Source organism: Archocentrus centrarchus, chromosome 12, assembly GCF_007364275.1.
Source record: "Archocentrus centrarchus isolate MPI-CPG fArcCen1 chromosome 12, fArcCen1, whole genome shotgun sequence".
NCBI lineage: Eukaryota > Metazoa > Chordata > Actinopteri > Cichliformes > Cichlidae > Archocentrus > Archocentrus centrarchus.
Genome location: NC_044357.1, coordinates 22,933,962 through 23,052,420, shown reverse-complemented (window position 1 = coordinate 23,052,420; position 118,459 = coordinate 22,933,962). Strand labels below are relative to the sequence as shown.

General features: G+C 42.4%; 5 protein-coding genes across 6 annotated transcripts; 2 read left to right on the top strand and 3 right to left on the bottom strand.

Annotated features, from left to right (window-relative positions):
- Positions 1-5,603: 5,603 nt before the first annotated feature.
- Positions 5,604-7,501, top strand: LOC115789711 (tripartite motif-containing protein 16-like). The gene has a single exon (XM_030743231.1). It carries the CDS (start codon positions 5,756-5,758, stop codon positions 7,442-7,444), a length of 1,689 nt encoding a protein of 562 aa, XP_030599091.1. The 5' UTR covers positions 5,604-5,755; the 3' UTR covers positions 7,445-7,501.
- Positions 7,502-7,790: 289 nt separating this feature from the next.
- cfap44 (cilia and flagella associated protein 44) lies at positions 7,791-26,132 on the bottom strand. The gene is given in 35 exon segments (XM_030742672.1): positions 7,791-8,036; positions 8,309-8,443; positions 8,640-8,800; positions 9,016-9,217; positions 9,892-10,008; positions 10,124-10,254; positions 11,408-11,530; positions 11,631-11,823; positions 13,073-13,276; positions 13,398-13,650; positions 13,796-14,037; positions 14,216-14,369; positions 14,575-14,719; positions 14,850-15,058; positions 15,438-15,568; positions 15,883-16,045; positions 16,519-16,574; positions 17,239-17,518; positions 17,752-17,894; positions 18,567-18,764; positions 19,153-19,305; positions 19,416-19,526; positions 20,418-20,624; positions 20,711-20,805; positions 21,154-21,253; positions 21,462-21,509; positions 21,610-21,765; positions 22,290-22,454; positions 22,844-22,958; positions 23,146-23,362; positions 23,430-23,532; positions 23,815-23,977; positions 24,427-24,520; positions 24,523-24,579; positions 25,842-26,132. Coding segments are annotated over 35 exon segments (5,310 nt in total). The 5' UTR covers positions 25,918-26,132; the 3' UTR covers positions 7,791-7,826.
- A 3,313-nt stretch (positions 26,133-29,445) lies between these two features.
- pum3 (pumilio RNA-binding family member 3) lies at positions 29,446-37,719 on the top strand. Its single transcript, XM_030742754.1, has 18 exons — positions 29,446-29,518; positions 30,952-31,023; positions 31,106-31,329; positions 31,632-31,776; positions 31,859-31,934; positions 32,418-32,511; positions 32,689-32,755; positions 33,002-33,177; positions 33,343-33,445; positions 34,084-34,162; positions 34,252-34,350; positions 34,882-34,935; positions 35,389-35,469; positions 35,602-35,744; positions 35,874-36,096; positions 36,203-36,290; positions 36,888-36,978; positions 37,222-37,719. Coding segments are annotated over exons 1-18 (1,947 nt in total). The 5' UTR covers positions 29,446-29,516; the 3' UTR covers positions 37,352-37,719.
- Positions 37,720-38,989: 1,270 nt separating this feature from the next.
- On the bottom strand, positions 38,990-46,954 carry kcnv2a (potassium channel, subfamily V, member 2a). Its single transcript, XM_030742753.1, is given in 10 exon segments — positions 38,990-40,449; positions 40,452-40,662; positions 41,307-41,432; positions 41,514-41,630; positions 41,712-41,966; positions 42,072-42,263; positions 44,635-44,818; positions 44,950-45,128; positions 45,863-46,000; positions 46,664-46,954. Coding segments are annotated over 10 exon segments (1,584 nt in total). The 5' UTR covers positions 46,802-46,954; the 3' UTR covers positions 38,990-40,405.
- A 2,494-nt stretch (positions 46,955-49,448) lies between these two features.
- On the bottom strand, positions 49,449-110,216 carry vldlr (very low density lipoprotein receptor). Of its 2 annotated transcripts, XM_030742586.1 has the most exons (19): positions 110,116-110,216; positions 98,541-98,660; positions 90,722-90,844; positions 83,305-83,427; positions 81,567-81,775; positions 77,839-78,001; positions 76,284-76,406; positions 74,938-75,060; positions 72,962-73,081; positions 71,986-72,111; positions 69,013-69,184; positions 68,412-68,636; positions 68,206-68,324; positions 66,674-66,813; positions 64,059-64,200; positions 63,264-63,413; positions 51,554-51,631; positions 51,264-51,433; positions 49,996-50,508 (listed from the first exon to the last, which is right to left on the bottom strand). In XM_030742586.1, the coding sequence occupies exons 1-19, from the start codon at positions 110,186-110,188 to the stop codon at positions 50,500-50,502; spliced, it is 2,508 nt and encodes an 835-aa protein (XP_030598446.1). In that variant the 5' UTR covers positions 110,189-110,216; the 3' UTR covers positions 49,996-50,499. The 2 variants fall into 2 exon arrangements, with proteins under 2 accessions (XP_030598447.1, XP_030598446.1); XM_030742587.1 differs by lacking the exons at positions 49,996-50,508; positions 51,264-51,433; positions 51,554-51,631 and adding an exon at positions 49,449-49,806 and having other exon boundaries at positions 63,339-63,413.
- Between the last annotated feature and the right edge of the window lie 8,243 nt (positions 110,217-118,459).

The following is a 118,459-nucleotide window of genomic DNA, read 5'->3' as shown; positions in this document are numbered from 1 at the left end:
GGGCTACAACTGTCACATTTCCATCACACCACTCCTGAACCAGAGACAATGCCAGAAGCTTCTTAGCTGGGATAAGGAGAAAAACAACTGGCTGCTGCTCAGAGGTTCAGTCATCTTCTTAGAGGTAAGTACATTTTGCATTTCATTTGGAAATCAATGTCCTGGAATATAAAGGAAGATCGGAGAGGTACAGAATCTGATGTGTTTAAGTCCAGCCTGAAGTTTCCACAGTTTGTGATAATTGAGGGTGTCATCAGCTGTGGTGGTGACTGGTCCATTTTGATTTATCAAGTCCAAAGTCAGTGCAGCCACCTGCCAGGAGATTTTAGATCACTTCATGTAGGGCTGGGTGATATATCAAGTTTTTAAAAAATATTGATATATTTTCATACGCGATATGAGACAATATCGTTTATATTGATATAGTCTATGTCGCGTTACAATCTTACTTGCAGATCCACCAGTTCACCTTTCTCTTTTCCCAGTTTGTCTCTGCACAGCTTCACGCTGCCCCGCCTCTCCCCCTCACCGCTTCACCCTTAAATCATGCAGGAAGTGGCAGTGTTGCCATCTTAGCAACTTTGTAGCTAGATGTAGCGGCTCTTCAAACCCCGCTGGTGACGTTTTTTTTTCTTCGACTAGCAACAAATGCAGCAACTTTTTCCGGTGAGGTTGGCGACTTTTGGAAACCTGAAATCGTCCACTGTCGCCGTGTTTTGTGTACATACAGCCTTCGTACTGTCCGTTCATATGCTTTGGCATCGCCCGGACCCCCAAGAGTACCTGGCTGCAGTCAAGAGGGCGCATCCTATACACTTCATGCATTCACAAACATGAAAACATACACTTCAGTATTTGTAATTTGGGTGGGGTGGGCCATCCCACACCCAGATTTCCTGCACCTCACCCGGGGTGGGAATCGGGTGGTGCTTCGGGTGCCAGGCTGCGGTATGTCGGGTGGTTCTTGGGCACTTGGGCCCTGGGGACCTGCCGCCGGCCTGCACGGGGGGCTGGCCTCTGGGGGGCCTGGTTTCCTGTTGCCTCGAATTCCCTGGGGCCCCTGCTCCTCGACTGGAGGGGCTCCATCTGGGACCTCCCTCTCCCCTCTGCTGGGGTGGGCATGCAGTTGTCGCTGGAATGTGCGGCCGCGGGTTTTCGTGGCTCTTGATGGGCTGCGGATGGCTCGGATTTCCTGGGTCCTTCTCTGCCTGCCTCTGGCTCCTTATGGGCGGAGCAGCGGCTTTCCGCCCTCGGTGCATTTCATGACACAGACACTAACGCAATCACAGCATAACGAAATTGTTGTTCTTAATACAATAATGCTTCATTTTGTTGTGCCTTTTCCGCATAGTTATTTTTCCAGGTATTGCTTGTTTTGGTTTTTTTGTATGTTGTCTTTCTTTTGTAGTTGCAGCATTTGATTTGTTTTGGTTAGTTTAGTGTTGCTCTGTCCTCTTTTTCTGTCTTCCCTTTCTCTCTCTCTCTCTTTTTTTTCCCTCAGCCTGTCAACTGGAATTACATGTATATTTACACAAATAAATAAATAAAATAAAAACACAAACATTAACAAGAAAAGCTTATAGAGACTCTATAGAGCTTATCTTGGAAGAATAAATATTGTAACGTTGTAAACACACTTCCACAGTCGGCGATATTCACAACAAAGGTCGTCTTTATTAGCAGACAAACGGCTGCTGTAGGCCACAGCCACGCCAACCACAACTACAACAGCGGAACAGCAACAACACACACACAGGCAAGCTATCGGTCTTTTCTCTCTCTCCATGCTGCCTTCACGAACCTCCCGAACAGTCCGAAATCCCACAACATCAACACGCTCTCTAACTAAGAGAATCGCTACAATATGTTTGGCACAACAGTGCATTCAGATCACGATTCTGCTTGCAAACACTGCCAGACATGACAGGCTTTATAAAAAAAAAAAAAAGAGGGCGCAGCCATCCCGCAACTCCATAGCAGAAGTTGGTTTGTACATAATTCACGTGACCTTAGTAGCGGAAGTGGGTCTTTTTCATGAGTTCGTGATGGAGCCGGAGGATATGTGGACACCACATTGAGCGGGTGGGCCCATTGCTGTGATACGTCAGAGCATGTGTCTATGGATTTACTGATCTAGCTGAAATCCTGCTGAATGAAGGATGGAAGTTTGTTCATTCAGTCTGTTTACATGTTTTGCTATTTGAGTACTAGATGTACAGGAGTACACTTATTCTTTTACAGTTTACATTCTATTGGATTTATCGACATGACCATAAATATGGTAGCACCACTGAGTTTGTCATTTAGAAGTGGATGGATGTATTGAAAACACACTTTTGTGTTTGCCTCATTTTCCATGTCAGATTCAGAGATTCTGTCTGATATACTTTTATTTGGGGAAGTAATCTTTGCAAATAAGCATGTTTTTCCTGCAGACTTCATAGATAAGAGACTTTGAATAATTTATAAATTTCATTTAAATATTTCAAATATTTTGTCAAAATTTGAGCTCATATTCTATTTTATTGACTGACTGAAAACAAGACGGAGAAGGAATTATCTTATAACTTGTATGTAACTTAGCAAAAATACTTTTAAACCTGAGAAGCGACTCACAGCATACATTAGCAAATGTTTAGGCAATGCAAAGACCACTGTAAGCCATTAGGCAACTGTAGATAAGTAAATAATTAGAAAATTATAGAACCAAGGCAGAGGGTAATATTCTGAGAAAAACTTAAGTGATTTAATTTGTAAATTTATGAGAAAAAAAAATATCTTGGAACTTGTTGGCGCAACTTCGTCACACCAGAGACACAGTGTGAGGCTCATCTTTATCGCATTAAGCTTTGTGCATCAGGAACAGCAGCGCAACAAACAGTCTCAGGGATGCTGCATCTGCAAGTGTGTCATTCATTGTTTAGTGTGGTGTGGGCAGGTTGATGCAAAAGTGAAGCAATGTGGTTCATTTTTGCATTAACCGGGAAGTGCATATAACCAAAGGGTGGCAAATTCATATTGACCATTTGTACTCAGAGGCATGTATTGATCATGTGAGTGTGAGCTCCAGCATACCCTGATTTCAAATCCTATGCTGATATTTCAGTTTTCAATCCTTGATTCCATGCATTTAGTTTATAATGTCAACTCTTTCATGGACAGGATTAAATATTATAAAAATCTGACAGGATGCCCTTTCATAAACAGTTTTTGTCATCATTATTTGAACGAGTATTTGTGGAGGTCTTATCACAATGTGCTTTTGATAAACTTATCACCTGTAGGTGCAGTACTGTGCACATATAAGACAAAAACAGAGTCTGTACAAATCTAATGAGTCAATATTTGGTATGAAGACCTCAGTAATAGCATTCAAAGCTGTTGCCAATCAGATTCTTTCCAGATGGAACATAATTATTCTTAAATACATGGAGAGCTTAAATGCTGTCCATGCCACAGCCTCCACTGTATTTTCCAGGTGGCTGTAGAGACTCACTGTAGTACTTCTCTCCTGACATACTGACAACAATTTGGCATTTGGCACAAGTAATTACTCACTGTGAACTCACATTACCTGCTGTGTAAACCTGTTGTTAAAACTTAGGATTTACATCCCAGTGACTTTAAATACACTTCATACAGTAGTTGTCTCCAACCTGTTGTTCTTCCTTCAACATTTGAGCTCATGCTTGCATACAGTGTATTCAAGCCATCACAAAAACTCTGTAGACCTCCAATAAAATCAATCAATAAAACTGTGGTAAGGCAAAGACCGGGATACAGAATAATGTGTAAAGTTCATTTGTGAAAAAGAAAGCTTGAATTGCTGGGACTTCTCCTACCTGACAAACTGATTAAACAGCACTCGTTCAGTCAGCTTGTTTAAAAATGCAAGCTGTGCAGGTGTGTATGAGCGGAGCTTCAGCTCCCATCCAAACAGCATTCAGTGCTGTTTAGTCAAGCACTAAATGGCACTCTAAGCATTTAAGCATTATGGGGATAATAAAAAGTCTCAGAAGTATTTGGGCAGAGCTCCAAGTACTATTTCTGAAGGTCCTTTTTAATTTAGCTTCATTCCAAGCAGATGAGCAGTTTCAGCTCCTATCTGCATGAGTTTCTCTCACAGTTACCAAAAATGATGCCAAACTTTAATGGGAAACACTGAATATTAATTTCTTAATTGATGGTCTCCACCTTCTGCTGGAACACCATCACATCTTTCTTCTGTTCTTTTCTGATGAATTTTTTCATGACAGCTTCAGGCCTCTCTGCCTCTCACTCCTTTCTGCTTCAGCTGCAGGGGCCTTTATGTTCATCCATGGGGAACAGGTAACAGATCCACTGCTGATCAGTGCAGCAGAAGATCTTCATCACCTCATCGTGGTGAGGGCAGATGTTACCGTGAAGTTTCTTGGAGGGGTTGATTAGCTTGTGTTTTGTTTTTTTAATGCATTATGATGAGGCTGGAGGTGCTGCTCACAGTAAGAGACCACACAGTGCAGGCAGGACTTGATGGCTTTCAGCTTCTTCTCAGTACACAAACCACAGGCCACATTTCCAGCCTTCTGCAGCTCCTCCACTAATTCTGCCAGCATGGTGTTTTTCACCAGAGCAGGCCTTGGTGTGAAGGTCTGTCTGTGCTGAGGGCAGCTGTGGGTCTGTTTCTGATCTCTATCCCAGTAGATGTGAACAGTTCATGCAGGAGTTGTGTCCACAGGGAATAATCACCGGATCCATCTGGAGATCCAGACAGCAGACTTTTCCCGGGTCCATCTCACCTCTCAGACAGTGAGTGTGAACTAGCTTCACTTTCTCACACAAACAAGCAGCAAATTTAACTGAACAACAGCTGAGCTCTTTATCTCACCTGCTATGCACCGATCAACACATAAAATGTTGATCAGATTTATCCAAGTTTCATATTCTTGGAAGAGGAGCACCTTGAACAATGAGCATGTGTGCTCCACGAGTTAAAGATTATTAAAGTAGTTATAATCATAACCTTTATGATCATCACCTGATTGTAAACATGAGGTGGCCTCATGCATCAGGTGCTTCCTCCAGGCCACCTTCATTTAATCTGGATTCTGATTTCACTTCCACATTTATGGATTTAGCACCATAATGGTGAGGACATCTTTGGGCCTTTTACTTCACTATTTCCACTGCAAACTAACCCTAACCCTTCTACCATTCATCATTCAAAAAACCCTCAAACGGCTTCATTGATTACAAGAGGAGAAAAACAAGAAATCCCCATGAATACAAATAGATTTAGTAAGTCATCATCTTTTGGATGGTCAGATTTCATAAATCAAATTGGGCTACAAAGCTGTTCAATAAAAACAGACCTGTGGATCAATACTGCAGCCTATACAGATCAATTTCACTGGGCTCGTTTGGTTTCGTCTGCAGGTGTTTTTATATCACACCCACCCGTTTTTATTTCTGACACTCAGGACATAAAAACACACCCTGTTTCGTGGAAACCACTCCTCTTCCTGGAATTCTTCGAACCATAAAACACCCTCCCTCATCTTATTGTTAGCCCCCTTTGTCAGTCTGACTTCCTGTTTTCTGGTCCTTCCAAATATATGCCAGCTTGCAGATGTTAGTATATAACCAGCACGCCACAACTGATGAGATATTCACTGCAGAGCAGCAAAGCAAGAAAAAGGAACCGAGTTTTGGCTTGATTCAGAGATCAGTTTTTATCTGGAAGTGAAAGTCTCTCTCTCACTGTCTCGGAGGTAAAATGGCGCAGCGAGGAATTCAGCTCGACCAGGACAAACTCTGCTGTTCGATCTGCTTGGATCTACTGAAGGATCCTGTGACTATTCCCTGTGGACACAACTACTGCATGAACTGCATCAAATGCTTCTGGGATAGAGGTGATCCAAGGGAAACCCACAGCTGCCCTCAGTGCAGACAGACCTTCGTATCGAGGCCTGCTCTGGTGAAAAACACCATGCTGGCAGAGCTGGTGGAGGAAATGAAGAAAATGGGACTGCAAGCTCCTCCTGCTGATCACTGTGATGCTGGATCTGTAGCTGTGGCCTGTGATTTCTGCATTGGGGAAAAACTGAAAGCAGTCAAGTCCTGTCTGCAGTGTCTGGTCTCTTACTGTGAGCAGCACCTCCAGCCTCACTATGAATCCCCTGCCTTTAAAAATCACAAGCTGGTGGACCCCTCCCAGATGAAGATTATCTGCCCTCACCACAATGAGGTGATGAAGATCTTCTGCCGCACTGATCAGCAGTGTATCTGTTATCTGTGCGCCATGAATGAACACAAAGCCCACTGCACTGTCTCAGCTGAAGCAGAAAGGAGTGAGAGGCAGAGAGAGCTCGGGGCAAGTCATCAGAAAATCCAGTGGAGAATCCAGGAGAAAGAGGAAGCCAAGAAGGTGCTTCAGCAGGAGGTGGAGGCCATTAATCACTCTGCTGATAAAGCTGTGAGGGGCAATGAGAAGATTTTCACTGAACTGGTGAAAATGATTGAGAAAAGAAGCTCTGATGTGACACAGCAGATCAGGCTTAAGCAAAAAACTGAGGTCAGTCGGGCTAAAGAGCTCCAGGAGAAGCTGCAGCAGGAGATCTCTGAGCTGAAGAGGAGAAGCGCTGAGCTGGAGCAGCTTTCCCACACAGAGGACCACACGCAGTTTCTCCACAGTTACACATCGCTGTCACAAACCAGCGAATGGACAGACTCACCGCACATCCACATCCGCCCTCTGCGCTACTTTGAGGATGTGACAGCAGCTGTGTCGAAGGCCAGAGATAAACTGTGGGGAATTTTTGGTGATGTTTGCAGCAACGTCTCAGTGACAGTGACTGAGGTGGATGTTTTACTGCCACAACCGGAGCCCCAGACCAGAGCTGAATTCTTACAGTATTCCTGTCAGCTCACACTGGATCCGAGCACAGCAAACTCATTATTGATATTGTCTGAAGGGAACAGAAAAGCAACGGGAACGCCCACTTTTCTAGCGGCAGTGCAGCTGGCAGTGGAGTTATATGCAAACCAACCAAAATCGTCCGCCTTCACAAACAGGTTTCAGGTGCTGAGCAGAGAGAGTCTGAGCGGACGGTGTTACTGGGAGGTGGCGTGGAGCGGAGGAGAAGCTACAGTGGCAGTCACATACAGGGATATTAGCAGGAAGAGAGATGAAAGTGAATTTGGACACAATGACAAATCCTGGGCTTTGCAATGTGTCAACCAAAGATGCCTTTTCAAACATAACAAAAGAAAAACTCCCATTTCAGCCCGCCAGCCTTCCAGAGTAGGAGTGTACCTGGATCACAGAGCGGGAATTCTCTCCTTCTACGGCGTCTCTGACACCATGACTCTCCTCCACAGAGTCCAGACCACATTCACTCAGCCGCTCTTCGCTGGACTCGGCCTGGATTTGGGATCTACGGCTGAGCTGTGTGAGCTCAAATAGACAGGAAGTATGTAACAGCTGGTGTGCATGGACGGCAGCGGCGGCTACACTGGCTGAGATCACGTTTTTTATATTTCTATGACCTTTTTTTTTTTTTTTTTTCTGTGTGTGATCAAAATTCAGAAATATGAACTTAATTTCAGAGGAAAACATTTCATTTATGTTTCTAATCATATCTCATCAGTGTACATAACTGTCTCTGTACCTTTAAGCCTGTTAATAGCTGACAGCAATAGAAAAGAAAAGGTGACGTGGGTCACTAAATAACAGTTTATTAAGTGATTATTAAGTCTTATTGGTGAGCAAAGTGTTCATGATATAAATGTGTGCATGTTTTTCATACTCATAGTTCACACTCTTTGCTGAGCTGTGTGGACAGTCTTTATTTCCCAGTGTAAACACTGCCCGTGGGGGTGGGCAAGGGGGCGAGTGGGGGCAGTCTGGTCTGATCAGGGGGCAGGATGTGACCCCCTTTGCACGACAGGAGTCGGATCTCTCTCCTCAGGGCTTCAGCCTGCTGAGACTGGGTTCTCACCAGCTCTTGGAGCTTCCGGATCTCCTCCTGGTCCGTGTCCTGGAACTGCTGTCTGCCCTGGATACACGCACACACGAAGGCGTGCAGTACATGGGCAAACACACACACGTGTTAGCAACAAATGCAACTCAAGCTAAAGGGCAGACGTGACACCCAGGACCTTTTTCTATAAGTCTCTAGATCTGACTGAGAAAAGCAGAAGTGCATTTAAAGCAGGATTCATTTCTGACAAGAACAAACAAAAAGAAGATTTTAACATGTTAAAAGCATATAATTTAAACGCTATTAAAATAAAACCATACACTCGCTCATTCTCACACACTGTTTACCATTTTCTTTTGCCTGCCGCTGAGTTTAAGACTGAGATCCCTCTTCTCTTCGTTCAGGCCCGTCATCCTGCGCAGAAGCTCTGTGTGACACGTGGTCACCTCCATCAGAGCCTGACGTGCTTCTTCTACCTTAGCCTGAATTTTACACATGCGGACAAAAAGATCAATTAATTTGTTCTAACCTATGCTGGTTTTAAAAATAACATTTTGACTTTGGAGAAGATCAAAACAAAGCAGAGGTGGACACACACACACACACACACACACACACACACACACACACACACACACACACACACACACACACACACACACACACGTGTAAGCGTACATCCCACTGTCTGATCTCTTTGGTGAACGCGGCGTCTTTGAGGAGTTTTTCCTGCTTTAGCTCCTCCAGCCTCCTGTTCCCTGAAAGCATCTGCAAAGCCTCCAAATCCACAAGCTTCCCAAACTTTGTCATCATCAGCTCCTCGCACTGTTTCTCCAGCGCTGCACCGACACACAAACAGGCACTCAGCAACACAGATCAGCAAACACATGATCAAATCTACACATGAAGAAAGCCACAGGAGTATTTTCTTGAAGCCATCTGGCAAATCTTACAGCACAAATCTGCATGTGTATTTTCTTTTAAAGTTAAAGTCTACATGTGTAATGTAGAATGCATCTCTGCACTTCAGCTCTTCCAGGCCAGCGTGACTTACTCTGGATCGTGGCAGCCATGTCCCTGCGGTCGTGGATGAGCTTGGCGTGCTGCTGGCGAGCTTCACGGTGCAGATGTTTCTGCTGGAGCTTTTCTGCCTGTAGCTGCTGGATGCGCTTGTGCAGCCTGTCCAGCTCATTTGTGTCCAGCACCAACACCTCGCTCAGGTCTGACGGTATTGAGCCGTCAACAACGTACTTGATCTGGAAGATGTACGGAGAAAGTGGAAGGAAGAAGCAGGAGAAAACAAAAAGGGAAACTTTAAATTCTGTAATATCCACTAAACTGCACTGTGGCCATTTCCTTTATGAACCAATGCAGTAAAAGTGCTGGTATGGAAGTCCAGTGCTGTCATTATTCATATAAAATCTGATTTATATTTTCAGTTCTAAACCTGTCTGGCTTTGGATCAATAAAGACAAACATGCCTGCAAAAGATTGGTTGTGTAAGTGTTTAATTTTTCACTCTGTTCATTTAAACTGCTGTTTTATACATATTGTTTAAGTAGTTAAGCATCTGTGGGCCTCGATAAATCCACCAGGGATTTAAAAAAATGTTTATGTTTTATAAAGTTACATTTCATTGTACATTGTAGATATTAAATTTTTTCTTCTTCTTCACACATTTGATAAAATCTCAGCATGAAATGGACCAATCAGAGGACACATTTCCAACGTTCTGCATTCTGCTGTCATAAATGTCAAATTCTGTCTTATTTTTGGAGACTGATCTGGTTGTATTTTCTAAAAGGCTGTAAAAGATTTCTTTACCCCAGACTGCACTGCTGACCATCTGTTATGTATTACAGTATTAATCTAATGACTAACTCGGAGCAGTTTTGTCACCACTGAATATGCAGATTTTTAGCCTGTTTACCTGGTGCAGTCTCAGAGGAACCACCACATCCAGCTCACTCATTTTCTGCAGAATCTCCTTGTTTAGTAAATCCAAGTCGTCTTCTACTGCCTCCCGACTGCTCTTCACTGATTTCTCCTGCACAACCACACACACACACACACACACACACGCACGAGTGCAAAAACAACTATGATAAGAAAAGCAAAAGCAGGCTACAGAAAACACAACAGCGATGAAAGCAGAGTCTGACCTTCTTGGCGAGGTTGTCGCTCTCCGTCTTCAGGGCCTCGGCGCTCTTTTTCTCCTCTGCTAACAGCTCCTCCAGGTCCAGTCGACGCTCACGCAGCTGCAGCGTGTTCTCAAACAGCTCTGGCTCACAGCCTGGGACACAAACACACAGAGATTTGCTTTTTTTTTAGGCTAAAACACTGAATGCTCTGTGATTTTTTTATTTGTCTCCCTCTTGTTTAGTGGCAACATTAACAAAAACTTGGCACGATGACATCAAAGCTTATTCCAGTATTCAAAAATCGTGATAACCACAATTTGTAAAACTATAGACCCATTTCTCTCCTTCCACAATTTAACAACAACAATATAGATTTAGGGAAAATCGGATCACTGCATATGCAGTATGCCTCTGCGCTCGATAATGATGAATTTTCAGTATATAAATAGATTTAACAAAAGCTTTTGATACTTTTGACCATAGAAGAATTTTTCATTCTTGGGTAAAAAATTATTTGGAAAATCATCAACTGTGTGTTCAACTAGACAACACAGTTTCTGGAAGACTATGACATGGAATACCACAAGGTTCTGTGATTGGTCCAAAACTCTATTATTTTAAATAAATGACATTTGTAATATTTCTAATTTATTTGGGTTTATTATGTTTGCAGATGACACAAAAATAGTTTCTTCCGGTAAAAAACTGTAATGAACTTTTGGCATTAATAGAGAAGAAACTAAAGCTACTCAAAACTTGATCAATTGTCTCAGTAAAGCAAAAACTACATTTGTGGTATTTGGAATTTTAAAAAGTTACTTAAAGAGATAAAACTTAAAATCAGTGGTGTTGAAATTGAAAAAGCTTTTAGGGGTCGTGGTTGACAACAGGCTAACATTGAAGCAGTTACATATATTAGTTACATAACTGTATATAAAGGTAAAACAGGCTGTTATGATCACAAATTCATTATTTCTAAAATCCAATCTTATGAAATTAAAAGACAGTTTATTATAAAATAATTCAAATTAAGTCAATGCAAAAATCAAAGATGCTGCCAGACGCACGTAGGGCCAGAAAAGAGTGAAGCTCAGTTGTGGAATAACATTAGTCCAAATATGAAATAGTTAATTTTTCCTTTTTTTTTTTTCTTTTATAAAAGGTAACCTGTAAACGAATGTAAATTTGGAGTTGGGCATATAAGCTCTGCCTGGGTTAATCTGATTGTCTAATGTGCATTTGTGCACATTTATTATTGTTTTTGTGTGACTGGAGCTAAAATAAACTGAGCTGAACTTCACTGACCTTCAGGGCAAACACCGTCGTTCACAGGAGCTCCTCCTTCCTCGCTGTCATAATCATCATCGTCGTCGTCATCATCGTAGTTATCGTCTTCATCAGAGTCTTCATAGCTGTCCTCCTCTTCTTCTACAAACACAGTGTGATCATAAAGGACTGATACATCGTCTCTTTCACACACACACACACACACACACACACACACACATGCTGTGTTACCTTCCCTCACCATTTCCCGTCGGCTCCTTCTTCTTCACACGTTTGATCTTCTTCTTGAAGACTTTGGTCAGAAACTCTTCATACTTGTTGTTTTCCCCGAGCGAGGACTTGAAGGCGGCGGTCAGAGCCTTCTCTCTCTCCTGCAGCTTGTTTATGTTTCTCCTCTTCAGCTCCAGCTGTTCGTAACACTCCTGCAGCTTTGCCTGTGAGTGATCAGCAGAAAGAACCAGAGTGAGGACTACAATAACTGCAGGCTCAGCATGGAGCTTATATAGGAGGCATTTAGGCAAAACACCAGTGTTCTCGCAGCACCTGATATCCAATTATTGTAGTTGCATCTGCAAAAAAGGAAAACACACTCCAGTCTGTGACTTGCATAAGAACCTCTAACATTTAAAGAAGTATATCTGTTGCAACAGAACGCAGCTGAAAAAGTGTGTTCACCATCCATTAACCTCTTCTTTGGCTCTCATCGTCTATTCATGAGTCTGCAGGACATGCAGACTGCTGGTAGGGAATGGGACCCACGGCAGAGAATTTAACTCAAAACAAGCTGTTTATCGAAGGCTGTTGAAATCCATCAAAAACAAAGTATGAAAAGGGAGCTCCATCCATCCATCCATCCGCTTCCGCACATCCTGTTAAGGGTCGCAGGGGGGCTGGAGCCTATCCCAGCTGTCATAGGGCGAGAGGCAGGGTACACCCTGAACAGGTCGCCAGCCTGTTGCAGGGCCAACACGGAGTGACAGACAACCTTTCACACTCACATTCACGCACTCAGTCACACCTATGGGCAATTTAGATTAGCCAATTAACCTAACCCCAGTAAGTGCATGTCTTTGGAATGTGGGAGGAAACCGGAGTACCCGGAGGAAACCCACGCAAGCACGGGGAGAACATGCAAACTCCACACAGAGAGAGGGAGAGGCCTGGGCCAAGGCGGAATCGAACCCAGGCCTTCCAGATGGTATTCTAACTGTGAGGCAGCAGTGCTAACCACTGCGCCACCGTGCTGCTGAAAAGGGAGCTGAGGATTTTTAAACTACAAAAACATAACACTAGAAAAACACATTGGGCTGAAAACTGGGGAAACACGACACCGGGAAACTCACTGGGACTGAGAAACACTGGGGCAGGTGAAACAGACAGAAATGAACTGCTAGAAAAACACAGGTGCTGCAGAGCAGTGGGACACGGGGGACAGAAAGAGACAATCTGGCAGGAAGGAAGACAATAAAAACAACAAAAGACTGAGACAATAAAAACAACACACAGCTGAGCTGAATCACAGGGGACGAGACATGAAGCCAAACTAAAAGCAAAGCACGAGGAACACAAACTCTCAAAGAAAAACAGAGACAACTAAACAGGGAAAACACACAAATGAATGATTTTAACTAAAGACTATTACAAAATAAAAACACCATCTATAGGTTCATTAAATCCACCTACTGCGATGCTGTTCTCCTTCTTAAGGCAGCTGCTGAGCTTCTCCTGCAGGCCGTCCTCCCTCCACTGAAATTGTTTGAGGAGCATCATCTCCTGAGATAGTGTCATCAGGCGGAGGTCATCCAGCTTCAGCCCCATGTCCAGGCGCACTTTTTGGTGACACAGCAGCCGGAGTGCCTCATCAAACTGACTAATCGAACTCTCCATCTAAAGAAAAAAATCCATCCCCACATCAGGTAGTATCCAGAAGACGTTCAGCTAATTAATACACATTTAATCCAACTTGTTGGCCTTTTATTTAGTTAAAGACCTAATTAATGACACTGACCTCCTCCAGCAAAGAGTTCTGCTCATGCAGCAGTCTGATCTCCTCCTTTTTCTGCAGCTCCTCCTCTAGCTCGCTCAGCTCTGCTCCTTCATCCACGCCTGTCTCCTCTTCTTCTCTGGTTACAGACAAACTGGGAGTTTCTGCTTCATCTCTCTTCTGCTCTTCTTCCTTTTTCTCCTCCTTCATTTCTTTCTCCAGCTGCTCCAACAAACTCACTGCTCCCTCCTGCTCCTCCTGTTCCAAGCCCTTAAACCTGTTTGAACACACAAAGATAGAGATATCCATTTAAAAAGATGAAATAAATTCATGCCATTTCACTGGCAACTACTGACTTTAAGAGAACAGCAATCACAAGTGAGAATACTCTCCGAATGGTTTTCTAAAATGGTCCTCTGTACCTCTGCTCCCTCAGTGTCCGGTATCGCTCCAAGATGGCATGGCTGCACTGCAGCTTCTCCTCTGGGGTTTCCTCTGGTAAAATGGTGGGCAGGATGGGTGGAGGCCGGTGGAGGTGAGCTGCCAGGCGCTGCTGGACCTCCTGCAGCCGCTGAGCTTGCACATGCAACCAAGACACCAGGCGAAGTTTTGAGTCCCGCAACTCCAGGACCCGTCTGTTCATCTCACTCTGCTTTTCACGCATCTGATTGGGATGGAGGGTCATTAGATTATCCAGATAATTTAATAATGACATTTACTGGCCATAATGATATGCCTGCACATGGGTCTGAAATAGATCAGTGAAGATCATAAAAACAAATCTGACAAACAAAAGCATATTTAGCAGATGTATAGATCTGGGTATTCATGTCAGTTTGTACATTTTCCTGCAAGGCAATCACTTCTTCTCTCTTCATCCCAACGGTCACCCTCTGGTGTTTCACCCTGATGAAATCCCCGATGTTCTCTTTGGCTTCACGGATGGCCTCCACATCCTTTGGATCCTCACAGTTCTCACTTGGCTTCTCTGCATAACTGAGACACCAAAAACCCAAACCCAGTTTGAAACCAGGCTCATTGAAATTATGGTTCATTTAATTCAATTCCATTTTATTTAGATAGCACCAAATCACAACAAAGAGTCGCTCCAAGGTGCTTTATACTGTGAGGTAAAGACCATACAGTAATTTAAGCCCCAGCTACCCCCACTAGGATAATATGGCACTGCAGAGGCACTCACATTTGCGCCCACTCCTGCCTCCTCTTTTCTATTTTGGCACGAGCTTGTTCGGCTTTCTCTGCAGCCTTTCGTAGTCGCTCCTCCTGCCGAGCTCCCAGCTTGATCCTTGTTGCACGAATCACCGGGGGACGCAACACCTCCTCCTCTGGAAACACACAGGCGACAACACAGGTCAACATATGTCTTTGATGGGTAAAACAAAGACACAACCTCTCATTGTACATCTGTATAATGACAACAAAGTCATTCTATTCTATTCAGTCACTTTACACCACCTATCCTGCTGCTGCTTTTTGCAGGCTCTGCTCTGAATTTCCTGCAGTCTAGCGCAGCATCTTTGTCTCCATCAGGCTGGCTGGGTGCGCTCTGATGCCTGACCTGAGCTGAAGGCTTGGCAAGCACTGGCAGAGGGTAAGTGGAGACACTGTGGTTGGTTCGGATGGCAACCACAGTGTCCACGTTGGTCCCCAGAGAGTCCCCGCACCTGAAAACCAACACAAGCTTTAGAGAGCTGGACTGGAGGCAAGGAGAAGATTAGATCAACGGTTTTTGGGATCCAGTTAGCTGGAATATTCAAAGCGAGCATTATTATTATTTTCCTTATTTTCTGCCATACATACACTATTATAAAAATAAGTACCGACTTCAAGTAATGTTCAATCAGCTCTTCAAGCTTTCTGTTTGTGAGGGACAGCCAATCAGAAGAAAGTTTTAGCTCCTCTCTCAGAAAGAGAGGAGCTAAAACAGCTCGTTTCCCACAGGGGATGGCTGAGGGGTTGCACAAAGACCCAGTTTAAGATACGTTAGGATTACTTTGAAGTATGAATAATGTAAAGAGTGAAACAATAAAAGCGTGCGAGTACCAGTCCTGTAGTTTTTTTAGTGCTATGCTGCAGCGCTCCTGCTCCCAGGCCAGCTGCTTTCTGACCTCCATCAGCTGCTGAGCCTTCAGCCTCTCTGCCTGTGGATAAAGTCGCCGGTCCAGCTGCAGCTCCTACATGCACATACCAACACATACATATAACAACAATAAACTGTCCCCTTCCTTAGTCTAACATTTCAGATCGCAGTTTTTTTCCAGGTATCATTCTTTTTTTTAATTTTTTTAATTTGAAATGAACCAAGCCAAAAAATGGTGTTCAGGACCAAATGGTCCGATCCAGCCATCAGGGAATCAAAACGCTCCATCAAATGAAAAGCTTTGCACCTTAGAATAAAACACTCTCTTCCAGTTTCAGCGGCAAACCAGAGGAATTTCCAGACCCGGGGTCACTGCACACATACACATCCCAGCGTTTGCATCTGTACCTCAGGCTTCAGGCGAACCTGCTCTGGCAGATTCTGGTTGTCATTCAGCACTTTTTTAAACTTCTTCTGGAGTTTACTCAGCTTCTTCTGCTTTTCAGAAATCTTTAGCTCAGCCTCCTGGTGCAGGTGGTCGCTTTGCAGCTTTTGCTTAGCCATCTCCAAGCTGGAGCAAAACCAAGAACAGGACAGTACATCCCAACTGAAAATGTAGACAATACTCTGCAAATAATTTGCATAGACTGTATAAAAAAGACAAATACAGCGAATTAGGTGCCATTCATTGGTACACGATGTTCCACGACACGCATGCAAACACTACCAAAAACATGAACTCCTTGATGGAGGTAACAAGACTTAGAACTAGCGACTGAGACTATTAACTCATCAATAAAGTGTTTACTGAGGTCACAGACATCAAAGCTTTAATCTTAAACTTCTTTACAACTGGATGTCTTTTTGAAACCAGAAGAGGTGCCCCCTACTGGCCATTAGAAATAATGCAGGGCTTCAGATCTAGGAAGCTATGTCCATCTTATTTATACAGTCTATGAGATTGCCAAAAAGAGAGAAAATTAGAGTTATTAGAGAAGGAGAATATTTATTGACACAAAATTATAACTTGTCATTTATGCTGACCTGCAGGCTGCTGGGTCCTCAATGTCTAGAGCCAATGCCTCATTCTCGAGATCCATCTAAAAAAAAAACCAAAAACAGAACAATATTACATTTTCATCCTCAAACATACAAAGCTACTTATTTAAATTCATCTTAATTGCAATTTATTTTTCTTTATCTGTCTTCGTGTCAACTTCTGTGGTTGAAAAATGAAGCCAATGCCAAAGTGGTCAATCCGTATTGACTCCCATGTACATTATCCATTAACCCTGTTCTGTAGTTCTGGTAAGTGAGATTCTGGTACTTCATTTGTGTTATTTAAATGCTAATTAACAGGCGCGCTGCTAACTAATCTATCCTCTTGACTAAATATGGTCGCTTTTGGCTTCAAAACAGGACGATTTTACCAGTGTGATGATTTAAAATAAAAACATTCATTTTGCCATTGCATGTGGCAGTTAAGGCCATATTAATATGATTGAAAACTGTAAGTACCTGAACTGAACTGTTACTTGAGGACACGTGACCACACATTCACTATTTAAACCTATAAAGTGCTCATTTAGACTTAGACTTGTAAACTGGGTCAATTTTAGCCAATCACAAATTTGTCACATGGGGCACTGTGATCTGTGGAACATATTAAGTCAAAAAAACTGTATATCCTCGGCTTGAACCGAGGCTAAGTATTATATATATATAATTGGCTTAAAGAAAATAAGCCAGCAAAACCGAACTGACCAGGGGTGAAGGAACCTCAGCGCTCTTTCTCTGCAGGCTTTTCTGCAGCTCCTCTGGAGGAAGCAGGCTGAAGGAGAAGATGTTCCCATCGTCTCCCGCTGTCAGCACAAAGAGGTCGTCGTGGCTGCACCGGATGTGTCGCAGGTGACCGTACTGGTTGTCGTGGACGCTGAGAGCCCAGTAGGCCTGCATGGAGGTGAGGCTGTGGTCACTAGAGTGCAGAGGATAAACCCTGATGGAGCCCGAGTTCATGCCGCAGAGAAGCAGCTTCCTGTTGGAGCTACAAAACAACAGGAGATGCACTTCAGCCCCCACCTCAAAGCAAGGAAAGGTTACCCAACTGCACAAAAATTTGGGATCTCTTAGAAAAGTATATGAACTTAGATTGGCCCGAAATTTTGTAAAATGAAATCATCCATCATGCCATACTAGGCAAGTTTATGATGACAAAGTTTTATTTGATGCTCCGCTGCCTGTTTCTGCTTTAAACTGTCAGATTTGCTACTATGTCACCTGAACGTGATGGAAAGGATGGGGTCATCGTCTGCATTGTGGACAGGCAGGAAGCCGAATGGTTCGTCCTGCCGCTGCTCAGGATCCTGATCCTGATTCTCAGAGAACTTACAGTGATACAGGAAGCCTGAGTCAAAGCCTCCCTGCAGGAAAGGGAGAGAGCGAGAGAACACAGAGTGAGTGGTGGAGAACAAACCTACATCAGGTCACCCTTCGAGATATTTATGTGTGTCTCAGCTTCTAGCTGCCTTCAATTTTCCAGAATTGCTGATGAACCCGTAAAACTGCAACCTGCAGGGCTGGTCATTAATTTGATATTCTGATACTTTATAAACAGATATCTGCAGGGGATTATACAGAGTCAGCACTGTAATAAAATTATTTGTAAATCAGTTCTGTTCATTGGTGTTTAGTTTATTTAAGTATAATACATATTTCAGTAGACATATTGTCTTCGTAAGGGAAACTTTGTTCAGTTGTCCGACTTCTACTGAAGAATCCCTTCTAAGCAGGCTTTGTTTGCATGTGGTATCACAGTATCACAATTTAACTTTTCATTTTAATTTGACTTTCTGACATGCACCTGCACTCATAACGAATACGTCATTATTGGTTTTTGAACATTGTTCTCCTAAGTCACGGCAACCTGAGGACAGAAAAAGATACATCCTTAGAGGCACGCTTTAACCTTTTTTCTCTAAAAGTTATCAGAGTGGGGCTCTCTCTGGAATGTGGCACAGTAATTGTTTTATCTCCTCTATGTTTATTTTATAATCATTACAATCATTTTTCTGTGTGTGTGTGTGTCTGCATACCATTGAGAGCCAGAAGTGGCCGGGCTGTGAATAGAAGCCACAGCAGAGAGGACTTGGAGGATCAGGGATGTAGATGGGAGGTAATTCTTCCTCCTCCTCTTGTTTTTCATCTGGCTGCGTTGCATCTTTTAACCACTCTTCTTTCTCTTTCTTCTTCTTCTCCTTCATGGCTTTATGTTTTGCAATAACCTCCTCCCTCTGAAACACCAGCCATAAAAGTTAAGCGCAGTCAGCTCAGCTGAAATCCTGGTAGATGAGCTAATGGTTACACATCCAAGTAGCAAATCTTATATACTTTAGATTTTTAGCTAGTTAGGCTGTGAATCTGCAACCCAATTTGCAACCCCCCTCAATCCCAGCAGTGCTATTTCTGACTTAATCAGCATCATATCTGTTGTTATTAATGGCTTTTCTGGGTCTTGCTGCTCCTCCTCGCCATGGAAGGACGAGGAGGTCCGAGCACAGAGCTGTACTGTCAAATATGTGTGCAGATGGAAATATCAATCTTCTTTTGGCCTTAGCGGTCCTGACAAAAATCCACATATTAAATCAAACAAACTAAAGTCAAGAAAGACCCAGTTCAGACCTTAATTTGAGACTTGATACTTTTGAACTTGAAGGATTTTCTGGGCAGCGCAGAGAGATGAAAGGTGCTGGTCGGGTTCTGAGTTTCTCGATCAGGACTTTGCACCTCGACCACGTGACCGCTCTGACACAGGACGAGCAGCCTGTTTTCTCTCTGTATAAAAAAGTACAGAAGAAGTACATATTAATCATTTACTATGATAGAGGCGCTTGGGTTCAAGTGAGCTGAATATATCATAACAGCGATGATGAAACTGGGCTTACATGTGAGCCCGGTGACCACTCCAGCGCCTGCACCGGCCCGGGGACGTGGATAAAACCAATGGGGTTGTATTTTCCTCCAACAGTGAAGAAGAACACAGTGCAGTCAGCACTCTGAGCAGGAAGGGAATGAGATGTCAGAATCATACAGCAAATGGCAGCTAACATCTACAGAAACATCACCTCTATCTGAAGCTGCCAAATGAAGACTCTCTGAGCATATTTACTCACTGTTAAAATTTTTAGTTGAAGTCAAAGCTACAGTGATAAATTTGATGCAAGACTGCACTTTGTCAAGTCTTTATTAAAGGATCTTTGAAAAAAAAAAAAATCACCAGTCCTGAAATCTGTGTTTCTAAATCTTTTCCACAGTAAACTAAGAACTCTGAGTGGAGACCCTGCAGCTCCGCCAAACTTAGTCAAACTTGTCATCGCCTCATCAACATCAGATGAACGCTTTCTTTTTCTTGCGTTAAGATTAAAAGAATAATTTCTTCATCATTGTTTCTTCAGATGTGTGAAAAGACAGCAAAACAGAACTCTAAGTGTCCTGATGCGTTTTCAGTGACGCCACGTTCAGTCAGTGGCACCTGCAGCACAAAGTCATAAAAAAAAATATGTTGTAGTTTGAGCACAACATTTTTAAACAGTGAGACACTTTATCAGTAAAATGTACTTGAAACTGTTCTCTTCAAACTGAGGCAAATTACTCGGTGAGGGCGTAGGCACCTTTGCTGCACCCTCTGGTTTGTGAAGTCTTGAGTTGAGTGTTTTTCTCGCAGACTTTTATATATATCGCCCCCTGCTGGCCAGCAGGAAAAATGCAAGTTTGAGACACTTTTGCATTTGCTTTACTTTCATGGCCAGAAAAATACTTCTTGCCAAAGCCAGTTCATCCTGACAAAAGTAACCAAGAACTAGCTTTGTGTAACAGATGACTTTAGGCTATTTATTGTTACTGGTATATTGTATACTTCCACAGTGCTAAACTAGATAACCTCTTACCCCTGTGGCCAGGATCTTTCCATTTTCAAATGCCACAGCTGTAACAGCAGCATTATGCGGTTTGAAGGCCTGTCTGAGGCTCAGCATTGCATCTCCTTCAGATCTAGATCCTGAGACTACATGCAGTCTGTGACGGTCATGTAGTTCCAGCAGGCGTACAACCCCATCCTCAAAGCCGGCCACCAGTAAACCTCCACTCTCGTTCACCTAAAAGCCAAACACCAGAGTGGTTGTTGAGCCTCTTGAGTCACACTGTATGGGAGAAGCATTCAGTTTTCCACTGACACACTAACCACAGGTGGAGCCCAGCAGAGAGCAGTTCCTCCCTGAGTGAAGCGGCTGGTGGTCAGTTCTCTTTTCGCCAGGAAGTCAAAAACTTTGACCGAACCTGGAGGACATGGACAGGATACTTTCTCTTATAGAGCGTGGGTGTGTGTGTTCACAGATAGTTACAGTATTAACTCTTGACAACCTTGACAGGTATGAGACCCAAGCTTTATGATAATGCTAAAAGAAGAAGTCGGCGTAAACTCATTGGGGTGAAAATCATGGCAAACGGAATCTGCAGGCCAAACCTGCCAACCATCCAACCCGTATCTACTGACGTGAAACTTGACAACAACCCAACAGCTTTTGTTTTAAATGCATGGGACTGGCAGTAATTGATTGGCCACCGGCACTGAATCAGTGGAGAAGGAGTGCATGTGTGCAGGCGTGTCAGCATAAATGGACTCACGATCCAGAGTGGTTGTCGCCATCAGGTGGGAATTCTTTGATACGTCCAGGCCTTGAATCATTCCAACGTGGAAAGAAAACAGGCACTCTGGATCAGGACTCTGCACACAAAAGATTTTATTACACTGGCCAGGATCTACACACTGTATATGTTATGACACATAGCAATATAATCAAGCTTCCTATTAGGAACAGACAACATTACATACACCTTTCAGTTAGAGATTTCTGTTAGTTATTCATCCAACTCTCAAATAAACAAAGTATTGCATTCACATAACTTCTCCATTGCAGATGCAGGAAACTCACCATGTTGGTGAACGAAAGGTCCAGTTTCCAGATGGCTCCATTAGAATCCTACAAGTCCGCACAGGAGAGTGATCAGGACTGAGGTGAGGCTGAATCGTGTGTTACAAACAGTTTTAAACTGGAAATTTTTGCGATTTTCTCATCTGACCTGAGCAAACCAAACAAAGGAGTCGGACAGGGAGCTCCGCACCACGGAGGAGAGGCGAACGTTGGGCCCGACCACCAGCTCGTTTATGGGCTCCATCTCAAATCTGCTGCCGTCGCTGTTACCGTCAGCCTCGCTGATCCTCTCAAAGTCCCACACCTGATGAGAACGTTTCACATCCGTCCACATATTTGTGGAAACGTTCAGACCCAAGAATTGCACATTTATCCCCAAAACCTAAATGAACTACATAAAACATGGATAACTGGCCTAACCCAGCTGGAGCCTAACTCCATCTGCTCAAATCCACGCTCAGCACAAATTCTGCTTTCCTTCAGGACCAACGCACCAGATGTTTATTAATCCAATACAGAAAATAGTTACCAATGCAAAAATTATTTATTCCTGTTTGCTATACGGTGCACAGCTGTTTTATAAAATTGCTGAGCCTTTTTTTTTTTAAAATATGAGACTATAAATGATGTCTCAGTTTGAGACCGTTTTCAGTCTACTGTGATGCTGTTTTACAGCTAAATTCTGCTGCTTTCTGATGATTTTTAGTCACAGGAAGTGATAAAGAGTTCTGTTAATTGTAGCAGCAGCCTCCCCGAACAGGACAACGTGCCCCACCACACATGCCCATGGATGTGTTTTGGCAAAAGAAGGAGTAGCAAGGATCTTACCCTGACAACACCATCGGAGCCGGTCGTCATCAGCTGTCCATCTTCTAGGGCAAACGGTTGTACCATCCCTGCATGACAGGTCTGGCCGTCCATACGGCAAATCTCCACCTTGATGGTATTCCCGTCCCACAGCAGCAAGTTGCCCCAGTCTGTGCCTGACAGCACCTAACAGGAAGACGATGAAGTCAACTATTAGTTCTCCTGACCAAAACACTGACTGGTGTATATATAAGACTATTACTGACCACTCAGTGGGCTTTAGACTGCAAGCCACATTTACCCTTACTTTCATTTTGAGTGTTATTTTATGCATTTAAATCACATAATCCACCTCTTATCCACGGAAAATTATAAATCATCAATTCACTTTCAATTGTACATATAATCAATAATACTTTCGTAAAAACTAAAATGAATTCCATGCTTTTTATCTGGAACCTTCACTACATGAAGTGCATCACTTTCAGTTTAATAGGATTAATAGGAAGTTAAGAGGCTCTCTGCAGATGGGCTCTTCTTCTTGTTTGACACAGTTCCAGCAGCAGAGGACAGACCTTTCCATCAGGAAGTTCCACGTAGCCCTCAATATCAGTTGGTGCAATAGTCCCAAAATGTCCAATAAGTCCCTGTAATTTACGACCTGTGAACGTGGTAGCCATTTTCCAAAACCTAAGAGAAAAAGAAAACATATTCAATATCGCTAAAGGGGAAATTTAACAGCCACTGTCTGCAGGAATTCCTGTGACTATAGATTTTTATTTGTTTCTACCCGAAGGTTTTTTTTAATGTCATCTGCAAAAACAAGAAGCTAACTCAAAGCTGCTCTAACAGCGTTTTCAGGGGACTCAGACTTTACTTGATGTGCCCGAATCCAGATGATGTGAGCAGTTCAGGGTTGTACGGCGAGAAGCTGACTCGATAGACTTCCTGCGAAATGGCCTTGCAGCTCAGCGTCACCTCCTCCCGCCTCCAGTCCCACAGCGTCAGCATGTAGTCGGGTGCACTGCCCACACTGGCCAGCAAGCTTCCATCACGGTTGAATTCCACAAAGCTGTACATCCTCTCGGTGCCACCTACAGGCGTGCAGGTTAAATCCAGAGCATCAAATAACGTAATAACTGTAAAATGAATCAGACTCACCTCTGAGGACGCGGTGAGGCCTTAACGAAGGATATTCATAGACTATGATGTTGGGCTGTTTCCCCTTCTCTGCTACAGCAAAGTACTCCTTGCGAGGGTGTGCCTTTAACCACACACACACACACACACACACACACACACACACACACACACACACACACACACACACACAGATGCTTTCATATGAAAGTATAAGTGGAATATTTTCATTTTAATACTTACTGTAAATATGCAGCAAAGTACTCGAGGTACACTGTATGAGTACCTCAAGTGCATCAGCTTCGAAGCTGTAGGTGTGTAAATCATCAGCGTGTCCTGCTGTCAGTCACAGAGACTGCAGCCCCAGTGGGACGTTTCACCTGCGTGTCGTACAGTTCCTCCTTACCGTGATCGCTCCGATCCCCCCTCCACCGCAGGAGCACAGGTATCTCTGCTTCTTGGTGTTCACTTCCAGCAGGACGAGCAGGTTCCCTGCTATAAAAATCAGAGTTCTGTCATCCAGCAGCTTCAGGTTTGCCCTGCGTCCACTGTCATAGCCAAAGGAGTGACTAAATGCAGCGTGAATTAAGGATATCAGAATTAAAATTCAGATGCATCCTATGATAATGATAGCTGCTTATTTATAACAATATACTAATATTTACTAATATCTCCGGCCTTCCATTATTTATACTATTTCCTATTAGTATTAGCAGTGACATATATGACACATACCATAATATAATTAAAGTGTAATACTACTATATTACACATTATTACTGCATAGAGTGTGGTACACGTGCTGCATGTAAACATTTTTACACTAGTCACAAAGCATGTTTAAATGTACAGTATCATATATTTATCATTCATTCTTACACATGCATATACGATCATATAATAAAAAAATGCATTTTCATGTATTTCTGTGTGACTCCGATAGAGGCTGGAGGTTTAAAAAAAACACTGAACATAAAGGATGTGCACTGTTTTTGTGAAATGATTTCACAAAGGATACGAGAGGTGCAGGAGGTTCTGCGGGATGTCAGAGTTGGGTGTGATGTACGGTTTGGAGTGAAGCTCCTCGTATTTGTAGTATGCGTCTGCAGGAGCTGCTGTTCTGATTGGCTCCCAGCCTCCTGCTGCATCGCTGAGTGCTTGGTTTCACATTCTGTGACAAACAGATTTACAAATCAATTTCACACCCACTGAGTGTTACAATCTACAGCCTGGATCTCTTCATGGCTTGTTGCCTGTTCAGCTTGTGAGTTTTATTTTGGTCTTTTGATTTCTCTCTTTGCTAAACTTTATGGGGGACCAACCAATTGCCGTGCTGCTTCAATGCAAAGTCATCATTTGCTCCACCTATCCTGAGACCCTCTGCAATCCAGGTCCTTCTGCATGTGTGCAGATATCTTCGGGACATCAAGTTACTGGATCGATGGGATAAGTTCAAACTATTACACAGAGCATGTGCACACCAATGCTGTTGCTCCATTTCACATCCATACGCTCTATTCAAAGGTGTTCAAATATGGCTGTATTAGAGACTGCTTTGACACAAGTGGAACTGCAGCTAGAAGATGAGGCTGCCATGAAAACGGAGGTAAAAGGAGGACTTTCACATTTTATAGCTTGTTTTCACAGGGTACACCTGTCTATCACAGGACTAAAGCAGACAGACAGACAGACAACCACTCACATTCACACCCACAGCCAACAATTTAGAATCACTAACCTATCCTCAGGTACGTCTTTGGGCTGTGGGAGGAAGCAGGAGTCCCCAGAGAGAACATGCAAGCTTCACAGAGAAGGTTCAGACCCAGGACCTTCATGCTGTGAGTGAAGGCGCTAACCACCTCACCACTCAAGCTTCACACTAAAGGGATTTTTTTTTTTTTATTAAATAAAACAGTTTAGTATGAAGTTGTTTTTAACTCACCCCACCTGATATCAAATTGGGCTGTATGTGGTGTATGATATAAAATGACAAACTACAATAACCATGAAATATCTCAGTCTGAATGGCTTTAACTTGGTGGAATCAAGAGAAGAAAAGATATTAATTTATCCCAATTTGGAAGACTATTTTGCTACATTAACCAAATATTAACACAACATATAAAATAAAATAAATAATAATAATAAACAATAAAATAAACACAATATAGCAAAAGAAAAATCCCAATAACACAAAAGAAGGAGCTCAATTAAACAGAAAAATCATGTAAAACAAATTAATTAAGGAGTTAGGTAAGACGTTGAATAAAATATAACAATTTTAAATTAAAAAGAATATTAAATAATAATAATTGGTTTTCATTAAATAAAGCTAAAATAAAGATAATTTATTATGTAGAATAGCTCACATTTTAAGAACCAAAAATAAAAAATAGTTTATTAACTAAACTGGGGAATGTTTAATGGCTTTACCTTCAGTGTTTTCCTGCGAAGATGTCCGTGTATTCCCAGGATGCTGACTAACAGAAGCTCCGGTTTTTCCCAACATTTCCGCTGTTATTCCCTCTGATGCTCTGGACCGCTCCGGGAAAACACGCAAGGAATCTTTTTTTTTATGAAACACATACAATACTGATTCGTAGTGAGTCTGTTTGAAGACGGCATTTACTATAAAACTGTTTTCCTGTAACGTTTAACTGATCTTTAACGTCCTGGCGCCTACATTTGGCTCCGCAACAGTGTTTCAGGTCGGTTGGTACGTTGCCGGGCAACAAGGAAAGTCACTGAGTTGCAAAGCCTTATGGTTTATGTAGTTCTCAACCCTTGTCTTTATTGCATTTGGAACGAAACAGGCTGCAAACAGGGCCGTAGGAATGAGTTTCCTATTGGGGGGGACACATATCAGAAACCTGACAGATCCATAAATACTCTGAGAAAGCATTAAAAAATGCTTTCTTATTACTTTCTTATTTTGCAAATGTTCTTGGAAAAATAGTGTCGTGTACACTTATATGATTGCATGTATAATTTACATATTTATACGTTTTATAATAGTAGGACGTGGGCAAACTGGCTTGATCACAGATAAATGTTACCAGTGCATAGTTACCAATGCACAATGTTACCAATACACAGATAAATGTTACCAATGCACAGATAATTGTTACCAGTGCATAGTTACCAATGCACAAATGTTACCAATGCACAGATAATTGTTACCAATGCACAGATAAATGTTACCAGTGCACAGATAAATGTTACCAGTGCACAGATAATTGTTACCAATGCACAGATAAATGTTACCAGTGTACAGATAATTGTTACCAATACACAGATAATTGTTACCAATGCACAGATAAATCATCCCCTTAGAATTATAAGGTTCTGACATTTTTGACGAAACTGAGTTATTGTCATATACTTATTTGCTGACCACTTATGAACAATATGTAAGAGATTTTTTTCAAATATATATATTTTTGGGCATTTTATTCACAAAATAATAAGGTTCTATCTGCAAAATCAAGCTTTAACTTGGTACTATAAGGTTCTATCTGTGAACCAATAGGCACTTGAAATGTTCACAAGAGAGCCAATCAGGCTGCTTCTTTTTGTAATGTTGGTGCCCAATGTAAAGCAAAGGAGCAGAGGAGATGCTAGAGAAAATGTTTCATGGTAAGCTGGGGCTACAAGACATCTAAAGCTTGAGGATTTCAAAAATGAGTTGACAACAGACAGAAATACTAATGGCAGGAAAATTCTTAACTTTGACTATTTTTTTTTTAGATTGCACTGAGCTGTTTATTTGCACTGTTAGCTACAAAGCTAGCAAGCTAACACTAGTTTTGTATTGTTTGTCTGTGGTCAGTGCTAACATAAAAAAACAATGTAGTTGGTAATATTGAGAATAGTCAAAGGTCATAATAAAAGTTACCTCACGTATAAAATATTATTGATTGAAGAATGACTTCAGATTTTAATATATTCTATGACCTAGCAGTGGTACCATGCTAATGAGCTCTGTCTATTTTATTTCTGTCATCAAACTCCAGAAGAGCAAGTAAAAGGAAAAAACACCAGAAAAGGGACGGCAAAGAAATTGTTACATTTTTCCTGACTAAATACAACCGAAAGAAAACAGTTCATTGTCAGTGACATTTTATAGCAGACTGATTTTAATTAAAGATCCAAGTTTTAAAAAATCTACCTTTTAAGTGGGATGAGTTTTTATTTGGATTTTGTACTCAGTGGACATGGACTCAGAATTTAAATGTTTATTCAGAATTTTAAAGAATGCTTTTTCAGGTAGATTGCAGCTTGTAAAATTTAAGACATCTAGGCTAAATGGGGAAAAAAAAAATGGTAAATTATCCAGAATTTGTTTGACTCTGTACAAATTTTATTGAAATTTGAGTTTGTTTAGGGCAGCACGGTGGCGCAGTGGTTAGCACTGCTGCCTCACAGTTAGAATACCATCTGGAAGGCCTGGGTTCGATTCCACCTTGGCCCAGGCCTCTCCCTCTCTCTGTGTGGAGTTTGCATGTTCTCCCCATGCTTGCGTGGGTTTCCTCCGGGTTACTCCGGTTTCCTCCACATTCCAAAGACATGCACTTACTGGGTTAGGTTAATTGGCTATTCTAAATTGCCCATAGGTGTGAATGTGTGTGTGAAAGGTTGTTCGTCTCTCTGTGTTGGCCCTGTGACAGGCTGGCGACCTGTTCAGGGTGTACCCTGCCTCTCGCCCTATGACAGCTGGGATAGGCTCCAGCCCCCCCGCGACCCTGAACAGGATAAGCGGAAGCGAATGGATGGATGGATGGATGGAGTTTGTTTATATGTCAAAGTATACGCCTCCTAAATTTATATCAAATGTTTATTTTGTTCTATTTATTTATTATAAATTTTATTTTTACTTGTTGGTTTTCATATAATTATATGTTGAGTTATCTTAAGAAAACTTTGGAAAAATAAAGGATGGGAAAAAAGAGGGCTCAGTCTGCCAACATGAGTTTAATGAAAAGTTTGATTTTTTTTTTTTTTTAATTGTACAATTTTAAAATTATGTAATAGATGTTGTGCAGCAAGCGGCATGGTGGTTAACACTACTGCCTCACAGCTTGATCGACATCTAGATCTGGGTTCAATTCCACCTTGGCCCGAGTCTCTCTGTGTGGAGTTTGCATGTTTCCCCATGTCTGTGTGGGTTTCCTCCCACAGTCCAAAGCCACGCAGTTACTGGGGTTAGGTTAATTGGTCACTCTAAATTGCCCATAGGTGTGAATGGTTGTCTGTCTCTGTGTGTTAGCCCTGCGACAGGCTGGCGACCTATGCAGGGTGTACTGTGCTTCTCACCCTATGTCAGCTGTGATAGGCTCCAGACCTCCAGACCCCCCCCCCCCCATGACCCTGAACAGAATAAGCCGAAGAGAATGGATGGATGGAGATGTTGTTGCATTGAAACATTCAAAGATAAAACATAAATGTTACCAATGCACATATAATTGTTACCAGTGCACTAGCATAAAGTTTCATTACAAATGTATGTGAGCTTGGGGGGCCCCTGGTGGTGGTAGCCGCATATGTCGCCTGTTGTGCCTTCAAAATAAAAGCACGCGAGTTAAAGATTTCAAAATCAAGTATGTTTCTCCTCTGCTGTGTAATTTTTGGTTGGGACAAATGCGCCTGTCTCCAATATTGGAGGGGACACGCCACCCCCCCCCCCCCCCCCCCCCCCCCCCCCCCCCCCCCCCCCCCCCCCCCCCCCCCCCCCCCCCCCCCACACACACACACACCTGTAACCACGGTAACCGCGGTCTGCCCCTTTAAATACAGTCTGTAAACAAACATGGCCGCGTTAGAGTCGCGCACATAGACATAAATACGTCTGTGAGTTCCAGACACCGACAGAAAGAGAAGTTCAGCTCTCCGCCGACACACTTTGGGACTGCATAACCAATCAAAGTATTAAACCATGACTGCTATAAACAATTAAAGTTATCGCCGAGGCGTTTTTTTGGCAATAGCGAAGTGTCGCAACAACCATCGTTTTACGGCAGCGGGTGTTCAGTTTGATTGGACGCTTTCTGCCGTAAACTGTGCCGCTTGCAGAACGCATGGGACGGAGCTGGGACAGCGTGTAGGTCTGAAATGTGAGTTACTGCACTTAAAATCCCGTTTAAGTCGTTATTTCATAATATAATGCTGTTTTATTTGTGTAATAACAGCTGCTGACATGCAGCGTTTATGTTATTAGCTAACTAGCTTGGGTAAAGGCACCAGAAGACCTTTATGGATCGGAAACACATTTTAATGTTGTTTGGACTAGATTCTAGATTAACGATGTAATGAATGAAACAGTAGAGCCACTTAGTGGGTCAGAGTGAAAGTTCTCATTTGAAAGTGTCCTAAAATCCACGTATATTATTTATTTTGGTGTCCTAAATATAAGACGTGAAGAAGTTTTTACCTTCCAGCTCAGGTTTATCAAATCCCTGATTATATTGTCAGATGAAGCCACTTTTGATCTTGACACCTACATTTTTGCTTTGCAGTAGGCTCCACTGGCTCACAATTTATCAAACATTTTCACTTAGACCAGCAAAGCGTCTCTCAGCCCCAGTTAAGATGAGGTGAAATACTTATTTATCCCATATTTGGTAAATTATTTGTTACAGCAGTTTAAATGGTTATGAAATACAACTACTTATTAATAGTATTATCTGTCTGTTGCTGCTCTGTCAGTCAGATATATTGTGTTATAGAGGATGATAGCGTGTGAAAGAGTTCCCGTATCTGCCCCTGTGCCATCAGTCTGTTAGAGAAACTGCTCTGCTGCCTCTCCAGTAAGTGGTGCAGAAGGTGGTCAGGGTTATCCATGATGGATAACAGTTTTCAGTGGCCTCTGCTCCCCACCACAGCTTCAAAATGTCAGTATGCAGCCAGTCACAGCCAGCTTTCCTGATTCCAGTTCATTCAGTCTGTTGGTGTCACCAGCGCCCGCTGCAGACCACAGCAGAGTACACTGTACTCGCCATAACTGATGGATAGAAAGTCTCCATCATTTTGCTGCACACATTGAAGAAATAGAGCATGCTAAGTCTCTTCTTGTATACAGTCTCTGTTCAGCCTGTAGCTGATGAGCCTGGCAACTTGTGCTCCTCACGACATCAGCTCCTGTACCTCTCTGGTCATTCAGACGCAGGAAGCTCCCTGACCCCTCCACAACATCATTCAGCACTGCTCAGACAGGCGGCTTTCAATGAGTTTTTTTTATTTGTAGTTTTCTCTGTTATCAGTTTTAAGTCATCACAGGTTCTACCCTCCTCACTACCAGTCAGGGCCTTTAATGTGTACTAATGTAATAAATTTAAGTTTTATTCATAGGTTTTTGCAAAATTAATGCAGAAATATTTAAGTGCTTTGGTAGTTATAGGGAAATAGAAGGAAAATTGGAACATTTAACCTTTAATTTGTCACCTGCTTTTATGTGACTTAGACATGTAAATTATTTTGCACCCCAAGTTTCTTATTGCTGGTTTATCTTCCTGCTGTTGTCGCCATTTCTCTCTCATTCACACGTTAGGATGGAAACTCAATCCAAAAAGCCTTTTTCTCCTAAAGATGGAAAGAAGTTCATGCAGAAAGGAAAGGGAAAAAGGTAAAGCGTCTTTCACATCAGCTGTTCCCACTCTTCATCACGTTAAGCCAGGTTTGTGATTGGGATGTCTCACTTGCCCAGATTCCACAGGGACCAAATTTGGTGGAAAACCAGGCAGCAAAAAGCCCTTCAAACCGTACAACAACGCAGAGAGGAAGAGCCGACCGGGGAAGGGTTGGGATGGCCGCAAGAAGGAAGCAAAGTTTTCTTTCTCCAAAGCCGGGAAGAGGAAACTGTCAGATGTTAAAGATGAAGAAGGGGAGGGCGAAGGTGAGAAAACCCCAACAAACCCTGGAGTTGGTTGCATATCATGAGCTGCATTGTACAATGCACACAATTTCCATGGATACATTCTGCACATGTACAGTACATATTATTGTTTATTTTGTAGTAAAATAATAATGTTGTAGTAAAATAATGATGCGATGGACTCTCTGTGCTACAGTCTCACTGCTGAAACTACATGTTCTCTCCTGAATCACTGATTCTGTTTTTGGTCCCTGTGAGAGCCTTTTTGTTAGAGGGTGGCCTTCAAAAGCAAACATTGTTCCTTTTGTGTGTAAAATCAGGTCTGTGGCAAAGAAGGGAAGAAAGGCGGGTTTAAGGCAATAAGAAGCTGACCGAGGAGGAGCTGAAGAAGAACAGGCAGCAGAGGAAGAAGGAGCTGAAGAGGAACCGACAGGAAGCGGAGAGGAAGGACATGTTCGAGATCATCAATCAGTCCAAACACATGTGGGGAGACCTCAGGAGGTACAAACGCACACAGAGTTGGAGAGAAAGCCGCGGTTCGAGTCACTGGGGTCGGTTCAGTATCTGATGTTTGTGTCAACAGGAAGAACTGCAACAAGGACCAGAAGAAGAAACTGCTGAGGGAGCTTCGTGATCTGATCCACGGAAAGATCAAACAGGTTCATCTCATCTGTTTGCTGCAGATTGATTGTTAGAAACTGCACAGCTTGATTTTCTTTTCTTTTATTTAAACCTGCCTAGCTGATCTGTACAGTGGACCTATTATACTCACATGGCCAAATTAGGGATATCCATAGAGTCAAAACCTGCGTGAAGCCTCAGCATTTGCTCACAGGGATTACTTATACATATACCGGCCTAATGACTTGAACCTTTGACCATGTTCAAGTCATTAGGCCTTGATATATGAGAGAAATAAGACAAACAAGAAAGGTTCCCTTCAAGAGGTACCTCTTTTTTTCTTTAGCATAATTTGGGTCATATTTTTCTCAGGATTGTTCATATCTGCAGTGGACTCAGCAAATAAACAGCTTAAATTTGGGCCACATGGATCACAAACTGAGGGAAAACAAGCTGCCTCCAGTGTCTTCATTTTATGAATTTATTTGGACCGCCACATGACCATGCTCTCCTTCCTCCAGATGGCGTTTGCTCACGACGCCGTGCGAGTGCTGCAGTGTTACGTTCAGTTCTGCAACCACGAGCAGAGACAGGAAGTGTTTGAGGAGCTCAAAGGTGAGCGCCGAGGTTTCAGCTGCTGTCTTTGTAACTGTTACAGTTTGTGTGTTAGAGTCCCCCATCCACATATTTCCCTTTTACATAAAATCTGATGAGTAGGTCATGAATATACTGGGTTGATAATGTGCGGTTGACCTGTAGGTTATACATGTGAGTCCTTGTTTTCTTTGACAGATGAAATCCTGAGTTTGAGCAAGTCACAGTACGGCAGACATGTGGTGAAAAAGCTGCTGATGTACGGGTGAGTCAGCTGTGAAATTTTATTTTTTTGCATCTCACTTTCTGCAGTCGCCTACAAAACAGGTGTTTCTATTATTTTGTCCAGCCCATTTAAATGAAGTAGGCTAAATAAGACGGCATAAAGCAACGCAGCTCAGCCGCTACAATGAACTGCTGCCGTAGATGAGGGTTATCTTAGGTGTACCTAATAAAGTGGTAATTGAATGCATGTGGATGTGTGAGTGGTGTGGATTTATTTCCTCCACAGCAACAAGGAGCTGCTGGCGGCTGTGATGAACAAATTTAAAGGTTACGTGCGGCAGATGCTCCGGCACGCCGCCGCCTCGACCATCATCGAGTACGCGTACAATGACAAAGCGGTGCTCGCACAGAGGATCATGCTCACGGATGAGCTGTACGGCAACACCTACACCGTTCTGCAAGGTAAAGACACACACACACACACACACACACACACACACACACACAGAGGAAAAGGTTGAAATGTTGTTTTATATCAGTGCCACTAGAGGCAGAAAAACTCCATGACAGGCCGGCGGATGTTGTGATCATTACTTTTGAAAGGTGTGTTTCTTTTTGTGTGTCCAGTCATACGAGTTAACACCCTCGAGAAAGTCGTGAGGATGAACCCGGACAAGCTGAACAACATCATTGACGAGATGAAGCAGATTCTCACACCCATGGCCCAGAAGTAAGACCAGAAACAGAATCACCTGTAAAGATTTTTCTCTTTTGGGGTTTAAGTCATAAAGTTTATTTAACTTAACGTTAAAAACAAAAAGTGATTGAATATGCGTAATTCTTAATTTTTGTTAACCTTTCCTTTTAATTCCTCCTGATCTTTAATGTAATAAATGGAGGTGAGGTTTTGGTGCTACAATCAGAATCTTTAGCTTTCACTTAAATACTAGAAACAATGTTGCATGCTCTTCAATCACAGCTGCATCTACATTAAAACATAAATTACTGCCATTCTTTTCACCAAGTCTGCACCTCATGCATGAGGGTGGAAATAGGAGGTGCCTTTAGGTGTTTATGCCTGATCAGATATTTTAAAGCCTGTCCACATTTTCTTATCTTCAGACCAAAACCCAAAAAACCCCTCTATCAGATGGATTTTAGATACCAGTATAGCCAATATCAAAATCAAAATATCAATATCAAAATTGGCTGCATAGCTACCAAACAGGAAGTGATGTCATACCCAAATATGTATTCACAGCAAGCTTGGTGTAGGGATCAAGAAGCACCTCTGAGGCTGAAAAATTAAACTGCAGCTCCTCCACTGAAATTCTGTTTATTTGCATTTCCGCTGTTTCTGTATTCCAGGGAACAGGTGATCAAACACTCTCTGGTCCACAAAGTCTTCCTGGATTTCTTCCAGTTTGCACCTGAGAAACCGAGAACGGTGAGCAGCTTTTTAAAGACTCCTGGTGTGAAATAAGAGAGGCTCCAGAAGTTCAGGCGCTAACCCGTCTTTGTTTGTGATTCGAGCAGGAGATGATCGAGTCCATCAGGCAGTCGGTCGTCTACATGGCCCACACGCACGACGGAGCCCGAGTGGCGATGAACTGCCTGTGGCACGGCACAGCCAAGGTGTGCACACGCGTAAACACAGCAGCTTCGTGTGGACATATAAGAGTTCTGTTGTTACACAGTGCAGGAAAACAGCCTTCTGTTTTTTCCCTGGGCCTGGCTCCAGGGTGGGACCTCGGTAACCCTGTCCCTGACAGCCGATCTGCCCTCGAGCTCTGGCTACCAAGAGAATGAGACTGCAGATACAAGAGGTGGAAATGAGTTTCCTCTGGAGGGTGGCCGGGTTCTTCTTTAGAAATAGGGTGAGGAGTTCAGTCATTCAGGAGGGGCTCAGAGATGAGCTGCTGTTCCTTCTCATCAGAAGGAGCCAGCTGAGGTGTTTGGGCCCCGGGTTTGCCCCAGGACACACTGGAGGGATTATATGTGTCGGCTGTCTTGGAACACCTCGGTGTCCCGCCAGATGAGCTGGAGGTCTGGGTTTCTCTGCTTAGACTGCTGCCTCTGTGACAGGGAGGGAAGGTGGGCGGTGGGGTTGGTGAGATAACAGAAGTCTGCCTCACAGAGTCACAGTTTTATGTTTTTTTGTTTCAGGACAGAAAAGTCATCATAAAAACTATGAAGACCTTCATGGTGAAGTTTGCCACGGTGAGTTTATGATGAGACCCTGTTTAATCTTTGCAGTGACTAATTGATCCAAACTGTCTTTCATTAGGTCACGAGATTTAGGAAAAGAGCGAATCAGCAGGAAAAGTGTCTAAACTAAGTTTATATGTTTACATTGTATGTTCTCACTCTGAACCCAAAGTGCCTACACGTCCTTTAAAATGCATTTTACTCCATTTGGATGTTGGACACACAACAGTCCAAGTGATCATTTCAGGCTGTTTTGAAGCTGTTTAGGATGAAAATATTTTTCTTTTCACCTTATTTTTCAACCTTACTCAATATTTTGAACTGACATCTCTGTGTATTTCTGTGCTTCTCCCTCTCTGTCTTTGGCTAATTAAAGCTGGTTCTTCGATCTCACATTCATACATTAAAATTCCTCAGCGTGAGGAAGTGTGTGATTTATTTACTGATGCTTGGATGAATCCACAGGGGGAGTTCGCTCACCTGGTTCTCTTGGCCATATTCGACTGTGTGGACGACACCAAGCTGGTCAAACAGGCCGTGCTCTCAGTAAGTCTGATGTTGGGTGAAGTCGGGGACGGAGAAAAAAACAAATGCAAAATACTTCGTTTAGAAAGTGCAGTCAGTGTTTAAGCAAAACATGACTGAGCACACACTCCTGTGTGTGTCCCACCTTTGCAGGAGATCCTAGCATCTCTGGAAGAAGTCATGGGTAACAAGTACGGTAAGAAGGTTCTGGTTTACCTGCTGAGCCCCAGAGACCCTGCTCACCTGCTGCCGGAGATCATCAAGATGTTGGAGCAAGGAGATGGAAACGCACACAGGTAACAGCAGCATGGATGGTATTGTTTGATTGGAAGTAAACAAAAGATTTAAGACTCGGCCCAGATAAAATAATGGTGACGTGTGAAGATCTGCGATGTCGTTAAGGTCACGTTTTCCCCTCTCTGCAGTAAAAAGGGTGCAGCGACTCGGAGGAAGGAGCTGCTGGACGTCGTCTCCCCACCGCTGCTGGAGTACCTCCGTAACAATGCAGCCACCATGGCGATGGACAAGGCGACCAGCGTCACCATCAGCGACATCCTGGCGTCGGCCTGCGGGGACCTGCGGCCCGCCATGACGGCTGTGGCTCAGCTGGCCAATCAGGAGTTAGTGCCAGGAGGGATTAAAGGCCAGGTGTGTGACAGAAGTTAGAAACTCAGACTCAACATTTTTTAGTTGGATATTTGGTGACTTTACATTTGATCTGCTGTTCATCACGTTAAACTGATTTCCTCTGCAGCTTCACATGGCGGAGCATCCAGCAGGACACCTGGTGCTGAAGTGGCTCATAGAGCAGGACGTCACGCTGGCAGAGGCCGGCAAGGAAGGTAAGGAGACACACACACACACACACACACACACACACACACACACACACACACACACACACACACACACACACACACACACACCCCTGTACTGTAAGAAGATGTGAAGCTCATTCCTGACAGATGTATTCGCACTAGTGGAATAATGGAAGGAGGCAGGACACGTGACACCCACTTGGAAACAGTGCTGATCTGCGCTTTTAGCACATCAGCACACTGGCGAGCTGCAGTTGGACATTTGTATTCTCACATGCACCTCTCGACAGCAGTGTCTCCAAAGGTTAAAGGCCATGTGTGAAAACAGCTTAGCTCCAGCAAAAAGGAGGATTTGTCAGAGCTTTTTTTTTTTTTAAACACGAGTCCACTGCAAGCAGAGAGCCGTTATTCAGTGGACTAAAAGCCAAACGCAGCTTTGGAGTGTGTATCTGCTGCAAAGTTCACCAGACTGGGATTCACAAACTGCAGTACCCCTACACACCTGCAGGAAACTCACTCCACATCAAGACTACAGATTATTATTGGACTCTACTAGAATAATCAGTCTTTCTCAAACGAGCTGTTGTAGCTTGTTAATCTCTGCCTCTCTCGCCCTCTCAGAGCGGTTTGGGAGGATCCTGGTGGACACAGTTGGGACAGATAAGATGAAAAGCTGGGCCAAAGTCAACAGAGGAGCCATGGTGCTCTGCAGGTCAGTAGCTACGAGCGCATTTATCTCACTTCAGAGGATATTTCCTGAGGGGGTGTACTACAACTGAAGTTCAGCCAGGCTCCCTTTGCTTTAGCTGGCTGGACAAAACCTGAAACCCAGATCAGAGATAACGGGTATCACAAATATCACTATTAAATTACAGTGTACTCTCAAACTTTAATGACCTAACAAACGAAGTTTAGAAACCTTTTGCCCTCTGTGTTTTTTTTTTCTTCTTTGCAGTCTCCTGAACAGCTGCGATAAGTCTGTGGCTGCGGAGGTGAAGGCGGCGCTGGAGTCCATCAGGTCGGAGCTCAGCAGCATCAGCAACAACAAAGGGGTGGAGATCCGGCTGGAGAATCTGAACAAGTAGACTTCTTCTCCCAAACAAACTGCTGATGTTAAACGCGGCACCGACGCCCGCGTGACTGCGAGCGATTCTGGAAGCAAATGGGAACATTTTTCAGGAAGAGGATACGACCTGACACACTGCCGTGTAATTTCAGTGATGGGAACTGGATTTGAATCTGGGAAATAAGGAAAAGTGTTTGGAAGAGGAAAACCGATCGTTCACATTAAAAGCATAAACTGAACGATCTGACAGACGGACACCGAAGTGTTTTGGTCACTGAGGTGAGCTCGGATTCATCCGGTCAGCCCTCACATTTGTTAGATTTTATATGTTGTGAGTGATCAGCTGCAAAGAAAATGTTTGCAAAATAAAGACTATTGTGATAATTATATTTTGTTTTTATTATAATCAACAGATCATCAGTAACGGGTGTTTTCTAACCCAAGATACACAGGATAGTTAGCTCAGTCCTCCTCCTGTGTTTGTGGCAGTGACAAAAGCTGAGTGTGAGCGGGCGGATGCGTCAGCAAATAATCAAAAACAAATGTGTACTCAAACTATAAAAGATTTATTTCCAGAGAATTAAAGGATCTGTTCATGCTTTTCTTCATTTTCCAGTGGAACAAACAGCACTGATTCAGAGCTTGTTTCTTTACCTTTCTCCAAATGCATGCTGGGACTGAATTATTCAAAGTTGGAGCTTGGATTGAGAGCACAGCAGGAAGTGTCTTGAAAGCAGGTTTACTTTCACACATCCACTGATTTAACAGTTGTGTGACAAAGTAGAGAAAACAGACTTGGAAGATTTGAAAAATCTGCTCTGTCCTCTCAGCGATGTACTGATCCCAGCAGCAAGCACAGAGCGCACCAGGTACTGTGTGAAAGCAGAGTAATCCCTGTGAGCCTCAGGCTTCAGACTGCTCAGAACACTTTAAGGTTTAAGACTATTTTTTCTGCTCCTGGCTCTCTGTGATATCAGAGAGAGGGGATAGCTAAGGCTCACCCACCCGCTGTCCAGACCTTTCTTTGGGCAGCCAATCATGGAAATTAGCTAAGCTGGTTTCAGACAGAGGATGAATTGAGGGGCTGCACCAGAGCCCAGTATAAGATTAAAAAGATCATTTTACCTCTTGCAGAGCCCAAAAATCAAAATATGGAGCTGGAAATAATCATAAGTCCTCTTTAATGATGTCATTTGTTTTCTCAGTTTGGTGTGAAAGACGTCATTTTACCTGAACAGGAGTTGCATCAGAAACCTGCCTCGATTCTTCTCGCCTCCGTCTGAAGCAAGAGTGATCTTTTCTGAAAGAAAGCTGTCAGAGATTCACTTTGTTCACAACTGTTCAATCCAAGCTGATGAAACAGCTTGATTCAGACTCATGGGGCAGATAAACAGGCCTCCCAGACACCGTCCAGATGTCGAGCGATTCACTTATGAATCATTTCTGTGCTGATGTCTGCTCCTGAATCCCGGATTACATGTGGGACTGACGGGTAGTGGGGATGGAGGCTTTAACAGCTTCTGCATAGATGTGTTCGGATTAAATAATCATCACTGATTCAGAGGTTGATTCTGTACCTTCCTCCAAATGCATGCTGGGAATGACTTCAGGAGTACGAGTTGCTATAAAAAAAATGTAAATAAGATGCCCTAAAAAAAAAGAAATTTGACTGCTGTCCCCTTCAAGGTTTTTTCTTGTGCACCTCTGGGCTGCTTCCATGTTTGGACCACTACACAAAGAAAAACCTGTAAAACCAACCCTCGACTTTCATGCCAAGGATCCTCCTCCCTGGTGGGGTTTAGGCCTGGGATACTTCAGGAATGTGACCAGGAGCATTTGGGTGAACTCATCCTTCAGATGTGTTCACAAAAGAAGCAAATATGCATCCACACAAGCTGAAGATATTTAAACCTTGGTTAAATATCAGACTGGGGGCTCGTCCAGGACTGCCACTTCTCAGACATCCCAAATTTTACGTTGCTACCCAGATCAACAAAAAAAAAAAATGGAGACTGACATCAGATCTTTATAAATGTGGGTTTTATTTAAATTACTGAATAATCTAAGTTTTCATACAGAGGTAAAATTAATAACTTCAGCCAGGAGAGCATGACTCAGTCTAGAAAGAAGATGTGGTGGCGCATCAAAAACCAACCAAGCTATGCTTTTATCCATACCTTATCAGATGGACATTATAAGTCCATGCACCCCCCACCCCACCCCACTCCAGTGCAAGGCAGAACTTCATGTTTGGCATGAACACCATCAATTTGTCAGCACACACAGTTCTACTCTAACACCCAGAGGCTTTTGGAGGAGGCAGTTGGGCAGATCATCATCTGCAGCACGTTCATCATGTGCCCACTCTCACTGAACTGAAAACACAACTTTTAAACTTTCTGAGACTTTGTGGGGGTTGTCAGAACGTGACTTCTAAGATGTAATGTAAAAACAGCAGCAGCACAAATGACTGTCTAGAGGTGCATAAGGAGACAACCTTGAAGGCTACAATGGCCAGTGTGAATTTTTTTTTTTTTATTTATTAGGATTATGTCATGCATAGAGGAAGGGTAGATGGAAAATATGCATAAATACACAGATTGCAGTCCTCAACAAAGCAGTCCTCAAGTTTGACTTTAAATGATTGTGGTTCAGACAGATGGAGGTTATCTGACTGAAATATCTCGGGTTCTGAACACTCAGAACTAGTTGTGAAAATCTGCTTTCCAACTGTGTCCTCTTATGTGTTTACAGTCGCTCTGAAAATTGTGAGAACAGAGCATGACGCTGGACTCTGCTGCCCACATGAAAAGTTGTACAAATCACTGAGTAACATGAAAACAGAGGTAGAATGAGAAGTACAATGCCTGGCTTCCATTTCCCTGCACACCCGCCTAACTGATGTCAGAAAAGTGTTTGCGGAGGAAGTTTCCAGCAGCCTCTCACCATCCGGTTGCCAGTCTGGACGAAGCCTAACTGTTGCTTTTGTGGCCATTTCAGGGACTGTCTTCAGGAATCTGATTTCACAATTTTTAATTCTCCTCTTAAATTTCTACAAGCCAACGGCGTCACTTTAGGTGAACGTGTCATCACAGAACTCTGAGAACTTCTTTGCGCCCTCCTGGCGAAGCGCACCTTCCCGCGGGCCTTTGTAACGGCGGTGTACTCGTGGGCCTTGAGCTTGGCGTAATAGTCGGAGAACTTGTTGTAGAGGACGGAGATGGGCATGCCGTTGAGAATCACGCCAAAGGAGATGCAGGCAAAGGCGAAGATGCGACCGAGGTTGGTCTCTGGGTACATGTCGCCGTAGCCCACTGTGGAAATACTCACCTGACGGATGAAAAAGACAAAAACTATGAAGACAAAATAGACACAGCGATAGAATGACTGTAACAAAACAAAAACAGGAGGTTGGTGAAGGGGGTGGGGGAGATTTTGTGTCAACAAATGAAACGCTGCGACCATTTCCTGAGCTGCAGAGAGGCAACAGAACATTCACTGACACTTTATTAAGTACACCTTTTGCCTTACTGTCAATTTCAACTTTGTGACATGGTGTGTTCTCCTGCTGGATGCAGCCATCAGAAGATGTGGCCATAAACATGACATGATCAGCAACAATACTCAGGTAGGCTGTGGTGTTTTGATAAGGCTCAGTTGGTACTAAGAGAGCCAAAGTGTGCCAAGAAAAATATCCCCCCACACTATTACACCACCAGCAGCAGGACACCAACAAGGCATTTTCACCCAGAGAACTGCCCAGGATATTTTTTTCTTTTTCAGACCGTTCTCTGTAAACCCTGGAGATGTCTGTGTGGGGTAAATTCCAGTAGATCAGCAGTTAAATCACCTTTCTACCTCATTCAGTTTGAATTTCAGCAGGTCTGCATGCCTGAGTTGCTGTCATGTCATTCCATTAATGAACGGGTGGACCTCACAAAGTTGCTGGTGTGTGCATTTTTGGGTCGACTCACAGCAGCCCACCACCACGCATGTGGCATGGAGGTGAAGTTGGTGTTGTAGCTATCGTGCTCCACCGTGTACACCATGGCTGAAAACATGAAGATCCCCATGCCGATAAAGAGCAACAAACATCCCACCTGCACAGATGCAGACTTTTAGAGAAATTTCAGCATTTTGTTGAACTCTTTCTTCACCATTTCTCCCAGAGACACCCTGACCTGCTGGTAGCACTGCCTCAGAGTGAAGCCGAAGGCTCTGAGGCCCGTCGAGTGACGAGCCAACTTCAAGATCCTGAAGATTCTCATCAGACGCATGATCCTCAGAACCTGCCCAACCTGCAGAGGAACAAAAACAAAACCACCAGTAAAAATGGATAATATCCAAATTTCATAACCGCCATTCCCATCTTTCTTTACCTTCCCGACACGTGCTACTGTCTCGATGTCTCCGGAGTGCATGTGGATGTCCTTGTATTCAAAGCACTCCAGGATTATCTGCAAGTAGTGGGGCAGGATGGCGATCAGATCGACTGTGTTCAGCACGCTGCGTACAAAGCACTTGATGTCAGGGGTGGAGACCAGGCGCAGAAGGTACTCCAGGGTGAAAAAGGTGATGCAAAGCGTCTCGACATACTCGCCGTAGAACCTGCCGCTGGGCTGACCCGATGGCGTCTAGAACAGAGAAATAAAGTGAAATATTAATCGATAAACAGGATCCGATGCATTGCAGGGATTTTACAGATTTCAGCTTTTACGAAGCTTCAGTGTTACACACGCCTTGTATTGCATCTCCTCCACAGTGTTGAGGGTCATGGCAACCAGCGACACCAGCACGAACATGGAGGAGGCGACCGCCACCAGCTTGGCTGTGATCGAGGAGAACGGCATCTCCATCAGGTTCCAGATTTTCCTCCGGGTCTGCCCGAAGACCATGCTGTTAAACAGCTCCTCATTCTCCTTCGTTTCCACCTGCAGGGTGGAAATGCATCAGTAACAGGATACAATCAGCAAAAGTTTTATTGTTTTTCTGGTTAAAAAAAATGAAATCAAACTTAATGGTCACTAGAAATAAGCAAAAAATATAGAGTTTAGAAATGAGGACAAAACCACCAAACAAATAAAATGTCAAGACAGGTCATAAAGCCAAGAAACTGGCACAGCAAACTGTATAAATCTGTGCCAAGGAAAAGCTTATTCTCTTCTCCCCATCTGTCAAGACAGCAGAGCAGAGTGGTGATTTATAATGTAGGTCAAACAGACTCAGAGTCAGCCAGCAGATTACTGCCAAATCACAGTTAAAATAACTGCCGAACCAATGAGGCAGCAGTAGGTGATGAACCCTTGACATTTTATTTTGCAGCACTGTTAAACATATGGAGTCCGACCGGTGGCAAAATAAATAAAGTCACTGATTACAAACTGCCTCCTGTGTCCTGTGGATTATCCACTTCTTACAGAGAAGGGTCCAACTTTTCTGAGCTGTGAGGAGCACAAATTAAAATCCAAGGGCATGTATACATGAGTGCCGAATTTGAAGACAGACATCCTAAAACAGTCAAATGACTGAACGAGACTTTTTCTGTTTGATCCTCTAACATTTAATATTCATGAAAAGCAGAGCTGTCTTGTTAGTGGGACTATTAACAACCAAACAACAGCTCAGGGGCAGAAAAATTAAAGATGAAACAGAACTGATGAAACCTGCAGTTCCTCTAGTGTCCACTTGAGGCAGGACTCCAAAACGAGTCAATGCTCATAGGCTCCCGTGTTAAAATTCCCAACTTTAAAGCTGTTTTGGTCTCTGCAGCCAACCTGTCCCTTCAGAACAAGTTGACCTCTGACAAATAGAATCACTAAACTGGAACTATTTATCATATTTGTGTTGTTGGTGCCTTTTGGAGCATTTTTTAATGGCAAATGATGACAAATAATGTGAACTTGCTGTGTGGTACACAGCGTCCAAGCAGTTAGTGCTTCAGATTTTGTGTCTGAAATGCTAATATTTCATTAGTTTGGTACTTCATACTTCTCTCAGCTGCTCCATTTAGGGGTCACCACAGCAGATCATCTGCTTCCACCTTGCCCCATCCCTAGCATCCTCCTCTGTCCCACCAACCCTCTGCATGTCCTCCTTCACTACATCCATGAATCTTCTCAGTGGTCTTCCTGTTTAGCTCCTTCAACATCCTTTGCCCAATAGATGCACTGTCCCTCCTCTGTACATGTCCAAACCATCTCAGCCTTGCCTCTTTGTCTTTATCTCCAAACCCAATGAAAAACGTAATATCTTCAACTCCAGCACCTCGAGCTCTGCCAATTGTTAGTGCCACCTTCTCCAAACCATACATCGCAGCAGGTCTCACTACCATCTTGCAAATGTTCCCTTTCACTCTTGCAACTATCCTTCTGTCCCAAATCACCCTTGAGTCTCCGCTCTAATTCATCCCAAAGGTGTTCCATCAGGCTGAGGTCAGGACTCTGTGCAGGCCAGTCAAGTTCTTCCACACCAAACTGGCTCATCCATGTCTTTATGGAGCTGCTTTGTGCACTGGTGTGCAGTCATGTTGGAACATGAAGGGGCCATCCCCAAACTGTTCCCACAGAGTTGGGAGCATCAAATTGTCCCAAATGTCTTGGTATGCTGAAGCATTAAGAGTTCCTTTACTGGAACTAAGGGGCTGAGCCCAACTCCTGAAAAACACCCCCACCCACCCCCCCCCCCCCTCCACCAAGCTTTACACTTGGCACAATGCAGTCAGACAGGTACCGTTCTCCTGGGTCTGGGTTAGGTAACCGACAAACCCAGACTCCTCCATCAGATTGCCAAAGAACACGTCTCCACCGCTCTAGAGTCCAGTGGTGGCTTTGCATTGTGTTTGGGGATATAAGGCTCGGCCATGGAAACCCATTCCATGAAGCTCTCTACACACTGTTCTTGAGCTCATCTGAAGGCCACATGAAGGTTGGAGGTCTGTAGTGACCGACTCTGCAGAAAGTTGGTGATCTCTGTGCACTATGACCCTCAGCATCAGCTGACCCTGCTCTGTGATTTTATGAGGCCTACCACTTTGTGGCTGAGTTGCTGTTGTTCCCAATCACATCTACTTAGTTGTAATCCCACTAACAGCTGACTGTGGAATATTTAGTAGTGAGGAAATCTCAGGACTGGACTTGTTGCACAGGTATCATCCTGTCACGGTACCACGCTGGAATTCACTGAGCTCCTGAGAGCGACCCATTCTTTCAGTAATGTTTGCATACCTAGGTGCTTGATTTTATGCACAAGTAGTTAAACTATGCATGGGTGAGTGAATACTTCCTGCAATCCAGTCTAACTCACCAGTGCACCCATCTCTGCAATCAGCTGCTTCTGTATTTTCAGCTGCTCGTTCAGCTCGTCCTGCCTCTCTTCAAAGGAGATGCGGCAGCAGCGCTGGCTGTTTTTGATTCTGACCCCCCAGTAGTTTATCTCCTCCAGGAAGTTGCGGGGACACAGCTCGTCTTTAATCCACAACACTCCAGTTCTGACAGAGGACAGAGACAGGAAAACAGCATCCAGGATCAATCCAAGGTGTTGCAAAGGAGATAAATCTTGAGCCCACGCAGTGACTGTGTGTGTATTTTACAATATTTCACCTCAAGTGTTTTATGTCACCTGTAGAAATTAAAGATGTTGTGGAAAATTGTAGGGTCACGATCAAAGAAGAACTCATTACTCTGGACGACATAGTCATCACACAGGTCCAGCTTCCTGCTGTGGTCTGTGTACGTGGCCAAGCGGCCAATCCGTGTCTTTGGATACCTGGCAGCTAACCTGTAAGGCAGGTGATACACCTGGAGAAATAAAACAACAAGAGAATGTATATAAATACGCAGTATTTTAAAATACTAATCAAGAGTGGATATAAGTGTGCAGAATAGCTGCAGTTAGTAAAATGCAGCGCTGGACACTGGTGGGTGATGTCATGGTAGCTACATCCATCTTTTATATACAGTTTTTGGTTTCAGCTCTCACTGAGGCCCATGAGCTTTGGGTCGTCTCCTCTGGCCTGTCTGAGGCTCAGAGGAGAACTGCTGAACCTTTGAATCCCAAAGACAAATAGAGTGAGTCAGGCATCTGACCAGGAGTTCTCCTTGGAAACTTTCAGGAACTTGTAAAGGACCCTGGTGGAACAGCCATGTTCTGTGTGGTCTATGGTAGCCACAGCATTGGTCACTGCTATTCAGTTAGAATTTGTCTAAGTCTGATGCATCAAATTTAACATTTGCAGCACTATAAATTTGCAATTTCCCTCTTTTTTTGAAAAATGAGAGCATCAAAAAGAGGGATCAAGTCTGGCATTTTTGATGGGAGCCGAGCGGAACCATAGATCGCACAGGGTCAGAAGTAAAACCCTCTGAGCAAGATGGCTGTGGCACAGACATCTCACAGCCTGACAATGACTCAACTGGCCTCCTAGTGCAGATTCTGCTGCTTGTTAATTATGAACGAAGGTCAAGTTCACTAATAATAAAATAAAAACATTAACATTTATGCAGGACATTTGTGCCAAAATAAAATTAAGTACCGTTCCTCCAACATTGATGTTGAGAACGAAGTGTTTGGTTGGAGAATTCAGCAGGCGGGAGGGAGACACTGGCAATCGATCCTCCACCTCCTCGTTTTCATACTCGGCATAAATATCATAGATATCTCTGCCGAGGTCCTTTAAAATAAAACAGATCCTGTTGATGAATTCAACCTTGCACCGCTTAACGCTGCATACACACCTGCCACTTTATCACACCGCCCACTACACTGTTACACTCTGACACTCTAAAGTCATCTGACATTTTCTGTGCAGTCTGATTTATTTTGCTTTATTGAATTCATTGAGTTTTTTTACTACATATTTAACCATTTACATAGTACTGAAAAGCAATTGATTTAAACCTATTTTTCCCCTTGAAAAGTAAAGCTTTTCAATCGATCTCCTTTGTTATTTTACTTTAGTTATTATTTAATTGAGCTCTATTCTTTCATGTCATTTCTTTTTCCTTATTGGCTGCTGGAACAGGGGAATTTCCTTGGAATATTTATTAATTAGCAGCCTTAAAACCCTAAAAAACTAACAAATGACTTGACTTTAATACTCATTTTTGTTATAAGCCATCTTTGACTTGCTGGAGGGCATTATTAAGCTATTTTCTTTTAGAGAGCTTTTTTTTTTTTTTTTTTTTTAAAGAGCCACTATTTTATTTTAGCTGCACTGGACTTGAATTTTTACAAAAAAAAAAAAAAAAAAAAAAAAAAAATCAACCAAAAAGCCAAAAGTGCAAATCAAAATCAAATGAAAACACTTCCATCACAAATAAATCCAGTGACTGACCTGCATGGAGTTCCATGGCTTCACAAAGGCGCTGATCAAGTCCAGGTGTTCGACCGGTTCTTTGACCTCTTGAGTCCAGCTGCCGGGCTTGTAGCTGGAGAACAAACTCCTGCTGCGAGCTCTGAGGTGGTTAAACATGTTCGCTGCTCAAAGCGTTAAGTGTAAACTGCACAGACACACATCCCATTCTCACACACACTCAGAAATAAAGAAATCATACTCTTCAAACAGATGCACACAAGTGTGTGTGTGTGTGTGAAAGACAACACCACACAGTGACGAGGGAAGTGATTCTCCTCGCGTAATGCTGCTGACTGAGATGATCCGGGTGCTTAAAGATTTAAATACTGTTATCCTCATCTGTCCATCTCCTGATCTCTCACGCTCTCCCTCCCCTCCCACCTACTCAGCCATAACTTTACAAGTCTGGTAAATTGGGGTCATAAATGTGATCATTTTAATACGGTTTTAAGTCAGTCCAGTGCACTGTGTTTGAAAACCACTAAATTTCTGAGAACTTTGTATGACAGAACAGTATTTAACCAGTTTACAACAGCATTAGGTATTTAATGATGCAGAGCAGCCATAAAATGCAGCTCTGACAGCTTTGCCTACAAACAGCACAAACTTTCAGGAGCAATTCCTTTCTTACCCTGTAGGTGGCAAAACCTTCATATCTAAACTGCTGCAGCTGTGACTTCACTATATGTGGTCTAAGTCATAGAGACATACCTATAGGATGATCAGTGGGATCCACCATGGCTGAAAAATGAAGGCAACAGTGTTTGTGTTCAGTAACAATGCCAAAAACTGCAGTTCTTTTAATGGCCACTTGAGGCAGACTCCAAGCGAGTCGATCCTCAGACGCCTGTATTAAAATACCTCAGAAATAAACATGTTTGCAACCTGCTTCAGCCAGTTTCCCCCTTCATAATAAACGTGGGGAAATTCTAGTCTCTTATTAGTCTAGCTAGCGCTACTTACCAGATGTGCATCTATGCATTGCATTTATAGCGTTTATAAAAGAAGCTTGTGACTCCGTCTTGTCCAAAACATGGTCATTTCTGGCTTGTCAAGAATTGCTGATAAAAGCCAGCAAGTGATGTCGTAGCATCTATGTCCTCCGTTTATACAGTCTATGCTTTAAAGCCTCACTACACTGAAACTTAGACAAGTGTTTTCTTCTATGTCTGGACTAACGGGTAAAGAGGCTCAGAGGGGAACTGTTGCTCAGCTGGGGGTTTCCACCAGAAGGAGCTGGAAGTGTCCTTGAGAGGGGACGTATGGACAAACCAACCAGCTGCCACCCTGAGTGGACTCTGGATGATCAGCAGAAAATGCAGATGGATTGTATGTAATCGCTGAGACTGAATTCCGAAAAAAAACTGAAAGCAAGCACCATAACTATCAGTCATTTAAAAACAATTTTTTTTGGACAGTTTATTTGGATTAATACAATCTGACTTTAACCTGAAATTAGCTCAAACAATGCTAAATCAAGGATTTTTTTCCCTGTTTAGGATACTCCTTAAATAGATCTCACAACCCCCATATTCAGTCCCAAATACAAGTGAGATGCAGCCTTCCTTCATCCATGACTTCAAATCTTAAATCTCTGCCTTAATCTAAGTGTGTGTTTGATGCATTTGCCTCAATTATAACTCAGTTAAATGGAGATCAGTCTTTCCTGCAGTTAAACAGGGATAATAAAGGAACTCTGCTTCTCAACCCACTTCCCTTTACATACACGGATCCTCGTGTTCGTCCCTGATCTGAGAAGAGACTGGAGCAGTGATTTTCTGCAGATTAAACCGTGCTAGATGCAGAGAGGAAGTGAAAAAGTCATTACCTACAGGAGAGTCACTCCCGCCTGTGGTTACAGTTTCACGTTATTTCCAGTTCTGTGCATTCAGTGAGTACGTCTTTACTTATTGAACATGCAGTCTAACGCAGCTTTCGTGCAATTACTTGTACTGTGCTCTAGAGGGGCGAACAAACCATTTCAGTGTGAAAGGTGGCTTCGTACTGAGATCACCATGGTAAATTATGCTCTGAATACAACTTGGTCTGTTCAGAAATTTGGTTTAAAATTGGCTGCAAATATTCGAGCTCTAAAGTTACAAAGCAGTCTGTGTCACGGGGGGTTTGCATGCATTCAGTTGGCAATGCAGAAATGTCTCAGATTTTTTTTTTTTTGGGGGGGGGGGGGGGTCTTGACAGCATTTCTCAATCAAGTTTAATTTCACTTTGATTTGGTGCCAAACTGAAGTGACGGAACTGAACACAGTAAATTTAATGTACTAAGTTAAAGATTCAGAGCGCTGATCTAATCTTTCACATATGCAATCAAATCACAAGATTAACAATTTTCTGCAGCATTATTCTTGTATTTGCAACAACAGTTCATTTTAATCATTCATAGATATCCATGACTCATCCCTCTGGAATAGGAAGTGCTCAGTTGATTAATTTTGCAGTTTGAGTCGTTTATGTAAGCTCACAGATCCTAAAACAGAACTTTTTTTGTTACGAGGGTTTTCTAACTGTCATACCTGTCAGTCATCGCTGGGTGTTTAAGATTGTGTCAAGTCAGCTAATGCAGTACATGTTACATCTCACCCACACCCACACGTTCAATTATGACCCCCACAAAACAAATACAGCTCAAGAGGCGGCTGCAAAAACAGCAGTTCCACCAATCAGGGGGTGATGTCGCAGAGGCTGTCCATCACACGAGGCAACATTTATACATGATTTAAAAACAGGCAGCATGTTCTGAACAGAGTTGTGGATTAGATTTTTAATTTCGAAGTGATTTGCGCATCAGTTTCCTCACAGATACAGAGCTTTCCCACTTTTTCCCCTTCGTGCCCCCCCCCTCTGTACAAGGCTAGAAAAAGTTCACAGCAACAGCACACAAACATACAAAATAGTTTTACCAAATTCATTGTGTTGTGTCGGGGTTTTTTCCCTCTTAAATACATCTGAACTAACGCTGGTACGACGCCCAACCATAGCAAAAAGAACCGATTTCAAGTCAAATGTATACAATCTTATTTACACGAGAACATTGATCAAAGTGCATCGAAGAGTCCTGATTGACGATCATGTCAGAGGGATGATGGGTAAATATGTACAGTGTTACAAAAGCTGTAACCATGGTTAATTTACACAGCAATAATAATAATAATAATAATAATAATAATAATAATAATAATATTCTAGGAGGTGGTGTGAAAACACTGAAATTAATGAAGAAAACTTACATATTTTAGATATTAATGTCCAAAACATGATCATACATAAATATTCACATCTGAGGAAGCAACAAAGTCTGAACCACATTCTCTCCCCCCCCCATTAAAGCCTTAATTCTAAATGACCTTTGACCCTAGCGTTTCATGTAGTCTTCAAACATCTGCCGTGCCGGGTTTCTGGGAGCTCAGATCCTGTTTCAAATTCTGTCCTCGGGACAGTTTAACGAAATAAATCTCGCATCCACAAAACCCCACAAGCGTCAGGCTCCTTAAAGAGGGCGGGGCATGACTGGAAAATGTCCGTGGCCAAAAAAAAAATAATGAAGGAAAAAAGAACATCACTGGACGTGGAGTGAAACCAGCTGGGACACGATTCGTTGTAGTATTCACATAATAAATAAGACTTCCTCTTCGCCACACATAATGGTTTAATGCACTTCAGAAGGCATGTGGTCGTACTATAAGGTCTGCTGCTGCTGCTACGGTCAACCGCCCGCACTGGAACGAGGAGGCGCCATGCAACCGTGAAAAAATTTTAAAAAACCCAATACGATCAGGATAAATCATCCTCTGTGCTCACTATTGAATCTGGAGGAAGAGAAAGGGAGGGGGGGAGAGAGGAAGAATGGTTTAGAAAGCCACTTTAAAAAAGGCTCATTAATTCCCACGCTGCACCTTCTGTTACATTCATACAATAACAAAGTGTAGTAGTTTAAGGGGAAGGTGTGTGCTGCACCTAATGAACTCATGTTGCCTTTCCCCAGTGAGATCTGCAGAGGGAAACATCTGCTGCAGCTGTGAGGGCGACGGCAGAGGCTCGTGTCCATCTTGTGGCCCCTGTCGAGCTTAGGTTAATCTGTTTAATCTGTTGTACCGAGTGATGCGCTCTGCAGACTGCAACAATGAAAACTAAGGATTACTACGGACCACAAGGTCATGGTGACAGTGGAGGTCATTAACATGCAAGCTCCATCTTCTGAGTGACTGGAATTATTTAAGCTGCTCAGAAACGCAGCACATGGTTATTTTCACCCTCGCTGAGGTGGTTATGTGATCGGTTCAGACTGTCTGTTGGCAGGATTTCCCAAAAACTTGGCCAGGTATATGAGGGGAAAATGGACAGGCATCGCTAAGGACAACTGCACAAGGACTCGAGTCATCTACCACCACCCATGTGGTGCCTACATAGAGATTCCACTCAAGAACGCAGAGGAATGAATATTGTATGATGAGTCAGCAGATTCTCATTGTGAGACAGGGAATAACTGGACGTGGGCCTAGAAGTTCTGGATGTTAGAGTCTGCACAAACCCCTCAGTATGTTCTTCTGGATTCTCGACTCACCGCAGGGTACGTGTGTCCTACGTTGGCGCCGTGCCGTGTGATGTCAATGTTGAGGTCTTCTTCTGTGGTCTTCAGATAGACTGGGTTGTCAAAGTTCATGCTCTTCTGGTTCTTCAGCTGCCAGTTTCTCCACATCAGGTAGCCGCCTGCTGCCGCCATCGCCAGCAGCACTGAGAAGAGATCAACGGGCACCAAAAATGGTCAGGATTCCCAAAGAGTGCCAAAGATCTCAAATCACTGTTAAAACAGTTCAAGAATTCCCAAATCATGTGAGGGTGGCATGTACTCACAGACAGGAAGTATGGCCCAGGCAGCAGCAGAACCTCTGGCGGTGGAATTCACCTGGATTGATGTGCTCACGTTTGCTTCTGAAAGACAAAAGGGCACGGGATAACACCTGACATTTTTAAATATCTCCTCGTTCACACTTGGGAAAGAGTCAAGTCGTCAAGGCAGCAGCAGACATGCATAAACAAATGGTTCTAAGTCCTATTAAAGGTGAAGTTGTACATTTTGGCAACTGGCTTTCAACCTTCTATAGATGAGGGGCAGCTGAAAGTGGCACCCCCCCCCCGGCCCACATGATCCAGTGTGTTTTGGTGTCAGCATCCACTGAGTGACATGACTGACAAAAAGCTTGGTTGAATGGAGCAACAGACCTCAGGACAAAAGAGACAAGAACAGTTTTGTTTGCTTGTCCTACCAGCTGGTCTGCTCTGCTGCCAGATTAATGAGAAGCCACCAGAAACTGTAGCTATTTGAGTCCAGAGGTTGCCATCTTGCTCTCTGCATCTTGCCAACATTTTTGATCCAGAGTAAAATCCTGAAACTACTTCTGGCCTTTTCCTCTCGGTGCATTCAGTCTCTCCCTCCAGATCAGTATTCATCATTTTGGTGACCTTTATTAATTTTGCCCCATAAGCCATCATCAGGTCAAAGTTTAATCTGTCCTACTCTTTGATTTGTGATTCAAAGGCAGAAACCAACATCCTTAGAGTCACTTTGTGTAGCAAGTGTTAGCATCCTTAGATTTGCTGCTACAGGCTCAGACTTCCATGATACACTGAGCATTCCTTCTCCAACTCCTCTTTTCAGTCCCTGTGCATCTAAATGCCACTATTGTGACTTCTGGAGCTTTTGTCTGCTTTTTCTCCAAGTGTGCGTTTTGTCCCGTTTGTCTATGCTACTCTTTCCCCTCACTTAGCTGGTCACAGCAGATGTCTGCTCTTCCCTGAGCCTCGTTCTGCTGGGGTTCCCTTCCTGTTTAGAGGGTTTCCTCATCAACATTACCAAGTGCTTGCTCATTTGGGGGGGGGGGATCATTACAACTTAGAGCGGGCACAGCAGAATAACTAAATGTCCTCATTCATCTTGATAAATAAATCCCACTAAAACATACTTAATACTTTATAAATTTACAAACCTGCCTCAGACACAGCTTAAAATCCACAGGTTCTTAAGATGCAGATTTTTAAAGCAAAAATGATTTAAATTTATTGCGCTTTACTGGAAGCGCAAAAAAAAGGTTATGAACGGATTTTCATTCAAATGTGCAGCTTACCAACCTTGAGAGCCCAATTTAAAAGTCATTAACTCTGGGACTTAATGACGTGCTCCAGATCCAAGACTTTTGGGAAGGATCATTTACCAAGGGGAGTCATGCAACATCTTCAAATACATAAACATGAGAAACAGTCTTGATGTGCAAGAACATTTCACAGATCCAGATATTCTCTTGGATAAAGGGACTCTGAGATTACACCTTCCTCCACAAAAACTGCAGACTATTGTTCCATGTACATCAATATGCATGAACAGGTAAAGCTCTAAAATTCACCTGCACATGATTTTGATGCAACCATTTTCACTGCAGCTTACCAGAGTTCAAACAAAGCATTTCCAGCAGCAGAAGAACGTCAAACCAAACTACAGCCTGTGTGTTATGGTAATGAAGGATATCAGAACACAATGCAACAGTGTTCTTTACCAACAATGGAGCTCAGTGACAGGAAGAGGATACAGCAGGCTTTGGATGCACAGCCAAGATTTGGTAGGAGGATTAATTCATTGTTTGGGGGTTTAACTTTATGTAGTTTTAATAAAATAAAACAAATCTTTGTCTGCATTTGGTTTTGACATCCTCTAAGACCTCATCCAAAGGAAAGTAATCAAAACTGTTCAGGTCTGCAGGACTTTTTTGTACCGTGTGTGTAAGCATAAATGTTGTTCTTTCCCCAAGAAAGCTGAGATCACAGTTCGAAAACAGCACAAGAGAAAAATCAATCTGAGAGTTGCTGATGTCCGCTTCTCTTCTCCATTCCCGACGATGCTTGAAGGATTTGTGCTACAATCCCTTTGTGTTGCAGTAATATAACAATCACATCTTATTACCAGATTATCCCGAACTTTAAGTGGAACAGAACGGTTCATCGTTTCGGCCACTAGGTGCTGCTCATGTGCTGTGCTTTTCAGAGTAACTTGACCTGTGGTTTAATAATCAGCTTAATCAGAGGCAAACAGCTTTTATTAATAAAGCATTGAACCCCCCGTTCAAACGTTCAAAATGAGAAAAACTAGCAGACGGACTGCTTTGATTCCAGCAGTCCAAGAAATGTTAAACGTACAACCAAAGACGACCTCCTCTCTCACACAGGCTGTGTTACATTCATCTGCACAAGAACAGATTTTTCTCAGTCCCGCAGTCCCAGTACTGTGAAATACACATTTTCTATAAGCTTGATTTAACCCTTCAAACAAATTATAAACAGAAAACTTATCTGCATGTGTGCAGGGTTTAACATATTTTCGTGTTGTACCAAACTCTAAACCCTCACCTGGTCAAGAGCAGCTCATTTAGGGTTAGGAAATTTTTTTTGGCTGCAGGTTAAATAAATCTGTTGTTACATTTGGCTATTTAAGAGGCAACAATTCTATTAAAAATGGATGGGTTACTAATAATAATAAAAAAAAAAAAAAAAAAAAGGTTAAGCCGTTAAAGAACTAGATTTTATTTGACACCCACATGGGGTCCAAATTTTAAGATTTACAGATGCAAGGGCTGATTAGCCTGAATTTCTTCACATTTTGGGGAACCTGCAACAAATTCACGCATCACTAACGGTCATCATTTCCCCTTTGAGGGGAATAGTTAATGAAATTAGCAACTTCAAGTTTAAATGGGTAAATATTCTAACCCAAAAGCTCAGGATCTCTTTTTGCACAAAGACTTCCTTCTATAGCCATCTCCGTCATAGAGAGTCTCACAGCACGGGAGGCGTGGCTTTAAAGCATCGGCTTCAGTTTGCAGAAGCCAGGCGAGGGGCAACCAATCAGCAGAAAGGGGGCTTTTAGGGAGGGGGGCATTAAAAGGAAGAGACTAGAGCTAAAATATAGCCAAAACGGTTTGAGTCTATAATAAAAATTAACTTCACAGGTTACTGAAAATTAGTTCCATTTTGTTTTTAAAATTAACTTCAGGCTACTTGACAATATTACAAGTTAACCGAGTGGAATCCGTTTACTGTATTGCATCAAAAAACAAAGCACAGACAAGCCAGCATTACAAATGCAGAAAAAATAAATAAATAAAAGCTCCACATAGTTAAAAATCTCCACAGCACAATGGACACAAGAAGCAATCTTGCCTTTAATTTTGGCTTTAATTAAACCACCCCAAAAAATAAAGCTGATTAAATGAAAACATGGGGAGGAGGAGGAGCTGCAGCCAAAAACATTTAGGACAGAAGTTCCCCAATTAACAATTCAAATGAAAATATTACCCCCTGAATCCATGGAGAGGGAGGAAAAAAAGCCTCTTTGTATTTGTTTTTGAACACAGCTCAACATGCTTTAAAAGCGAGCCACCAACCCAGAGACAAGCGCAGTGCAGGCAACAGCTGACGGTTTTACCTGGCGGTGGCTGTATTAGAGCTTTCCCACCATCCTTTGAGGGACCTTTGGAAGTAGGGTCTGTCACGGAGAGAGCCAAGAGTCATGCTTTTGACAACAAAAACATCAGAGGGTGTTCTATTTTTAAAAACAGCACACATGCAAGTAGGCCTTCTTTGAATATAGACCAGATCTCAGGAGACTAAGCTAGTAAATAAATGCTCTGAAGCGTGATCCACTTTTGTTCAGTGAGAGAGGAGCAAAGCTAAGCCGAGAACCGAAACAAAACCAGCAGCGCTGCATCTTTACGTTAAGATTACACCCGTGTGGTTCTCCTGCTTTGACGGGACAAAAGCCGGACAAGTGAGGAGACGACTTTCAAAGGCATTTTAGCAGATTCAAAGCTGCATCACACTGAAATGCATCAATAAGGACATTCCTATCAGCATCTGTACGAGGAAGGACAGCAACAGTAAAACCTTTATAGCTGGATCAATACAAGCTTGATTAGCAGAGGCGGCGGCGGGGTTAGGATGTCTCAGGGCTGGAAATGAACACACGTCAGGCTTGAAAAGCCATTTTAAGCACAGGCAAGACCAAACAAGCAGTTTCCAAAGCCTTTATCTAGCACAAACACTTTCATTGACATCATTTATAAAACTGGCAAATATTAAAAGCACAGTGCACTGACTTGGAGCTGAACTACAGTAACCGTGTCACAGGGCCATTAATCCTTTTGTCTTGGCAATTAGATTGACTCAGACACTATACAATTTTTATCTGTTATGATGGTGACTGTCAGGTCAAAACCTCTCTTTTCATTACAGACTTTTTTCCATGACACTTCATGCCATGAGGGAAGGAGGGGCTGAGCTGGCAAGTTCCAGGAGAAGGATGTAAAGAGTCAATGGGAACAAAAGCAGTGTGTCAGACCGGCTGTCCACTCATGCTTTGTCAGCCTAAGACCAAAGTCATTCTGTCTTAGGCCAACATCATCACTGGGCTCAAAATGCTGTCGTTTTTATAAAAAAAAAAAAAAAAAAAAAAAATCAATGCAGATTTTCAGACTTCTTGAAAAACCTGCCACATACTGTGCTTCACCCAGACCACTGACAGTTTGATCAGGGATCCAGGTAGGTTATAGAAGAATAAGCTAACATAACCGCGAGCATTGTCTTAAGCAAAGAAGAGCAGCATGCTATTTAAGTCTGGCATGCTCACATCTTTCCTTAAAAAAATTATTTTTTTTTTCTCCCCCCCCCCATTTCTAAAATCTTCAGACCGAGAGCCCAAAAATGTTTTTCTTCCCAAACTTGTGCAAAGATCATCTCTGGTTCTCATTGCTTCTGATTCTGGCAGTCTTTGTTTTGCATTCCTTATTGCAAAACATGTAAAACAAATTTTAAGCAATCACATTAAAACTTCTGCATTTAAACGGCTGTCATTGTCGAATGGTGCCTGAAACGGCCTTTACATTAATGGGCTGTGTGACGCGTCAGTCACAGCTACAGCATTCATAGGCCGATCATGTGACAGAGAAACAGGCCGAGTTTGAACTTGTTCATCCTTTGTTTTCTTTCAGTCCAATTTGCTGTCAATTCTCCCCCAGTGAAACCTCAGGCGGAGTACGAGGTGCTGCCAAGTTTAGGAGACTATGTAGTATTTTGCTTGGGAACAGCTCGTTACATTATTTTATAGTTAAAGATCAACTTGTTACAGTCTTTGTTTTTACTTGATTTGCTTGTCAGTTTTTAATAGGTTTGTGTTGGAACTGCAGGAACAAGATGCATTTAATTAGACAAATATAGTAGCAAGTCTGGTTTGTCATTAAAAAAAAGAATATGCATCCAGAATGTGACAGAAAAGAGTGACTGGAATACTTAATTCAGAATATTGGCAGTTTTATAGAAAGGTGGGAGACATGATGAATGATACCAAATGATAAACAAACTGGAACCAAGAGTCTCAGCAGAGTCAGAAAATCCATGAAACGCACTGCATTTCAGCCGGAGATGGTGCAGCCTGAAGGAAAAAAGACTCCCCGGCTGCCTCTAAAGACCGTTATGATTCCCTCTGTGGTAGTTTGAGGTTCAACCCTGAAGTGAAGAGCGCCGCTTATTACTTTTTCCTCGCTAACAAGATTAGGGCCGGGCCAAACTGCAACCACACAATGCTCTACAGTTCCCTGTTCAGTGCAGCTGCGACGGCTGTAAAATGGGATAAATATGTTAGCTGCTGGTTTAGTGAAGAGCAACGAGGCTTTTGACAACAGCCTGAATAGGAGGAAGGTGGAGGCGCTTTCAGCAAGTGACAGGAATTTACTCCTCCCACACTATTCGCACTTTACATTTAAAAATAAATAAAAACTTCATACAGACAGGCGTGTAAACAGTTTCACATTAAGACACTCAAGACTGTGGATCCACAAAAACTCAATGCGTACAGGTTTGTACAGAATTGCATGCTCACAGTTGCAAACAAATATGCCACAGGGAGAAAGACAAGTATGTGCTCTCACATCTTGGCAGACAGGGTGGTACATTCAGTTATCAGTGGCTGTAAAGAGCCCGGAGGCAGCCTGTAAGGGGGTGACTCAGGCTGCAGGGATGCTCACTACATGAAGGCCTTATATATCTGCAGAGCACGCAGGCTTGTAAAGTCTGCTGCAGACTTTTACTGGTTCATCGCAGGCATTCTTAAAGTTTTAATGACCCCAGTGCCAATTGAGAATTATTCATAACCACAGTATTACCCACCACTGTTATGCAGAGGACACTGCTACATGCCCCCCCTGCCCCCCCAGCAGCTTCGATAATCTGTTTGCGGGCCACTATGGGCCTAATGTGTGATCTTCTGGTTCTACATGCAAAACTACAGAAAGGCATGCCTTTGTAAATTGTATAAGTTTCATTTTCTCCTCTGCTAACATTTACAACAAATGACATATCTGCAGCTAAGGTCTCTAGCCTCCATCTTTGACTGCAGCTGACAAAAAGTAGTCCCTGTTCACTGAGCGCAGCAGGACATGAACCAGTTCTGTCTGGTGTGAGTTCGGGTAATGGTGGCCCTCGGGCTCACAGTACTAAAGCAGAAGGACTACAGTCACCAGCTGCAGCCCAAGACTTTACAGTTGGAGTAGGCCTGACAGCTGAACAATACCCTCTCTGGAGAAGCAGCTGAATGGATCACATTTGGAAGCCTACTTTAACCAGAACCTGCAGCAGGCGGAGAATTGATTGGATTATTCTGAGCTCAGCAAGGGTGCAAATCAGAACAAGGACTACAGTCATTAACTGCAGTCCAAGATGATGACATTTGAATTCATCAGCAGGGTGGTAGACTCATGTGTGCGCACATGTACTTATCCCCCACCCCCAAGCATAATCTAGATCTGATGGAAACACTACAGTTTTCATGAATACTGCAGCTTTATTTGAACCATATCACAAACTTCCTCTTTAACCTTTAGACTCCTGTAGCCCTCATGTGCTGCACATCAGGCTAGTTATAAATCTTACCCAAGGGACACCTACAAAATAAATATAAAAACAGAAAACAAAACAGGTCTGAGGAAAACAAACTGTAGAACCACCAGAAATCACACACTGACTGCAAAAACTGTCAAGACTCTCAAACACTTAAAGAAGGGGAACCAGAGAAGAGTCTTAAAGAAATCTGAACGGGCTAACTAGAGAGACTTTCACTCTGGAGGACAGGAGTGCAGAGAGTTGTCAGGGAGATGTTCCAGTACTTTGTGTGTTCAGTCTACAGCTCGAGTCCAATTAGGAGAGAGTTTGGCTGTCAGGTTCCTATCTGACAGCGCTTCAGGATGAAAAGGATAATCTGTGGGAGGAAAGGAGCTGGACTGCTCAAGACAAAAACAACTGTAAGGGAACAGGACAGTGTTTCTAGGCAACCTTTCCCTGGCAAAGAGGAGGCAGATGGAGGGCAGGGCTGCAGTTTTTATTTTTTTTTTTTTTTAAAGCACTAGTTCAATTCTTACAGTTCTCACATCTAACAAAAATAACAAGCACACTTGTACTTTGTGGCATCTGGTCTCTCAACTCCTCGTTTCCTAAATTTTAAAAAGGAGCTCACTAGAAACAGTGCTCATACAAAGTTAATGGAAAGCTGAGTGTGGATGCAAGCAGATGTAAACTTGCTCTGGAAGAAAACAGAAAACTTAAACCTTATTTTACAAAATATGTACTCAGCTCTATTTTGAAAAAGTACAGAGACATTCTGTCCTTTTGCTGCACTCCACATTTCAGGTTTTTCTGCAGTTTTCTCAATCAAAAGCTGGACAATGAAAATGAGCCAACAGTTGAAGTCTGCTGCATCCCTGATAGAGTATCCACGGCACAAAGCACACCAGTAACTGAAGTGATTAAAAAGGATTCCTTGAAGAGGAAATGTTCAGTGCTTTAATTCCTAGACAATAAAGTTTCCAAGTTGTGCATGAACGCAATTCAGAAAGCCTGAAAGAACGCCGTCAAAATTTAGGAGACACATATGCATCTGTCACATGATGCTTCTGCTCCAAAAGTAACTGCTTATCTTTTCAATAATGTCAAACTGAACTCCAGCTCTGCACTAGTTACTGTTTATATTTAATGCATTCTACAGGAGTTTGCAAAGGATGTGTCAGTGATTGTCTACATGTGTACAAACCAGAGCATGCAGTGAAAGTTTGTGATTTAGTGTCCAAGTATTGAACTTTGGAATATTTGGATCAGGTAACCCTGAACCACCCCTTAGTTATACTGCATTAGGCCTAGGCTGCTGGGGGGTTCCCATAATACACTGTTTTTATTCATTTTATTTACTTTGTTTATACCCCACTCTGCATTTAATCATTAGTCCCCCCCTCAGCCCCAGCCGGTCTCAGCAGATGACCCCCCCTCCCTGAGCCTGGTTCTGCTGGAGGTTTCATCCTGTTAAAAGGGAGTTTTTCCTTCCCACTGTCACCAAGTGCTGCTCATAGGGGGTCGTTTTGACTGTGGGGTTTTCTCTGTAATTATTATAAGGGTCTTTACCTACAATATAAAGCGCCTTGAGGCGACTTGTGATTTGAAGCTAATTGAATAAAATTTAACTGAAAAGGGTTTCTAAATCAACTACTGTATCTTGTTAGTCTTAAGTTAAGAACCTCAAAGCCAACAAGATCACTTTATAAACTTTTAAAAAGTTCTAAATAAGAAACTGCAGCAGTGTCACTACTGTGACATCCTTAGTAAATACAAAGTTACATTTTGAGAACTGAAACTTGAGCTCAGACGTTCATTTCGGCTTTAAAATGGTTCACAGGATTGTGACTGCACCACCAAAAAAAGAGCCTTTTTCCATTATTCATGTCTACATTAATCCAATCTGGCAATTTTTTTTAACCCATCAATTTGTAAGCATAGTTTATCATAGTCTGGTTATTATTGAATGGAGAGGGTGAGCACATACAAGTTTTACAGTGTGTGTTTTCAGGGTTTTTAGGCTAAGTATTCATATTTTATTACATTCCTCTGGTTGCATCTTTTGTTTTGCGTATGTAATTGTATTTTGTAGCTTATTTAATAATATTTGTCCCTGCCCAAGGACAAACCGTGCAGATGAAAATTAGCAGCTAAATCTAGTAGAAGTCATCTTGTTTCTTATGAGAACATTTTAGTTTTACTCTTTGTCAGGAACAAAAAATAAAACTTTGGGCCTGGGGCCATTTTCACAATTTAGACCCCTCAGGTTCAGCTATGGGAAATTAATTATAATTCATCTATGGTAACAGTTTGTGTTTGCGCCGTTGGACCCCATTTTTCTATAATTCTGCTGGTATTAAGAGACAGGTCCAGTCTGATGTGGACTGCGGTAAGAGTGATGCATGGAGCCCTAACTCAGGATGCTGAATTAAGAATAGCTTCATTCACCAAGGCTGGCATGTTTTTCTGACAACTGAATCACATACAAGCCCTTTTAGTGATTCTACACAGTGTTCAGAGTCTGAGATAAAACAGCTTTTTTTGTCACAACAGAAAATGAATCAGGAATCAAAACCAGAGTTAATGAAGACAAAAACTGATAACGGCAATGGTGCCAAATCACTGCTCCAAAGGTTTCTGAGTTCAGAGCTCGGGAGGGATAAACTGCAGCACTGACTCACCAAATCCCCCCAATCGGCCTCCAAAATCTTGCGGCCAATCTTCCCACAGAAGCTGAGGCTGGCAGCCGACTCACGTCCCCGATTTTAAAGTGAAACATTCAACAATCTCATGATTGGTGTTGTGCCCATTCAGCTGTCACAGCACTAACAGTCACTTTCCACTCAACGCAGAGAAATGAAGACGGCGCAGGGGTTTACTTTCAGCAGCAACCGACAATGAGTGGAAGAAGGATCAACGTCAGGAACTGACACAATACAGCTGTCAGGATGAAACGCTTTCCAGTGCAGGAGGGGAAGACGAGGCCACAGCTGAGATGTGAAGGAGGACCATGTTGAGACTTGCCAAGAAGAGGCGCTGCAAAACTGGATCACAACACTGAGTGACTCAGCTACTGTTTCAGCTGTCAGACTACTAATACAAACAGACAGCTGGGTTTTTGGCTGGCACGGACACAGATGGTAACCAAGACTCACAGTGGGAGCGCACACACACACACACACACACACACACACACACACACACACACACACACACACACACCATGGAAACACGTTCGGAAACCCGCAGAATTAGCCTGAATTTATTCTGTCTTCGGGTTGATTCTGCGTTTCGGTGGCTAACCTGTGAAATCTAAGCTCCCTTTTACCTTTTCTTTAATAAATTCACATTTGAAATGAGCAGCAGGGAGCATGAAGCAGAAAGGAAGGCACACAATTGCCTTTAAAACACAGGCAGGTGTGTGCATAGCACAGCACATTAACACAACGAGCAGGTGGTGCCATTCAGAGCACCACTGAGGTTTCTACCCACCTGCTTCCCATTTCTCTAACACTTCTAGGCAGTATTAATGAATTAATTTTGTGATTGTAAGGTTAAAAATTACCAAAATAAATAAAACAAACAGCACAGCTCCTATACCCACTTCTCTAGAGATCCACAATTCTGATTTAGATGAGAACCGACAGGAGAGCTCAATTTTCTCACAATTCATCAGGAAGCCACTCGACCGCTGACAGGGTGTTCTTGCTGCTGAATAATTTGGTTTCTCTTCATGTAAACGTGAAGATTTACTTTTCCCCACTGTCTTCTCATTCGATCTTACAGCTCTAATAAAATATTTGATTTGTTTTAGAGTCATACCGCATTTGCATTTTTCATTATGCTGTCCAGGGTTTCCATCAGCACACTATAAGCCCAGCAGCTCACCGAATCCAAGCGCTGGGAATGGTTAATATTTATTTGTAAGATGCTTTTAGATAAGAGTTACAAGATCAGAAAGTAACCAAGCAAATGTTCACTCATGTTCTTGTATAACTCATCGCTTTTTCCTTCACACGGGAAATGAAGCACATGTGCCTGCACAGGAGCAGCAATGCAAGAACCATGGACAGTTCATCTGTTCCATTAGTCCACAGTATGTCCTGTGGACCGCAGATGTTCTTATTGACTAATTAACCAGCTGACTAAACAGGAGGGGGGAAACCAGACTAGTAAAACATTTCAATCTAGAGGACGAACACCGTCCAAATATTGTGTATATTTAAGAATCATTTCAAACCAATCGAAGTCACAATGTCATTAGCTTGCCAAGCGTGTGGCTAACGTTAGTGCAGCACCGGCAGCATTGTTTTCCATTCTGAATGTAGCTACACTGATTCGTTAAAACTTCATGTCGCAGAATCAATGAAGGGCCAGAAAGCACGGGGAAAAAAAGATGAGAAAATAGAAACTGCTGTCTCTCAGGGTAACAGTTAACTGGAAACAAACGGTACCATCAGTACTGCTGGTGCTTTAAACGCTCAGATGAATAATTAGTATGGCATTTGTTTTGATTATATAAACATGTCAAAATTAGTGTCATAACACTCAAGTTTGGTGAGCTTTTCTCCAGGGTTTAGGAATAAACATGAACAGATGAAGTGCCAAAACACAAAATCGAGTCCACGAGGGCGCCGTGACTCACCAGGCCTGCAGCGCAAGCCGTCAGCAGCCAGCTCCTGCCCCTCGGGGCACACGCAGGTGTATTTGGGGGAGTGTTTGTTGATCTGTGGTGCGGGCAGACACATGTAGCTGCAGCCTCCATTTTCACCTTTCTCCAAGCACCAGTTAGTACCTGCAGATGAGAGTCAGCAGCTCTGATTAGTCTGCCAGACAGAGAGGAAAGCCTGCATATTAAAGCTAATCAAGCCATTTCAGTTAATGAACCCTTGTGACATTTGTTAAATCCATGGTGAAAGGAGCTTTAGCAGCCTTGTCTGCTCTGAAATATATCCGTATGCACAGTGTGACGATATTTGTTAATTGGACAAAATTAAAATTTAAATCTCATCTGCAGTGTGATCAAGTAGTTTTACGAGAGTTTGTAGAAACCCGGGTTTATATTTCCATCCTATAGATCTTTGCACAGGTTCAAATATGTTAGATATTTTTTAATCAGCCTATCTGAAGAAGCTAGTATGTTGGTCCTACTGTTAAATACTTTACATGATTCTCAACTTAGTTTCATTACTATTAACTTGAGTCAATTATGACATGATTACAGCTAAAATTATAATCATCACTAGCACTTGTACCTTGATCATGTGTAATTACAATAACTTCTGATTGACTTTCCCCTCATTAACAAAGTGACATCAGCTCTGATACTGAGGTTGCGGTGATGTCACAGTCTGCAGGATTAAAAACATTTCCCAGCTCAATTAATATCCCTGCATTCCTCTTGCCTTGCTCTGATAGTTCCCACTCCCTCCTTTCTTACCCGACAGCTGAATCAGCTCATGGTACACGATGATGTCCTGGGGGTCATTCAGGTTGCTAGCCAGCGTTACCACATCAGAGCCGGTGAACTTGTTTGCACCGTAGATCGCTTCGTTTTCTCCGTCCGTCCAGAAAACTCGGTCCTGGGCAAAGGACAGAAAAATGAAGCTCAAATTTTTAAAACACTGAAATCGTTTCCACAAAAATGTCAGTCAACCCAAACCAAAGCCCATCAATTTCACATCTGAGGTAACAACAAAGAAATAAACTATTTAAGCCATTTTTGAATTCCTATGGGAAGTCCAAAAAAAAAAAAAAAAAAAAAAAAAAAAAAAAAATTGTCAACTGTAATGCGTAATCCATTTTCAGTAAGGACCCCAACACTGGCTTTAAATGAGCCATTTACTTAAATTTCAGTGGTTCATCGTACCAATATTTATACATGTGAGAAACAAGTACATGTCAGTTAGAAAGGTTTTAAAGTGTTAATTGTATTTCGCAGTGGAACAGTTCACAGCAGAGTGAAGCGGCTGGCATGAGAATCAGCACCTCTAAGTCTGAGAACATGGTCCTCAGCCGGAAAAGGGTGGAGCGCCCACTCCGGCTCAGGGACGAGTTCCTGCCCCAGGTGGAGGAGTTCAAATTTATTGGGGTCTTGTTCACGAGTGACGGGAGAAGGGAGCGGGAGATCAGATGGATCGGGGGGGTGTCTGCAGTGATGCAGGCGTTGCTCCGGTCTGTTGTGGTACAGAGGAAGCTGAGCGTGAAAGTGAAGCTGTCGATTTACCGCTGAATCCACGTCCCTACCCTCACCTATGGTCATGAGCTCTGGGTAGCCACAAAAAGAATGAGATCACGAATACAAGTGGCAGAAATGAGCTTTCTCCGAAGGGTGGCTGGCCTCTCCTTTAGAGGAGTGCAGCCTTTCAGGAGGGGTGCAGAGTAGAGCCGCTGCTCCTCCACATCCAAAGGAACCAGTTGAGGTGGTCTGGGGATCTGATTAGGATGCCTCCTGGGTGCCTTTTGGGTGAGGTGTTCCAGGCATGTCCTACAGGGAGGAGGCCCCGGGGCAGACCCAGTACATACTGGAGAGATTCTCTCTCTCTCTCAGCTGGCCAGGCCAAAGTCTCTGCTGAAGAAGTTGGCACTTAGTTTTGGACTGCTTATGTTCACCTCATTCTGCACATGTTAATATATTAAAAGCAAAATAAAGGATGAGGACTTTTTTTTTTGCATACAAACTGAAAGATGAAAGCACCAAAAAGCTTTTATGGACTTGGTAGATAACAGCAAAATTTAGCTGAACAAAAATGTTCTTAATCATATTAAACAGATGGAGTTTTGCAAACTGTGCTGGTTAGTAGAAATCAGTGATAACTGTTTTAGACATCACTGCAGTGATGCCAGCATGTGCATAACTGCATCTGTCTGAGCAAGAGCATGCTGCATGAGTGGGTGTAGGTCAATTAGAAAGCAAGAGTGCTACATGCAAATGATTGTTTCCCAAAGATTAGACGTGAAAGAAGTGCTCTGGAACCAACGAGGAACCCAGATTTGGAAACCACAGATTCTATTGTTAGGATAGATAATTATGGTAAAGCAATTGGTCCATAGTCAGCACCTTGATAACTCATTACCTTAAATCATGCATTTGCTGAACTTTAAGGATGCGTCTTTACAGTGAATTTCCTTGAATTCAATTATGATTTAAAGATTAAAACAGGTGGAGGTGTCAGGTGAAACAGGTCAGGAGGAGATGGGCCCAGACTGGCATGTGTGTTCGACCTAAAAGTGTTGCAAGGGTAACAGCAAGGGAACTCCTGCACCCTCAAAGTCCAGCACAATGGTCACAGGAAGCACAATGGAGAGCCAAAACCGACAAACACCTCGGTCGCGCGCTGGCGAAAGTGACCCAGATGAGGTCCTCGAAGATCTGAAGACAAAGGCCGAGGTAGCTTTTATGTCATTTACTCTCACTAGAGAGCTTACTGATCAAAGGATCTCATTTCTCTCAGCTTGAGCTGAATAAAACCCAGTTTAAAGCTGCCACTGAAAGGGAAAGGGTGCATCTGATTTATGAGAAAAGGCTTCGTAGTGAAAATGAATGCAAAAATTTACAATTTTAAGCATTTTCTTTCACACTGCCACCCAAAAATTATGACTGATTATCAGCAACTCGTTTAGGGCGAGGTTCACGTCTACATTTTTATATGAAATTTCTGTCTATAGTGCATACCAGAAAGGAAAATCCTATATGCTACTGGAAGGCCAAACTGCACATGGGACACTTTTTAAAAAGGTAACTTCTCCTAGTTTAGCATGTGGTTAAACTCATCCTAAACCCAGTCCTGAAGTATTTCGCTGGATACTGAAACATGTGAGCACCACCTACACTGTAGTTACACAAGATGTGATTTACCTCCTTTGAGTTAATCTTCTCAGTACAGCAGATTTTAAAAAGGGAAAATTCTGCTTCATTTTCCATTGGTGTGCATATACTCGCTCTATGGGTCATGTCCAACATACAGGTCAGGCACAGTTTAAAGAAACCAAACACACTTATCTTCCTGTCATCAGCATAAACTGACCCAGACTGACTCAGAGGAAGTGCAGTACCTCAAAAACAGTGAGAGCAAAGGGGTGAGCCAGGTACTCTGGAGACTGGAGTACTTTCTTTCTGTTGTCCCCGTTCAGGTCAACGCTGCAGAGCATGTGCAGCTTTGAGTCGACCCAGTACAACCTGCCTTTGATCAGATCTGGATAAAAAGGGAAAAAAAAATAAATAAGGTGAGAAATTAAAGATAAAAGAACAGGAGAATAATGGGAGGAGAATGGAAAAGAGCAGAGAAAAATAAGTGGGATGAGACAAAAGAGGGATTTTAAAAAGAAAAATCAATACAACAATTCATTAAACAGAACAAATCAATGGCTCTTTCATAGTGTTAGTGGTACACTGGTTAAATTCTTAAAAGAAAGCTGCACTGCAGTCTGTTTATCTGTTTCTGAGAGGTTTGAAGCCCAGAAGTAAACCTGAAGCACTTCAAGCTTTTTCTAAAAGCTTCCAAGCACCGTACAGCTGTGGTAAACAAATACTGAGATTTTACTTATAAACAGCTGTGTGTTATACGATAATGTTTTATAAAAGAATGACTTTACTAAAACAAAAAAAGTTTGACATCTAGCTATAAATTCATAGAAAAATAAATTAAAGCAGTTTTGTACATATTAACCTATAAGTTTGAAAATTTTAACAAAAACACCCCCCCCCCAAAAAAAAAAAAACAAAAAAAAAAAAAACAAAAAAAAAAACTTATAATCTGGTTTTCATGTGTCACAATTTTTAAACTGTATTTCAACACAAAGCCTGGCGAACAACCTACAGCTAATCGCTCCACTTCTCCATTTTACATTCATGAATCAATGCTTTCACATCGACTCTGCACAACCAGGACATGGACTCAGTGTTTTTAGTAGGGGTGTACCCCAAGTACACCCTAAAGACTAGTATTACTTCATTTCATCACCCTTAATCCTTCCCCAAAACTTAATTCATAGCTGATGAATTCACCAATTTCCTTTAGTTTTTTTTAAATATATCATGACTTTAGCTTAGAATAAAAATTTCCCAGTCCAGCTCTCCTTGTGTGGTTACCTGGTTTAAAAAAAAAAAAAAAAAAAAAATATGCATGTCTCGCAGACTTCACAGGAGGTCAACTCAAGGAGTCTGGCCTTGTTTCAACCATGATTTGTATTTGTGAGCTAAAGTCAAGCCAGGGTTCATTAAAACTGCATGTTGTGATGTCCCACCCACTGTTCCAGAGGGCAAACATCAAAGACTGAGATCACACGATAGCCTCACACACACAGACACAGCAGCAAGCGAGGTGTGAGCAGCATCCTCTTCAAACACAAACAATTAAGCTCTTCAACTCGTTTCTTTAAAGAGTGAACTAATCAAAGTGATTCATAGTGAAAGCATTTCAATTATGAGCAGTTTTAGGCCCTTGTGCTGGAAATTCTTGCAGTGAAAACACTAAAATTTAAAGGTTGATCTAAACTGAATGTTAAGACTTTTGAAGAGGACCTGGAGACACAGATTTAAAGAAAAGCATGCAATGAGTCATCGGTTTGTCAGCGTTTGTTCCTACCCAGTGTGATTCCATTAGGCCACTGGATATCTGTCGCCACCAGAACCTGTCTGTCCACTCCGTTCATGCCAGATTTCTCAATCTTTGCTGGCTCGCCCCAGTCAGACCAGTACAGAAACCTGCAGGACCAACACACAATCATAAATAAATGTGCACTGTCAGTGGGAGATTAAAAGGATTTCCATCAGAACGAGCTGTTCCCTCACCCAGACAGTGGATCAACAGCAATAGAGGCCGGTTCTTTGAGGCCCCTGTTTAGCAAAACCTTCTGCTTGGTTCCATTGAAACTGGCCACTGAGATAGTTTTGGTTCCAAGATCAGACCAGTACAGGTTCTTGTAGATCCAGTCCACAGCGATTCCCACTGGGGTCTGCACATTGTCGATCACCTTCTTGTGGGTGGCAGCATCCGCGCGCTTGTCCAACACAGTGCTGAAAGGACAAAAACACCCAAGTTCAGCATTGCACACAAACATGGAGGAAGAAGAGGAAGAAGAATGAGGAGAGAAAGGAAGGAGAGAAAAGGAAATACTTCATCCCCAAAAATGGGAAAGTACTTTTCTATTCTATACATTTAAATTAAAATCTCAAATAGCTGAACTGCAACATTTCCACCTGAGGGGGAAAAAACCCACACTGCTTTAGACCAAAGTGAAGCAAAGTTTAAAATTTAGTCTGTAAGTAAAATATGTCCATTTGCCCTGTGACCAGAATATTGTGCTCCATTGTCAGTGCCTCCCACAGTCATACATTACTGTAACGCCCACCTGTGTGCCCTCTAATCACCGATTCGTTCCATGTAATCTACCTGTATATCGCCTTCTGGCCCAGGTCAGCCCAGAAAATGGTCTGCTGGTCAAAGTCTGCATCCAGAGCCACCGTGTTTCTCTGCTGCTCCACAATCTGAGTGTACTCCTTCCTCTCCAGACCCAGACGGCGGATATCACGGCGGTTAGTGAAGATCAGGCAGGGCTCTTTACCTGAAGACAGGACAAAAGGTGTTCCAAAGTGTTATATGCCTTCCACTCATAAGGATACAGAATCATTTAGGACAAACTGGTTATGCATAACTGAAACTATTAATAACTAGGGTTGTTGTGTGCTTAATGTAAGATGGTGCTTGTTTTCAGTTTTTTTTTTTTTTTTTTAACTCAGTTAAAATAGTGTCAGTAAAATTTTGCAAAAGACATCAGGCTGAAGGGGAGACATATCGTCAACAAGCGCACAATTAAGCCTTTTTGACGACACAACCACCACGTGATAAGGATGACACAACCACCTCTAGCCAGGCTGACAACTTCAGAGGCTGTGCTGCCAAACACTTCAGATTTGTGCACATTTTAGTCACCCCTGGGTTAGCAAAGACATAACATATTCCAGCAAAAATTTATTCAAAATTAACGATACTCAAAACTATTTGAAGCATGCTGTGAGAGATCGATATTCTGTGATTATCTAACATTTTTTGGTAACCACACCCTAGAACAAAGTTCCAGGATCCCTCTCTCACTTGTGAATGGTACTTTCCTCTCTTAACATGACCAAAACAAATGCAACCATGTTTACATTTGAACAATATTGCTGAGCAGTAGGTATGGCTTTAATATTGTTCAATGATGACTCATCCCTGACCAACACAATAAGCAGTGCTCAGCCAATCACAAGTAGGCACCACTAATAAGGCTGCAGCCTAAAACTGATGTTGCTACAAACAGACTGGCTCTTTGCCTAGAAAGTTCAGGATTCTCCAGTTTCTCACTATCAGCTACAGCAAGCTGTTCAGTGACCGGTCAGTTGCTGGATATGGGGAATCACCACTTTATCAATTTAGCCAAATTTGATGGCTCAGCTCCTTGTGGTTTTGGAGACAGCTGTGCGATGGATTGTATGACGACAATATCCTCCTGCTTTATATTGTGCAGAGGATACAAATCAAGCACCTGGGCATGCAGACTGCGTTGACAAATATTTGAAAGAATGGGTCATGTTCAGGAGCTCAGTAAATTCCAGTGTGGTGCCATGATAGGATGCTGCCTGTCCAACAAGTCCAGTCGTGAAATTGTGTCATTACCAAATATTCCACAGTCAAATATTAGTGGGATCATAAACATAAGTTGCTACAATCCTCCAAACTTCACGAGGCCTTCAGATTAGGTCAAGAACAGTGTCAGAGAGCTTAATGGAATGGGTTTCCATGGCTGAGCAGCTGCATCTGAGCCTTACATCACCATGTGCGAAGCATCACATGCAGTGATGTAAAGCACGCCGCCACTGGAATCTAGAGCAGTGGAGACGTGTTCTCTGGAGGGATGAATCACGCTATGGCAATCTGGTGGACGAGTCAGGGTTTGGCAGTTGCCAGGGGAATGGTACTCAGCCTGCATTGTGCCAAGTGCCAATACTTTTGGCAATATAGTACTTCCATACAGGCCCTAGTGAGAACCCATCATTTTTTTTTCCATTATTCTACATAACTGTCATTCTGCAAGAATTTTTAATACAGATTTCCAGCTATGAAAAACACTCCGCTTCCACTTAATTAGCTTCACCCATTTAATACTAATGCAGTCAAACAGCCCTGTGATAAAATGCTGCCATCCATTGTGTTTGAAAACCTTTCCACAAACAGGCCATTTCTTTTTTTTTTTTTTGGCATTTTTGGCCACAGCGACTTTTTCTGACAGTGGAGAGAGACAGGAAATGGGGGGGAAGATACGCGGGCAAATTAGCGATGGGCCGAGACGCGAACCCGCCCGCACCGCGGCATACGTATGTGGTCGCCGGCTTCACCACTAAGCCACCCAGGCGCCCACAAACAGACCATTCCAACCTGTGAACCTTATCACTCTAGAAATGTCCTCCATTACTGACGTACACTACTAAAAACAATATTTTGTTTTAAAAATCTTAAATACTCAATACAATTTTGCCCTACAAAGGCCACTGTTACTTTGTGTGGACCATTGTGGGTCAATGATGTAAAGTTGCTGCACTCCAGAGCAAAAGCCACAGTACAGTGGTTGTAATTTCTAATCCCAAAAGAAAATCTGCCCCTCAAGGGGTCTAAAGCCTTCAGATAGACTCTCCTTGGCAGCAAACCGAAGATCACGATTCTGATCAGACAGGAAGCTGCCAGTTCAGTCAGCAAATGTTCTCCGACTAAAACCACTGCAGCTCAGACCAACACACCGGATGCAGCAGTCTGGTGTAATAAACTGTACTTTTAGATACGGACGCACCAATCCAGGTTTTTAGGTCTGTATTGGACAGACAGATGCTCATTTATGCACATGTGAGCATGTAAGTGACTTTAAACACAGTACATTAGAACTGTATTAAGGCAGTAGGTGCTAATCTCTTGAATTACTGTTAGTGGACGATGCTTTACCACAAGTTTACCTCAGAGCCCTTAACAACCCTCACCCTTCCAGGTGATGCAGGAGCATTGGCTGCAATGTGATTTTCTTCTTGATGTACATGTTTGGTATGTTTTCCTCCTCTTACATACACACTCACATTCAAGTTGACAAGAATATGCACTCATGCTGTACAGTCCAGAGATTAGGACCAACTCACTACCAGACATTTTTGGGTAGTCAACGACGGTAGCCAGAGTGATAGGGTGTTGTTAACTAAACATGTCCTAATAGTCAGGGTTCCTTCTAATATCCTGTCTAGTCACACTGGTAGAAACAGGCAAAAATATTGAGGAAAGGAAACATGCAAAGCAACAGAATCAACAGACCAAAGCATGATCAACACGTCCCAGCTGCTGACTCACCAACAGCCTTGCAGACGCCGGTGGTCGGATCCATCTGGTAGCCGTTGTGGCATTCACACTTGTATCCTCCCTTCAGGTTGATGCAGATCTGACTGCAAATGCCAGGGTTCACACACTCATCAACATCTGCAGAAACAGAGCAGAGAGGAGAGTCGTGAGTGAGTGAAGAAAGAACAGCTGCTGTGTGACATGTTTAATCAATCAAGTCTGCTAAATGCCTCAATTTAAATAATCAGATCTTTCTACAGAGTGCAGCAGCTGTACAGATAGTTTATAGATGAAATTTTGTCTTGCTTTAAAAAAAAAAAAAATAAATAAATAAATAAATAAAACATTCCCAGGATTCCAGCTGCACGAGACTGTAAACTGATGAGCCTCAAAAACACAGAATGCAAATTAAAAGTAGCTTTAATTGCTGCTGATGTTTTGCCAGAACTCTCGATGAGCTGCTCTCATCAGAATTAAATGTAAATTTATCAACCCCCCCCCCAAGAGTTTAGTGGTGATTTTACATCCTGGAGTAGATTAAACGCCTCTGTGGAACCAGCAGGGTTCAGATGGGATTACACACATTTACCAAATATCCAAAGCAGCGTTTGAGGCCAAGATTGGCTCAATAACACTGACGGATCAGCGTCTCCTAAACATAACCCAGAGGATTACATCACAGCCAATTGCTTTACACGCCAAACCCTTCAGAGGCCAGAAGTTCACACCAAGAGCACGAACAGCACCGGCCCACTGTGTGTCTGACCCACCCTGTGGGATTAGGAATTTGAAGGATGCCTGTACTCATGCATGTTCAGACCAGGCCTTATTCTCTTGAATCCTTCTTCAGACTGTAGAAAAGTTCAGTGCCTTTATATCATTTTCCTATGTATAACAAATTATTGTAGTGTTGACAAAACCAAATCCTAATTTTATTCCCTAGCACTTCCCTCCCAGCTGTGTGCAGCCCAATGCAAAGATCACAAACCTCCGCAGGTCTTGTGGTCTATAAGCTGGAGTCCAGGCGTGCAGTCACACTCGTAGCCGATCACCATGTCTTTGCAGATGTGCGAGCAGCCGCCGTTGTTCAGGAGACACTCATTAAAATCTGGAACACAGGAAATGGGGGTTTGCAGCTATGCGAGTCATGACACCAACACGTGTGTGCCTAATTAAAGTCTAAAAGGTTAAAAATAAGGTCATTCTTGTCTGATTCTTGATCACAAAGATAGCTAAGGTTTCTTCAAGCCATGGGAGGCTGTCATAACACAGGCTCAAAGGGCTCAAAGTGGAGAGTTCACATGACTAAAATAAAATTTTAAGCTATACAGTTTGTCATCTGTATGGATGTGAAACAATATACTGTGTATATTAACCAGAAGATAACCAATGGTAAACCACACCAAATGCTTAATGGGAGACTGTTCAGGGCCATATCTAGAGTATTGTGCAGAAGTCTTGCGCCATACCTCATTTTTCATGTTTTGCCTCCAAGGAGATTTTATTGTAATTTTTTTTATAGTGCTCTTGAGCAACAGCTCTCCAATCTTTCTAAAGGTCTTTCAATGTTTTTCACCCAACTCAAAAAAAGTCTGATCCAAACTTTGTTATTTGGACACTGAGATGATGTCTGTATGCGCTTAAAACAAGCAAGGATTGAGAAGTTGAGGAAAAAAAAAAAAACCAATATGCACGACAAGCCCAAGAAAATCCTCCAGCACGGCGCCGGCTCAGAGTCAGAGAGTCAAACTGCGGTTCAGTGTTTGAGTCCATCCACAATGGGGGAAACTCTGTACAGAGATGGCTGATGTTTACCATCATGAAATATATATAGTGTGATTTAAGTGTAATGTTTATGGAGACACAGGGGAACATCCTTTCATGTAATAAAGCTACAGGTGTTCTTCATTTCTGAGAGGCTGTTTAGGATGTCAGGAGGCCTCATTGAGCTTTAAGTTAATGAAAAACCTTTTTAAACCCAACACTGCTTTGTTTCTATTCTAGTGCTTTGAATGATTGCACTTCAACAAATATACACAAGTTATGTGCAACAAACCTTATTAATTCCTACAAGAGTGATGCATTCTCCTGAAAATTTGTCAAGCACCTGCATAAATTAAATTCTTTTAAACATTTGGTAATCTTCTCAGTTGTCTGAACTGCAGTAAAATTCATACATTTAGTATTCTGATTGTGGAGAGCCTGAGTCACTTTTGGTTGAGTTGTTTGATCCATGAAAGAGAATTATTTAGACCTGAAGTGTAGGACGCATGAAAGATTCATGGACTGATTTACGTAAAAAAAAAAAAAAAAAAAAAATCCACATATCAGCATAAATCCATGTGCTGCACAGAGGAATGTCATGCAGTCTGCCTGAAATAAAAACTCTCGGGGATACTTTCTGTCCCACAGGAAAAGACATTTGAACTCGCTGAAAAGCAAATCATCTCCTGAACACGTTTCATCTTCTCTTTGCAGAAAAGCATCAAAGTCAAAATCAGCTTTCTGGAAACTCAATTTTAGACATTTCTGCTTCAAACTACTTTGTCACTGACATTTGGAGCTGCCATCTGGGAAAATACTGGAATACTTATACAAGTAGTGACATTTGCACATTATATAACACTCTGGGTTGACTACAGCTTAAATCACAGCACTGTTTATATCTGCAGATTGTAGGGAAAATATAAGAAAAACCAAATGTGTTTATCATTTATCATGTGATCTGGCACTCTTGCTGGGAAAGCCTCGGGACCTTGATGCCTTTGACCATTAAGTCACTGCTGCCCAGACCCCGCTGAGCTGTTCATGCTGTTCTGAGCATGCAGCTCACTGATGTGGGTGAAATATCTGGATCATTTCCCATCAGATCACGGAGCAGACGGAACTCAGACCTTGAAAATCAGTCACGGATAAATTCAGATTGTCTGACTTCATTTATTTAAAACCCACACAAACACTTACTGCATTCCTTGATGGGTTCGTCGCTCCAGTCGGGACAGTCTCGGACCTTGTTGCACACTTTGCTCATCTCTATGCACTCCCCACTGCGGCACTTGAACTTCTCTGGCCCGTTACACTGGGTCACTGGAGAGAGGCGTAGGAAGACTTTACACTCATTTATAAACAAATCTCACTGAAAGCTCAACTACTAAAAACACTGCTTTGACATTTGGATGGTAGGGTCAGAATAGAATAAATGAAAACATGGATCCATTCTGCTTGCATCATCAGTCCAGGCCGGTCGTGGTCATTTAAAGTGTGGGGGACATTTTCTTAGCACAGTTTGAGCCCCTTAATACAAACTGAGCATTGTTTAAACACCACAGTCTGAATATTGTTACTGATCACGTCTATCCCTTTATGACCACAGTGTACCCATCTGCTCCTGGCTGCTTCCAGCAGGGTAATGCACCACGCCACAAAGCTTCAATTAGCTCAACCTGTTTCTAGAACATGACATCAGATCTCAATCCAAAAGAGCACCTTTGGGATGCAGTGGAGCAAATCTGCAGCAACTGTGATGCCATCACGTTTATATGGAACATTCTGAGTAATGTTTTCAGCTCCTTCTTGAATCTATAGCATGAAAAATTAAGGCAGCTTTGAAGACAACTTCAGTACTAGCAAGGTGTACCTAATAAAGTGCCTGGGAAGTGCATTTATCCTGTTCTGGGCCCTTGTTGTAGCCACTCAGTTTATCCAGTCTCCCTTTTAGTTCCTCCCCCTTTAAACCAAACATCTTCTCATTGGCTGGCCCTTGAAAACACAGGGCTAAAACAGCAGGTGAGGGTGGGGCTTCTGAGCTCGGAGCCAAAAAGGTGTGCGCCTGAAATGACCATTTTAGGGATACATGGTCTCTCAGGGATTACCTGCACTGACTTGATTTAAAACTGGGCATGTTTATTATGAACATCTACCATGAATATACAGGACAAAATAAAAGCTCAAATGATGCCTTTAAAAACCTGACTTTACTTAATATTTAGTCCTTTTTCCAGCTGTCAGAACATGCAAAAAAAATTAACTCAAGTTTCTAAAGCAACAAACAATGGAGCAAAAAAACAAAAAAAACCAAAAACACCACAAACTCAGGGAAACAAAATTGGGCATTTAGTTTTTATTGACTACATTTATCTTGTAGATTTGTACACTAAAGTGAAACTGCATAAATACAGACCTGACAGCTTTCATGTGAAAAAAAACAGCCTGTTTCTGTTAAAGAGCACAACCTGAGATTGACATTAAAAAGGGGTTTTTCTTTGTTTTAAAAACACTTGCAAACCTGCACACAAACGCGCTGTACTTACTGTTTCTGCAGTTGACTTCGTCCGAGCCGTCTGCGCAGTCTCTGATGCCGTTACACTGCCTGCTGCCCAGGATGCAGTTTCCATCATCACACTTGAACTGATCCGGCCCGCAGGTGCGAACAGCTGCCGAGGACATGCGCAATCATGAGTTACACGTGTGCCGACACGGGCTACTGATTAAACACTTAACCGATTAACAGCAAAAGTGATCAAATTTATGAATATTCAGTGAACCATTTAAAAGCCATTCAGTTGTCCAGAGTAACTAAAATATCCAAGTATGTTTGGGTTCACACATTTTTCCTGAGTGAAAAGGGAAAATAAAACCCAAGATGATGATTATGTTTGTATTCAAAAGCTACCACTTTAACACTACATTGAAAACTCAGCCTGAAAGCTCTGATAAAAAAGAGAAAAAAACAACCCAATTAAAACTGCCTGTGACTGACATCTTGTTTTGTTTTTACCAAAGCCTAATCACAGCATGGATTAAAGTGGAGAGCACTGGACTGATAGGCAATTGAAGAGAGATCATCAAGCAATTAATGGGAGAAATGCAGCACACATAGCTGGAGGGTTTGTTTTATTAAACCACTGAATTTTATTTTGGCTCAACTCATGTTTAATCTTATTTATGTCAAACATTCTTTCTATACAGACCACATGATTTTTAAAAAAAACCCCACAAAAAGCCGAGTGCTCTACGGAAACAATACTGCTGATCGTTTCTGTTCTAACAAACTGCTGAACACCAATTTGTTTGAAGCTACATCCGAGTATCCATCCATCGACCTGGCCTAAGCAGACATGCCCAGAGCTCCTTCCCGGCCACCCCCTCCAATTGATCCTGGGAAATACCAAGGCATTTCCAAACCAGGCGACAGATTATCTCCAGTGTGTCCTGGGTCTGTGCCAGGGCCTCCTCCTGGTAGGACATGCCTAAAACACCTCACCTAGGTGGTGTCCCGGAGGCATCCTAGTCAAATGCCTAACCTACCTCAACTGGCTCCTTTAGATGTGGCGGCTCTGTGCTGAGCCCCTCCCAAAATGACCACCCTATTTGTAAGGGAGCACAGCCACTCTGGGTAGTGACAGATTGTAGATACAAGCAGCAGAAATGAGCTCCCTCCATAGAGACTGCAGTTAACTGCTGGTTCCACTAGTTAAAGACACGACCTGCCCCCAACCACGTACGCTGACATAACCCTTCGACTGTGCGTCCACATCATCTACAGATGGGTGGACACTAGACTGCAAGAATGGAGTTTGCATGCATAATGTGATGCATGCCACAAAATGTCAATAAATTTCATATAGCTTTTAAATCTCAGGCAGCATTTGTAATGCCAAAGCTTTACCTGGTCTGTTATATTGTGCTCAGTTTTTAAGAACAGAAGCCCCGCCCACTGGCTGTTGAGAGGGGCAATTCATTATTGTGTGTTGATCAACACGAATTATCCCCCGTCTCCAAACATAAAGGGGGAGGGAAGGTATCAGCTAAAGGTATCAGCTAAAAATTTGGGATTGTGAATCACTTAGTGCTGCATGTACGTACGACAGTTGGCTTCATCGCTGCCGTCCTTGCAGTCTGAGTCTCCGTCACACCTCCACTTCTTGTGAATGCACTCTCCTGAGTGACACTGCATCTCACTGGGGGAGCACTTCGCCGGGGGTGTTGGGTGTCGACCACAATGGGAAGGAGACTCATCTGACTGGTCCTGTTGGTAAAACAGAGATTACCCTTTTTAGGGCATTTCCTGAAAAAACAATTAGGAGTTTGTGCTTTACAGGGAAACAAACACTGACAATATTTAACCCACAAAGATCCTGTAAAATAATGTTTTTCACTGTTTATTTTGGCAAATATTCTTCTGAAATTTCCATCTCTTCTAGCCATTTCCTGAAAGTGAGCCTGCAATAAAGTACAAGTGAATACAAGTCACAATGGAAAAAAAAAAAAAAAACATTTGTTTTGTAACAAGGTGTTTGACCTTATGTGACTGTCAGGTTAAAGACAACCAGTGGGAGCGCGCTCACACACACACACACACACACACACACACACACACACACACACACTATGAGTAGGGTCAACATATTCAAAGAGTAAAGAACCTTTTTTGCTTGGTCATTGCTCGACTGGATACAATCTCATGTCTCAAACAGCTATTTGAGGTGTTCTGTGGTAGAAATAGCCATAAAAACAAACATCAGGGAGTATTAAAAACAGGTTTTGATTGACAAGCCTTCATCAGGGAGTGATTTTTTTTTGGTCTGGTGTGACCATGCTATGAGATTAAGGCATTTTAAATCTTATTTAAAAAGAGCCTTGGAGCTGATGATTTAGCATATATAATTTAGTCAGTTTTTACACTCTTTCAATCTGCAGCTCTCATTAAGATTTGAAGCTTTTGAATAAACCCCCTCAAAAGTGCAGAGTGCTGACCAAAATTAAGCACATAAATTTTATAAAGAAAAAAAAATGTAATGGTTTTGGCTTTTTTCAATGCATCTGCAGTAATTTACATAATTTAAAAAGGTGTGAGAAAAGCAGAAAAATCCACAGCTGATCTACAGTATATCACTGCTGCACCAACTTTTTCAGTTAACCACAACATCACCAGCTGCCCAATAGTGAAACCACCAATCTGCACAGCAGCTGTCCCTCCAGCTGATCCAAACAAACAGAAATTCTCATGTTTCATGGAGGCATCCTGGTTGGTAGTAAAATCTGAAGGCAAAGACCAACTCCAAGCATCTGCAACCATTTTTATCCATTTTGCAGAATTACCTATAACCAGACTTAAAAAGCTAGTGTGCATGTATAAATACAACAGGTCTGACTTCTGGTTATAGCCACTGCCTCCCAAAGTCTGCTCTGTACTCCTCTGCTGCAACAGTTACTACTGAAAAACTGGAAAAGATACCTGGAAGCAAACTATTTTTCTGAATGTTATAATGCAAACATTTACAGGATGAGCAAAGAAAAAAAAAATACTAGAAGTAGTGAGTAGCCTAAGAGGGAATAAAGGTGGAGAAACTGGCACAATAAGCAGCATTTAATACCCTGAAGTCTGAGTTGCTCTCTAATTTGGATGAGATTACAAAGGCTGTAGCACAGAGGAGGAAGATTATGGGACCGTCAGGGTGTGCTGCGATTATCCACAGCTGAAGATGATGCTGCTGCTTCTCTGAAAATTTAAGTGCACTGACAATGATCAGTCTTTGGAAGATAAACTCCTCGACTTAGAGAAAATTACAAGTGAATAACTTAAGGCTAGTAAATGTGGCAGAGGGAGCCGGCTGATCAGACTCTGGGCCCACCTGTCAGGAAAGCTGATTGGCCAGCTGTTGGCCTGTTTGGGCCACCAATGATGTTCCTTTCAGTCAGTTATGGTTCAGCTGTGAAGCAAACGGACTGAACCGACCCCCAAACTTTTTTCAAGCTGCATGTTAAAGACCATTCATGGACTTAAGTCTCGAAACATTACCAAGCTTTGCACCATCAGTCACTGAAGGGCAGAGCCCCTCCCACACTGACTTATATGTGATCTGGAGGTGGGGGGCATACAGGTCATAGATGATAGCTGGAAGCATTTAGCACTTAGATCTGATGATTAGCTCATTAATTAGAATTAATATCTGCCAAACAGATCAGAACAGGATCAAGAGAAGCAGCAGGAAGGAGTTTCTCACACTTTCATCATCTCACAAAGTCACCGACGCACATGGGAGCAGATTAATGGAGTGTGAGAATGTGTGCGTCACCTGCTCCATAATACTGACGCAGGGCAGGCTGGGTGTAAGTGGAGCAGGAGCGGGAACAATGACGACATTCTCACTGAACACAGCAGTTTAAATATTTGTGGGTGTGAGCGCTTACATCCGGTGATAAACACACCGCCAATTAACAGGTACGCAGCAAATCATTGACTCAGTTGAACTTATTCTGTCATGAGTGAAAACTCGTGTGCATATTTGTGCGTGTGTGCGCATGAGGCAGGTCAAAAACTACTGGGCGGTGTGCGAAAACTGAGCTTGCCGAGCTGGTGTTTGTGCATGAATGTCAGACGGGTTCATTGTAGTGCGGTTACGCCCGTTTATTAAACGAGGGGGAGCGAGTTTGTGTGTCTTTGCTGTGTCAAGCACTCCAACCCAGAAAGACTTTGAAACAAACACTTGTAAAGGCTGTACACCTGCATACAGTTTCCCCCTTCATTTTAACTAACTGATTAATATTCATTTATTTAAATTTACTCTAAATGCATAAAGTTCAAAAACATCACTGGAAGACCGAGTGAGAATGTAAAGCCCAACAAGTGAAACCAGCGTTTACCTGCAACTCCACTTCAGTGGTTAAGGCAGTATTTATCCACCAACTATAAATTCAGTTTGGCATTCAGTGAGCAGCTCTTGGTTTATTTTATCCAAGTTAGTATGGCCTCTGGAACAAAGTGCACAATCAGATTTGTGCCAATTAACATGTGCAGCAGATCTCTCCTCCATTAGTGTGTGTGCAATCTCCCTCGTCCCTCCAGCTTGTGTGCACTCGACTTCAGCTGACATCCTCCACCTCTTGTGCAACCCAAGGAACAGCCAGCATTCAATTCTGTGTTTCGTTCATACGGACAACTATAGTTTATGGACAACTATTGGCTGTTATATTTATTAAAAAAAAAAAAAAAAAAAAAAAAAAAAAAAAAAAAAAAAAAAAGGGACAATGGATGTCGTCAGACCAACTATGGTCAAAGCTATTGGCAATAACTCACCAGTCAAGGTGATTCTGAGGTCATTTCCACACTAATGCATGAAATTCAAACGAGGTTCATAATAAATGGAATAGTTTTTGGCACTTCTTCTGTGTTGGCTTAATTTTTCAGCTGTGAAGGTTGCAGCTTGGTGTGTTTGTAAAAATAGAGTTAATCACAAGAAGAGCCAAGTCTCAGTCTGGATTCAATAGGGATAGAAAATGAACCCCTTACAAGTTTAGGTCATTTCAAAACATTAGTGCCAAAGGGGATGTAATTACACACTAATCACAGGTCAGGTTTACCAAATCAGACCATTCTAAGGATTTGTACCCTAAAAGTGCACTTTACTTTGAAATAACATTCACTAAAAGATCTTTCTTGCCATGCTACTATAACTACTCAGACTTTCAATTAATAAATGACTAAAATAATAGGGGTGGGTCACAAGGCCCATATCCAGGTCAAGAAAAATGCTATCATGTTTGCAGCTTCCTGTCGGCTTTTCAGAGTGCATGTTGGATTTTTCTCTTACCTGGCAGTCGACGTCGTCGTCACACACCCAGCTGGCTGGGATGCACGAAGAATTTCCACACTGGAACTCGCTGGGACCGCAGGACGACGGCGCGCACTCCACCTCATCCGAGCCGTCGCCGCAGTCATCCTCGCCATTGCACACGAAGTTCCGGGAGATGCAGCGACTACTGGCACATGTGAACTCGTTTGGGGCGCAAGTGATGTTTCCTGGAGGGGTGAAGAGAAAAATGTGTGTGCTGTGAAAGGGTTAACAGCACAGAGAACTTGGAATGGAATTCATTACCTTAAGTGTTATTATACCTTAATTAAGCAAAACTAAGTGTGACAACGCAAGACTTGTATGGTTTCCCTGCACCAGCAGCAGAGCACATGTCCAAGATTAACATGCACTGTTCCATGTTTCAGCTGGAGCAAAACATTTGTCTCACAACAAGTTTTCACACACAGCAGAACAAGTTGAGTCAATTTGATACGTGCTTGTTAATCACTGGACACAAACATTCACACCAAAATATATTCAAATGCTGTGTTCACTGTTGACAAGTCCAGCTCAGTGCCTCACAGGCACCATCAGCTAGCACCTCAACAGTATCCAAACCTGCTGTAAAGTTGGGAGCCTGGATACAAAGTTGCTTTTGGAGACGCCTCAGTGCTCATTAAACAAACTGCTGTTGTCTTAAATCCTGTGAAGGAAGGTTACCCATCGCCTTTACTATATGCAAATCAGCTGTGCTTATATGTTTAGCGTCTCCATCTCCTCCACCTGCTCCTCGGGGTCCCATTCTGAGCCAGGGGAAAAACCCTGCTATGCTTTCCCGGGTGGAAGAAACTGGAGGTTGCAAGAACGTGCGAGACGTCGCATTTGTAAGCTTTTGATTTACATCATACTGCGGCAGCTCACTTTAAAAGGTCACCACCTGAATACATGTTTCACACCATGCTGCAGTAAATCTCAGCACACAGTTCAAGGACAAACAGGGTGTAGATTTAACATGAACAAACTGTAGCTGAACACCTGAGCATTTTCAGCTGCTTCAGACCTGCTACTAAACCCATTTATACAAAATGATGCACCTATACTGTCAGGAAGATAACATGGCAGTCATTCACTCGCAGCACAAACATGGGAAGCCAATTATTAACTGTCAAGATATTATGGCTTACCATCCACACAGAGCTGTGCGCTCTTCAGGGAAAAACCGTTCGTGTGTTTATGTTAGAGTTTAGGATCAACAGCTGGAGGAGGCAAACTAACTGATGCAGCCATTTAGAAGCCATTTAAGTACTTCAATAAGAGCTGGTAATCAAATGTTACAATTAATAACACTTCTGAAACACACTGAGCCACACCAAAAGCAACTTATGTGCACACTCACGATTTTTAATGAGGCAGCAAAGAGATCTGCTCAGCTGCGGCTCTAAAGGAGGCTTTAGATGGCTTCATAGTGATGCTATCTGAATTCATTAAGTCCAGGACAGCATTTCTGCAGCTCTCAGCATCACAAACAAGGTTTGCCTTCAATTAATGGCAAACATACATAAAATGGAGAACTTAAACCGCCACTGCTCAACCGTGACCAATGTCACTAGGTGTTTTTGTTGGCGCCCTGGAAATGTTTGAAATCCCACTGCATTTCAGGCCGATTGAAGTGACGTTCAAGTTGATTTAGGAATTAATCGATTCATTTCTAAATTAAAGAAATAGGGGGGTGGAGGGATTGACAGCGTCCACCTACCACAGTTGACCTCGTCCTCTCCGCTGTCGCAGTCCTTCTCGCCGTCACATTTCCAGAAGATGGGGATACACTGGGTGGAGCCCGCACCACAGCTAAACTCATTCATCCGGCACGTCCTCATGTCTGCATGGGCACAAACAGCATATTGGAATTGTTACATTCATCTTTTTAAATATACATCCTGACAATGTTTGAGGTATTTTCTGTTGTTCTGCAACTATAATTGGTTTGTGTTTAAGGGGAAAAGAGAAACTAATTTAATAAGTGAGAACAGCAGATCTGTTTGGCCTTCAGCTGCAGCCACTTAAAAAAAATAAAAAAATAAAGCAGTCATTTGGATGTAAATGTTTTCTGAAAAGACACACTGATGCTGAGTATTTCAAATGGTTTTTCCTGTACTTTGGCTTCTCTAGAACATGAAGATAAAAGATCTGTATAGCTGATATCACCCAGGAAATATTTGATAGTACAGAAAGTACCTTTTCAAAAGTATTTTGGTTTGGTAAGTTGACCTTTTAGGCATTTACTAATTCCCCCCCGTCTCTTGTTGATGCATGGTGCTGTTCCTGTGAAGCATGTATTCTATACTTTGATATTAAAAGGAATCATTTTGGTGGAGTCATCTATGGTTTTAGGGGCAGCACACCATTAGCAGGTGGCTCAGGATCATCTGAGTGCCTTTGTAGGCTGAAGCCACCTCTAGGCTCTCCCTGCCCGCTTGTAGTTTCACTGAATCTGAAAAATAAAACTTTAGTAAGGAAAAAACTAAAAAACAAAACCCAGCTTGGGAAACTCAGCTGTCCCTGGGCTTTATTTCACCACCATATGTCACACAGTTGCCATTCTGAAAAAGGGTTGTTCCACCTCAAAAACCTCAGTGTTTACGTGTCTCCCCCAGTGCAACATGCAACACAAGAATGAAACTCAATTACATGGGTTTAGGAAATGTCACATCAGGTTTATGTGATGTCCACACCAATACAGAAGGAAGGGGAAATAAATCTAAAGGCTGCAGTAACTGTACTTGTGGCCTTTTGGGTACATTTGCACCACCATGGATGACAAAAACTGACATTTGTGTGTAATGGTGGAGAGTTTGGGTAAACTTATGTTCCACTGAGGTGTGATTGTGAACATAAAGTCATCACTTCACAATTTCTCAAGAACCATATGACTGCAAGCTGTTATATAATCCACTTTGGTGGAACAGCAACAGCTGTGATGCAGAAAATCTTATTTACACAACAGCGTCGAGGTTCCCTTCATATTTACAGAGTAAATATTTCCCCTCTGGATAGTCTGTCAAAATGTGCATCATCTTTGTCCTTTGTCTGGAGTTTGGTTGTACCATTATACCACGAATATATTTTAATCTTCTTGATCATGTAGGTTATTTAAAAAAAGTGGGCACCTGATACAATCCAATACCCTTCATGTCCACAAGTCAGGTTAAACTCCATGTGCAGAAATGTGTCTCTGAACCCTGCTGAATTAGGAAGCACCTTTTTCCACCCAGCATACATATATTCATTCAACAGTACTTTCTTCCACAAAATTTCAGCTTCAAGAGCATGTTTGCTTCTTATCTCTTCATCTCACACTAGCAGGAGATAAGCAGCATGCACATAAAAACTGGCTGTGCTGTGATAAGAGCTGCTCAGTGGAGCAGCAGATGAAGGTGAATTGAAGAGTGACTCCCACAGATGTGTGAATTATTGACTATGAGAATTGTACTTTTGGTGATAAGCCAGACTGGTGATATACTGTTTGGCGTCTCAGCTGCATACTGGAGTACGGCAGCACGTGCATGCACGCACAGTTTCTGTGCACAACACTTACCCATCCACGAGTAGTTGATTTTGCAATAATAAGAATTCAGAGTTAAAAGTTCCAGTTCAGCCATTAATCAGTTGAGATTCCAGTGAAAAACTTTTCCAAATATTCAAGTCATTATATGAGAGTTTCTGCACAGATGCAGTAAAAAACTAATTCACTCTGAGTGGCGACTTCATTAGAAACACTTGTTCAAATTCTCATTAAAACACAAGTATATCATATGGCAGCAACTCAATGAATTTAGGCATATAGACATGGTCCAGATGACCTGCTGAAGTCATCAAAATGAAATGAAGACTGCTTTGAGATGATACGAAGGCAAAAGCCACTTGTTACAGTAAAGGTATGCAGAGGATTATCACTGAACTCAGATCAAACTGCAGCAGCAAGAGAAACTGGGGCTACAATTCACACGGGTTCACCAAAATAGAGGACTGAAGACATGTTGCCTGGTCTGATCAATCTCAGTTTCTGCTGCAGCATGGGAGGATCAGACAGCATGGATCCATCCCGCCTGGTATTAAAGGTTCAGGCTGCTGGTGGTTAATGCTGTTTTGGGGGTGGGGGGCTTAGACCGTGGTGGTTAAATGATAGTCATTTGGTACTGAGTACTGTTGCCAACCATGTCCATCCTTTTATACCCCTATTCCAATTCCAACAGACATGATTGCCATTGTGTCAATATGGACCAAGATCTGAGGAATATTTTCAGGTAGCTCAGAGGCCTTCTCAGCCTTGATACTTAATACTACCTGTCATTAGCTGGCCTGGCTAGGTAGCATTAACCAGAATGCAATGATGAGCATTTTGATTGGATTTGCTCCTTTTTCCTGTTTTTTTAAACTGCCATATTCAGTGTTTAAAAAAACAGTTTCACAAATTGATGGTGCCCATTAAGACTTGTGAATTATTATTGTACGAGTTGTGTGATTAGAACGCAAATGTGAAGAGTATACAGTCAATGTAGTTCCACTCAATACACTTAAATGCTCCTAGTGGCCAATAATTTAATTTCAAAGTACTATATTAAGACTGGTACATCCATTATACCCCCCAGTGCTGACACCAACAGCAGCTCGAGAACACTAAACATGTACTTCATGCAGGCTTCAAATGATTAATCTTATTGCTTTTGACAGCTTTCAAAGATATTGAAATCTTTCCAAACCTGAAATTTACACAAAGTTATTTGATTAGTTTCCTTAGTGCTCTAAAAACTGACCGTTCAGACAAAGGCGTTCACCTATGTAAACAAAGAATCCTGGAAACTCCCAGGTCGTGAAACTAAACTCGTTCTGTAAGTTGACCATTTACCAAGACGTCTGGGCTGCGTTAGTAACAATGACTGAACAGAAGCCGGACGCGACTTCAAGACAACAAAAACAATTGCAGCATAAAAGTCCTTCACACAAATGTGAAGGAGATATAAGCATGTAGCCACACAGACGTCACTGTGTTCCCTGCTGTAAAGTCATGTGCAACAGCTGGTCAAACAGCACAGACATAACAGCTACAGTGGCAGTGTTGACTGGCACGTACACCACTGTAGCTATGACTGGAACCCCCCCCCCCCCCCCCACACACACACACACACACGAATGCTGTTCAAGACCTTCAGCTGACCGACACTTTTCCAAGTGAAAACTGAAACATGCAGACAGCATAAAGCACGGGCTGATTTTAGAGAAACTTAACAGCACAGCAGGACTTAGAAGTTCTAGTTAAATCTGCTGGTAACTTAAAAAAAAGACTAACTGGTACAATAAACCTTGGTGGGTGGGGGTGCAGGTAAATGTAAAGAAAGATTTCTGATCTTAGACTACAATGGGGGCCAGATTCATACCTGCCAACACTGCTGTTCTTCCAGGGGTTATTCTTCTTGAATGTGTGACTACAATAAAGATTTGCACCAATTCAGCTTCTCTAATCAACAACTCAGCTACAGCTCATAAATACACAAGATCCTTTTCAAAAACATTTAATAAAAAAAGAAAAAAGTTCAAATTATTAATGGACACCAGTTCTGAACAAATTCCCAGTCAGACTTTATCTGCATAGCCAAATCAGACTCCAACATGTTCCGTTATAACGAGATGCATCGATCCGGTTTTTTCCTCATTTCTGAGCCAAAATGCTAGCTGTGAGCATTTACTGATAGCCTGATTCAGTACCACTGTTACAGTATAATCCTCCCTGTGACGAAGAGACTGGAAATTTTGTGTGTAAGGAAACAAAGCTAGACTGAATTAGTTCAAACCAAAAATCAACGTGGTCAAGTTGTACGAGATCTGCTTTACACTTTACCACAAAGCGTGGAGTACAGGCAGTAAAATATGTTTCTTTAACATACAATATACAGTGAGTTCTATTGAATCAATTCATCTCACTCAACCTGGCTGTTTAGTATTCCGAGATGTTCTAGTTCTCATTTGTCCCATGAGAAGCCATACACTGATTCGCGGTTACTCTGAATGGATAACAGCAGGTGGTCAGCCAAGTCTTGTTTAACAACGGTTGCATTACACAAAGAAGTTACTTCACAAGGTTTAAGCTGATGCAGAATGGGACGAATTAAGGATCCAGTCAATGATGCAATTAATGCAATAGAACTACAATTGAATCTTCCTCTCCATTTTACACAGTCTGTTTGCACCTCATCCACTTCATTGTTTTAACTCTGCAGGAATTAGGTGTTGCCAAGGCTCCAACCGAACAGCCAACGGCTTTGAGCGACTGTGCTGCTTAAACGGCTCCCCGGCGGGCACCGCTGTTGTTTTGGCAGAAAGCACCAAACCGCTCCATGCAAGCGTGCAGGAGGGATTTGCCCTGACTCTAAGAGGCAGTGTTCTCTTTTCTGCCAGAGGTAGAGGTTTATTTTGGTATCGTTTTCAGGTTCGTGCTCTGAACCCGCTGTGTTGAAACACTACAATGGGAGAGAGAAAGAAAGAAAACACGACTGCTGATTGTGAAAACTCTGAGGTAGAGTGCAACCCTGTCACAGACACCTGAAACACTCCACTGCCCAGCAAACCTCTCTCCACAAACACTGACAGGAAGTGTGACCACCTCATGTTCTGGCTCCAGATTTGGTCGCATTAATCATTGCACTCGCTTGAATTTTCCACCCACGTTTTCTCCTCATGTTGAAAGTCGTGTTGGATTCCAGCACCACATCATGCATCTTTATTCATTTTAGTAGTTTGTTTATAAAGGGAGTATAAAGTATAGAGCAACTAGATTAATGTTGCATACTAGCATTTAAAGTAAGTAGCACATGAGAACATCTGTGGAATGACTTCATTCACACAACTAGTAACCAGATAATGTTCTGGCCAGATTTGTGTCTGTAGAGCAGGGGTGCCCAAACTCGGTCCACGGGCCGCTCCAGCCCCACCTCCTACTTCTGGTCCACGAATTGATGTCAAAAACATACAATTTGGCCCTTTAAGTTACTTTGACATTGCCATCCCCTCCAATTAAGAGGGTTAAGCGAAATATCAAATTAAAAACAAAGAAAAAAAAGAAAAGAACAAAACACGAGTTGTGTCTTTGATGAGCACCTTGATGAGACCTCACATCACAGCTGCACCATTTAAAGCACAGCAGCTTTCCCATTTAAACAACTTATTTGACAGTACTGCTTGTAGAGGACTCCTCCCTCACTGCTTTTACCTCGCTGAATTTCTGCAGCAGCATGATAGTCTGTCAGGAACAGCAGGCAGTCTTTACCATGCACTTTGATGGTCCAAAATAAATGTTTGTGAAAACTCTGCAACTGGTTGCTAAGCCAACTAAACATTAAATCAGCCAAATAAACAGTTTGAGACCTCATGGAAAGTTTAAGAATGTGTCTCAGCGGCAGTTGAAGTATTTGCAGTCTATAAATGTGCTCTAGGAGGAGTATAGGCAATTATGCTTGTAAATACAAGTTTGGTCTGTGCACACAAACAGAACGGGTATAAAATCTGTAGACAGCTTTGAATCAGGGTTATCCTGCTGCACTACTATTTTGAATGAATTTCCACATGCAAATTAAATTATACCAATTATTAAATGTAGCCCAAGGATTTTTATTTAATGCTTTTAAACTAATCAAGTTCAATTTATTCAAATATCTGAAGCAGACATTAGAAAGCAGAGGTAGTCACATACAACAACCCTGACGTCATCTACTGGGTTTAGACTTGGCTTTCTTAAGCATCAGATTTAGCCGTCTGACTTCCACCATGTTTGTTTTTGGGGGCAAGAAGTGACCGTATTTGGACAAGAGGGAGGCGTGTCAGGTTATCAGCTGTCATTGACGCTTAGTAAGCCACATCCATGAACTCTACAAGTAAAGGCACAGACACACTCGGCACTAATTGGCAGGTATGAGAGAATAAAATGTTTTAATTTCTTAAACCTGAAGCACCAACTTCACCAACCTCAGCAAGAGATTTGTCACAAAGCCATTAAAAAGAGGCACCAACAGCACAAACTCAGCAGAGGTCCGGTTTGGTGACTCCAACCCTCGGAGCTGTTACTGCGTAAATAAATGACCCCTTATCTGATTGATTGGATATTTTGTTAGTTGCTTGTGTTTGTGCATTTAGTTTTGTATGATCTGTATAGCACCTGCTTCAACCTGGACTAAAATGCGATATAAAAAAACGTTATAAATAACGTTTTGCTTGCTTGTTAAGTGTGATGACGTCTGTATGAAGACTGCTCGTGTGCCACCATCCCATAGGAGGAAGGCCGACCTGCCTGTGTTGGCCTACATGCTTGTGACTCACTCAAACCAGCCAACAGGATGTGAGCCAAAGAAGGCTGGATATAATTTTTAGGTCAGTTTATCCTCGCTGCTTTTTTGGTCTCAACCTGCACTTTCACAGTAATTAAGGCTGCTCACTGTCCGACTTCCTGGGAGAGACGTCAATACGAGCTCAGGTTTCACAGTTTAATGTTTATGATATTGTTCCTTGTTGTTAATCTTCATGCGATTGCTGCTGCGCAAACCCATGAACAAGCCCATTTTTCTTCCAAGTAACTTATAAACAAGCAGGAGTAACTGACCTGTGTACATCAGTGTTCTCTCCAGTGGCACATACAGCAGGAATAATAAAAATCAATCATGCAGCATGCAAACCATTTACTCAGCACTAAAAAGCCTTCAGTTGTGGGTGCTCCCAGAGAACCAAGCACTCACTGTGAGGCACCTACTCTGATTATTTGGACCCCCAAGACCAATTCTTTGGCCCCTTGGTCCTATAATAACCTCACCATTAGCTACCAGAAAAACTAAAAAGAGCTATCACCTTCCTGTTTCTGTTGAGCCTCAATTTACCTGCAAGACTTCACACAGGGTTGCAAACAGAACTGCACACTGAAAATGAGATTTAACAAGCTGCCCCATCTTAAAACTGGTGGTGTCATTTTATAGCCACTGCACTGTGCCATCTACAGTCGTTTCTTAATAGGTTACAGGTGTCACTAAAACGAGTATATAACTGGTCATCCGATTCCTCCAAAAACGAAGCAGTGAAACAAAACTGAAGTGAGCCTGTGCAGCACTGTGGTCATCGATGACCCGTCTACTTACGGCAGATTTCTAAGCTCTCATCAGACCCATCTTCACAGTCCGGCTCCCCATCGCAGTGCCACCGCTTCGGGACACACTGGCCATTGCGACACACGAAGTCCAACTCTGCGCAAGTCTTTTTAACTAGAACAAGAGAAAAAAAAAAAGGGGGGGGGGGGGGGGGGGGGGGAATCATGAGTTTTAATGAAACACCTCACATTAGAAAGAGAAAAACATAATATGGAAGGTAAGACCAAAGCCATAACAGTTCATTATTATGAATTCCATTTTTTCACTCATACGAAGAGGTCACAAGTTTACAACCTGTTCTGATTAAGTGAGACTCAAATGCTACATTTGCATTGAGAACGCATTCAATATAGTCCTCTGGAGGTTTGAGTGCCTCACTTATTTTCCATCCGAGGAAGCTAAAACAAAAAGATATTTCAGTCAGGACTGCTGCGATGTACAAAAGTAATTTATATTTGGCTGTACTTCTGTTCTGGGACCTCCCCGACCTCCAACACCAAACAGAGCTTGTATCAGTAACAGTCATGAAAAAGGAAAAAAGATGAACAGCTCTCACACTGCTCTAGCTTTACAGGTTTATTGCACCACAAAGACTGACATTTCAAGCACAGCCGCTCTTCAGACAGCGTATAAAGTGATGTCATCTTATACTGGATATATTTGTGATCCTTCCTGCTGACAATGGACAGACATGTTTAAATCTGAATCCTTGCAGTCCAAGTGGAAACTACAGTAAAACCACTTATTGCAAGTGATTTAGGATTTTCATGCAATAAATGGGTAAAACTGACACCACAGTGTGCTTGCCATGTTTTTCCATTGTGTGCATATTTTCAGCCGAGCACCCATTTGGCGTGGATGTACATTTACTTTCATAGTTCATAGACAAGCGATGTCATTAGGACGCGTGTGACATGAAAATCAAGAGCTGTGGTGGAGGTGGGCTGCAGAGTGGCTGGCAGTCCATGATCACGCTGAGGTTTAGGTGTACACCTGCAAACAGTGGGCTTCATGAAAATAATAAAACCTACCATAATGAGTAATTGATGACGTGGACAGAAGTTAGCTTCAATATACATATACTACAGTGTAATACTGTGGACAAAGTGGTCCAGTGCTGTGTTGTACAGAGCCAATCAAGCTAAAGGCAGTGTTTTTAAACTTTGTCCATTTATGAGTGCAAATTCCTTCGAGCCTGAATCAATGAGTAAATTGAAGCAGAGTGAAATTCTAGGAACAAACTGGGAGGATCACATTAAAGTTTACTTTTACCGTGTTTGATCTGGTTTTGCCTTAGATTTTTTTTTTTTTTTTTTTAAAACAATCTCACCTGCAAAGTGTCTGCAACAGAAAACTTAGTTGTAATTAATTTTTACAGTATACAAGTGCAAGTCAAAGAAACAGCCAGAGATGGGATATTTGGGGGTGGTTGGGGGGGGGGGGGGGGTAATTTCTCAGGGTCTGTCAGGAAAAGACAAAAGGAAGGTTTCCAAGACACCACCAACATCTACCCTGGAGCCTCAAGAAAACCCTCCAGCCCTCTTCTCAATCTATGACCAGAATACAAATGCACACTTAAGAACCAACCAACTCCAATTTGAGGCTCATGACAGCAGCTGGCCACAGTGGGGCTCATTACCAAACTCTTCTTTTATTAATTAAATCTGGATTCTCATCTTTCACGCATCTGTGAGCCTCACTTCAGTCTGGGCTGAAAGTAAAACAGCTCTGATCTCCCAAAGAGAATAACAGGCTGAGACTCAAAGACAACAATACGTCAGCAGCTGAGAGAGAGAGGGGGCAAAGAATGAAACTAATTTAGTGTTTTCATGTTACTATTACTGTCAGCAAAGTCAGTGATCTGCTCCTGTTGTGACTGACACCGACTAGATGCTGAGTATAATGTGCATTTCCACAAAACCTGTTACATCAGTACAAGACCAGAATCATGTACTCTGAAATCGAAACAGGAAAATCAGATTTTTTTTAGAACGTCTCATCTCTTCCAACTGTTGCATCAGTCTTCTCACTGAAATGCGTCTCACCTCAGCAGTCGTGTCTTTGGGACATGCTGCTGTTTGTGAGGGTGACAGCGGTGAGCAGAAACTAAGAGCAATGCTGCCAACATTAGCAACATTCAAGCCAGCTAACAAGACATTGTTACTTGGGGTCATGGAGTGTTCTTACTTTCAGTCTGGGCAAGTTGTGTTTTTCATCCCTTTTAAAAAAGCTACTCAAGCGGTAAATTAGTTATCAGTAACATCCACAGAGGTACCAACCCTGCCAAACAATGCTGGGAACTGAGTTCAGGCATTTAGGTGGGGGGGGGGGGGGGGGGGGGGGGGGGGGGGGGGGGGGGGGGGGGGGGTTAAAGTGCAATTCTGTAAAGTGAATCCATTTGAAAAGGAACAGAATAGTTTCATCTCAATTATCTTAGTTTTGTAATTGTTGGAAGCCATAATTTCAATTAACCGCACAGCCCTATTCCCTCTCCACCTCCCTTACATTGTCCCATGCTCTTTTTTCCCCATCCCTGCATCATATGACCCAGATAGATAAAGTACAGGGGACACACACACACACACACACACACACACAGCTGTATCTATATATAGCTCTGCCTGCTCCATGTGCCACCTTGACATCACCAGGTCATAATGTCCCAAGGGAACCTAGCAAAGCTCCTGATGGGGCTGAGCCAACATGGCAGGTTCTGAATGTCATGTGATTATAATCCATGTTTTGGAATGTTAAGAAAGGAGGAGCATAAGCCACCTACTCAGTTCCATTTTAAAACGGAGTGAGGAATATGAAGAGCAGTGACAGAAGGCCTGTACCTGTATGTGCATCAGACAGAAAAGTGTGTGGAAATGTGGAAGCTTTCAAGCATCAGTTTGTAATTTTAAGTAGACAAGCTTTGATGCATTCAGGTCAGTGGACCATGAGTGCAAAAGGGACACAAAAATGTAATAGCCATACCATCAGACATAATCTAGCAAGGATAAAGCTACTAAAAAGCTTCATCTATCAGTGACTGATGAACGACTATAATTTAAAAAGTCAATTCAGTACGAATCCAGGACCGAGTCGATACATTCAGGAAAGTGTTGGAGATCAAAGAACAAGGGAGCCAGGGGGCCGTTTTCACAGACTTCTAAAGTCTTGGTTACTCTGTTGCGGACACTGACAGATTGAGACACCGTGGCCGTGTACTCATTTCTGTATACTTCTTTGAAGTCTGATGCTTGGGGCACATATGCAGTCGGTCCATTATAATTCAGCTCTCCGGCTAAGTCCATGCCATCACAAAAACAGGCAGGCATGCAGACATCTGCACGGACAGTACTTGAGGAAATCTACGTGTAGTCGAGGTTTAATTTAAATCTTTTTGCAACCAGAGTTTCGGCCCTCGCCCGATCATTAAAAAGAATACAGGTTTAAGGAACTCCTATACTGGCTTCACTTCTCAGCCTTGAAGGCTACAGGTTTTATACCACGGCTCAAATACATGAAGTGCCAAACAGAACAGAAACCCCCACTGCCAGACATGAGATCCAGACATGCTACATTATGGGGAATTCACTGCACCATGTTTATGTCCATCAGCCAAAGCTGTGAGATACACTGCAGATTATTTTCAGTTTGATTACATTTTTAGACAAAAGCTCTGCTCAGTGGAATGGAAGCGTACAAACTGACCAATATTCAATTAGTAATTCTGAAATTAAAATTGCAATGAAGAAATTAAGATTGTTTATGCCATAAAGTTATGATTTTAAGAATGAAGGCAGCAATTAGCAGGTGTAACTAAGCCTACACAGCTTTGTTAAAGCAAGAAGCTGATTAATGTGCCTTAATTTCTCTACTGTAAGGTCATGATAATAGGTAGTGTGTCCGTTGCAGCCACGTAACATTTTGCAGCGCTCCACTGGCCTAAACAAGTTTAGTGCCAAAATAATACCAGTCCTCATTTTTTAAATTACAAAAAACCTCAATCCGGCACCCTGTGAGGTGACCTTTACAGATACAGCTCAGATTCCACTTCCTGCTTAATTTTCATATTGTTCACGTTAGCAGGAAAACATGCTTAATTGCAAGCAAGGAGGACTGTCGCTCAGTCGCCCACACTCCATCAAAGGCCACATAAACAGTGTAAATAATACATTTCCAGCCCAGTTACAGCAGGAGAAACTGAACTGGCAACAAATCCACACAGAAGAGCAGTGCAAACGAGCTCCAGGCAAACACGGACTCAGGATTTTTAGGAGGTGAACAAGTGAGAACACACATTTTGATTAGACTGATGATTTTAAATAAACTCTGTTCATCCATCTGCATTTTGACTTTTATACCATCTGCGGCTCTCAATGCAAAACTCATTTCAAAAATGTGTCGCCAACATGTTTAAAGGCTCAGCGACTTCCCAAAGCAGATGGAACTGTAGTTTTGGGGAGTAAACATGAGTAAATTAGAAATCTGGTCGGGGTGATCCGCAATTGTGGCATAACCACTGAATTCCTGCTTCATCAATAAAGAGTCAGCACATGAACTCAATACAAAAAGAGCAGTTTTAATCATCCTGCGCCCACCCGCCCACCCAGCTCACCACCTGTTCCAGTACAGAGACACTGACCAAGGACAAACCAATTTCTGCTCCCACTCCACGGCTTATTAGCTTCACTCCACAGAGCCCCTATGTAACCATTTTGAACCACGTAATGCATTTGATGCATTATGTTGTGCCTACATGCTTATATTTCTGATGGAACTGTGCCATCATAATCTGTACTCCAACCAAAACCCCCAATCACTTCTGCTGTGTCGCTACAGAAGTGAACTGAGAAGTGACAGTCGGGGCACTAGTAGGCACTTCCATCAGCGGGATGGCATGTGGGAGTGGGTCAAAATAAACTCCAGTGTACGCTCAGTGATGAAGGAAGGTGTCAACTATATTTGGCTCTAGCATGTATTTTTATACATTTCTCAATAACCCCAGAGCTCTACGGCAGAGCAGTATGAGATGCAGCCCACCAGGCTCCAGATATACAGACAACATTTAGCAACACAATCACTTCATTGTTGGTTAGAGTCCAAAAGTGACAATTTTCAGATTTATGGCGGTATATGCCAGCAGAAATGTTCAGGGTTCTAGCCAGCGGTTGATCGCCCAGCCTGGAGGTCATCTTGAGAGTTTCACCGGTTTGCTATTTGAACTCGATCACTGCAATTAACAAGCAGCCGCGCACGCCTCCCTGTTGCAAATAGACACGTACTTCCTCTGGCTAGATTGCTGCACTATAGTATTATTTCACAGCAATTTGCAACCTACCAACGGGCACGGCCACTTTCGTGCAATTTCACTACGGTCCTGTTCACGCTTAATTTCTCAGGACTCCAGAAAGCAAAACGGCAACCAGCGTGAACACGAGGGGGAAGAAGAGAAAAAAGCGAGCTCAGAAGGACAGTTTCACGCTTCCTATTAAACATAAAATCCCAGGAGCTGTGAGAGGCCTAGTCATGCTGACAACGTGATGATTGATATTTGAATGTAGGGAGAGCTTTTAGCAGCTGATCGGCTCGGTAAGACATCTGGATTATAATGTTTTTGTTGTGTACACTTTTTATGTGATTTCTACAAACCCATTAGTGGAAGGAAACGACGCTCTGGGACACAAAGTCATGTTATGCAAGTGTAACTCTTCTGGTTTATATGCATAAAGAATTATCGATCTTATAAGGCCCGAATTAGAGTTCTGTGTCAGTCCTACGTATGTAACCGAACATCCTCTCTGAACCCTTCGCTGTAACATATGACGTAACCTGAAGTGCACCTCAAAATGTAACGACACATCCACAAGGATTGTGATTACCACTTAGGCTTCAGAGGTGATTTACCTGCAAAGACCAGAGGCAGAAGTCTAATTCAGGCCCAACTGTCATTCAACTAGCAAGCAAGCTTGGCATTTAGCGTTTTTTTTTGTTTTTTTTTTTTTTTTAAACTGGCTAGAACCCTGATGTTGCTTTAATAATCAAGAATTTGGAGCCATTTATTAAAGTCCCCCATTTTCAGAGAACAGATTTTAATTGACGATCGACTCAAAAGCTTCTTGGACGGGCAGTGGCCACTTTATAAATTGAAGGTATATAAATTGTAGGTGTATACCCCTACACCTGGCAGGGACCTGCCCAGAAATGTAGTTGCACATCTCAGCGATGCAGACCTCAACAACAGAGAGATCTGTTGGGTAGCAATATGCAGTATAAACAATATTACTGATAACTAGAAGGATGAAAACAACGCTGCAACTGTAGCTCATTCAGTACTCTAATATACTCTGTATAAACTCAGCAGTACCTCATTGGTCTCTTTCAGTAAAAGTAACAGTTTAAGATTTATGAGCTCCAAATCCAACATTAGCACCTCAGCTTCCCTCATAATGCCAGAGCAATGCAGACAAAAATGTGCAGGTACAAATACAAACAATGATGATGCTCCCTAACACAGACCCAATCCAGCATTAAAAATGAAGCTACAGGCTGCAGCAATAAATTCTCAGTACAGATGAGGTAGCCACAATGACTGCTGTTAGCAAAGTCACACTGTAAAGTTTCACATTGAGTACATTCACTATCTTTGATGCCAAAGATGACTAGAATTTACAAAATGATCTCAGTGTAAGCTTGATAATAAGGACTCAGGACAGTAAAGTGTTTATCAAGGTCACAGAGCAAGGGAGCCAAGGGCCGTTTCAGAGATGTCTATACAAATGATGTCTTCACAGTCCCACAGTCTCTCCTTTCAGAGCCAGATGCCACATTTATCTTTTATATATAGTCTACAGACTTGGTACATTCTGAAAATGTCTTTACCCTGAAATTCCTTCAGAACATGCAGTCAAGTGAACAGCCCGCTCCGGGAGGCAAGCAGATCATTATCCAAGTCTACAAGAAAGACTTCACCAGAGCAGAGTTCACCACAGGGTGCAAACCAGTTAGTTACAAAAAAAATAAGGCCTTTGCCAACCTGCCAGGCAAAATTTATGTTTTTAAAAAAAAAAAAAAAAAAAAAAAAAGTAGGATCACCTCTAAATTGCACTGATTTTGGGAATCATATGAAGCATACAACAGCCTCCTTAACAATGGAGGAAGTGATGTACGGGCATGCCTAACTTCTTACAGAGAAGCTTAAATTCTGAGGTGCATCAGAACACTTTCAGCTCAGATTGAGCCCAATGCCTCACAGTGCAGGATGATAATGACTTAAAGCATGATGCAACTGAAGTGGAGGAACACTGCACTGGCCAAGTCAATCACCTGATCCTAACCGATCCCAGTCAAGCTGCATTTCACAAACAAAGATCACTAAAGTACAAAGAAAGCAAAGCCCTCAATACAGTAATGTCAATTGGACTCTGAGCCCCATGTACTTTGGAGACTAGGGGGGGCTGCAATTCCTCAACAGCTAGCACAATACATTTGTTCAACTCCATGACTTAAAGCCTAGAGTCTGCACTTCAACTCCATCCTGATCATTTCCACTCCAGTGGTGTAGAGAGGCAAAGGAAAATTACATTTCCTTAAATATCCAAAGGTCTGAAGACCTGAATGTTTTGAAGCCCAGACTATAATTACTGTATTATAGTGTGCAACATTTGGAAACTATTTAGTTTGGATTTGTGACTTTGATGTTTCTTAAATGAAGGCATACTCCTTTGTAGTGATCGCTTGTTTTGTGCATGCTTTGTCCCTCGCACTGACGAGCTGTTGGCAGCGTGCATTCCTGTGTGACAGCGCACAGCGTTTTCCTCACCACACGAGTTCTCGTCGCTGCCGTCGGTGCAGTCCTCGTCTCCGTCGCACTGCCACACAGACGGGATGCAGCGACCGTTTCCACACTGAAACTGACTTGCTTCACATTCCGTCTTTGTACCTACAGAGGAGGAGAGACAGGGCGTATGAGGAAAAACTCATTACAGTCCCGAATGTTTCCATAACCAACATTTAGTGTCTGGGATGTAATTTATATTTTGCCTAGCACCAGCAGGGCTCACTTGTTTTTAAAACCTACACTGACAGGAGTGCCACAACAACCAGACTGGAGAACTGGGGGGGGGGGGGGGGGGGGGGGGCTCAACCATCTCTAGTTGGGCAAGTCACTGGTCTTTAAACACAGTGAACTGAACAGGGAAAAAAAACAGCCCTTTAACTGAGTATTTAAAGGAATAAGCTACTGAAAATGCAACATTAGCACTTCATGGAGAAATAAAGTTCAGTATCTTAATGTCTGCAGGAAAACATTTGTTCAACTGTAAACTCAAATAGTTGTTGGGGCTTTGCAGTTAAGTTTAATTTCAGTAAAAATATAAAACTGGCTCAGTGATTAAAATAAATGACGGCTCTTTTTGTCCTCAAGTGTAACCCTTTGCTTTTCAAATGTATTTATTCCCAACCAGGCTGTGGCGTTTTTTAATTTAACTCACATTTAATTACAATTTAATTTAAATTTTAAAAAAAAAGGGCAAAGAAGCCCAATCTTTAAAAAGGACACCAAGTCGAAGAAGCTTATGATGAAAGAAAAGTTTAACTATAAAATATATATTGCCTCAGGGTCATGCACTGACAGACAAGGCATGGAATTTGCAATGAGTAGTTGTCCTACATTTTTAAAGCTATTGACCAAACAAATACTTCACTTGCAAGCATTAAGATGATTCCTTCATACTGAATTTGAGACAAGTATACCAAAGCCCACTCGGGTATAAGAAGTGACTAACTTAAAACCTGAAATAATGCCACCATTCACAACTGATTTAAGAGTGGATAGTCTGGCTAGACAAAAGGAAAACTCAAGGATATTAAAAATTAAAAATTATCTATAATTTAGTTAACCTGGACCTGAATAAGTGGGGACAAAATAGATGGGATGACTTAACCAGAAAACATTTTCAATGTGATTTAAAGAAGTCTAAAATACAAAATAACCCCACTTTAAGCATATTATAAAAACACCAGCCATATCCTGCAATGCGATATCAAAAACTTTTAAAAAGGTGACATTACAACCGCTAATAGACCAGAGCAAAGAGTCCATTTACTACTTTTGTAAGTTTAAGAGCTTTTAAGGATCTTTCGGGGGAAAATGTGCTTGAAATAAATAAAATTCCTTCCATCAAACAGACGACATTGATTGAAGAAAGTAGAAGTAAAAATCAACATAAGGAAAGCACTGATTTCCAGACTGTACTGTGAAGTACAGTCTGTTGTACTAGAGGTAGCAACAAATCCAGGTCTTAAAATATCACAGTCTGACCTTGCTTTAGTGTAGCCTGTATGTCTGACCAGGTGGATAAACTGGAGCACATGATGATTAAAAGCAGCCCACAGAAGTCACAGTTCCAACTGACTCAGTGTGCCGCTGAGAGGTCAATTACTTTTTTTTTTTTTTTTTGAAGTATGTAAAGTTTTTCTGTTAAAATTTAGGATGTGTGAAAAACATCAAAAGAACTGGAGGAATTGTATCCCTGTCAGGGCAGAAAGAGCCTCTAAAAACTGCAGTCAGTCACTGAAACACCATCTGAAGGATACTTAAGTGGGTCAGCAGCTCCTCTAGAGAGAAAAACACCCCACACTGATTTGAACCTGAACAGCTTCAGGCCTTTAGCTGAAGCTGTAACACTTAATTTGAGATCTGCACGAATGAAACTGTGCCAGAGTTTCAGAATAAGTGGTGGTAGCTGCAGCCATCACCAACTGATGCTTGGATATTTGATAACAGGCCCATAACGCTTCGCATCACAAGTTTTATGTGCTGTCAACTTAAACCCAGCAGTGTACAGACCATCAAAAAAAAGACACGACCTAAGCTGACTTTATACTCAGTTTAAACTTTGTCGAACAGACACCTCTACAGTCACACAATTCATGCTGTGACTAATCAGTAGGGATGGGCAAAGCCAATATACTGTACTGTTCAATATTCACTGCACACCATTTGACATCTCCCCATCCCAAACCACTCGAGTTACTGCACTTTTGGCAGATTCGTGTTACGTGAGCTTTTATTCTGCAGAGTTTGCACTGGACCTCATTTTCAGTCGCTTTTCTGCACTTTGACAGCTCCAGTACAGGCAGTCATTCTTTGGCTTCACACATTCCTGTTTACAGCAGGTGCAATGGCAACACTAAGCACCTGGTAGTTAGCACATTTAGCACATTAAAGCAGCCATGCAAAATTTTACCTTCATTACAGGGAAAATTTTCTAAGTTGCAAACCCTTTAATTACATAGTCATGGCGTGAAATTTTGCACTGACCCCCCCCCCCCCCCCCACACACACACACACAGCATTTGAGCACTCAATTTCCAGAGTAGAGGAGATGGCTAAATACATATTTAAGCTGTTTCAAAACTTCAGCCAAATCAATATTACACCAACCATCTTTTATCAGCATCTTGTTATCTTATAACCAACTTTTACCATCATTATGATAGGATGTAGTTCAAATATAAAGATGCACTAATTTAATGACATGCAAGCACTGAACTCCTGGACAATTTAATGTGTTTTTTAATCGTTCACTGTAGAAAGCTTAAAATATGAGTGAACAGGGTCAAAACAAGCTGCAGCATTATGAAAGGTCTCCTTTTTACACCAGGCTTGTCTTCTAGCCAGTTTCAAAGGTTCAGAGCATTCTGCTGATACAAGTCCAGCAACTCCACCACACAGGAGGAGGCGAATATGCAGCCTGCAGGCATCCATCCAACCAAGACTACACCAGCTGTACTCGCACCAAGCAAGTTCACCATTAATCTTCCATAACGATCAACAAAAGACTAAATGCATTCTCATTACAACCAATCAGCACTCTGACCCATCTAATAAAAAAAAAAAAAAATTCCCACTTCTAATCTTTACAGTGGATGGTTTTTCAGAGGACCACAGCTCAGGTAATAAGATTTACTGTTTCAGAACACTTCCTAAACGGCTCAGCCGAAGGAAATCAGGTTTTTGGACCAAATTGATTTTAAACTGTAAAGAGCATTAGGATATTTCAAAATACATAATATATAAAGGAAATGTATAAAAATAAAAAAAAGGCTATTAAAAAAAAATTCTTGAGACAATATGAGCTCCTAAATGACTCCACTTGACGGTTAAATATACAAAGATTGCATCACTTCTCCATCCTCATGTTACTGTGAATAGGTTTCACTTCTTTAAACCATGAGGAAGAAAGCAGCACAGATTTCAACACTTTCTGCCAAGGTGTGAATACTGGTCGACACTAAAGCCTCACGGCCACGTTTGTCACAAGTTTCATTAGACTTCATGGTCGTACAGACTAGTGATGGGTCGGCCGCGAACGATCCGGCTCTTTGAAGTGAACGACGGGAGCCGGCTCCCGATAGTGAGCAGTTTCTTTCTTTTCGTTCATTTCCTTTTTTTGTGTAAGCCGCACGTGATTGGTTAAGATGATTCGTAGCACATGATCGTCTACACTGAGCGGGAGGGGAGGGTCCACACTGCGCAGTGAGTAAACAAACACCAGAGAGGGTGGGGCTCCTGCAAAATGCGCTCGGAGATAGGAAAGAGCCAGAGGAAGTTGCGCGTTACATAGAGGCTACACGCGGGAACGGTGAGGAAAATGAGTGACGGAAAGCGTAGCAAAGACTGGACACATTTTAACCTTATATCTCCAAACATGTCGAACGAGAAACAGCGTACTTCAAAAGTGCCGCCGTTTGCGGACTTCCGGTCACAAATACCGTAATACCACTACATGACTGAAGAGTAATTTCTGAGCTTTCAGGAACCGTTTGAATTTTTTCGATAGCACGAATGTGGCAGAGTTGAGGTGAAAAGTCAGCTGATCAAGGAACTTAATCAGCTGACTGCTGTGAGAGGCTACGTCTTAATCAGCTGTTCGCGGCTGGTAAGGTCAGGAAACCCCGGGATTCTGCAGCGATCGCCTGACATTAAAGGATTAATCTGATAGAGAGTAAACTGCAAATTTAAAATATTGAGCAGGCTGCACAAACAGCCTACATTAGGTATACTGTATACGAATTGTTCATCCCTCAGTGTAATTAGAAGGACAGAACAGGGCAGGTCATCAGGAAGGAGAAACAGGATCACCTCCTCAAAGGCCCTTTTTCTGATTTCCAATCTTTTGTTTTAGAATTTGTATTTGGAGCACTCTATTATATGTTGAGTATATAAAGAAATGTTTGATATAGGCCTAATATATTAGTTTTTATATTAGTAATTCATTTTACGCTTTAAAAAAAATAAATAAATAAAAATTTAAATCTAAGGAGCAAATTGGGAGCCGAAAGAGCCGGCTCTTCTTTGGGAGCCCATCACTAATACAGACGTCAGTGAAAGGCAAGAAAAACTCATGTGAGACTGAGACTCATTACTATTAAACTTACATTAAAACGTTTTACGTCAAGACGTGCGTCGTTTTGATGACTTGAGAAAACAGCCTGACAATGACTAATATTTCCTGGGAAAAGGAGAAACTGATAAATGAGTCAACTGCAGCAAAACTTCCCTTTTTTAGGACGCCCAAATAAAGAGGGGGAAAAAGAAAACTGAATAAAGTACTCTGAGCCTCAATAACCTTCGGAGAATGGTTAACATCAGCTCTGGGAATTCTCTGAAATCTTCAATAAGCACTGCCAAACAATAATGTTGCCGTCAGTGTTAATGTAAGCTGGGCCTCATCCAGCACCTTGTGTTTTCCTCCAGTCCCTCAGCACTGCAGTGTTTTTGGAAGGAACTTGTATGATTTGCAATTTAAAAAAAATAAATGAAGAAAGTCTGTCATGAAGCCAGAGATATCAAACATCAGTTCAGAAGCCATTTACAACCAGGCTCAACTCCTGATCCGTCCTCTGGTGAACATATTAACACCCTCTGGGTACACCTGAGCACATTTGTTAATGAGGAAACAAGATTTAAGTAACAGTTTATCCATTTGTTGCAGGGGTCGATTACTTACAAAATCAAAACTCCATAACTGCTCATCTGCGTGAGAGAGAAACCGTTCACGTGAGCAGCAAAAGTCCCGACTCATCACACCGCTGACTGCCGACATACATTTAATGCTGACGGAGCTGGAGAGGAGAGAGCCGCTGGCACCCAGTGATTGTTAATTCCAAAACAAATCACCACCATGTGAACCAGAAAGGCATCAAAACGGTCCAGCAGTAATATTGATGCAGCTTTGGCACTTTGAGAGCCACTCCAGTTTTCTGTGGGACCCTAAAACAAACCAACGGATGCCCACAGCACATCTACAAACATGACAGAAGCATCATTTGCAGAATATTTGCTAGTGTAAACATGCGGTGTAGTAAATGGGGCGCAGCAGCCCATACAAGTAACCACGAAGCCAAGCTGCAGGGAATGGTAAACATATTCCTGTTTTCGGTTTCTTTAAGAGCGAATCCTGATGGGTTAGTACTCCAATATCTACACAGAAACCCATTGACTTGCTGTCTGGAAAACTGCACAGCCTGCACTTTGATCCGCACACCAAAACACACCTCAGTAGTGAGCTCGAGCATACAAACCTGTACGAGCAACTTCTCCCTGCAGCGTCAGATTCAATTTTCAGCTGAGCGCCGAAGTCTGAATCCTCCAGACTGTGCAGAGCAGCAACAGAGTGCAGACTTCCACTCATTTTATTCATTAAATATTTCAGCATTAACTAAATGACTAAAGACCACATAACTAAGCAACGTTTTATTTAATATATATATATATATATATATATATATATATATATATATAATAAAAAAAGTTGGTTCAGCAGCTCAGTTCATACATGCTCTATAAAGAGTGTGTGAAACCACCTTGCTCTCACAATATTCACACAGTATCTGAATAAACATGATTGGAAAATATGAACTTCTCAACATTTCACTGCAAGCAGTGTGAGCAAAGCTTTAGTTCAGCAGCAACATGATAATATGAACCCATTCAAAGTGAATTACATGAAAGAGTGTTGAAGCCTGGGATGCAAACATGATTTTCTTGCAGGGTTCAGGGCAGGTAATTGGCTCATGTAGAGCTACACCGAGCTCACCGACTGCCACAAACTCTACTGCACTACATTCCTGTCAGAGCTCTCTCCTGGAGGAACTGAGGTCAGCAAACTTAGCATCTACTTTCAAAATTATTTCTATTGGAGATTTTAAATAAAATCTTACTGTTACTGTCATTTTATTGCACTTCTCACCTGTCATATTAGTCACCATTTGGCCTGGTTTCTTGTGCCATTACAAACAAAGGCTGCCACGACTACACTGATGTGTGACTAGTCAACACCAATTAACTGCTGTGATACCACCTGCCAGGTCTGCATTCCTGGAAAGAGATGGGAATACTTAAGACAAGCATGGTGGAAAGTAAGGTATAACAGCAGCATGAACCAGCACAGTTACTGTAACAGAACATGAGCTGTGCCAGAGTAAACTGTCAAAACCACATGCTGAACATGAACCTGTGAGGTAAGAACGGTACTGCTGCTAGCTCTGAAAACTAACCTGGCAACTCGTGCATGCATGGAACGGAGTACCAAACACTAAGGTTTAAATTAAACATGATATAAGGTTATTACTTTAGAGGAAATTCTCCATCACTACTGCAACAACCAAACTCTAGGTATTTAAAAAAAAAACAAAAAAAACAAAAGTTAAGGATTTCATTTGGAGATGCAGATTACCACAAGAGTACAAAACCTCTGCCACAGAAAAAAAAAAAAAAAAAAAAAAGCTCTCTCGGGTCGTTTTCAGCTCCATTTTCATTTGCCTGTGAGAATGCCGTCAAACAGCAAGAGCTCTTGACAGGAAGTCACATTATATTCCAATAAAGTCATAATTACTGTCAAATTATTCCAAGTTTACAGACAGAAGATTACCTCTTCTTATTTTGACTTCTTAAAATTGCTGCATTTTTGTGGATTTATTAGAATCACCTGGGTTCTTTCCTCCAATACTGGGCTCATTAAAAGAGGCCCATTTTAACTAAAGAGCTAATTATTTTGACATTTTAACTGAAGGTATGAGCTTGAAATTGCATATTTTTTCTCATGATAATTAGTCACCTGCTAGTAGTACTAGTACTCCCCCCAATTTAAACCACACATTCAACAGGCGTGGAGCTGTAATGAACCGTCTCCTGCCCGAAATAGCAGCTCATTGTGTGCTATAGAACTGCTTTCACACTGGAGGTCATGGTGATGCAGTTTTCCCCAGTAACAGAAACGTTTGCAGTGCTCTCCTCCTCCTCCTGTCCACCTCCCCGCCCACTTCAAGAATCAAGCGCACCCCCACATAGCCCCCCCCCCTCCAATAGCTGAGGATCTGGGTCTAGCATGGTATCACAGTAACCATGGAGGGGGAAAAAAAAAATGCATCCATTTTAATCAGGCCGGCGTTGCTGCTGCTGATCTCACTGCTGCCTAATTTGCGTGGCATCTTGTTCAAATAGGCTCACACGGTGTGTGTGTGTGTGTGTGCGCGCTCGTTCAGGCTTGGTGAGACGCTGAGAATGAGGTGGTGGGGGTGCTGGTGGGTGTATTGTGTGTGCGTGCATTACAAGCGCTACTTCTGATTCACTGATCGCCCCCCCAAAGGCCATTTTTTCCACTGCAGGTTGGAATTCAAGGAATGCATCTCATTCCATAACTGGGAGCTGTTTTAAGATTAGCCCGTGCACAGAATATTCAGTTTTATTTTATTTATACATTGCCAGTATTATGGTGCTTTAACCACAACGATCAGACAATCGATACGAAGGAGAAGCTCCGGTTTAAGAGGAAGAGACTTCCAGCAGAACCAGACTCAGGAAGGGGCAGTCACCTGCTGCCACCAGCAGGGGGAGTGAGAGCAAAGACAAGACGGAAAATAAGCTAAAAAGATTAGTAATCGTTAAATATACCTTTATCGTTAAATATACCCAGCAGGTGCTGGACTGCACATGATGCAAAAGGTCAATGGGAAAATGGCCATCAGCTTCCTTGCTTTTTGACCTCAATTAACAGTTTGACCTCAAATCACCAATTTTAGGTCTTATTCCATAAAACATTGATTTTCTAAATTCTGGTCATCATTTGTCAGAAAGGAGGACTATGTAGGGTATGGTCACTTTGTGACTGATAAATGGTTAGCCACTGAGTGTGCGGTGCCCTCGATTTCAAACAACTTGCTGAAAAGATTATAGCTCATCTGGCCTGGGAATTCCCTGGGATCTTCAGGAATCACCAGAGGTGTTGCTTGGGAGAAGGACTGGAAGAAGTCTGAAAAACCATGCCCCCCCAACAACTTCAGATAAGTGGAAGAAAATGGACCAAAGCGGCACAGATTTTATTTTATTTTTTCCAAGCTTCTTAAAAATCACAGATCATTTTTAATTATTGAGGTTTAAAACTGACACTCAGCTCTTTAAAGTGTTCTACTACATTAGCTCTGTTTTCATACCATAACTACTTGCTGGGTAGATATGTATTCAATAATGCAATAATCCCTGCAGCGCAGTATTTGAGGTTTTTCTTTGCTACAGATAACTAAAGCAAGTCTTTAAATTTTTTGTCTGTTGGCCAAAACAAAAATGTAACTAGTGCTTTTTATTATTACTGTTTAGGGTTTGTAACCAGTGCCCTACAAACTGGCAGGACTAACAAACACCACAATGGAGAATCTTTTTTAAAGATGTCTCTTAAGACACAAGGTACAGCACAATGTTAAATTAGCTATGCATGTTCTACATCTGCCCGATCTGTTCAACACCTGACCTTGAACGTGTGTTAATGTAAATGTGCATGACAACAATGGGACCACATCTTTGATCAAGTGACAAGTTATTCTACATGAACTTTAAACGTTGTAAAAACATGATGTGGTAACTCAAAGATCAGAGTTGTCAGGTTTTGATTAGCTTTACAGTTGTTGAAACTTAAGAGGCAAAATAACAGTTCTAGCAATAATCATAATGCTCATGTTAAATATGACTGACCTTTATGTTAGACTACAAGGATAAATGAGTGCTTCTGGTCAGTTTACCCCACTACCACAAGAGACACTTAACAGACATGAGTGCTTTGGGACATTTCTAATGATTTAGAAGCAAATTGTTTTTTCCCTGATTACTAAATTTTATGTTTAATTCACTAAATCTAACATTTTCTTAGTAACCCCCTCGTTGCTTAAAAACTGCAGAAACCTGTAACCAGATGGCAAGTGTTGAAAATCTCCAATATTAGTTGCAACATGGTGTAACAACCAACCCACCCATAGCATACAATTATGAGAAAATCAAATCACCTCAGTGCTTGACAAAGTTGCTTGTCAATTTTCATACATATGCTGACATATTGATCTAGAATCGTGTTGTGTGTGGACAGTCACCTCAGCTTAGACCAATATTGATGCATGATAAACTGAACTTTATCAATACTGATCCATACTTTAATAAAACACTGCTTTCAGCTGCTCACTTATTCACACGCAGTCGCCACAGCAGGCAGCTCTGCATGTTTGAGTCATTTAATTTCCAACACTATCCTAAAGACTCATTTTTAAATAAAATATTGTTCTGGATTCTGCATTTTGAGGCTTCAATATTGCAGCTGCTGCCACATTAGACTAACACTAGAATTTTACTCAAAAAATTGAAGCACAAACCTCCTGAACCACACAACAAGGCATGCTGTTTTTTAGCCAACTCTATTAAAAATGCTCCAAAAACAGTACAAAGTTCAGTGGATCTAATTAGATGAAGTGAGGCCTTGCAGACAATCTGTTACAAAAGCCTGTGTTGGGACACCTGATGGATGAAAATAATTTAAAAAAAATTAATCACCTCCCTTAGCATTTATGAAGGTGGAAGCTACTCAGAGACCAAAGCAACTATTTGAACTAGACTGTAAATATGCTTTAAATGCTGCAAATTTAATGCGGCTTTTAATTCAGCCACAGAGGGTGCCAAACAATGGATATGAATGGATAAATGATACATGTCCACACAGCCATCTTTTTTCCCCCCTTTGTATCATGTATGGAAAGCCACACAGTGTCCACACATCCATCTGTGACTCAGTCTTTACACTTATATAGATTTAAAATTATGGATAATAGATGTACAGCTATGAACAATTAAATGATGATTCCTAACTAATCTTCAGCCTGCTATAAATATCCCAATCCATGGGGTAAGTGGTGCCATGTCACTTTTGGTGTAACTGTACATGGTCTGTTGGCCTTGAAAATCTAAGTGTTTATTTGCTCCTTTCCAATTTTTGAATAAGAATAAATAAAATACCACCGTGTTACTTTGAAGGTGCAGCGCATAACTTAAGTTTGTCCTGGATACATGAATGCTCGTCCCCCCCAAAAAGGTTTCCCTTTACTCCAACTACATTTTTGAGTGCTTAGGTGTGCAGCCCCCCCCATGCCCATTTTGAACCGGAAACAAACAAAAGCCGTGCTACTTTCCACTTTTGATTGTTGCTGTTCTCTTAACTTGTAATTCCTGTTAATTTACAGACCTGAGCGCTTTCTTCATTCCAAAACCTATCATGAAAATGATCAACAGCTGCAACCCCAGTGCGCACAGCTCTACAAGCACCAGCAGCTGCTAATGGCTCAACCCTGGCCACTTTGCTCTTAATTGGGCCTTCACTGGGATCCCCTGCAGTACGTAATTGCCCCCCGCCTTCATTCCCTCAGCTGCTGATACCCTTCCCCGATCTACGGGACTGCTTACTACCCTTATTCGTGCCCCTTTTCCTCGCGTTAACGCGCTGTGTCCACCCTTTTCAGTCTACCCATCCCCTCTCCCCCTCAGTCCGCTTCCACTTCAGGAATAAATAAATAAATTAAGAACCTCGATGGGGGTGGTGATGGCAGAAGAGGATCCCAACAGTGGAAGTAAAGGAGAAATCAGGACGACGGGGGTTTACAATCTGGAGGGCTGCGTGTCTTAAGGGCAAAATTAAGTGACAAGGGGGCTAATTGGCCATCAATGAGCAGCGACGAACCTAAAGGGCCTCTTAACCCCCTTTAATTTCCAGTAACAAATACAAAGCTTCACTAATCACTAATTTAAAAACAAAAGATACTCTCACATTCATTTAAAGCACACATTTCTCAATATGGCCCCCTAATAAAGACGCAGCTTGAGGGGGGGTTCCCTCGCTGAGGAGCGGCAGGGTTGAGTGGCCCAAGGTGCAGCCAAGCACGGTCATTTCTTCAAGGAGCAGCCAAGACAGGTGTACAGCGCTCCTTAACGTTAGCTAACCTCGCCACACACGGTGTGCGTTTCACCGGTGCGGTGACTCCAAACACACGTATGCACAAGAAGGGGACTCGGGACTTACCGTGGACGTTAACGCAGCGCTGGAGACATATTAACATCGGCAGCAGAAGGATCCCCGGTGCGGACGTGACCATCTCTGGCAGGGGGAAGAGAAAAAAAAAAAAAAAAAAAAAAAAAAGGAAAATGTACGGTTGCTAGCTGTGCTGCCGGAACACTGCCCGTCTTTCCTGGCTCGTGCTGGCCTGCTTTGCTCTCTTATTTTGCCGGTTAACGCGCAAGCCACACATGCGCGCAAACACACACACACGCACAATAATTGGAGTAGAGCAGAAGGGCCGCTTTTGCCTGCCGACGCCACACGGACCTCAGTCCAGCCGAGGGGAGAGCAGCGCTGAGAATAAGAAACGGAGGAGTCCGCCGCGCACACCACGCGCCTTTTGATCTCTTCCTACAACCACGCGCCGTGCGGGCCGTGCGGGCTCGCGTCCTGACCTATCAAGCCAGAATCCATTTCCCAAAATTGACGGTAATGAGCGGAGACCGGTCAGTTCGTTAGGTAGTGGTGCCACAGCTGAGGAGGATTTTTTTTTTCTCCTTCAATACGTCTTCAGCACACTGTTAACCCTTTACTGCCCGCATGAAATAATAAAACAAAGTGCGTTTTGTATGGCAGGAAACACCACAAAGAAAACTGCGGTAACTGTGTATCAAAACACTGTTAAAGCAGTTCTATCTCAAATAAAGCATTAAGGGAAATCAGGCTGCTTAAATAAACAGAATGGATATATACTTGCATATACTTTCTTGCATATTAAACATGTAAGGATTATTAAGAGCGGCTGGTGGAGCAAAGTTATATAAGGTTTATTGTCTCACCTGAAGAGGTAAATTAATTGTTTTTAATTGTAAGTATTATCTGTGAAACTGCATAATTAAAACTCCATATTCTCATTGGTGTGACATGGCACACTGTAGGTGGGTGGAGCCAGCCTCAATCAGGAAGAAGTTACAGTAAAGGCTGAGAGAATGTCATCAGCCTTAAGTATCATGGTGCAATAAAATTATATCAAAGATAAGGAATAAACCAGTGATGGAAACATGTTTTTGATTTACTACAGCAAGTAAACCAGTAAAAAAAAAAATTAATATGATGTCTCTATTTATGGAATTAGATGTCATTAATATTGATTAGGTGATTGGGACAGTGTGAAATGGTCTTGCACTAGACAAGAATATCAGGGATGTCAGACTCATTTTAATGAATAAGATGCTGCTGTAGTAAATGAAATAAATCTGTCAGCACAACTATTTGGGCTTAAATTGTAAGAAATATATGTGGAAGATTACAGAAAACATTCTGGTAGCTGATTGGTCAGACTGCCCTGTAATTATATTGGTTAATTGACAGAAAATGTCTTTTTTTTTTCCGGAAACATCTGTGGTAGACATTAAAAAAAAAATTAATTAATTGTTCCTCTGTTAGTTAATCACTTTGGCGTTGTATGACAGACCACAGTGGAGGTCCTTATCATTCCGGAAAGCTGTGAAACAAATGAAAATATACTTTCCATTTTCCAAAGCCATCCAGTGGGCCATATTGGTGTCTTTTCTAGGCCAATTCTGGCCCCCAGGCCTTATGTTTGACACCCCCGGGTCTAGCACAGTGGTTCTCTTAATCCATTGCTCAAATGCTGCATGCGTGCAGACGCTGAATCACACACTAGCTGAATTTTGTGAGCTACTGCTAACCCCAAACCTCTTTGGATGATGGGTGTCCAGCAGTGGCCCCAGCAGCCGTTCCCCTGTATTTACTGTGCATCTGTTTTCTTTTCATCCATCCAGTTATCATCTTCTGCTTATCCAAGTCTGCATCACAGGGACAGCAGTCTAAGCAGAGATGCCCACACCACCCCACCAGCTCTTCTGGTGGGAGCCCAAGGTGTTCCCAAACCAGCCAGGAGACACAATTTCTCCGGTGTGTCCTGGGTCTGCCTGCAAGTCATACATGCCCAAAATACACAGGAGGCATCCTAATCCTGAAAATCTTTAAAATATTACATTTTAACAATAGCAGATTGTGTGTCTTTCTTTAATTGATTAATGCATGTGCTCATTAATGTCAGGAGGTCAATACATTTGAAGGCAGACAGCTAGATATAGGTCACTGCATGGTAAACATTTCTATTGGTTAATGGGTCATCTGGTAATTCTGGGCTCGATTATTTAGTGTGTTGGCAGGCAGATAAATAACTTAGAGCTGGAGGCTTGAAGACTGACATTAGTGACGTGCCCGTATCTGCTGCCAGTGCTGAGCGCACTTTCAGATGTTTGGGTGTTTGAATATCTGATGATCACGACCAAGAAATTCAGCCAGAGTCTCAAATGTGGAGTTTTTCATTTTCAGTCTGATTTCACTAAGCTATCACTCCTTTGGATTACTGAAGGGGCCTAAAGACTCAGTGAGCCTCTGTCTGTGGCACCATAATAAGCCTTTTTGTTGGAAAAGCCACAGAGAGCAGTTAAAGAGGCAATGGAAAACTTTTCAGCCACCAACTCCCACGTGCCGCTGTTGTTTTCCAGTTTAATAGTCCACTTGCACTGCAAAACAAACACAAAAGGAACACAAAACGACTGCAGAGACACAGAAAAGGCTCTAAATGTCCAGCAGAAACAAAATAAGGACAAAGAGACATAAAACAACTCCATTACAAGTGTGGTGAACTCTGCAGGAAATGACATTTGTGTCCTTTCTGTAAGAAATCAAAGTGTACCATTTGCTGAACAGTGGCCCCTGTTGTAATCACTGTTGTAATTACAGCGTAATGATATAAAATTTCCCAACATTTCCTGGCAGGACTCAAGCTCTTCCTTGATTATTCCCAAATCCAAATACGAAAAGCAGGCGTTACCTGATTTTACCTGACTGTCACGACTTCATATGTGAAATGCCTGGAGATCAAATGTATTATGATTTTGGCACGGCGAGATTGAAATCACATAGCGCTGTAAAAGCACCATGTGTCGGTCTCGCTGCCAGTCATTTTGTAAGAGCATATGTCTCATTTTTCAAATATTGAATAATAAATTCTGGAGCCAAATTCAGCTGTAAGGTTTTCTTCCCTCCCTCAGTCTGGTGCCATTTCTCCCCCATTTTGATCACCAGGCCTTTGGGATTTCCAGAGGGCTGCGTGGTGCCAGGTTTTATAAACTCTCAGAGTTCTTATCAGAGGATTGAACCTCATCCTTAGTGATGGCTGATGGCTGCTGATACACCCCTAGGCTCACTCTGTCCCAGATTTTTACATCCCCTGAAAACACACACGCACACACACACACACACATACAGAGACACAAACACCCACACAGAGACACAACTGTATAATTCTGTAACAGGAAGCGTTTCTCTCTGATTGTGTCTTTCTTGCTGTCGTCTCCAAACATACACATACTGATTATAGATCTAAAGGGTTGGAACTCTAGTCTAGTATGAGACACAACCTTGAGGGTGCTCCGTGGTGAAAGAGTTTCTTTTTTTTGTTCAGGATTTATTTGCCAGGCCTGATGCATGTTTCTTAAAATGAATCATTTTAAAGGCTTATCAGGGACACTAGCAGTTTGCAACACTGTGCAGTACAATTTCACAACTCTGGATACAATGGCAACCTTTCTTTTGCTCTGCAATGTGATGACTGGCAGATTAGCTATTCATAAAAAGCTCATTCCTATGGAATGCATGTTTGATTTGCCAGCTAGCTGTTTTGCCTGCTGTAGACAATTAAAAATCACCATAACTCATTGAATTTTCCTCAGATTTTTGAGTGTTTTGGTTGATGGTATATGGCAACAAAACCTGCACCACAGATGGACAAATGTTGACACTGTTTCCGGGTGCGAGAGTACTCCAGTCAGATCGTTTCACAAAGCAAGAATTTTCAAGGCTTTTTACACACAATCATCTCAGAGGATGGTCTGAAAAAGAGAAAATATCCAGTGAGCTGAAAATGCCTTGTTGCTGCCAGAGGTCAGAGGAGAATGGCCAGGCTGCTTCTAGCTGATAGGGAGGCAACATTAACTCAAACAATCACTCATTACAACTAAAGTTTGCAGACGTGTATCTCTGAACACACAGGTCTGTGTAGGGTCTCAGTCATCTGGGTCATAGTAGTCTCTGGAGCTTGAAAAAACGGCGACTGGACTTCTTTAAGTCTCTTGAAGATGTTTCACCTCTCATCCAAAAGGCTTCTTCAGTTCTCAGACCTGTTGAGGTCACCTGAACAAAGGTGTGAATGGGGGTTGAGGCACCTGGGGAGGGAGCTCAGGACAGCACTGTATACTGGGGAAAGTTGGTGACGTAATCCACCTCCTCTGTTCACTGATGGCTGTTCACAGGGAACATAGATGCTTCTTTAACTCCTCTTTCAAACCATCTGTCTTCCTGGTCCAAAATGTGAAGTTTGGCATCCGTTGAGGATGCCAAATTACATCACTGACTTTCCCTAGGACAGTGGTTCTCAAATCTGGGCCTCGTGGCCCTGTGTCCTGCAGCTTTTAGATGTGTACCTGATCCAACACACCTGAATCAAATGGCTGAATTGCCTCCTCAGTATGCAGTCAAGTTCTCCAGAGTCCTGCTAATGTCTTCCATATTTCACTCAGGGGTGTTGAAGCAGAGACACATCTAAAACCTGAAGGACACTGGGCCACGAGGCCTGGATTTGAGAACCACTCCCCTAGGATGACCTATGAATGGAAGGTACCATGTATGTGAGCCACAGCTGGTTCAGCTGACCTTGGAGAGAGACCTCAGGAGTAAATGTTTGAATGATGAAAGGCCAAAGTGCAATAGCCAAATGAGGCAAACCTACTTTCAGGACTCTAAAGCAGGAAACAAAGACTGACAGCTTTACAGACTTTTTATTTGCAAGAATACTCAAAGAACAAAAACTGGGACTTCCAGCCAAAGAAACACTGGAGCTCAGGTACATAAATCCAGAGGGCAGGCCTATCAGGGATTAGAGGGAGATTAGCCAGGGCAGTTTAGGAGAACAAGAGCTTGGATGTGCACAGAATCTAATGCTTACTTGGGAGATCCCAGGCATGAACTGTGGGGGGAGTGACAGTGGAGGGTGGTAAGTTTTCCACAGGGAGAGACTTCAGATATCCGTAACAGAGACAGGAACATTAGCACTGCTAAAGCTCTAGAGAACACTAGAGACATCTTTTGGCTCCTCCCTTTAGGGGTCACCACAGCAGATTATCTGCCTCCATCTCACCCTATCCCAGCATCCTCCTCTGTAGGTCCTCCATCACATCCATGACCCTCTTCTGAGGTATTCCTAATTTCTTCCCTTTCTTCCTCCTTTGCAGATCCATCTTCAACATCCTTTGGCCGATATATCCACTATCCCTCCTCTGAATATGTCCAAACCACCTCAGCCTTGTCTCTCTAACTTTGTCTCCAACCTGCTCAATCTGAGCTGTCCCTCTGATGTACTCATTCCTAATCTTGTCCATTCTGCTCACTCCCAATGAATATTTTAGCATCTTCAGCTCTGCCACTTCCAGCTCAGCTTCCTGTCTTCTTGTCAGTGCCCCTGTCTCCAAACCATACATAACAGCATCACAGCTTTCATTTCATAACTATTTTTCAACCAAGACAAGACGCTGAGAAAAGCCGTCAGTTATTCAGCGTTGAAATGTTTGCAGTGTAGAGATGAAGGCCTTTAAATGTGATTGTAGCACAAACCATGGTGCATGAAAAAAGGAACAAAACTATGAATTTTATATAGAATATATAGCGACACGGCAGCTGCAAAGACACAACTTTGCAACTTCTCTACCGGAGGGGATTCAGAGAAACTGGGACTGTTGGGAAGGACCACACCAATAAGCTGAAATCAATTCTGCTCAATATTAATTTTATCTCTTTATGAGCTTATTGGTGCGGTCCTCCACAACAGTCTCAATTTCACATGTGGCCCCTTGGGAAAATTAACTGCACACCCCGGACATATACAGTAGATTTCCAGATTGTTCCATTTAAGTCATGTTATTGGTAAATACAGCAGTTAGCCAGTGTCAGTCACAGCAGTGATAAATGTGAGAAATGTTAAGTGACAGAGCAGCTTCGGTTATATAGAAGAAATTAAAAAAAGGTAGATGTTTCTTCAAACCAGAGCCCAGGAGGCTTTTATTTATTTTTTAAAATATTTTAATCTCATCATGGAAAAAATATGACCCTGTTCTTTGTGTTCAAATCCAGCAGAGAAACAGCATTTATTAAGCAGAGGGATGCACACAGCCTACAGATATCAATGCTTCCTCAGACCAAACAGCTTTATCCTCATCTCCCCAGGAAGCTGCAGGAGCTCACCACTGGCTGAAAGCAGATATTTAATCATAGCCAAATCTGGGCCAGGTTTCTGAAGATGCTTGTTACCAAAGGGGGAGCTTCTTTATCTCTCCGAGAAAGCAAAAGGCTGCAGACTCTCTTTAGGATTTTGTTTTTCTCTACTGAGCCTTCAGAGAAAGCGGTGGAGAAGGGAGAGGGGGCTGTGCTGTGATCTAATGCCGCACCAGAATGATTGATCTCGGCACTATAAGCTAAATATATAAACCAAAGATTTGGAAACTGAAATCTTGACCGAGAATTGGAAATCAGGGTTCAGGCTCAGAAGGTGAATACAAGTCTCGGATTATTATTAACCAATTAGTTAATGTAAACATTTGTAAGTCTTGGGAGGTTAAATGTTTATAATAAAAATAAAAATATGCTAAACATATGTTGTAAATGCACAGGAGCTAAAGGGACACTGCTTTTGGGTGTGTGGAAAGATTCAGACATTTTGACACGAGCAGCTTTTTAGGAATTGAGACATCCTTCATGATGGCGTACAGAGACGGGTTTTGGGATCAGGGAGGAGGATGAAGGACAGAGGAAAGGAGGAGGCTTGTGTTCTGCTCTTGGGTTCTGTCACCACACTTTGGCTCTTTTTGAATTGATGACTCTTTTCCTTTATGTGGATTAGTGTTATCTGGGATGAGGCTTGTCATGTGTGGAACGGGAGGTACAGCCGGTGGTTCATTTTGTTGGCACATAAAAAAGTACATAGTCAGGATATTCATTTGCAGATTGATTTTTACACTTTTCTCTGCTTGTCGTTTGCATTTGCTGAGCAGGTGTGAAGAAAGGCTGTCCTCACGGGTCACCTGCAGGTTAATATGTCACAGCTTTTTGTTTCCTGCCTATGCTGTGCACCAAAGCCACAAGCTATGCAGACTTTTGTGGATTGCGATGAAAAGTGGCTCAGCTACAGAGAAGACTGTGAAACCTCTGATAGCTGTGTGAATCTGATCGAAGGGGATTCTCTGCGGAGATTTTTCTTCTTTGTGTTTTTGTCGTTTAATCGTAAATCTCGCAAGAAACTGAACCCAAACGATTACTACGTGAAGCAGCAACTGAAGTGACAGCAACAGTTTTAAAGGTTACTGGGATAAAAAAAAGGATTTTATAAGCCATAAATTTAGCGAGAGGGTTTGAGAAGTAAAATATGCATTCAAAAAAATATGTACTTTAGATGTTAAATGCCTTCTTCTGCAACTTATCCCATGCTGTCCCACGCAAATATCTAATAGGATCTGCAAACTACATTCAACAGTGGAAAAAAAAATTCTAAGAAGGAAAAAAAAGGAGTCTGATTCATCGTTCAGCAAAACAAACCAAAGAAAGGAGCCGAGACGAGTCACCCACTGCCCTTGAAAAATCCGGCAAGCGTCCAGCCTTACACCTCACATTATACCTGAGAAGAGGCCTGAAGACAGCAGCTCAAAGACATTTTCCCATCCAATCTGAAGGAGCTTCAAAGGATCTGCCAAAAAGAATGAGGGAAAACTGCCCAAATCCAGGTGTGCAAGACCTGTACGTGGTCAGGATGGCTGAAAGCTAAATGTGCTGCCCAAAGAGTCCGAATCCTTTTGGGAATGAGAGATTTAAGGTTTAGATTTTTATTGTGTGTAAAAAGTGGCTGACTGGTGTTGTATATTTCAAAAACTGCTGATTTACTGGGATTTTTCCCAAAAATCAGCTTCCAGCTGACTGAAAGGCAACAGTAATTCAAATTACCACTTACACAACCACGATGTGCAGAAGAGCACTTCTAAAGCACTACACACTGAACCTTAATGCAGATGGGCTACGGCAGCAGAAGACCACCAACACCAGCAGGAAACTGAGGCTCCAGTTCACCAAAACTGGACCATAGCAGATTGGAAAAATGTTGCCTGGTGTGATGAGCCTTGAGCTCTGTTGCCACATTTGGATGTTGGGGTCAGAATTCGGCATAAATAACATGTAAGCACGGCTCCATCCTGCCTCGTATCAGCAGTTCAGGCTGGTGTCTGCGGTG

Bases quoted from the DNA above. Each gene is read 5' to 3' on its own strand.
- LOC115789711 (XM_030743231.1), top strand. From the start codon at position 5,756: ATGGCGCAGCGAGGAATTCAGCTCGACCAGGACAAACTCTGCTGTTCG.
- pum3 (XM_030742754.1), top strand. The intron at 32,512-32,688 runs GTGAGCGCCGAG...TTTCTTTGACAG, and splicing joins AGTGTTTGAGGAGCTCAAAG to ATGAAATCCTGAGTTTGAGC. The intron at 35,745-35,873 runs GTAACAGCAGCA...CCCTCTCTGCAG, and splicing joins GGAGATGGAAACGCACACAG to TAAAAAGGGTGCAGCGACTC.
- vldlr (XM_030742586.1), bottom strand. From the start codon at position 110,188: ATGGTCACGTCCGCACCGGGGATCCTTCTGCTGCCGATGTTAATATGT. The intron at 68,325-68,411 runs GTGAGGGAACAG...TTGGTCCTGCAG, and splicing joins GCTGTTGATCCACTGTCTGG to GTTTCTGTACTGGTCTGACT. The intron at 66,814-68,205 runs GTAGGAACAAAC...CTTTTTATCCAG, and splicing joins GCCTAATGGAATCACACTGG to ATCTGATCAAAGGCAGGTTG.